The 144,179-nt window shown below is 43.0% G+C and overlaps 3 protein-coding genes and 1 long non-coding RNA gene across 14 annotated transcripts in view; 2 read left to right on the top strand and 2 right to left on the bottom strand.

Annotated features, from left to right (window-relative positions):
* PREPL (prolyl endopeptidase like) overlaps positions 1–10,752 on the top strand; it is a 26,269-nt gene extending 15,517 nt beyond the window's left edge. For 3 of the 5 annotated variants that reach the window (XM_077925524.1, XM_077925525.1, XM_077925523.1), the window contains exons 10-15: positions 1–99; positions 989–1,164; positions 3,464–3,680; positions 4,951–5,100; positions 7,100–7,235; positions 8,345–10,752. The exon at positions 1–99 is cut by the window's left edge and continues 105 nt beyond it. In XM_077925524.1, the coding sequence (XP_077781650.1) occupies positions 1–99; positions 989–1,164; positions 3,464–3,680; positions 4,951–5,100; positions 7,100–7,235; positions 8,345–8,523 (957 nt within the window). In that variant the 3' untranslated portion in view covers positions 8,524–10,752. The remainder of the gene's footprint in view (positions 100–988; positions 1,165–3,463; positions 3,681–4,950; positions 5,101–7,099; positions 7,236–8,344) is intronic. The other 2 variants (XM_077925526.1, XR_003706067.2) reach the window with 2 other exon arrangements.
* A 21-nt stretch (positions 10,753–10,773) lies between these two features.
* SLC3A1 (solute carrier family 3 member 1) lies at positions 10,774–31,725 on the bottom strand. The gene is made up of 10 exons (XM_028724822.2): positions 30,647–31,725; positions 26,484–26,663; positions 25,784–25,938; positions 22,279–22,404; positions 21,204–21,323; positions 19,508–19,632; positions 17,238–17,436; positions 15,058–15,204; positions 14,083–14,199; positions 10,774–12,528 (listed from the first exon to the last, which is right to left on the bottom strand). Exons 1-10 carry the CDS (start codon positions 31,071–31,073, stop codon positions 12,088–12,090), a joined length of 2,037 nt encoding a protein of 678 aa, XP_028580655.2. The 5' UTR covers positions 31,074–31,725; the 3' UTR covers positions 10,774–12,087.
* A 9,345-nt stretch (positions 31,726–41,070) lies between these two features.
* PPM1B (protein phosphatase, Mg2+/Mn2+ dependent 1B) lies at positions 41,071–87,548 on the bottom strand. 5 transcript variants are annotated; one of them, XM_028724816.2, is made up of 7 exons: positions 87,269–87,536; positions 67,104–67,240; positions 62,872–63,740; positions 62,088–62,205; positions 51,123–51,234; positions 50,374–50,431; positions 41,071–42,936 (listed from the first exon to the last, which is right to left on the bottom strand). In XM_028724816.2, exons 3-7 carry the CDS (start codon positions 63,715–63,717, stop codon positions 42,907–42,909), a joined length of 1,164 nt encoding a protein of 387 aa, XP_028580649.1. In that variant the 5' UTR covers positions 63,718–63,740; positions 67,104–67,240; positions 87,269–87,536; the 3' UTR covers positions 41,071–42,906. The 5 variants fall into 5 exon arrangements, with proteins under 5 accessions (XP_028580649.1, XP_028580643.1, XP_028580645.1 ...); XM_028724810.2 differs by lacking the exon at positions 41,071–42,936 and adding an exon at positions 43,583–44,610 and having other exon boundaries at positions 87,269–87,545; XM_028724812.2 differs by lacking the exons at positions 41,071–42,936; positions 87,269–87,536 and adding exons at positions 43,583–44,610; positions 86,981–87,108.
* A 191-nt stretch (positions 87,549–87,739) lies between these two features.
* Positions 87,740–94,519, top strand: LOC144327215 (uncharacterized). Of its 3 annotated transcripts, none has more exons than XR_013392138.1 (3): positions 87,740–87,948; positions 89,168–90,657; positions 91,968–94,519. It is a non-coding gene; the product is annotated as an uncharacterized LOC144327215 (long non-coding RNA). The 3 variants fall into 3 exon arrangements; XR_013392137.1 differs by having other exon boundaries at positions 90,437–90,657; XR_013392136.1 differs by lacking the exon at positions 87,740–87,948 and having other exon boundaries at positions 88,344–90,657.
* The last annotated feature ends 49,660 nt before the right edge of the window (positions 94,520–144,179 follow it).

Genomic DNA, 144,179 nt, shown 5'->3' on the forward strand with positions numbered 1-144,179 from the left:
GCATATTCATTGATGAAAAACAGCCTTATTGAGCGCACTGAGCAAGAGGTGCCAGTTACAATGAATTGTCACACTGTACGATTAGAAGCTAAAAGCAAGGTAAGACTTTCTGTTCTCTTCCTGCCCTTTTTAAAGCAGCAACTGGAAGGAAAATAGAAATTGACACCATATAATGGCCTCTAGATGTGCATATTCACTAGACCTAGGAGTGTTTCTTTTCAGCTCTGCAGAAAGAGATTCGGGAAGTTTAAATTTGCTTTTTTCTGTTTTTACTTTTTGAGAATATTGAAGGTGATGGTGTTATTTCTTTAGGCAAGAGAGAATGTCATGGCACACAAGACTTACTGAGTTGTCTCTTATCACATTAATACTTGGTTTATCCTGCTGGAAGAGAAGGACAGCTTGACATCACCTGCTCCTACTACAAATAAAAACAACCAGAAACAAGTAACATGTGCAATAGGGAAAAAAAATGTTCACGCAAAAATCCCCTCCCACAAAATTTTTTCCTGTGTGTTAAATCTTTATGAAATGCACAGGAGAGTAAAATAACCTGACTTTGCGTTATGTGTGTTTCAGTCACACAGGGGAAAATTCATCTCAAACTTACAAGCTTTAAGATAAATATATATGTATATAGAAATGTTAAGTTTATAACAAAAGCTTTGCTGCTGCACTAAGTGCTAAGCTGCTCAGGTCATAATGCAGATGGGTATCATTAGAGGGTGCAGGAGGAGCCAGTTGCTTTCATGGTTTATAGATTTCTCAGGTGTTGCATTTAAATGAGTTTTTATGCTCCACATTGGTAAACGAACCCAGTGGCAGGCTAATCTCCGTTTCATTTGTCAAGAGTGCTTTTGCGCAAAGTGCCAAGGAATTACTGTAATAAGAAAAACATGTTTAAAATATGTAATTGAAGCTTTTGTGCCTGTGTATTCCTTGTGAACTTTGAAACATCCTTTAATGCAAAATACTCCCTCATTTTCAGGATGAAACTTGCGTGCCAATTACAGTTTTTCATAAAGCCAATTCTAAAGAGCTGCGCAGGATGCCACTTCTGGTTCATGTATATGGAGCTTATGGCATAGATTTGAACATGAGCTTTAAAGCAGAAAATTTAATGCTAATCAAGGATGGGTGGATATTAGCATACTGTCATGTTAGGTAAGATCTATACACTAAAAGCCACTGTCGTGGCTTCTGTTGCTTGTGAAAATGTGATTGATATATTCTCAGTGCTTGAAATTTTCCTTTTGACTGTAAAGTTTCCCATTCCCATTCCTTTTGACTGTAAAGTTTCCCATTCCATTTGCAAACAATTTCCTCCTAAATTTATGTTACCTACTGTTTGCTGATAATTTCTTAAAATTTCTGTTGCTTAGATGAATTCAGTTAAATTCAAGGGATGGAAATGCAACTGTTTCAGTTCTTTGGCTTAGTGCAAACTGATTGGATTTTTGAAAGCCTTTTAGAGATCTTTCATGCTATTCCTGTGGTAGCTTCCACTATATAAGGCTTTTCTTTCACCATGTCATATAAAATTATATTCTGATATTGCATTAGCCTTGTGGTGATTTACATTCACCTAAAAACAAATAATGAAGGATTTATTTGCCGACAAAAGAAGTCACCTTAATTTTTAAAAAACCTATCCCATTAACTAATTTTTCTGTCTTTTTTGTGGCAGCATATAAAGGACTTTCAGCTGTTCCACATAGTTCTAAATAACCAATAACAGCAGCTGAAAATAACCAAAAGAAAATAGTTTCTCTCTCTCCCTCTCTCTCTGCGTGATTTTGTAAAACAACAAAATAAACAATAAAATGTAGCTAGGCAAATCATTACTGGGGGTTTTTGTGACATCACAGTAAATACATAGCATATCTCAGGATGCCAGGTCCTTAATTCAGTTTTGATGGAATTGACAAATATAACCCATAAATATATAAAAAGTAAGATTTCTCCCCCTTGTTGTAACACAACATGGAAGTAAGCCCAGTTTGTTTCAGTGGAATTTAATTCCCTATATATGTTCTTGGGATTGTGGCCTTGGGCTGCCCTTGGTTTCAATAGGACAAAAAAATATAAATCATTTGGAAATTTATTCTGTGGCAGCCTTTTTAAAAGAAGTAGAATTTGCGCAGAAGCGAAAAGAAAAAGAAAAGGCCCCAATGTTACTCAGAAGTGGGCACTAGCCTGAGTAAGCCATGCTTCTTCTTTTTGTACTTCTGCTATGATATGGGACTAGTGGGTCTCAGTCTGTTTGCTCTGTGAGTCCAAACAACCCCTGGAGCGATCTGAAATTACAGCAGAAGTGCAAATGACTCCCATATCTGCTTCCCCTCCTTCCACATAATGTTTAAGCAGGCTTTTCACCATCTCAACCTTATTTCCAAATCTGAAAGCTGCTCTGGGTGGTAGGTTTTACCTGTAAATTTATAAATGCTGTTTGTTTGTATTGTTTCAAGAATGTGAGCAACTTTATACCTCTTTCCTAATTACCTAAGGTATTGAAAAATATGTGCTGAGTTTTAAAATACAGTAGCTTAGGCAAAAAATAATAATACAATCACTGTAAAATGATACTTTGCTTTCAGAACAGTTTTAAGAATTTCGCATTGCCTTGAAGTGAATGAATAAATAAATAACTTTTCTTCAGAATACTCAATGTAATGGGTTGGGTCCAGCTGAGCTCTCCCTTGAATGGAAGTCCTTGCATTTCCAAAGAAGCTTTAAGCAAAGGCTTGTAGGGACAAAAGAGGGAGGGACAGCGCTTGCCAATTTAGGTTGACCAGGTGTCTTACTTTACGGAGGACAGACTTCTGTTTGAAAAGCTGCCCATTCCAAGTTCAGTTTAATGTTTAAAAAATAAGAAGGGAGAACAGTTAGCTCCTAGACAACAGACTGAGGAGACACATAGGTCACAGATTCTCCAACACTGCTGAGATTGTTTGTATTTCTGCTTAAATTGTTGCAATCATTTCTGAGTTTGCATACATAAATATTAGCATATGCACATTTTGTGCAAATCAGTGCCCTCTTTCACCCTCTCTTTCGCTAGGCACTTCCAATTTTTAAGTGATGCGTAAATAAGCACCCTATGCTGGTTTCCACCTGCAGCCCTCTGCCCCACCTCCCATTTTCTTCCAGGGGTTCCCCGGTCCTCTGAAGCAGGTTTTCAGGGCATGGAAGAGGAAGAAAGGACCTGCAAAAATTGCCTTGTCCCCTTTCATATGCAAAAGTTGACCGCACTCACGCCTGGATCTGTGAATCTAGCTGTTTTATCACTTCTTTAGCTGTAAATATTTGACAAAAACATGTGAAAGCTTTAAAAAGACATCAAAGCACATGTATTGGCCCATTTATGACATAGGAAGGCTTCCATATATATTAGGAAATGATGGCTGTCTTTTAAGAGATGTGTAACATTTCTCAGTAGTTTCATTGTTGTTTTATTTGTCAGAGGTGGAGGAGAGTTAGGCCTGAGATGGCATAAAGATGGCAGTACGACAAAGAAGCACAATGGTATTCAAGATCTCCAGGCCTGCATAAAGTTGTTACATGAACTGGGATATTCTCAGCCAGCGCTTACAGCACTGATGAGTGTGAGTGCTGGAGGAGTTCTTGCAGGAGCTCTCTACAATAATGATCCTCACCTTATCAGAGCTATGGTTTTACAGGTGAGATTGCTCCTACTACATTTCATTCCACTCAAGTGCAAAGGTTTTTGCAGGCCTCCTACCCCTGCTTAAAGATCAGAGTGAAGGGGACTTAAAAGGGAAGTGAGAAAAGACTTGCAATAGCTTTTGCAAGTCTCCCTCTCTTCCCTTTTAAGTCTCCAGCCTCACTCTGATCTAAAAGTGGAGGTGGGGGTCCCCTCAGAGGCTTTTGCAAGCCTTCCCATCCCCCGTTTAAGATGGCAGCAAAAAGGAATTTCCCCATCTCTGGCTTAGAGGGTCTGCACCAGGTGTTGGACCAGAGAAACAGACTTATTATTACGTATTTATTAAATTTATACACCGCCCTATACCCATAGGTCTCAGGCAGTTCACAGGAGAAAATCATGATATAAAAACACAAAATACATAATCAAAATAAAAAGAAGAACAACCCAATAACACCCCCCCACACACACACCAATAACCACCTTGTTGTCCAGTGGCATCCCTAGCCCAGGGAGCCTCTGGCATGGTGTTGGAGAACTTCAGTATCCATATGGAGGTTGCCACTGAGCCGCCTTGGGACTTCATGGCATTGCCTCAAAGGGTCATCAGCCCAACATGTTTGGCAGGACACACTGTTGGTGTAGTTTTCACTCCCAAGTGGTATGAGAAATGGACTGCAGATTGGGGCGGGGTTGGGGTGCAATGCACACCCTTGTCATGGTCAAATCGTTACATGGTGAAGTTTAAACTACTTGCAGCAATTTCCCCCTGTAATGGTGGTGGGCCCGTTCCAGATGTTTTCCCTTCAGAGACTGATGGCACCTGTGGGGTTGCTGAATACTCTGGGGGTCTTGCAGCAAAGGTAGTTGACGATCTTATTGAATTTGCTTATCCATTTGCTATGGATAACAACAACATCAACAACAGTATTTTTATATGCCACCCATCTGACTGGGTTGCCCCAGCCACGCTGTGTGGTTTCCAACAATTATATCAAGATGGAACAGGCATTGTAGTTATTTAAAGGGGCTTACAAGGATCTCTCCAAAGTGGGTGAATGGGCAAATGAAATTCAGTAAGCAAATGAAAAATATTTCTCCTCAGATGTGTTAACCATTAATATGCATGAAGATTCTACAACTAATTTCTTACAACGACCTAATTAGAGGACCTGGTTAGGTACACTGGGAAATATTGGCAGGCTTACATATTATATCTGTTTTTTTCATTTTATATAGTTAGTTTTCTGAAGTTGTGAAAAAAAAACCATTCATTTTATTCACAGGCCCCATTCCTGGATGTTTTAAATACAATGTTGGACCCTCATCTTCCCCTAACTGTTGAAGAACAAGAAGAATGGGGTAATCCTTTGGTTGATGAGACTTGCAGGGAGTATATCCAAAGTTACTGTCCCTATCAGAATATTAGGCCACAGGTACCAGTTCATCTATTCTTAATACCTGTACTACAAAGTGCATTTCAAGCAACTGGGGGGGAAATGAATCTCAATAGCAGTTTTTACAGTTCAGAAGTTAAGAACCTTCAGTAGGACGGTACCAAGAAAGTGCTTTAGGCTGTGGATCTGTACACGCTTACCTAGGAGCCCTATTAAAAGCAATTAAACTAGCTTCTTAGTAACATAGCTAGAATTGCCTTCTAACTCTTCATACTTACAAACACACATAATTTTATCCGTATGACACTTTTCCACAGTTCAAACCATGCTCAAGGCAGCTTACAACATGAAAAAATACACAAGTCATGTGCAACCCCTAGCAGAAAGTCAGTTCACAGGCAAGCCCAAATTATCCAGGCTCCTTTGCAATGTAACGAGACATGGAAATGTTATTGCCAAGATCAGATATAAGCCTAAGAAGAGAGAAAGCAAGATTAGGAGAGAAAAAAGCACCACACCACATCCTTAACACAGTGTTTCCCAACCACTGTTCCGCGGCACACTAGTGTGCCGCGAGATGTTGCCTGGTGTGCCGTGGGGAAAATTCGAAAGATTTTTTTTTTTTGTAAAAGTCAAATTAGGTCCTAATCTATCCCTCGAGCGCCTCTTGTCCGTTATTGTGACGCATGAAGCGTGTTCCCGCCCACTCCCCGCCCTCCCTTGCTTCTCTCTCTCTCTCTGTGGCGCTCTCCGCCGCTTCCTGCTGGGCATGCGCAGCTCGCCTCACGCTTCCATTCCGGCCCCTCCTTCCCCCGACTACCCCGCCGCTCCGTTCCTTTCTCTTTCTCGCGTGTCAGAGAGCGGCGGCGCGAGCGCGGCGGTTCCCTCAGGGCTGACGGAGGGCTCGAGGAGGAGGAGGCAGGACGTGGAGGCGGAGAAAGCGGCGGCGGCCACCCCCCACCTCCGGCTCGAGGCCCGCGTAGAAAGCTGAGGGGGAGAGATAGATAGAGGTGGGCGGTGGCGGCGGCAGCGGCGACCACGACCAACCGCCACAGTAGTTGTAGCGGTGGCGACGGCGAGCAGGGACTCCCGCTCTCTCTCCGTCGTGTCTCTCTCTCTCTCTCTCCCGGGCCCGTCCGTTGAGTCTCCCGCGCGCCTCGGCTACAAGATGAGCATCGAGATCCCGCCAGGTCTGACTGAGCTGCTGCAGGGCTACACGGTGGAGGTGCTGCGGCACCGGCCGCCGGACCTGCTGGCCTTCGCCGCCGAGTACTTCGCCAAGCCGCGCTCTCCTTCCTGCCTCGCTTTGCTGCCTCCTCCCCCCCCACCCCCAAAGCTTGGAGGTTCCCCGGTGCCGACCCGCAGGTTTGACCCCCTTCTCACACCTGTTCGCGCTCCTTGCATGGAATGGGGCGGATGGGGAGGAACGGGGCTCGCCGCTGCCTCCGCTCGCCCTCCCCCCCTCCGCCGGCGGTCCCGCGATTCTTGGCTTTTTGGCGGTTGGCACAGAAGGAAGGCAAGGGGGAGGGAAAAAAATTGAATCTTACACTTTCGTGCGTCCCTCCCGGCGTGACGCTGCGCGCTGACGTCACGGGGCTGTAATGGTGGTGTGCCTCGAGATTTTTTTCATGAAACAAGTGTGCCTTTGCCCAAAAAAGGTTGGGAAACACTGCCTTAACATAACACATCTCTCAGTTGTGTTGAAAGAGAGGAGGATGAATTGCAGCAGCGATGGGCTGGCAAGATTTTCCTTTGAGTTTCTTTCCAGTCTCAGTCATACAAGATGTTTACAGGGGAGTTTTAACAGAAAGCAAGTGCAGTGCTTTACTAAGTCACAGATAAAATCTTTTAATAATTGTCAAATATGACTGGCATGAGTGGTTTCTTCATCTATATAATCAAATCTGTGAAATGCTTCTCTCCTGCTGACATTGCAGAGCGACTTCCACCCAGTTAAAAATTAATTGCTGCACAGTAACTCCATCCTGCTAACTCAGACATTTCCTCTCTTCCCCAACCCCCCCTTCCTTTGCTCTAGAATTATCCTTCTGTTTTCATCACAGCCTCTGAAAACGATCAACGCATACCTCTGGCTGGGTTATTAAGATACATCTGTAAACTTAGAAAAGCTGTACAAGCTTTCCATGCCCAAGACAACTGCACAAAAGTGAAAGGTAAAATTAGAAATCTGTGGTTAGCTGAAACATTATATGAGAAATTGTTGCAATGGAAGGACTGTTGCCCCGATCCAACAGTAACATGCATATGTACAAATATTTTTGTCCAAGCTGAATTCTTGCAATCTCTGAGCAAGAGCTATGCAAACACAACCTTAAATAAGAGCTCTGCAGTTGCATCAACCTTTTCGTCAAGGGACGGGGATGTGGGTCTAGATTCAGTGTTCAGCTTCCTTCCCTACCCCTCCATTCCAAACAGATTATTGCTACCACTGGAAGATCCAATTCGGGTCAGATCAGATTCTTCTCCTGTTCCTTTTTTGCGCTTGCTATTGCTTGCACATACATTGCAAAGCAACTGAAGCGAGAACTACTTTAGGACTTTTGTGCGACCCAGCTCCAGGCTTCAGTTCCTCATGAGTAAACAGAGAAGGGTGATGGCTGAATCTTAAGTCACAGTCATGGTGGTTGAAGGGCTGGGTCTTGAAGGCTGAAATGCTCAGTAGAGATTACATGGACAAACGGGAGTTTCTGCTGTGTGGACGTCTACCATCATCGGATGGGCAAGATGATGAGGACACACTTTTTACGGAGAAGCAGATTAAATCAGACCAGCACACCTTTTGACCAGAAGCGTGATAAATCTCCCAAGTCCTTGTTGAATGTACATATGGGGAGTAGTAATGTTGGTGAGAGGACAGAAGTGCCTGGCGTGCTCTGGTCCATGGGGTCACGAAGAGTCGAACATGACTAAACGACTAAACAACAACAACAATGTTGGTGTAAATGCATTCTTTGCCTTAAAGTGCATCACATGGAATGGCTATTATGTTAATTGTCCTGGCAAAACCAGCATCTGGGTCACTTTATTTTTTTATGGGATGAATGACCAAAATGAGTTTATATTACAAAAATGCTTTGGAGCGAACAGGTACAGGATACCTTCAAAATATTCCATCCCCATCAGTCATTAAGCATAACGGGTTGTGACAAAATACTGAATTTACTTTCATTACCAGCAGAGTATATACTTGTTTCTACAAGAAAAACACAGCTTCTCCCCCACTCTTGTCTCATCCTTTGTTGGCCTTTTCTGCTTGTTTCAGGACTTCAGATCCCTAATATTCTCTTAGATGTTCAGCCAGGAGGCAGTCATTGTGCTCCATCTTGGGATGATTCTTTAAATCAGGTATCCTCACTGTGCTCTTTTTTGCAATCAACAAGAGAAACAGCACAGATCAGTGTTATACATTGTGGAGATAATTGTTCTCATGTTGTGAGATAAAAACCGAACCTTCAAGGGTCGTGAACGTTTGAGGAATAATATGTATGCATGCACAGTGTTTGTGATTCCCAAATAACCATCTCAAATCTGCACACCACCACTTATCTACCTAGTACCATCTCTCCTGTGATATCTACACACAGGGCCAGCCTTACCATTAGACAGAATGAAGCAACTGCTTCAGGTGGCATATGTTGTGGGAACAGCAAGAGCACCCCCAGCAGTTCCTCCTGAGCCTGCCAGCCCTTTGTTGCCATATGGCCTCTCCTGCAGTCCCTAAACTAGCCAGCTACCTTGGGTGCATGGGGGATGCTATCTATCATCAATGTGGAAGTGAAATTCAGTTGTCGGTCCAGGTGGTAAGGGGACGTCCTGCTGCAATTCATCTCAGGCAGCAAAATATATTCGACTGGCCATGTCTACATGCATCGCCTCTCATTCCTCTCCCTGGTGACTTACTCGGGGAAAAACACCCTGGAGGGGGTTTAGCATGTATCCTGGAAGGTTAAAGGGAAGACTGAGCAAAACAGTTGAAGTGGGTGAAGGTGTTTGGTGGCTGTCCATTTTAAGATGAATGCCCCAAAGTCACCTTGAATGGGCAGAAGGAGCTGTTATGTGAATTGGTCAGTACAAACTGATCTTGAGCCCAGTACCTACAAGCATTTGCTTGTGTATGACATTAACGCTTCTCGTGCTTTATTTAGTGTAGACATATTTTAATTGTTCTGCTTTCTGCTTGAGTGTTTCATAAATAATACTTTTCTCCATAATAAATAAGAGGTCCCTTGTTGGAAAAAAGAGACTCTGCACCTCTTTTTCCATAAATGGGGACGCCTTCTATTCACGATGCACCAACTTTGGATATCACCCAGCAAGAAAAAAATGCTATATCTATTTAAAAAACAACTAATTGGTCATCATCCAACCAGAGGAATCCTACAGATGGCAGTTATGCCTTTCTTCTTGAGAAGCTCAATTCACGAGCCAGATTGTCTTCACTAGCATCTAGTATCTGTTTTGGGGGACTGGGGTGGGCAGAGGCCTGGATTCAACCATTACCCTTCCACCCCAAAAGCTGACTGGTACTGTTGAAAACAGGCTGACTGCACTGTGCAAGAATTGAGCTTCTTAAATCATATACTGCAAATTCAGCAAGGAAGCACTTTCACTTTCATTCCCCCAACACTGGTAGCAGTACTCATATGGTCTTCTTACTATGTATATCAGGAACATGCTATACATACCCATGTATATGTATGTTTTTGCTAATTATTTATTAATTTAGCTCTTTTGTACCTCTGCAAGCAGTTCTTGGGAGCCTTTTTTTTTTTTTTTTTTTTTGCTGAAAACAATCAGTTAGAACAAAACACGAAGGAATTTCAGCGTACGAAAAAGCAACGTGCACAAAAATAATTCTTTGTTGCTTTCCCCCTGCACAGCTGAATTCAGCTTGTCTACTTAGCATAGAGTGCGTACACATGAGCAGGACACTTTTTTCATCCACTGGCTACAGTGGGAAGAAGCAAAGCAATTTCGAAAGCATTTTTGTGACACCGGCTTCAGACTTGCCGCTGCTGTTCTAGTCACAAGCTGTGCTATACCTGACAGTAATGCTCAATTCACAGGAAGCTTTTCTGATCTCAGTGAAAAGCCCATTACAACAGCTGCCATTTTATAAAGAGAATTGAGCAGGAAGAACTCTGATTACTGTACAGACTGCAGGAGAATCCACATTATTATACCCAATGTTACAGGAGCACGAATTGCACTGGGAGGGAAGCAGCAATAGAGTGGGGAAAGAGGGAGTTATACTTCTCTGAAATGTGCAAAATGCTATGAAGTGTCTGCTGGTTTTTTCACAGTGAAATGTTTTTCATTGTTTTAGGCTTCGACACAACTAGCATTTTTGTACAAGGAGCTTGGACTTGACAAACGGCAGTAACTCTGCAAAGCTGGAATTTTTCTCCCAAATCCTAAAGCCAACAGAAATAGTTTTGATGGAATAAGAAACAATTTAAACTAGTTTTCTATTTAAAACGGGAATGGGAAATTATTTAAAATAATCTATAGGGTTATTTTAGAATTGGCTAAAGTATTCCAGAGTAATTTTTCATGAATTTGTAATTACTGTACATATTTTTTAAAAAAACTGAAAACCCTGTATACCTCCAAATGTCTTTTTTTTTTTTTTTAACAAAATAAAAAGTATGTTTACTTGAATTAATTTTATCACACTTTCCACAAGGTTGTTCACAATAATTTCTCTCTGGTGTATTACTATTGCTACAAGTTTGTCGTGGCCTCTGGCTAGAAAAAATAAGCACATGAGCTGAACAATATAAAAGAGCAATTGCAAATCATGGAATACAAAATCATAGAAACCAAAAACAAAACAGTAAAAATAATGACTAAAATATCATAGAGACCAAAAATCAGTAAAGAGGGCAAGCTTACCCCCCTAGGCAAGGTATTCTACAATCTGGGAGTTTCCAGGCTGGTTCAAACAGAATGACGCTATTCTTAAGGACATGTAGACTGTAAGCTCATACACCCTTGTGTGGGACTAAGCCTCAGCGGGACTTAACTTGTAAATAGACTAGGATTGCACTGTTAGTGCTTTAAATGTCAAACCTGGCACCATTAATTGAATCCAGAAACAAATGGAACCAATGCAGTTGGTGAAGGACTAGAGTGATATGTTCTGTTTTCCTGTCTCCTGTCAGAAGTTTGGCAAAGTTTCCAGATTGTTTTCAAGGACCGACCTATGTAGTGCTTGTAACAGAATGGTTCAACCATTACAGATGCATTCCTTTTCATTATGCTAGAAGATAATCCCAAATTCTGCATTTATCTCTGCTGCCATGAAGGTAGGAGATGAAGTTTAGCCTATGCATGTGGCAGACTCGTAGTTGGAAGAGACCTGGGAACTAATTCTAGTCCAGCCACTGCTCAGTGCATGAAATTATTTCTGATAAGAGATATTGCAAGTAAGTGGAGACAGTGATGCCCCAAAATGATCTGCTACAGTTTTTTTGTTTTTACTTTTGCTTTAGTCGTTTTTATTGGCTTTTTAAAGTCTTAAGTATAGAACCTAGGATAGAAAAATAAAAAACCGAGAAACACAATACAACTGTCAAGAAAAGGGAGCATGGATGGTACAATCCAATCCAATACAAGATAAAAAGGTCATTTTGAGAGTTCCAAATCTCAAGGGAGGCCTCCGAGTGTTGCTGCAAGTGGTGCGTATTAATGTATATAATGTAATTTCACCAAATAGCATGAAAAGCATCATGTTTAGCTGTACCCTGTGGCACTCGAAATTGACAAGTGATCTTTTCAGATATAGCAGTGTTCCAAACATTTTTGTGCCAAAGTGCAAGGTTCCAAATTCTGTAAAGTTTTCCATTTTTGGACAGCTGGCAAACAAGTAACAAGTAATTAAAAACACACGCACATACACACCCAAAAGCTATCTAAACACAGCATTCACATTTGGTCCTTCAAAGCTGCTGTACCTTTTGTAAAGAAATTACAACTCATAGATTTGGAACAAACCATTGCCACTTAGCAATACGCATAGAGTAAGTTGAAGGTGCTTGAATAGCATGCCTTTTCTGCAACAAAACACTTCTCTTTGAAAGCTTCCATCTGGTGGACAGGTTCGCTTGTCCAGTATTCCAAAATGAGTCCTTCTCCCTTTTCAGTTGCGACTGCTTTGGTATTTACTACTTTGCCACTGTTGACAACATTCGTGCTTAGCTTTACAGTAGCTTCGGAGGGAATACCGGGAACTGAACCCTGCAGATTAGTTACGGTCTGCAGTCCAAAATTTAGGACCACCATAAACACTTGATCTAACCCATCCAGTTCCCTCACATATGCAAAGACGTCGCGGTCATTCCAAACGTAACACATCCATCCTCTAAAAATGGGAAGCTCGTTGGCACGAATGGAACTGAGCTCTCGATACAAGCTGAGCGTAGAATTCTGTTGACTCTCTTGCTCCTGTAATGTAATGGTTGCATCCTTTAGTCAATTCTCAGATGCTGAAAGTAAAATCGTTTCTCATTGCATCCCTGCCTGTGACCTCTGCTGCTCCTACTCTACCGCCCTCAGTCAGCCAAAAGTCTACTGCCCCCTTCAATGACTTTTCTCCTTGCCACCCCTATGCATGGAACTGCCTCCCTGCCCATGGTGCCACCTCAACTGCTGCCTTCAAATGACACTTGTGCACATTCTTCTCTCTCGGCCTTTGTCAACCTCTCCCTGGTCTGTTGTTTCCCCATTATCTATTGTAGACTGAAACCTCCTTGAGAGCATAAGTTACCTCTATAAGACACCATGTGCATTCTGGGCCTATGTGCAGCGCTATGCGCAAGCCTCAGCTGATTGATCAGAGGGGGGCAATTTTAATTGCTGTGCATGATTTTAACAGTTAAAGTCGCCAGTTATTTTTAGCCCTTTTTATTGTGGTCTCAAATGGGCTCTCGAGTTAAACGTACCATTGTTCATTTTTTCAGGCTGTTGAGTGTGTTACTGTAATATGGAAGGGAGGATAAAATATTTTCTTACAGCAGTGAGCTTTATTAAATTGTAAGATACTTTACTCTTTCTGATAGGGCAATAAAGCATCTATATTGAGGTATCAGCAATAGGCAAATGTTAGAATAAATCTATTTACAGTGCAATCCTATACATGTCCACCTGGAAGTGAGGCCCTAGTTAGTTCAATAGAGCTTAAGGGTAAAGGGACCCCTGACCATTAGGTCCAGTCGTGACCGACTCTGGGGTTGCGGCACTCATCTCGCTTTATTGGCCGAGGGAGCCGGCGTACAGCTTCCAGGTCATGTGGCCAGCATGACTAAGCCGCTTCTGGCAAACCACAGCAGCACATGGAAACGCCGTTTACCTTCCCACTGGAGCAGTACCTATTTATCTACTTGCACTTTGAGGTGCTTTCAAACTGCTAGGTTGGCAGGAGCAGCGACCGAGCAATGGGAGCTCACCCCGTCACGGGGATTCGAACCGCCAACCTTCTGATCGGCAAGTCCTGGGCTCTGTGGTTTAACCCACAGCGCCACCCGCGTCCCTTCAATGGAGCTTACTCCTAGGTAAATAGATATAGAATTGCTGTACACAAATGCCATCTTAACCTCAGAAGTAAGTTCCACTGAATTCAGTGATGCTTGCTTCTAGGTAAGTGGAAATCTGGATTGCAGCCTTACTTCCAAACCAGTGTGTTTCAGATTGCAGCCTAAAATGATTTAATTGTCTGCCAGTCCTAGGTAAGTGTAATCCATAAGCACACACCGATTTCCCATACAATTTGTTTCAGGCTTAATAGCTACTCCTTCCCATCAACTCTGAAGATGGAAAGAAGGTCACTGCTCTGGGAATCATTCTGAGTTTTACTTCTAATCATGTGAGGGGGCCTCATTCAAACTGGGGCTGGATTGTCACACTTACATTTTTAAGTATCTTGATAAAACTGGCTGCTAAAGAAAATAATTTGTAATTTATTTGAACAAGAGAGAAGAGTGCTTCAGTCATCATACTTACCTTCACATTTATATTTGGATAGTCGGGATTTACAGGTATCCAGGCTGAGTTGCCTTCACTAAAACCAGCATTAAAAGTATCATCCCACTGCATGGGTGATTTTTCTGGAAAGGTTGCCTTGAAAAAACCAAGAAGACATTATTCACTGCTAATACGGGGTCACATGCAAGTCAATTTCACATAAGGGGGGGGGGGGTGCCTGTACTTCAGGTGTGGTCTGACCAAGGCAGAATAGAATTGTACTATTACTTCACTTGATCTGGATACTATACTTCTGTTGATGCAGCCTAGAATAGCATTAGCTTTTTCTTTTGCCGCTGCATCACACTGCTGGTTCATGTTAAGCTGTTGTCTACTAACACTCCTAGATCCTTTTCACATGTACTGCTGGCAAGCCAGGTGTCCCCCAACTTATACTGGTGCAGCAGGTTATTCCTGCCTAAGTACAGAACCTGACATTTGTCCCTCTTTAAAAAATAAAAAATTCCTGGTTCTCCAATTTGTTAAGGACATCCTGAATCCCGATTCTGTCTTCGGAGGCATTAGCTACCCCTCCCAGTTTGGTATCATCTGCAAATTTGATGCGCATACCCTCAATTCATACATCCAAGTCATTTATAAAGACTCTGAACAACAACGGGCCCAGGATAGAACCCTGTGGGACCCCAGTTGTCATTTTTTTTCAAGGATGATGAGGAACCATTAATGAGCACTCTTGGGCTTGATGTTCTTTAACTCCAACTTGCATCAGCCCCAAACAGCATGGCCAATGGTTAGGGATGGTGACATTCATAGTTCAACAACATCTGGACGGCCACCTGTCCTGTTTTAAGAGAAACAAGAACAACAGAGGCATTGGGGAAGGGGGAATTAACAGCACTGGGAAAGTCGAGATGGCTTGATCATCAACGAAGGCAGCATCCTCAGTAGCATGGTTATTACATGGGAGTGGAATTCAAGAATTTTCAAACTCACGTTTTCTGATGTGGTATCTTCCATTCCAATTTCTTCACCGTAATAGGTTGTAGGTGTTCCAGGAAGGGTTAAAAGAAGCATGTTGATGACATTTATGTATTCCTTCCCAATCCGAGAGGAAATTCGAGCACTGTTGGGGTTTCCAGCCTAACAGGAAAGTATATTGTTTTATCAGACTCCAAAGGCACCACCTCAATAAAAGCCATGTAGATAAGGGATGGGATATCTTTCTCCACCCACAAGCCCCAGTCCCTGATGGGAAACCTGGGAGCTGTAGGCCATTGGTGGGTGACTTTAAAAGAGGAACAGACAAATTCACAGAGGGCAAGGTTATCAATGGCTACTACCCACAATGACAATATTCCTTTGAATACCAGTTGCTAGGAATCAAAAGTTGAGGAGAATGCTGTCACACACAAGTTATGCTTGTGGGCTACCCATGGACATCTGACCAGTGTGAGAATAGAACGCTAGACTAGATAGCATATCCTGCGAGTGTCCCGGAAAAACCAGGACATCCCATTTTTTTCTCACGAGAGAATGGCAGACAATTCTAGTTTGCGCGGTTTCCCGCAGGAAAAGAAGAGCTTTTCAGGGCTGCAATCTCATGCTGCACCACAAAATGCATGTTTTTGGGCACTGTGCCCCCAATACACTTTTTCAGGGGGGGATTGTGGTGCAAGATCATGGTGCCCAGAATGGTCGCTGTTCTCTCACAAGAGAAAATGGGAAGATGATGTCCCAGTTTTCGCCTTCAAGGTGTGTGTGGGGGGGGGGTACGTATGAGATAGGCCTTTGGCTTGATCCCACAGGACTCTTCTAGTGTTACTGTGTCTGGAGACAAAAAATGAGTGGAACATTGAATGTGTCTTAGCTTTGTATAGTAGGACACATGGCAGCCAGGCAAGAGGAGCAGGAACAGTAAGGAGAGTGGCCTGGGAAGGGGGTGTGGCCTAGAGAGAATCCTGCGACCTGGAAGTCTGCATTTGACCCAGGTCCTGAGGTTTCCCAACCCTGGTTTGAACCATATCTTGTTATAGCAGTATGAAATTAATGACTTTGAACTAGTGAAGTCTGCCCTTCCCATGAGTATTGTCTTTCTTTTTTAATGTCCTGTACTATGAAGTACTTGGTTAGACTATAGCCCTCCATGGAAATATATTTTATTGTATATATTGAGTGAGTGCTTACATGTTTTTGAATCACAGCACTCAATATTCACAATAAAACTGGTTTAATATTGCTTTCCCCTAAAAGAGATTTTGCTCCAGCAGAGCAGAGGGAATAAATTGTTCCAAGGCCCCTAAATACAAAGCAATGGTGAAGTCTAATTATCAAAGCCAAATAAACCGTGTGTGACAAAATCAGCAGTGTACCTAATTTTTTCTCCAAAGGTACAAAATGGAGCACAAACATACAAACGCAGTGTCATCATTTTGATCATTTGAAAAGTTTTCAGTATCCTGCTGTACTAGGGGAGATTGTCATGTTGATTTAATTTATTGGACCCCAGTCCAGGGAGCCATGGGACTGACGCCTTATTCTCAGAAGGGTTTTTGAGGGGGTTTTTTTTGCTAAACCTCACACTCTCACCGTTGTATAACCAAAGCCAATCCAAGACACTTTTCATCCTGAGACAAAGGACAAGATGGCAGCCCCACCCTTTGATATACAGAAGCCAACTGGACTGGCAGCTGACAGCAAAGCATTCTTTACCACACCTGAGGGCCGCAGGGTACCTTGGAGGATGCAGAACAAGCAACATGGGACAGACAGAAATGCCCTCCAACTTATCGCCACTGCTCCCTGCCCCCTCCACACCACTATCTGCCGGCTCAGACAGCTGCCTCACTCTGCCAAATGGTAGGGCCAGCCCAGTGGAAATGGCATACCACCTTTGACATGCGGCGAAGGGGTTAAAAGCAGCCATCTTTAGGAAGCCTGCAGCTCACTGGATGTTCTTAACTATTTCTGCGCCTTACTCTGCCTCACAAAATATTTGTGGACATATAAAGGGATAACCACCCTATCGATAATGCTGCGATAAATTTAAAGGCAAGAGAGAATGCAAATATGATTAAATAAATAAAACGAGCAATTATTTGGCCACTTGCAAATGTCATAAAAGGTTGTGTGCCAAGCTGGGAGACGATCATAAGCCTTCGTCACCAGAAGCTTACCGCCCAGTTCGGCCATTTGCCTTCCGGCATATTCTTCATCCACAAAGACACAATTTCAAAAATGCCATTTCCTGATATTTCTTGCATGTTCATGAGGTAGAAGTTGAAAGGGAAATCTGCTTCTTGAATGAAAGGTGTCCCATAATACATCATGGTTCTCTCAACGTCATCATGGTCATTTGCCTCTGTGCCCATAAATCTTGAAAAGAGGACAACATCTGTTTGCCCGTGGTTTTCAGAAGTGGCATTCATTTGATATAACAAAACAGAAAATGGAAAACCCGCCACAGGACTTGATAGCAGAACACTGGGCTCTGATTCTCTTTGAATCCCAATAATGATTTACATTTTACATTGCAAAGTTCTTACAAAGCACTGTAACAATTACTGGACTGAATCCAGACTCAGCATGAACAGAGTTATGCTTGTGGTATGTTCTCACAGGTAGAAGGAGAGGGAGAGTTCCCTTGAAAAGCAGCTTTAGGGAGTTGGTGGACCATCCATAACAGTTTAAAAACCGTTTACCTTTTTTTTTTTTTTACCATAACAGTAAGGGGGACTGCAGGAGGAAAGGGGAAAAATTGCCTTCCCACTGTCCTTCCTCCAGCAGGAACCTCTGCTGGACTGGAGTCCCTCTAGTGGTTTAGCTAGATCATTTAAGACTCTGGACTTGTTGGTCTTATGGGAGCTCCTCTCCTCAGATAGCAGTGTGTATTATTTCACTTACTTCTAAATGTGGTAAGCCAACTGCATTTGAGGGAGCGCTGTTGTGGGGCCATAGATGTCTGCCCCAAGTCCTGACCCTGATGGTACCATTGTTGGGATCTAGTGAATCACATCCAGCGCTTTCCCCCAGGGGGCACTCAAGGGTACGCAGTACCGGTACACCTCCTTTTTTTGGTTAAAAAGTGTGACACTTACATGCTCAACAACTTTGACCTGCACTCCCCAAAAAGGTTAACAGTTTAGACTTTCCTCCCTAAAAAAAGCTCAAGAACTCTGACCTGCCCCCCTATGGGTAGATCACTTCTAGTTTTTTATTCTGTGAGTAGATCACAGTCTCTTGGGAGTTGGACGTCCCTGTTTTAGGCTAATGCGATACTTATCATTATCAAGTCCAGTGATGAAGGACCAGTTGCAACTGGACACTGAACTGTAATGATAAATCATTAAAACATGTGATTGCACACTTACTTGAATATACATTGACAGTACAACTGGCTGATCATTCACCTATATCAGGTTTTGGCTAACCTTTGGCCCACCAGATGTTGTCACACTCTCCCTTGGGCCCCATCCTCCTCCCTGTTGAGTTCCGCAAAGGCAGCACTGAGACCAGGACCCCATCCGAACTGCACATTTAAAGCAGTATCATATCTCTTTCAACTGTCATGGCTTCTCCCAAAGAATCCTGGGGGCTGTAGTTTGCTAAGGGTGCAAGGGTATTGTTAGAAGGCACCTATTCGCCTCACAGCTAAAGTTCCCCATGGTTTAACAGTCAACCCCTCTTTCCAGGGAACTCTGGGAACTGTAATTCTCCGAGGGGAATACAGGACTCCTAACGACACTCAGCACCCTAAACAGGCAACACATCCCAGGATTCTTTGGGGGGAAGCCATGGCTGTTTAAAGTGGTGAGTGCGGATGGGGCCCGAGGAGAAGGAAGCTGGGCAGCCAGCACCACCCGCTGGACTGGATGTAAGAAGGCAGGTAGTTGGGGGCTGGCTGAGAGCAGGCTGGGTTTGGTGGGGCAGTGCCCCATTTGCCCTAAAAGGCCAGACTTGACTGGCAGGCCATGACATAACTAATAGGGCCTCCCCTGAAAATTGTAGTCATGGGTAGGCAAGCTAAGGCCCAGGGGCCAGATCCGACCCAATCGCCTTCTAAATCTGGCCCGGGCGGTCTGGGAATCAGCGTGTTTTTACATGAGTAGAATGTGTGCTTTTATTTAAAATGCATCTCTGGGTTATTTGTGGGGCATAGGAATTCGTTCATTATTTTTCTTCAAAATATAGTCCGGCCCACCCCACAAGGTCTGAGGGACAGTGGACCGGCCTCCTGCTGAAAAAGTTTGCTGACCCCTGACCTTAGTGGATTGCCAGGTCTATATGAGAGAAGGCATCCTTGCAGATGGTTCCAGTGAGTTCCTGGGATGGGATGGGGACATTCACTCTTACCTGCTAACGTTTTCAGACTGCTTCCTAGGAAAAAGGAGCAACTTTTACCATCATAAGAAAAGGATAGGAAATGAAGACATCATGGTATTGTTACCTGTATCGTCCAGGCTCACTGCTGAACTTATCCATGGTGTGCCGAAAACTGCGGACAATATCATGCATGCCAACCTGGGTGGTGGTGTAGTCGTGATACAGCTCAGAATAGGCTGTGATAGTGTCCTTGAAGAGCAATAGGATATTTGTCATTACTCCTCTTCCTAACTTTCTAGGCCCTTCCAGAGAGAGACATCTGAGACAATGGCTGCAATCCAGAAGGTGTCCTTTATAATACCACAACACTTCTTCCCGCTCCCTCCCTCAAGTTATAAAAGAACTGCGGTTTGGGTGCCTCTTCTTTTTTTTTTTTAAAAAGGGGGGGGGCCTAGAATGTTGAAATGGATAAATCAGTCTATTTCTGGCCTGCACTGTTTTCACCACCACTCACTCATAAATCCATTCCGTTCAATTTCTGCATTAATTTGCAAATTTGTAATAAAAAAGCCTTGTGGAAACAAATCTTTCCTTTTAAATACATATTTAGATTTTGTTTTCTATTTAAAAATACATTTCTAAATGCATTATCTCCCAATACATTTTAACGTTTAATATAAGAGCTGCATCAGAACATTCAGGAAGTCCAAAGACCAATGGATGACCAAGTTCTGATCCACACGTTGGCCCAGGAAGTGCTGACCAGGTCAGTTCCTACTGCAATTCACAATATTTAAAACTACCTTTTATTTTCGTACATTTATATCCCACCTTTCTTCTATCATGGAACCACAGGTGCCATATATATATATATGGTTTATAGGAGGTCATGAATGTCTAGCTAGAATTGAGTCCTATAACTTTCCAAAGGTCTTGGAGGCAATGCCCAAGAACCTCTGAAGCTAAATAATACCACTGGTCCATCTCTTCCAGTCCCAGCTGTAGCCTTCCAAGGTCTCTGGCAGAGGCCATATGGACATAGGAAGAGCCTTGCTGGATCTGAGCAAAGGTCCATCCAGTTCAGCATTCTAACAATGGCAAGCAGGTGCCTCTAGGAACCTTAAGAAGGATGTGAACCCAACAGCTGACCCCCCCCCCCCGCCCCGTTTGTCCACAACACATGGTGTTCAGAGGCTCCTTGCCTCTGAGAATATAAACTGCCTCTGAGCCTATTCAGCTAGGACAGCTCACTAACAAAATGTAAGGAACCCTTATCGGTCCTAAGTCCTTCACGGCCTAGGACCCTCATACCTACAGGACTGCCTCTCCCGGTATGCCCCAGGGAGGACCTTAAGGTCTATAAATAGCAATACCCTCGCGGTCCCGGGCCCTAAGGAAGTCAGATTAGCCTCAATCAGAGCCAGGGCCTTTTCAACACTGGCTCCGGCCTGGTGGAACGCTCTGCCTCATGAGACCAGGGCCCAGCGGGATCTGATTTCTTTCCACAGGGCCTGTAAGATAGAGTTGTTCTGCCTGGCTTTTGGCTTGGAATCAGTTTGATTCCCTCCCCCTCTTTCTTTTTTCCTTTCTCCTCCTGTGAAGAGGCTGCATTTTAATGTTTTAATGTTGTATTTTAATCTTGTTTTTTAAGTTGTATTTCAATCAACTTGTTTTTATTATAGGTTGTTACCCGCCCTGAGCCCGGTCTTGGCTTGGGAGGACGGGGTATAAATAAATTTTATTATTAATATTATTATTTATTATTATTATTATTATTGTGTGTGTACTCTTGTAAGAGGACAAAGGAGAAAAATTGTTACCGGATTTTGGGATTTATTGACTTGAGGCTCATCTCTCAGATGCGTTGCTTCCAGCAGGAATTTGACCGTACTAATGCTAAATCCATCGACGCCTTTGCCGAGCCAAAATCTGATAACCTCCTAAACGGATAGAAGAGGCAGAATTGTTTTGTGTTGTGTCAGAAATCACAGCAAATACAGTTCATATATTTTGAGTTTCGTAAAAGAAATGTAGATTGGCTTAAAGCTCTGTCAACAAGAGGTGTGGGGAACTTTTGGCCCTGCAGATGTTACAGAGCTACAGCTGCCATCATCCCTGGCCTTTAGCCACGCTTCCTGGAGCTTGTGGGATCTACAGCAGGGGCTCCCAAACTGTGGTCTGCAGACCATTCGTGGTTCACAAGGTTCACTCAGGTGGTCCATGGAGTGTCTGTACAAGTACAGGGAGGGAGGGGCCGCTTGGAGAGAGTTGCAGTGGAAAGTAAAGACCTTTCTGCTTCTTCTCCATGCTAATTCCTCACTACAAATCTTCCACTCCTGGAGCTGTTTTTTCATAAAAGCAGCCTCTTAGCTCTTAAGACATGGCTGCACGCCACATGTACTTTAGCCCTTATTATGGGCACTCAATAGAGGAAGTTTACTACCTTATGATAATCATGTGTGATTATAGAAGTTGCAGTCTTATGATGAGATTTTCTGCATGGAACAGGGGAGTGGACTGACCTAAAACAGACATAGTTCTGGACAGAAGGAGTTTGATTCAGAGAAGTTGAAATCAGGAGAGGAAGTTAGTCATGACTAACCATGATTCCAATGGGAGCTAAGTGCAACTAGCACCCTCTGGATAATAAAGGACTTGAGAGCACTTCCATAGTGTTTCAGTATAATTATTCAACCTAGAGCCCTTCAAAAATTGTTAGAAGAGCTGGCTATTAAAAAATAATAATAAAGCAATGATATCAACAGGATTTTTAAACATGCTCATTATTCCCCATTATATTATATATTTGCAAAACAGGTAGCATCAACAAATCATATTGTGTGATCCAAAGACCATGTGCATGCCATCATGATCAGAATGCAATTGATTACTTACATGAATTTCTTCTTCAACATCTGGGTTACGGAAATTTAAATCCGGCTGCTCTTTTCCAAACTGGTGGAAGTAACACTGGTTTCTCACTTCGTCGTACTGCCAACTGGAGTTCCCCAACACACTCACCTGATTGCATAAGGAACACAATATCTTTTTAAAAAATCAGACTATTTAGAATCATTGTTGTTATAATTAAGGATGCGCATTAAAGTCAGCCGAGGCCCAAATCTCAAATCAGGCCTAACTGGTGGGATCTGGGGCTCGTTCAAGGAAAGTAAAGATAGCCCCGGATAGCTACTGCCATCCAGGGTTGCCAGAGATTCAGCACCCCCGCCTCTCTCGCTCCATTCTACAGTGTTATTGTGGTACCAGCTGCAGCTTGGCACCCAGTGTGACCCTCAAACTGCCTCTGCTCTCCTCTCTTCTTCTTCTGTATGTTAAAAATATGTGCTGGAAGTGTGTGAGCCACTGTGAGTGCCATTCATGGAAGAAAGGTGGCATACAGGCATTTCAATAAATAATGCATGCAAATAATCAAATTAATAATAATAATAAAATAATAAAATTTTATTTCTATCCCGCCCACCCCAGCTGAAGCCGGGCTCAGAGTGGCCAACAACAATAAAGGCAACACAGTTCACATAAAATAACAATCTATCAATTGAAATGCATTCTAAAATCAATTAAAAAACAAATTAATGACAATCATTGGGAAATAGTGTTTATTTTTTGGGGGGGGAGTCAAGAACTCAGAATGGGGCTGCCACCTTGTCTTATGCGCAACTTTTTCTGGTTTGCACCTTTATCATAAAAGTTGACAATTAAATAGTTGCCTAAAGGGGCAGCGTCCAAAATGGGCAACAGGAAAACACAGTGGTCTGGTCTAATTTCATTTATATATAAGCCAATGAAACTAAAAAACCAAATGTGCAAAACAGTTGGGTCCTAGCTCAGTTGAAGAGCACCTGCTCTTCATGTCGAAGGCTCCAGCTTCAATCCCTAGCATCTCCTGATGGGGCTGGGGGAGATCCTTGTCTGAAGTGCTAGAGACCCACTGCCAGTCAGTGTAGACCAGGGGTAGCCAATACAGGTGGGGGTTGCAGTCCAGCAATGTCTGGAAGCAGGCATGTTGCCTATGCTCCGACTCAGACAAAGCCACTTCCTATGTTTGTTTGTTTGTTGGTTGGTTGGTTGGTTGGTTGGTTGAATTTAATTTTTGTTTTTAATTTTTAATTTTATTTTGACAAAGTAATCATCATAAATAAATAAGGGTAAAAATGTGCACCCCACTACCGAGACCATGCCATTGTAACTATCCAACCTCCCAAAATTTCAACACTTCGTGCGATGGTTTGACCCCTTTCCATTTTAACAGTACAAATTCTACAAACAACCTCCATATCTCCTCAAAATAATTTCTCCTGCATATTCCCCATCTTACCCTAATGGCACATGTTAATTTATTATTAATAGCTATATCCCACACCTCTTTATACCATTCTTCCATTTTATATTCTGCTTGCCCCTTCCACTTCCCAGCTATAATAATGTGTGCAGCTGTCAATAAATTTGTGAGCAAGTCCTTCATCGCCTGCGAACCTTCCACCCCATCATAAATTGATAATAATGCTACCTCTGGGCTTTTGGTCAGCTTTAAACCAGAGATTTCTGTTATCTCCTTAAACACCCTTCCCCGCCCCTCAAATGTAAGTATTTACACCTCCTGGCATCCCCTCCAACATAACACCAAATATTCCTTGTTAGCTTCCTATGTTTGTAAAGCTCATTTTACAAAGTGCAAACACACTACAGGGCAAAATGTTTAAAATAAAATTACTTCTCAATACAGATTTGTTTGCCGAAATTGCAATTTGTGCTCTGGCCTGAAACACATTGAAGGGCATGTTACAGCAAAACAGGGCAGTGTTTTCTGAAACTGTCCTCTGCAGCCGTTTCCCAAACTGCTCCAGCCTCAGATTAGAATGTGGGGAATGAGAGCAGAGTTTTCATCCTAGTGAAACCAGTGTCTGACATCTTTGCATTACAGAAACAGAAAAGAGTGGTCTAACAATGAGCTGGTTTGTTTGATTCTGATGTCATGTTTGGCAGGGGGAAGAGACAGCTGTGATGAGGAGGCTCCTAGGCTGGCGTGCCCAGTGGAACAAGGGGTATGTCACAACGAACTAGCCATGCGAAATGTGCCGCTTCCTGCCAACAGGTTTCTACAGAGAGCGGCCGAAAGTAAGCCAGAAAAGCAGACTTGAAAAAGAATTAAGATCAAACGAAGCAGAAAACAAGCAACAGCAGCTAATGGTTCAACAACCAAATCACTTACGTGACACATGTGTGCTTGGGAGGGCAAAATATCTCATAAGAAGCTGAATTGTTTGTTTGGAAATGCTTGCAGTTTAATAACATCACAACGCTTACAATGCTATTACTGATTAACAGGTTGATCCTAAATGTCTTTAGTCAGAATTCACTCCCTTTGACTTATTCCCGAGTGAGTGCACACAGGACTAAACTCTTAATTGATAGAGCATTCTATTGGAGTCAGTGGACTTTTGTTCCCAGCCAATGTTTTCGGGAACAAAGTATTCTGTAATCATGTGATTTCACAATTCAAGTTGTGTGTGTGTGTGTGTGTGAGTGTGTGTGTGTGTGTGTGTGTGTGTGTGTTCTCATTTTGAACTGAAGTTGCTATTACAGTAACAGTGCTTAGCAAATTATATATATTATGTCTCTATATATTATACATATGTTAATAGCAGTCCTAATGAAATCAGGCTACATAAGAGGAGATGACCTGCTACAGCCAGACATACAGTGGTACCTCTGGTTACATACGCTTCAGGTTACATACGCTTCAGGTTACAGACTCTGCTAACCCAGAAATAGTGCTTCAGGTTAAGAACTTTGATTCAGGATGAGAACTGAAATCGTGCTCCGGCAGCGTGGCAGCAGCAGGAGGCCCCATTAGCTAAAGTGGTGCTTCAGGTTAAGAACAGTTTCAGGTTAAGTACGGACCTCCGGAATGAATTAAGTACTTAACCTGAGATACCACTGTACCTTAAATGTGAATGGCATTTACTGGGAAAGCTGAGCTGCCGTGATCAAAGCAGAGGTTGTTTGCAAGAGCAAGGAGGCTGTCTATCATTGAGGGAAAAAGGGAGACCAATACTATTTCATAAGGGGAGCCTGCTAGGTCAGGCAAGGGCCCATCCCATCTAGCATCCTCTTTCCCCAGGGGCCACCCAGATGCTGCAATCAGGCCCTGAGCGCAAGAGCACCCTCTCCTCTTGCGGTTTCTAACTGGTATTCAGAAGCATATCGCCTCTCAGCGTTATACCTTATAACGGGTGGAGAACCTCAGGCTCGGGAACCAAATACAGCTCGCCAGGCCTCTCTGTTTGGTCACTGTTTGAACCAAGTGGTGTGAGGCTTATGCCTACATTGCTGCATGTTTTGTTTGTTTATTTTTGTGCTACCGGAGTTCTGTACTCACCCAGTTATTTGGTGGTTTGGTGGTCCCATTGGTATACGTGCAGTTATGCCAGATGTAATAATCCGCGTATTTTTCAGTCCGATTGCGACTAAGCTGAAACCAGTTGTGCTTGTCACTTGTGTGGTTAGGTATTAGATCCATTATCACTTTCAAACCTTGCGCAAGAGGATGCAAAAAAACAGCCTGTCAAACTGCACACACCTGCATTGTTCCTAGAAGAGAACTAAGTCTTTGGCTTTGATTGGACAGGTGCACAATAGCAGATGGGGGATAATCTTGCTTGTTTACTGTAAAGGCTTATTGCAAAGATTACTGAGCAGAACCATGTTGGGGGAAATTGTTACCAAAAATTGCTAAAAGGGCTTGTGAAGATCCTGCCCCAAAGACCAATGGAGTTAATTAGCATCTAATAAAAACTACTAAGCATTTCACAAAACCAAGTAAAACATAGCTTGGACCCAGTAAACTACAGAATGGATCTTCCTCACTCCCTGTTGGATGAGCAGCAGCAGAGATCATTCCAGATGCAACTTAATGGCTAATTCTGTTATCAGTAAGTTAGCTAACCAAGTGGGATGTATCATCATTCATTCATTGCATTGCATTTCTATACGGTTTTATAATTTTAAGGAAAAAAATATCAAAGCACAGGAAAACCACAAATGAAACAATCCAGAATAAAACATAGAGCAAAGCCAACCTTTATCGTGTATCGCTGCAATCAGGTTTTCAAAATCCTTCATGGTTCCAAACATTGGGTCTATGTCTCGAAAGTCTTCTATGCCATATCCCAAATCTTGTAAGGCAGACTTGTAAACAGATGTGATCCAGATTGTTTTTACATTTAGATACTGGATGTGATCCAGCTTTTCTTGGATACCTAGGTAGGGAAATTAAAGGGGAAGGAACAAACTGCTGTAAGAACCATCTTAGGGTATGGTCTGAAGGCAAGTGAGGTCACCACCTTGTTGAAGCTAAGCAGGTCTGGCTCTGGATAGTGTCTGGATGGGTGACCACCAAGGAACCCCTTGTAGACCACTGGGGTTCCATGGTGGAAGAAAGGCAGGATGTTGCAAGCAAATAAATAAAATCCAGTGTTTGGCTTGCCAGCCCCAGAGACAGAAGGAGCAAGATGGATTAGCATCACCAGTAGCCATGGGACTTGGCAGCAGGATTTTTGGGGAAGGATGAGGGGATGTGGAATGTCCTCCCATTCAGAATTAACTAAACGCTGACCAAGGGGGTCCAAGTCTCAATGGCAGAATAATTAATTCCCAAGAAGCTATGGTGCTGTCTGAGAATAGCTACAGTATCCTTTTTTCTTCTTCATTAGGAATGTAGGGTATTTAAAAACAACAACCCCCAAACCACCCTTGTAGATCTTTTAATTTCATGCATTAACTGGAAAGATTTCTAAGGCACAAGACTACAGTGGTACCTCTAGTTACGAACTTGAACTCGTTCTGGAGGTCCGTTCTTAACCTGAAACTGTTCTTAACCTGAGGTACCACTTTAGCTAATGGGGCCTCTTGCTGCCGCTGCACCGCCGGCACACGATTTCCGTTCTCATCCTGGGGCAAAGTTCTCAACTTGAGGTAACTCTTCCAAGTTAGTGGTGTTTGTAACCTGAAGCGTTTGTAACCTGAGGCGTTTGTAAGTCGAGGTACCACTGTATAAGAATAATTTCAGGGCCAAAGTCCAACTTTCTATTTTCTGTTAGGTAAACTGCCTTTTGCCTTTGCCTTCACTATGACTGTTATTCTTCTTCCAGTTCCCAAACCTCTCTTTATCTTCGCCTTAATCAGGGTGCTACACATTCTTCAGATACAAACAGTTGCCTAGTAGCTTTGGGGTCATCTGACATTGCATTCCAGAAAAGGACAAGCAGTGAGCTCTTACCTTATATTCCTTACCGAATATTTTTTAGTGTTTATTCAAAATATGCAACTCCCACTTTTGCAAAATGCAGCCAACAGCAGCAAGGCTAATGCTGCTAGCCAGAAACAGAACGTCCCGTAATGATCTATTTCTCTTTCAAATAAGCCAGTTTTGATTTAACACCAAAATGAACAGAAAGGAGGTGCCAAGAAAAGGCTCATTAGCTACTTGGGCTTCATACACACCACATATTCTAAGCACATTTAAAGCACCTTCCCCCCACAAATAATCATGGGAACTGTAGTTTACCTATGGCAGAACTACAATTCCCAACACCCTTAACTACAGTTCCCAGGATTCTTGGGAGCGGGGAGATGTGCTTTAATGTATGATATGAACACCACACAGCCCTTGCCTCTGAAAGTGGAAGACCCTGGAAGTCTACTTGCAATTCATGTCCTCAGTAAAAAGGCAGGGCTATACAGGGCTGGAGGAGACTCTGGAGAGTCCCATGGACTGCAAGAAGGTCAAACCTATCCATTCTTAAGGAAACCAGCCTTGAGTGCTCACTGGAAGGACAGATCCTGAAGCTGAGGCTCCAATACTTTGGCCACCTCATGAGAAGAGAAGACTCCCTGGAAAAGACCCTGGTGTTGGGGAAGATTGGGGGCACAAGGAGAAGGGGATGACAGAGGATGAGATGGTTGGACAGTGTTCTTGAAGCTACCAGCATGAGTTTGACCAAACTGCAGGAGGCAGTGGAAGACAGGAGTGCCTGGCGTGCTCTGGTCCATGGGGTCATGAAGAGTCAGACACGACTAAACAACAACAACATACAGAGGAAGCCTTAAGGCAGCCCTTCGTACCTTGGTCTTTGGGGTTTGGAGGATTAACATTATGTATCTTGGGGAAAATGAATAAGCATTACCAGCCCACAAACATCATCACAAGCTGGGCTTTCCCCAGGAGGCTTATCTAGCCATAGCTCAGTGGCAGAAAACATTGTTTTTTGGGCAAAAGGTCCCAGTTTCAATCCAGGATATCTTCCCAATTGGAGGACTTGCACTGCAGAGCCACTGCCTGTCTGATATGGAGCTAGATGGACTAACTGACCAGTTAGTCTATCTAGCTTCATATAAGACAGGCAGGCAGGCAGTGGCTATACAGTGGTACCTCAGATTACATACGCTTCAGGTTACATACACTTCAGGTTAGACTCCGCTAACCCAGAAATAGTGCTTCAGGTTAAGAACTTTGCTTCAGGATGAGAACAGAAATCGTGCTCCGGCGACGTGGCAGCAGCTGGAGGCCCCATTAGCTAAAGTGGTGCTTCAGGTTAAGAACAGTTTCAGGTAAAGTATGGACCTCCGGAACGAATTAAGTACTTAACCCGAGGTACCACTGTATTTTTAAGAGGTGCACTGATGGTCTCTAGCAGCATTGTGAGGAGAGAGGAGAGAGAGAAAAAGTTGCCTTCAAAATTACAAACGCTTTCATCCCTTATTCCCTAAACATTATTTTTTACACATGTGCATCTATGCTTTTTAAACTTACCTGTCCTCCCTTTACTCAGAGGCATTTCCCAGCCAGCATTGGCTATATGAAGAACCTCAAGGGCTTGCGTTGGGGTTGGGGGTTGGGTATGTGTTTGTGTGGATAAATAAATCCTGCAACACGAATGCAGGAAAATCCACAGTGAAGGATGCTCGCTGCAGTGGACCAAACCCATTTCTGCCAGGCTTTCCCCGAGGACAAATCTATTTTGCACTCTCAGCTTTTCCTCTTCTGACCTGGCACCCCAGAAGTAGCAGGGGTGCTTTTTAGTAACGTGGTCTGTCTGTATGTCTTGCCTACTTGCTTTCCCAGCAGAAACCGTGCTAGCACACCTAGCGCTCTGCTCACAAGGTGCGTGTTAATTTTCCTGCAAACCTTCCCCCCCAAGCTAGACTGCCCCCTTCAGGTGTGGTGGGGGATGCAGCCCCACTGCCAACAGTCACATCTCTTGCCACTTTACAATTAAAGCACTCACAACCATTTCAACAGCCATGGTTTCCCTCAAAGAATACTGGGAACTGTGTTTTTTTTGAGGGTGCTGGGAATGGTAGCACAGCCAGGAATCACATAACAACTATCAGCACCCTTAACGACAGTTCTCAGGGTACTTTGCAAGAAACCATGACTGTTAAAGTGGCGTAATAATGTTTTTAAAAGGTCTGGTGTGAAAGTGACTTAATGTTGAAGTTATGATTGAACATTCCACCTGATTTCCTTTCCTGCAAGGTCCCTTATTTTATAACTTCCTTGTCTCATAGATTGGGACATATGTCCACAATTTTAGGCAATAAAGCTTCAAGATACATTTTATTTTTTAAAAAAATATATTCTGGGTCAGGAAAACTCATTCTCCATTACTTTGACTAGAACAGAAAAGGCTAAGATATAGAACATTGTAAACAACTAAAAACTTTGGCAGGATTTGAGTAACGCCTGTAATGTACTAAAAACTAAGGTAAAAACAGATTACTGAAAGAAAAACAGAGAAATTATGTGATGTGGTAGGAAATGTTTGATAACGGAAACCATGGGGGGGGAGTCTAAGAATTCAGAGAATCCTAAATGAGGATGATTAGGATTAATGCTTTAATACAAATGTAGAATGTAAAACTGAATAAAAAAGATTTCTAAAAAAAAAGGGGAGGAAGGAAAAGGCTAAGATATATTTTTACAGCCTGTGAGACCACCATCTTGCCGACTCAGCTGTCTGGGAACCATGATGGAAGAAAGGCAGGATAGAAATAATAATAATAATAATAATAATAATAATAATAATAATAATAATATCTTTATTGTCATTGCCCCCTCTCGGGGACAACGAAATTACTTGGCTGCTCCATCCACCCAGGTAGGGCACTCCACACAAAATCAAAACAACTATAAAAACACTATGCAAGTAAACAGAAGATAAAATAAGTCCGACACACCTACCTTTGAGATCGCCATTCCCATCGCTGTCAGTGTCCTTAAACGACCGAGGGTAAATTTGGTAGATGGGGCTGGCTTGCCACCAGCCAAGGCATTTGGGGGACAGGGCAATAATGGCAATCGTAGCTGCCACAAGCACCAGCGAGGATGCAATGATCAACCAGAAGAGTATTTCTCTGGTAATTTTATAGCGTGCTTGAGATGAGAACTGGAGGAGCACTTCTTTGGGCATCCCCGCGTAAGGCCTCACTGGTAACTTTTCCGCTGTTTCAGACTCTATGAAAAGAGTACATGTTTTTGGCAACCCATCTTGGCTTGTGGCATCGGCCTCTTTTTCCTCCAGCTCCTCGCTTTGAACAAACCCGTTGTTCTCGATGCCTTCATTCTGGCCCAGCTCGAGAGAGATGGCCCGGTCTTCTTTGCCAACCATTTCTCCTCAGTCCGTTCTCACCCCTCTCAGAAGACTCGGTGCAGTTGGAAGAAGGTGGGGCAGGTGGCGGGGGGTGGAAGAGAGGAAAAACCTTTGGTCGGTGGAACGAGGAAGCGTCATTAATCCCTGGTTTAAAAATAAACCTGAGAGACCAGTCCAAAGTCTGACCCAGATTAAGAGCATTAAGGGCTTCCACTCCTCTGCACAAAAGACTTTTCTTCGCGACGGGGCAAAATGTTGCAAGAGAACAAAGCTCCAGCTCATGCCAACCAGACTTCAAAAGAAAATAGCCTAGCATTTCAGGAATGGAGGTACTTGAAGGCGGCCACTTCTGGGCAAGGCTGGTGTGCATTTAACACTTGCATGCCAGGCAGCCGTTCCACAACAAGCAAGGCCTCTGCCCATTGAGTCACCATGCTGGAAATGCTGCATCTGTTGAATACCTGCTGTTGGCATTCCCTGGGTGGGAGAAGAAATTCATTGCCCAGAAGTCGGGAATGTGGGCAAACTATAACTTTTCTCTCTCGTTCACTCAAATCTAACCACTCTCGCCAGAGTGGTGCATGGTCTGGTTATCTCCCGCTTGGACTACTGCAGTGCGCTCTGTGTGGGGCTACCTTTGAAGGTGACCCAGAAACTACAACTAATCCAGAATGCAGCAGCTAGACTGGTGACTGGGAGCGACTGCCGAGACGACATAACACCAGTCCTGAAAGAACTACATTGGCTCCCAGTACGTTTCTGAGCACAGTTCAGAGTGTTGGTGCTGACCTTTAAAGCCCTAAATGGCCTCGGCCCAGTATACCTGAAGGAGTGTCTCCACCCCCATCGTTCTGCCTGGACACTGAGGTCCAGCGCTGAGGGCCTTCTGGTGGTTCCCTCGCTGCGAAAAGCCGTTACAGGGAACCACACAGAGGGCCTTCTCAGTAGTGGCACCTGCCCTGTGGAACGCGCTCCCACCAGATGTCAAATAGAAAAACAACTACCAAACTTTTAGAAGACATCTGAAGGCAGCTCTGTTAAGGGAAGTTTTTAATGTTTGATGTTACATCACATTTTTAATATTCTGTTGGGAGCCGCCCAGAGTAGCTGGGGAAACGCAGCCAGATGGGAGGAGTATAAATGAATCATCATCATCATCATCATCTTCCTTCCATTGCTCTCCAGGAACAAGTTTATTCCCACAAGCGGGACCCAAGCACAAGAGCACTCTCCCCTCCTGCTTCATCTGGGCAAAATTCTGCATGCATAACTTTCCTTATACGTAGCTCCACAAAGCTAAAAATCAAAATAAAATTTCCCTGCAAGGAGTAAAGTAGCACATCAAGGAGATGGCTACAGTGAAAGCAAGCTCTCTGCTATACTAATTTATCACATGTAAGGGGTTTTTTATATGCAGAAGTGTGTTCTTTTCCCCCTTTTTTTAAAGTGCAGAATTGTTCCAAGGTTCTATTGTGCTTATTACTCAGACCATGCAAAGGTTGTTTATGCCCTGAATGTTTTGATGGATCGGATCTTTTTCTGAATAGCAAACATGTTCCCCTGCCAATAAATGGCTGCTCACATTTGCCGGCTGCCTCCCTTTCCCCGATAACTATTCAGTGCAACTGCTACTAGAGGGGTGGCTGAATCTTGCCCTGAGGGGAGGGGAGAAGCAGCAGTAACGGCTCTTTTCTAAACAAACAGGATGTATTTTCCATTATTTCATAACAGACTTGTTTAACAAACTCTGGGAATTGCGGGTGTGAATAGAATAGGGGTCTCCTAGCAACGTTCAAGACATGGATGGCGCTGTGGCATAAACCACAGAGCCTAGGGCTTGCCGATCAGAAGGTTGCAGTTCGAATCCCCGCGACAGGGTGAGCTCCCGTTGCTCAGTCCCTGCTCCTGCCAATCTAGCAGTTCAAAAGCACATCAAAGTGCAAGTAGATAAATAGGTACTGCTCCAGCATGAAGGTAAACGGTGTTTCCGTGGGCTGCTCTGGTTCGCCAGAAGTGGCTTAGTCATGCTGGCCACATGACTTGGAAGCTGTCTGCGGACAAACATCAGCTCCCTTGGCCTATACGCTCACAACCCCCAAGTCGTCTGCGACTGGACCTAACGGTCAGGGTTACCTTTACCTTTAACAACGTTCAGCACCCTGGTGGAGGGGGGACTACAGCTCCCAGAATCCTTTGGGGGAGGAGTCACAGCTGTTTAAAGCGGTATGGTGTGAATGTGGCCCAAATATTGTCACGGTTCAGTGGTAGAGAATATGCTTTCTAGGCAGTTCAACCCTTGTTATTGCCAGCTAACAGGATTGCCTAGCAGGTGAGGGGAAAGATGCAACTGACAGACGGCCCATCACAGTGGACCGCGTTCGGGTAGATAAGCAAAAACAGCCTGACCTAGACTAAGACAGCTTCCTGCTTAGTTTGGTGAGAAAGTTAAGTAAATCTCTCCCTGTGAAATGAACGGAATTCAAGATACTGAACTTTGGCTGGATTATGATGCCAAAAGAATACCCCTAAGGCAGCTGTATGTGCTTTGTAAATGATTAAACTTTTCATCCAAAATGGGCTGGTTAATCAGAACCACTAATCCCCCTTCTGCATCCGTAGTGGTGAGCACCTCTATCTTCTCCGACATCCCTGCCATTATTCTTTCCTCTGACACGGTTAAATTACATCAGAGAGTTTTCACTCTGCCTCACAAACCTCCTGCTTTCAGAGACCGGCCTTTCAGCTACAGCTGCATCAGCATTAATGGAATCAACTGATAGCATAACAATTCAGTCAGTAGTTAGGGAAACAGGCAGGTGAGAGACAGGCATTCCTTAGCCCCATGCCTGTCTACACAACACCAAAGGCTTACAGTCAAATATTTGGCAGGTTTCAGAATGGTCAAATCTTTTGAGTTCAGTTTCTCAATCTTTTGTCAGTCTTGTGTGCAGTTCTCCACATTTCCACATCAGTTTGTAGCAATTGTGAACACAGAGTACAGTAAGGTGCTGAGTGGTTTTTAATTCTATCTTTATTGATTCTTCTATACAGATTTTTATTTATTCACTTCCTCTCTCTGTTTTGCTCTCTTAATGCTCTCCACTTCTTTCTAGTCGTGGTTGACCACAAACTTGACACGAGCCAACAGTGTGACGCGGCAGCTAAAAAAGCCAATGCAATTCTGGGCTGCATCAATAGGAGTATAGCATCTAGATCAAGGGAAGTAATAGTGCCACTGTATTCTGCTCTGGTCAGACCTCACCTGGAGTACTGTGTCCAGTTCTGGGCACCACAGTTCAAGAAGGACACTGACAAACTGGAACGTGTCCAGAGAAGGGCAACCAAAATGGTCAAAGGCCTGGAAACGATGCCTTATGAGGAACGGCTAAGGGAGCTGGGCATGTTTAGCCTGGAGAAGAGGAGGTTAAGGGGTGATATGATAGCCATGTTCAAATATATAAAAGGATGTCATATAGAGGAGGGAGAAAGGTTGTTTTCTGCTGCTCCAGAGAAGCGGACACGGAGCAATGGATCCAAACTACAAGAAAGAAGATTCCACCTAAACATTAGGAAGAACTTCCTGACAGTAAGAGCTGTTCGACAGTGGAATTTGCTGCCAAGGCGTGTGGTGGAGTCTCCTTCTTTGGAGGTCTTTAAGCAGAGGCTTGACAACCATATGTCAGGAGTGCTCTGATGGTGTTTCCTGCTTGGCAGGGGGTTGGACTCGATGGCCCTTGTGGTCTCTTCCAACTCTATGATTCTAGTCGTTTCTGCCCATCCCTTCCTGTCACTTCCAATCTGTCCCATTCGCCTTGTACCATCCAGATCAACAGGTTCTCAATACATCCAAAGTAGTTGGATGTTGGGACAGTTCGGGACAGGCAAAAGCTCGCGTCTCTTCTTGCAGCACAGTTAACCTGCGGAACTCACTGCCACAGGAGGCAGTGAAGGCCACCAACTTGGATGGATTTAAAAGAGGATTAGACAAGTTCGTGAAAATTAAGGCAACCAGCAGCTACCAGCTATGCTCTACCTCCACTGGCAGACATTATGTCTCTGAACACCAGTTTCTGGGGATTGCAAGTGGGAAGAGTTCAGCTGCACTCATGTCCTGCTTGTGGGCTGTCCACAGGCATCTGGTTGGCTGCTGTGATAACAAGATACTGGATTAAATGAACCATTGCCATGATCCAGGAGGGTTCTTATGTTCTTCGAATTCAGGAGCAGCTCCTGCTCCTGCTGTTCTTCACAGACATGCCATTGACCACCTGAGTGAAGCTCCTGGACCACAATTTGGGAAATCCTGGCATAGAGAGCACACCGGTAGACAGGAACTTTATTGTCTTAGACAAGAACTGACCCAGGAAAAGCTTCTGATATAACTAAGCCCAGTGCCTAACTAGCAGACGTTGCTTGTCCGTCAGGGCAAGGTGACACAATTTGCTTCAGGTGGCAGATCTGTCCCCTTCCCTGCCATTGTGCTGTCGCTGGCGCCATGGGGGTGAAAGCAGCATTGGGGCACTTTGCCTACAAGGGCAAAACATCTCAGGATGGCCCTGCTCTCTAGTGATTAAACCATGTCTAGGTTTGTGTGTTTAAAGAAGCAACAATTTAAATATATATAGCAATGTTGTAAAAGGAACCCCTGACCATTAGGCCCAGTCGTGACCGATTCTGGGCTTGCGGCGCCCATCATGCTTTATTGGCCAGCATGACTAATCCACTTCTGGCGAACCAGAGCAGCGCACGGAAATGACGTTTACCTTCCCGCCAGAGTGTTACCTATTTATCTACTTGCACTTTTGACATGCTTTCGAACTGCTAGGTTGGCAGGAGCAGGGACCGAGCAACGGGAGCTCACCCTGTCATGGGGATTCGAACCGCCGACCTTCTGATTGGCAAGTCCTAGGCTCTGTGGTTTAGCCCACGATCGTCACTTGCTTATCTCTAAATCTCACGGGCATCCGAATAGCTCAAGCAAGTGATGCCTTGAGTGGTAACACTGTCACCTTTGTTTACAAGACGGCCTAGCATAGCCTCAGCAGATGCACTTGGGTTTTCAGGTACTACTTATGCATTTGGTTATTATACCTTCTCAGGAAAGTTGTCATTAGTTCCTGTTCTGCACCCCATGCTGGGTTGTCACAAAGCATAGCTCAGCTGGTAGAACAGGAGACTCTCAATATCAGAGCTATGGGTTCAAGCAAAATGTTCCTGCACTGCAGGGGGTTGGACTAGATGACCTTGGTGGTCCTGTCCAACTCTACAAATTCTGATTCTATGAACTCTGTGTTCTACATTTTCCTTGCAAAGTAATTGGGAGTCTACCTGCCTTCTTCAAGTTGGGTAGGAAGTCTCTATGCTGGCACTAATTATGATAGCTCTTGCAGAGATTTGTACCAGTTATAGAAACTCTCATAATTTGGAGAGGTATCTCCAATTCCCCATTACCCTGGCCAGGCCACTTCTCAAAGTCAAATATTTGTTAATTTCTTTGACATCTGATGGGATGGCGTTCCACCCAGACGGGCACAACTACTGAGAAGGCACATCTGACATAAGGCAGAAAATGTACTCTGCTGAGCACTCTGGTTCATCCAAGGTTATCTGTGAGAAGCGGCTTGAAACATCCAATCTGGAAACTATTTGGGTACAGACAGTTAGGTGAAAGTCCTCTGGTGGTGGTGGTGTTTTCCCAAGCTGAAACTTGATCCAGCTCTTAAATATCTATGCAGATGCATGCTTCTCTCAGCTGCATATTCCTGCATTGCAGGGGGTTGGACTAGATGATCCTCAGGGTCCCTTCCAACTCGTACAATTTTTATTTGTGCACAGGTAGGCTCATGTGATTCCCTTATGCCATGTTTCATCTTTTCCAATTCCATCTTGTGAAGTCAAGGTATTGGGGATTCCAGAGGGTGATGCCAAACCACACAATGTCAACATTACCACCTGTTTGCAGACCAGTGTTGCCAAACACCCCTCCTATTGTTTTCAGTAGTCCCGGTCTGGTAGCTGCTCCATGACCGAGGGGATTACCCAACTGGTGACTTCCCATCCCGTATGCAGTGAACACAAATTGCCCCTTCCTTGTATCCAAGGCACTGCAGGAAACCATCTGAGCTGTGCAAAACTGCTCTGGAGAACCAAGTGGTCTGCAATGTTGTGTGCGTCTTCCTCAGAAACTATGAATCTATTTTGAAATTAATGATTGTGAGTACAGACTTAAGACACAGGAGAACTTGCCTCTCTCCAGTAAGAGAACAGAGACAGGAAACTCCAGGCTCTATCAAGATACCACATACTGTGGATTAGAGCAGAGGGTGCACATGCAGGGCTCACCCGCAAACATTCCTGGGTGTGTGGTCACCTCTTCAGAGCTCCTGAAGGTGGTGTCAAAGCTCCTTCTGTTCTGGTGAATTAGAAACCTCTCTGCAATCAAGAAGCCTGATGAAGCAAGGCTCCCTTCTGCCGGGTTTCTAAGCACATTCAACAGAGCACACATAGAAAGCCCTTTCAGACCCATGCACCTGGGGGTGTTGGGAGGTGAGCTTGCAAAGGCACAAGCACACTCCAGTGCCACCTGCTGTCTATGGCACAATGACATTATCTAGAGTCTTCTTGCTCTCTATTCAGATTAATTCAGAAAAAATAATAATTTATTTTCTAGTGTTTGGAAGGCAACTAGCAATTGCAGGACAGATCCCATGACAGAAAAGTAATTGGTTCAACAACTACAAGATGTTTTGTGAAAGGCTCTTAAGGAAATCGGAGCATAGAGCATCAACAGATCATAATGAAGTTGATTGTCAACTTCCAATGAACACTTCAAGACTTCCCTTGCCAAAGTCATGCCAATTTTCATCATTCTTCTGTGCGATAATTCTCTGCTTAAGTGAGACTATAGTTACATTACGGTCTGGAATTTTAAAGGGATGCCCCTAGATTTCTTTTTAACTAAAACACAATATTGATTCCTCAGTATGTTTGAATTGAATATGACTCTGCTGCAGCCACCCAACTTCAAAACTGCTTTATGTGATTGATCAATGACATTTGTTATTTGGTAGCTTTGGAGATAACATTTCACCGTATAAGGAATATGACTGGATCATCATCCATGGCAGAACAAAATAAAGAATCTTGTTTAAGTGGACTGTGTCATGTTACTTTTCAGAAGAACTGTGAACCTTCAGTGAGTTTGAATGGCATCAATGATTTTTATAGGCTACCATGCTGTTTGATGTAGTGCCACATTTGCCAAGGTGAAAACAATGTGAGAAACCCAAGTAGCCAGAAGGTCTGTTCCTTATTTCAGCAATGTGTACCTTGCATAAAACTCATCTTGTTGGGAAATACAAGGACCTTGGGTTACACTGTTGTGCTGAACAAATGATGGGCAACTATTCCTTTCTGTTGGAAGTCATTTGATAAAATTCAAATCATTTAAAAATCAACACCATGAATAAAAACCAAATAGGAACAATTACAAGTAACGTTTATGCTTCTGAACAGACATGCACCAGTTCCACAAATTTACAGACACCCCAGGCATCAAAGAGAAACATTACAGCTTCATTAAATGGGGGAGGCTACAGGATTTGGTAAATGAATAGAATTTTAAATCAACTAAATAGATTATATGTTCTGGTGGTGCTTACAGACCATAAAAAGCAGAAGATAGGCAAGCATTTGCAAAAAACACAAGTAAAACAGTGCTAGCACCAGAGGAGACCACGTTAATGAGGATGGAGGAGTTTTCTAATAGGCCAAAATGAAACACATGTTCAGACAAAGCAACAAGACACAACCTTTTTCTTAACTGGGCCATTTCTCATCCCTTTGTATAAATGCAACTTCCATATATTGTAGAGTGAGTTCAGATGAAATGTAAAGCTGTCCAATCTTTAACCTTCCTTTTTATATGTTAGATACATACCACCGTTTCTTCTTAAGATTTCAAGATGAAATTTATGACGGCTGTGTGGATTTAAAATAAATAAAATAATAATAATAATAATAATAATAATAATAATAATAATAATAATAATCCAAAGCAAAAGCCAATCAAGAGATTTAGAGCAACTCTACCGATCCAGATTGTTTTTCTAATAGTACTCTCTTTTGACATCCTAAGCAAACGAAGCCACCTGAACAGAGATGGAGCAGCTCAAGTCAGCAAGGGCTTCGCAGTGGAGGCTTCACTTCAGCCAGCAGTGCAATGGCTGCCTAAGATCCAAGCCACTTGGCTAACTGTTCCATTTGGCAATTCAAACCAGACAGCAGCTCATTGCATGAATCTTAAAACATTTTCAACAAGCTAATGCAAATGAAATGGAATGGTGTGCACTGGTGCTATTTAAAAAGAGAGAAAGAGAGAGCCCACCTGATTCAGTGTGAGCTGCTGTACACAAACGCAAAGCACCATCCACAAAATTTGAATTGCAAGGTGTCATCACACAGTTTCAAGCTTGTGATAGTTACACCTTTGATTACAACAGAAACAAGTTCTAGCATTCCAAGGCTGATTCCTCTTTGCAAAGCGGTAGACCTTACTTCCGAGTAAAATGTGCAGGATTAGGCTGCATACCAAACTACTTTTCACTTTTATTCTTGATCAATGGAGCTCGTTACGCTCCAAGTCTCTGCACTGGCAATTTAAAACCAAACACAGCAAGCAGAGGGGATAGCAGGCAGGAAGAGAAAAGGATTGATTTGGACATAAGCCAAGACTTAGCTTAAGATCATGTTTCAGCGGAACTGATGGTCTGCCAATGAAGCAAACATATCTGTAGTGTGGTTGGCAGAAAGCTGCTCTCTGGATGCATATTAGTTGTGTGAAAAAACCCAGCTTTACTCTTCAATATGGAACAATGACTAAGAAATATTCAGGTGTTTTGATGCAACCCCCTTTACATCATCTTATTGGAAAAAGAAAAGAGTGGCGGAGCAACTAAGCTATAACTTAACTGGGGCTATGATATGGTGCTTCAAGGAAACAATTATCCATTATAAAATGCATTAGGATTTATCCTCATGTTTTAAACTGACAGCCCACCAAACAATTTGTACAGGTAAAACAATTTAGGCTGTAATGCGTGTCTCTTGACTTTTCCCCAAACTTGGCCTACAAGATTTTGACAGTGAATTTTAGTTTATATTTGGCATGGTTATCTTGGTGAACAGACCAATCCTAGCAACATCCTTCTAAGTATATTAGATATAAATATCAGCAATACACAAGTGAACATTTTCCAGGTTCAGAAGAATGTGATTATATTAAACCTTTAGTGTTTACTGTGGAGTGAACAAAAAGGCGTATTCTCAGGTAAGGACATATAACAGTAAAAGCTATGAAAAAGAGTGAGGATCAACAGTCTGTGTAGCATCCTTCCGCTAAGGTTTAAGAACAGGCTGGCTTTAGCATCCATCAAAATAGCTTAGACCACACAAATAGGCACTTGCCTTCTGATGTTGATGTAAATGGATCCAGCTCAGTTAGCAGAACACCTGTCAATAGCATTTCCTATGCAAAGGATCTCACGCTGCACATAATGGCAATAATTCAGATTTCTTTTCCCTTCCTGTACCTTGGGAAATCATTCTTCCTAAAGTTACGACCGTCTGAAAGTAAAACTTACACTTTGCTTGAGTAACACCAAACATTTTGCATAATGTTCAGTAATATTTTTGCAAATACCACAGGCTGACTTCCACCAACATGTTATCAAGCACTATCACCTCAGCTTGTTTCACTTGCAGTTCAATTCATTTCTAACCTCCTGGACCAAATTTCAAGCAGTGATGATTCTCAAGAACTAGGTGCTTATACAGAGTTGTGCACTATTGATACGCAATTGTTGTTTGGAGCCAAATATCACAGTAAAAGCCAGAGTTCTTATGCTCTTATAGGTCAACAGCATGCTGATCATACACACACACAAAAAAGACAGTATTTACAATCACAGAAGCAAGTAATTGTTTCGTCACTAATTCCTTTCCCACAAAACTGCGCTTCTCACTGTTTTAGCAATCCTTTATTGAAGATAACAAGTTGGTTATGTTCACTGTATTGTATGAAACATCACAATATCATACTGGGAAGGTACTATCAGTACAGGATTGGACCAGAGCAGACAGTCTGAACAGTAAACCATTTTGCATTCTTCATTCCCTAGCTTTTAAACAACCCAAAAAAAAAACCCAGTAGGGACAAATACCTGTTAACATCATCATTTAGAACACTTTAACTTACAAGGCTAAAATCTAATGAATAAATAAAATATATTGTGGCAATAATCCTCTAGCCCCTCCCAACCGCCCCCCTCCCCCCAAAAATCAGATACACGAAGAACCAAATGATCGGGAAAACTGGCTATAGGCACCAGGTTACAAGAGTGTACATGGATCTACACTCGAGTGTGTGTATGAGGGGGAAGCTACAGAAAAATACCATGAATTTCACACAAAACCAGTTGATGACTGTCGTTAGCTTAAACTACACACAAGGGCAACTACATCCTCGTTGAAACACAGTTTTAAACAAATAGGAAAATGTTTACAAGGCATCCACAGCATGTAAATCATGTACAAATGGATACATTCAATGTTTCCCCTCCCCAATAGCTTTTATTTATTTATTTTTTAGATAAATACTTTACTCTTCTCCACTTTCAGCATTAACTGGACTCAATACATGCACAACTCAAAAAGAATTAAGAAAAAAAAATAAGGTTATTGCAAAAATAGAATTAAACTAAGAATCTTCAAGTACCTTACATGACGGCCACTCTGTACCATGCCCATTGCTTATAAAATGAAAGGTCACTGAACCCATGAAAATATCTCTAATATTTTCTTAGATTTAAAATAGATAATTTTAGCTGTATTTATAGTAATCTCAAAGTGATAATTTGAACTTTGTAAATAATGCAAACAATTAAAAATTATACCCATATTACTCGACCTCTTTTAACAGCTGATAAGAAATCAAAGGGGGGGGGGACTATAGAAAACCACATTTAGAACAAAATCACAATTTACATTATAATAAAGGCAAATATTCAGCATTAAAAAAAAACCTGCAGCAATGAGTGAGATGTCAAAGCAAATTACAACTAACCATAAATTAAGTTGTTTGGTTTAAAAATATTTATTCTAGCAAGAGTTTATGGATGTGTTATACACATGCGCAAAATTCTTATTGGTTTTAGATGCCTAAAATCTTCTTATATTATTGCCAAATACACTTTATCTTAAGCAAGCAGTAGGCAACATATCACAATTTGGACACTGTAGGGAAAAACCTAACAGTCTGGTAATACAGGTAAAACTGGAAAATTTAAAATAAAAAAAAATACACATCCTATAGCATATTGCCCAACTGAAATGACTTTCCAAGCCCAGAGCTGCAAAAGCCTTCCATCTTGGTAAGGTGAAGTAAGTAAGTGTCTCATTACAATTATTTGCACTCAATTGTGCATTTATTGTAAGTTTTGTTAAAACATAGTGTGTCTTCAGAGTACAACTACAATCCCATGGTACTTTATGTACATTTAGTGATGTGCTCCCAGCATAATTCCTTCCTTGGTTTTTAGGGCTCAGGCTCCATAAAGATGTAACCAATGCGCCCAAGGCTGGTAAAAATACTGTAGTACAGGCAATGCTAAGAGTGGCAATATCAGAAAACACAAATATGAACAAATGATGGAAAATCCTAATAATTTCTTTCTGCCCATTTCACAAAATGTTGGAAATCCACCAGAATTTTTCCTTTGTATTGAAGAAAACTGATTAAAAGTTTTTCCCCCATTTTTTCAGATTCAAAAGCATTTTTAGCAGATCTGTAAGGCTACCACGGATCTTCTAGATCGCCAGCACCCTACAGGAAAAGAAGAAGGAAACTGTTAGTGTTCTACTGGCCCAAAAATCCGCACTGTCCTGAATTGCAACAAGGAATAAACATACAAGGAGGAGCTGGGACTTCTGGCTCCACAGTCTTACCAGACCATCATGCCCTCAGGCGCTTCAATCACTCTCCCTCCTCCGCTAACCCAGGAACGTAATGGCAATAAAAGAAGAAACTGCCAGGAATACGAACCATTTGAAATTGTGACCAAGCAAATTAGCCTACGCATCTGCTAGACAGTCAGTATAATTTTTGGGAAGTATGATAGCAGCACCTCAAAGCAAGCCTTTCCATAAAGGTGAGTGAGCACAGCAGTGGTCCTAACACAAAGAACCCATAACCCAATACACATTTTTGTAGGTGTCAACACTATCATTTTTACATTCCAATGTGTAAACAAGTCAGTTATCCAATGGCAGAAAACTTAATAAAAGTAGCAAATATTATTTGCCCAGGAGTATCACTTCTGAAATAAAATTTGTTCAGCGAGTTAAAACTTAATACGAATAAAGATCACTCTCATTATGTTAACAAATTAGATATTACACATTCTGCTCTGTTTGATGATGGCAACTTGAACTACCCCAAACTGCTTAAATAAAGTCAATATGCATTCAGATTATTCCACACATATTTTATTTGGTCGTAGACAATAATAACTCATGTACTAAACACTAATGGTCAATACATTTTATCCATTGGATACATAGGTGCTATAAGTGCATCCTGAATACAATTTCAGAAAATCAGGTACAGATGATATAGTCCAAATTACAGCCTGACATAACACCGTATATTTTAATATAATGACTAACTTAACATGCCTTAAAACTTAAAGGGCTAATATTCCTTTGACATGACAAGAACTATTCATAATACAAACATGCAATATCTACATCACCGTAATAAGTAAAAGAAAGTGAGTTATAATCAACACACTGTAAATGCTGGATTAAGGTGACAATTTTAGGCTCTACCAATTTAATGAAAACCACAGAAGTTATAGCTTTCACTTGAATGCATTTACAATATGACATTCTTCTTAGACTATCAAATTCCAGCCCAATGCCATGAGACTAAAATCCGCAGAAACCTCTTGACCAATGTACAAGAATTTTGCTGCTCTGCTTCCTGCCATGCATGCAGAAGACAAGCAGTAACAATGCCTATGCAAGCAGCAGTTCTCGGGAAGAACTCTCCAACACACAAAACACACAGAGAGAAGAATACCTTTTATGCATTTAGCATGTACAAATAAATTTAAGAGGAAAGCTAACTGTCTAAGATGTAACAAATAGCAAGAGACCAAGACATTATAATCGCTAAACCATCAACTGTGTGAAAAAAATGAAGGTATTACAACTTTTTAGCACCCTGTTCATCGCCCATCTCAGAATCTTCTTGAGCACTCTGCTCACTTTCTGCTTTGGTGTCTGTCTCTTGGTCACTGGATCCATCAGAGGAATCTGAAGTAGAGGCTGTAGCCGATTCATCAAAGCCTTCTTCTCCCTGCATTCTAGCTAGCCTGTAACTAATCAGCACGTCCTCCAGAAGGTGGCGGTAGTTCCCCCTATGAGTAATTCTCACTTGTCTGAGAGCTTCCACCAACTTTCCCTGTGTTCCACCTTCTGCGGCTTCGCCAGGGTCCTTATTTAAGATTCAAGACCCCAGAATCAGTGGTTAAACTAGGATATTTCTAAATTTATTAATACATTAGACAAGCTATGAAGAATCTCTAGAGTTCTATGGTCTAGAAGTAAACTTTCAACCAGTCTTAATGAGCCTTGGGGAGAACACTTATAGAAGTTAAGTGTCCTAAATGCTTATGGTTAAAGGAAGTTTATTAATTGTGAAAAAGCAATGTGGAACCAGATCTTCCTATTCTGCCATTTCATGGGCATTTTGTTCACTCAAGACAGTTGCAGATGGCTGGATAGCATATATAAATTTCGACCTTTAAATGTAAATTATATACCACTGGTGCTTTGAAACACAGCAAAAACAAAATAAAAAACTGTGAACAGCTTAAGTAAAATGAGTTCCTACTTATCTTGTTTAGGAAAGAGATACTTTAGGTGTAATTGAGTAAGTCACATGAAGTTGCCAATGGAAAACTTCTTGCCAATTGGGTGCACTCATGGGAAGACTAGTAACACTTCTTTCAGAGTGAAGTACAAGCTAACTCTCCACAAAAGTACAAATCTATCGAGATATGCAGATGGCATTGTGAAAAGAACTTCGTTTTAATTTACAAATTCTTCAAAATATATCCCTAGAGTTCAAGAACCAAAAGGCTCTTTAATTTTAAGTCTTCTGAATGTTATGACTTTAAGATTTAGTATTCTTAGAACACTAAAACTAGATTCAGGGCTGGCAAAAAGTGGTACTTTACACAAGATTTTTCAATTCACTGCCACTGGATTTGTTGGCAACCTTAAACTTAGGTCCTTTTAAGATGGAGTTGAGAACCATCAGTCGCTACTATATGATGCCTCCAGTATCCGGGGAGGCCTGTATTTTAAATATTAGTTGCTAGGCAACAACTGCAAGAAAGGGCTACTACCATCCTTTGGCCTGGATCCAGCATGGCTCTTAATGCTCATTATGTTTGATTACCTGTGCCTAGTAATATAAAGGATCTTTGATGAGACATACAGCTCTGGGATTGTCAGCATAGCACCCGTGGGCACAGATGTGCTCACCAAGACCCTCACTGGCACCTGCTGGCATCCCCACACTGATTACAGTGCTTATAGGGCTTAAAGGCTGCTTTCTATTGTAGACAACAGAATACTTCTTTCAAGCAAAGCTTTTGCATGGGGGACCTTTGGAGGGTGGCACAGCTAGGGAAGGAAGGCTTAACTCTCCTCTGCCTAGCTGTGACACCCCTTCACAAACACAATTAAGCTTTAAACAAGCCTCCTACAGGAACAAATGAAATGTTTTCCCCAAGCCTAACTGCAATGGGGGAGGAGTAACTGGGAGGGAGACAGCTAGCCCTTCTCTCCACAGTTGTGACCTAAAAAATTGCCCCAAGGGGGGGAATCCTTCTACTTAAAGCCTGATTGCTAGGAGGGGGGAAGTGGGGAGGGGGTTGCAATGAGTGTGTGGTACCCACAATAGTTTCTATAGTTTCCAAATGTGCCCATTGGCTCAAGAAGGTTGGAGGTCCCTGTTATAGCCGAAAGTAGCAAAATATGCCTCTCAAAGCAGGCAAAGTGTCCTTCCCCAGACACGTATGTCACAAGGGCTTAGCAGTAAACCCTCTGGCTTTATCAACAAGGAATCATGCCCAATTCAAAATCACTGGTATTGCAAATTGGCCCATTCCAAAGAAATGGTACCTAATTCAGAGGCTTTTTCTTAGGCCTTTTCATTGGGCGTAAGCATTGATCCTCATACCTTAGCTAAGCCAAACACACTATACAAACTGATTAAGAACAAATGAGAGGCAATAGCAGCAGTGCTGTGTGTTTAAGCACAGAACTACCATTATTGTGCAGACACAGTGGCAACCCATTCTGAAAACAAAAAAGGGGTGTGTGACACTACCAAGTAGAGAACCTTCCTCTACCAACAGCTAACCTCCCAGATGTCCATCTACAGAAGCTCTTTTCTGCCAGCCAAGCATTTTTACCATCAGAGCTTCGCCCACTTATCCCTCTTGCTGTGCCCCATCTCCCATTTGCACCTCAAACTCACCTTCTCATTATGACCACAAGCAACTCAAAACGTGTAGGATCATCACAGGAAGGCATCTTGGAATACAAGAAGCTGAATATACTGTTCTGTTTCAGGAAACTTCAGTGTACTACCTTCATTCTTTTTGATGAGGTTTCTGCTGGTTGTGCCCAGAACAAGCCAAAATTAAAGGGGAGGGACCTTAGCTGAGTCGTAAAGCACATGCTCAGCATGCAATGGTCCCGTCTCCAGGGAGGGCTTGGAAATACCAGTCTGAACATTCTAACAACTATTCCTTTGATGGTTCTTTCAGAAACTGTAGCTACCCAATTAGGTAAAGGGACCCCTGACCATTAGGTCCAGTCGTGGCCGACATACAGCTTCCGGGTCATGTGGCCAGCATGACTAAGCCACTTCTGGCAAACCAGAGCAGCGCCCGGAAATGCCGTTTACCTTCCCGCCGGAGCGATGCTTATTTATCTACTTGCACTGGCGTGCTTTCGAACTGCTAGGTTGGCAGGAGCTGGGACCGAGCAACGGGAGCTCACCCCGTCGCGGGGATTCGAACCGCCGACCTTCTGATCGGCGAGTCCTAGGCTCTGTGGTTTAACCCACAGCGCCACCTGCGTCCCTTGCTACCCAATTAGGAAAATATAAAATGCCAGCCATTGATACCACCTCCTCACATGAATCATGAGTCCCAAATACCTCGAGACTGAGGGTTGTAGCCAACTAAGTTTTACTCACACATCCTTTAATTCCAATGACTCTACCAAGTTCATCACATTCCATTAATTGCAATGGGCCTACTCTGAGTTTGACTAACACTAGATACAACCCTTAGCTGCTCCGGACTTGGATGACATGAAGAACTATTATGCATTAATTTTGCATCCAAAGTGCTCCCAGTTTTCTAATGGTAAATTCTAATACAAAACTAAATTCAGCAAGTTACCCAATATTCATATGAAATTAGGAGAAAAAAATAGAACACACAAAAAGCAAACCTATGAAAAATATGTTTCCAGGAAGGAAAACAGATTTTCTCAGATCTGGATATACACCATTAGGACAGATAACCAGATATGTCAAATGTATTGTAAGTAGTTTGAGAACTGGCCTTGATAGATTTCTTTCTTTCTTTCTTTTTTACAGTGAAGTAGTATTCACAGAGTGCACATATATTAATGTGAATTGATACTATTTCTCATTCTGCAGTCAGACTATGATCTTGTCATGTTTTCTTTATTATGGCTATAAATGCCAGATATTTCTGAGTGTTGTGGGCCAATCCAGCCACATAAATAAACTTTCAATACTGAAGTAAGTGGGGTATCTGTTAACATTGCATTAATTGCAACACAAGGAAGCCTCCACACATTATGTCACAGAATTAAGCAAAGAAAATACATACTAGGCCTGTAAAAACCCACAGAGCAGGTGAGATTTCTAAGCCTTTATCAGAAATTGGAAACCTTGGATTTTAAATCTACTGCTTCTTGTATTTTTACTGTTGCTACGATAATTGCTTTTGTTTCTGATGTTTTTGATCTGTTTTATATTTGTTTTATGGTTCTCTTTTGTAGGCTATCTTGAAAACATGGATTAATAAAATTATGTTGTTGTTGTTTTTTTTAAAAAAGTGAAACCTTGCACTCTTTCCCAGTTTCTATCTCACTTGTTCTACATTCACCATGACCCTATTCCGAGCCACCAAATCTGGCAATTCAGCATAACACTGAAAAGCTCAATTAAGGTTCCTAAAATCAGAGTCAGAAGCAGCTGGGTGGGCCCATAACTCTGTGCAGAACAGTCTACATTAGTGGGAGAAACTACTGTTCTTGCTTCATAACTCTGAAAAAGCACATTCTTTGACTGCAAAAGGAACCAAGTTCAATTAGCACCATCTCCAGATTCGGCTGAGACTTTCCCACAACTGCAACCCTGGTAGACAATGGTGAGCTAGATGGAACAATGGTGTGACTCAGTATAAATCAGTTTCATTTGCTTTGGGAAACACAGAAAACACACCTCCTATGCTATTATGAAAGTACAAAAAACAGAAGTTCTGATCTACTCTATCCCTGAAGGGGAAATGTCAATGAATACATTATTAGTACACAAGAATGTATTCATGTGGATCAATGTGATAACACACTTTTTAATAACTGAAGGAAAGAAAAATGGGAAAACCTCACCAACAGCATTTCAAGACCAAGGCTGAGAACAGAAAATCTAATTCAATTGAAATTTATGGGACTTTCTTCCAAGTGAATTTATTAAAAAAATTCGTTAAAAATGCTTATTTCAACAAACTAGAGATCGTGTACTTTTAGCACATTTTAATTAAGCTGTTCACGTTAGCACACATTTCTAGAAGCCAATTTTTGAGAAACACACCTTTTACTATGCATTGTCTAGGTTATTCTGTATTCTTCTCTGCAGTTCTTACAGGCATTTACAATTCACATTTCCATATGAAAGTTTAGCTAACTAAGCACAACACCTATGCCAAAACTAAAACAGAACACAGCATACCAAATTCACTCCTTGGGGCCTAGATTACTTTGTTGGGAGCTCTGAATACTCATGGCTCAAAGCTTAAGCTATTTATACATTACATAGTAAAGTTAGCTTACTGAAATAGCACAGCGTTATTAAATGTAGGTGGAGTCAGGAAATAAGAAACTTGTGATTCCTTGCAAGCCTATACACCTTGCCAAGGATGTCTCTGACAGGGAAATCTAGATATGCTAAGAAAGTATTTTGAAACCTGTATACTAGTAGTGAAATTAAGATTCCTAGTTTGCCAATTCTAAGTAGAAAACAAGAGTCCAATTGGCTTTCATAGAAAACAGTTGGATCACTGGGAGAAAACTAATTAAGTATTCAAACCATAGCATCAGGTCTTACCTAAATTATCTCACTGTACTATTCCCACAGAAACCAGTGTTTCATATCACTTAATCATAAATAGACCCTCTCTTACTGTGTGCATAAAGGCAGAGGGCCTTTATTGTGGTGGCACCTCAATTTTGAAACACCTTCCCCCAAGGAGGTTTGATTGGTGCTGACACTACAATCTCTCAGTACCAGGGTGATATATAATAATAATTTTATTATTTACACCCTGCCCATCTGGCTGGGTTTCCCCAGCCACATATTTGTATATACATTTTACATTTATTTTATGGCCTCTACTTAATAGTTCCTATTTGTGTGTTTTTTAATGGCTTGAACAAATGAGTTGTTGTTATTATTAATAATATTATTATACACTATCTTGGAATCTACTAGTTGAAGGGTGGTTTAGGAATTTAAAATAAATAAATGTATCCACTTGATCACCCTATTGCCTTTCTACTAGGCAAGATGGCACAACCAATTAAATTGTACCTAACAGGAAGACCAGTTGCATATTTGGTAAAGGCCTAACAAATGAAGAAGTCTCAACATTAGGTGTCACACATTTATGTCTGTCTCTCACCTATTTACTGTAAGCATATAGTATTAAAGAAATGCTTATATTGGTGACCCTGCATTCTGGTATTGAGTAATAGCAGCAGTTTGCTTCTTCAGAACAAGACATCCCAGGAGGATCCATTAACCCTTTAAATTCAATGGTGGCATGGAACAATGCACTTGCAAACACACAGTTATAACATCCCCCACTGAAATATTATAATTTACTTGCATCAATAAATGCTATCAATCAAATGTAGAACTTACCCCATCATTCTCTCTGTGTGGGTTCAGCCTGTTATAAACAGCTTCAATAATATTTCGCCTAGACAAAGGTAAAATTCTAAGTTATGTTTTGAGCAGGTTTTCACATACAAAAGTAAACAATCTGCTCTATTAGTTAAGATGGCTAAACAGCGGGAATCTATTGTCCTCCTGCTCTGCTTATAGACTTCCCAATTGGTGGCCAGAAATTCTGCCAACGGCACTGTTTCATGAGCTGTTGTGTAAATGTGCAAAACACTGGCTACATGGAAGACATTCAACAATTTGCCATCCCCACCTGCCATTCTGAAAGACAGCTCCAAAGCACTTTTGCTGAAGTGGCTCTTAGGTTTACAGTGTGGTCTTGGGCACACTCTTCCTCCTCAAGCCTACCTACCACACACAGCGTTAAGCTAAAATGCATCTCTGCCATGTCTTAAAGAAAGGGTGGGATAAAAATACAACTCAAACTGTTGGCTTCTGCAAGTAGTTAAAAAAAGATGCAGCAATAACTATATGCCCATGCCATACATTTAAATTAATCACAAAGGAAGATTAAAATACATGCATGTGTCAACAAGCCCAGCCCAGCTTTCCTCCATTCAGATGTGTGGGAGTGATGATTGAATTACACTTTTATGAAATGAATAGCATGTAGAAGACAGGCTGAACAATTTAGCAATATAGGATATGAGCCTGTATGCACCGTTTCAAAGCCATAATTAAGAGTTTCAATGACATTCTGCACTTACTTGCCAGCTAGACCACCTCCTGGTGGTAAGTTTGGAATATTCTCTGCAGACAAAATGCGCATTACATGAGCAAGATCCGGCATTCCTTCTTCGCCCGACTTCTCCATAATTTCTAGTTAAAAGAAAATGCTCAAATTATTACAACCAAAAGGAGACACAGAAAACCCTACACGTGATACTCAATGCAAATATCTCAGACCTGGTACAAATACACGTGCACATCAAGAACTTGAGCTATTTTTGTATATAAAAATGTTACCTGCATGAAGGTGTAGCAAAATAACACTCTCAATAAAGTGTTTCGCAACATGTAGCAATTGTTTTCCATATATTTAAAAAAAGGGATGGACAACTTGTTATTTTAGTATCAGTCTGAAAGGTTGGCTGTGTTCCAAACCAAAGAGATTACAGCAAAACTTCAATGCATCGGCCTATACTGTGGGATTGTATGTGTACATTCCTTACTTTTGGGCATCAGTCACACATGCCCTTCGAAAGCAAGCATTACAAAATGACCACTAACAAAGGGTATGTGTGCGGAGAGGAGATGCTGAGCACCTAGTATACGGAAGGCAATAGTTCTGTGTTCATGCCCACTTAGAAAATTGAGGAAGTAGTGCACAATCCAACACTGATTAGGTTGGAGAACAGAATCAATAGGAATATTCCTGTTTTACTGCTCATATTAGAGGGAGAAAAAAATTACCGAGGTCAGCATAATTCTCCAACTTAGAAATGCCTGACTACACAGCTAAAGTGATCTCAAGTAGACATTTTCAGGCTTCTCAAATCTCATTCCCTATCTGGAGAATTCAACTTTATAGTATTTTCTACATGGCTGCAATGCAGTCATGGTCTCTCCCAAATAATGGCAGATGTACGCACAGGCACATACAAACACTTCTGCAAGGTGTTCTATTTGCTATGGAAACTCTTGTGTGTAAAATCTCATTTGCACAGTTATTATGATCCTGACATATTTTTAAATTATACAGTAATCTAAATAGGAAACTGCATATTGGACTAGCAGTGCAACTTCTAAAAACCCTGTAGAACAAGACGCTCTGAAGCTTCACAGCTAGATCTTCGCTCACACCGATTCCATGTCTGGAGTTTTAAAATTTCATCTGTCCCGAGCAAGATTGCCTATCTAGTTTATCTAGTAATATTTTTCCGGTTTTCATTACCATTTAGAGAACTGCATTTTCCTTTCATTCTTCTACCTTTTTCCTTCAACCTTCTTTCAGAATTGGTTATTTATTTTGACATCCAGCTCTCTGGCTCCATTCTTCCACTCTACACTTCCTTTTATCATCACTGTCACTATGATGCTTACCTACATTCCAACAATACCTTTCTATCCTCAATGAAAAATATCAGCTAATATATTAAAGGATTCTATTCTTCAATGAAAACTGACAGAAGGTTCAATCAACAGCCTGGTGGCTTTAGGTGGGAAATATATTCAACAGAAGACAATGTTGTATAAGCAGTTTTCAACTGGCTTTTTCCGGCTCCACCTTCACCCCCCCCCCATTACTTCATCATATTAAAGACCCCCAATAAAATATAGCCATTACCCTTGTAGTTACTCTAGAGCTTACTTGGACTCCCATAATCAAGCTATGCTCAACTATAGAAGTATTAGCGCAAGAATTCTTATTATTTGCCTTCACATTTCAACCACATCCAGTTCAAAATCCAGAAAGATAAAATAATAGCAGTTAATGTGCTGATTTATAGAATAAGGAAATAAAACAAAAGAAAGAAAGCTGCAAATCAAGAGTGGGTCAGTTAGACATTCTTCCACAACAAAAGGAAGTACACATGATTGCTGACTACTATTTATAAAAGTGCATTTAAGCTGAAGGTATTTTCTCTTCACTGTATCTTTACACTATAGATACTCTTTTCAACTCTTTTCAACTGGTTGACTATATTCACATAAATGTACACAAAACTATGGAAAGAATAGTTTTGTTGTTTTCAAAGGTGATGTGCAAGTTCCAAAAACACCCCTCAAACATTCCCCCCCCCAGCTTGATAACATGTGAATTCTTGATTAAACCTGAAAGGTTAATTTAAACACCCAATGCAAATAAAAAAATCTAAGTTACTCTATGAAGCTTTCTAACACATTCCCTTGTTACATGAAGTCAAGAAATCATATTGCCCCAAAGGATTTTATGCAATCCTGTTCTGTGAAAATTTATGCAAAACTACAATCTCTACATCTCTTGGACCACAGTTCCAATTCAAGCTACTTAATTAAGGAAACAATAGACATTTGTCAATGGCTAGAGTATTTATTGGAATTAGGCAAAATCTGAACTGAAAGAAAAAAGGGAAAAATAAGTCTGCTCTTCTGCATTCTCTTCTGTTTTCTTTATATTCTTCTATCTTGAAATAAAAGTCCTTCAATACTCTAACTCTCATTTCTTGTCAAGTATGTGTCACTTAAAGTTGTTACAGTTCATCCAACGTACAGGACATTGAATGACTTGGGCAATTCCTGTAGAGAAAAAATCAAAAGCAGCACACATAGGGTTGAAAAAATATGGGTAATTTATTATGTTGAATATTTTGGCTTAACACTATACATGAGCTATCCTGTATATGAAATTGCCTGTGGTAATAAAGATCCCCCCCCCTTTTAATTGGTTTGATGCATCATGATCTATGGTACATTTTGAACATATTACATCTTAGAAGTGCTCAGCCTAGTGGCCAGACAAAGGTAATTATTCCACTGAAGGAAATAATGCATTTTATTGCAATTACCAAAGAGAAGTTCTTCCTGAAAAACGTAACAAGCTAGGCTTTTAAACTTCCGAAGTTTTGCGGCACATGGCCCCGGTTATGAAGCAGAGTACAGAAATGATACTAAAAATCTCCTTACTTTGTGCACCAATGGAATGGATCTCCCTAGACTGGGGACAAGAATTAAATTCTTTAGCAAGCTTCCCAATAGTACAAGCACTTCATGAAAGGGCCCTTCACAAAGTCCCTCTTGCAACAAGTTTTGTAGTATAAAATGTAATGCTACAAATCCCCACAATGTGGGACCAAGCAAGCACTGATTGTAGCAAATGTATTTAGACATGTAAATGCCACAAACATTTGAGCCCATTAAGTTTCTTGGTTGTTAGGAAAAGCACCTATAAAGCTCAGAAGCATGGCCTAACAACCACTACCTTTGGAGAAGAGTTAAGTAGGGGAATGTGCTGTCAGCGTGGATTCTTGCACAAGTTTACAGAACTACAGGCTGGTAAGTGGCTTACTTGCTCACTTCAGGCCATTCAACCAACTTTACCACAAATGAAGTAAGGTTAACTTAAATATGAATACTTTTAATCAATAGGGAAGTGCTCAGCCATTCTCTTATAAGTATACTAGAGAAGCCAAGCTTCCACCACCACTCTTTAAGGAAACTAGTGTCCTGTAAGCAGGAGTAGAAAAACTAGCACAATAGCTTCCATGAGTTGCCTTTACTGTTTTGCAAATTCAGTAGCAATTATTTTTTCCTCTAACTACACTTTCATATTTTGAGTTCTGTCCTCTGAGGATGCAACTTTCAAGAAGAATGTAAGTTACCAAACAAATATTTAAAGATAAAGAACTTCCAAATTTAGTATTAATTGGAAACTGCTGGTCTATGACAGTAATAAACTGATGATTTTATTAACTGAATTTTGTACAATTTAGTTATAAACAATTTAATGCCAGTTCTATATGCATGCCTTTCAGGTTCAAAATACTTATTTTACAAAAGGTGGAAACTCACCCAATTCAGAAAGTGATATATTGAAATGTAAGATTCCCCCTGAATTCCTGATTATGATTTACATTACTTTCTTTGTCTAATAAGACAAAATGCATGAAACTCAACTTACCTTTATACTTAGCTCTCAGATTTTCCCCTTACACACAAACCATTCTGGCTAAGCCTCTCACATAAACTTCTCTATACCACAATAATCTTAACTTCAGTGTACCTGCTAATAACAGAGTTTATATTGGGAATAAATAGATGATATGTTTGGCAGGTTGTTGTGAAAGTTTTCATTCTTCTCAAGATTAAAGAACCACACTGAAACATGAAGGAGGTTTTTATGGAAATCTAGTCACTATATAGCCACTGTGCAACTAATTTTCATTTTGCATACCATTTGTAAACATATTCCATTGCAGAGGTTGTTCTTGGGAACTTAAAGGTAAAGGTAAAGGGACCCCTGACCATTAGGTCCAGTCGTGGCCGACTCTGGGGTTGCGGCGCTCATCTCGCTTTATTGACCGAGGCAGCTGGCATACAGCTTCCAGGTCATGTGGCCAGCATGACTAAGCTGCTTCTGGTGAACCAGAGCAGCGCACTGCAAGTCTTGGGAACTTATTCAGTTGCCCTACCCCTAACTCCCCTGCGGCCAACCAGATCTCCATGAGATACCCACAAGCAGAATATGAGCAGTGACAGCCTCTCCACTTGCAATTCCCAGCAAATGGGGCTGTGAGGCATGATCCCTCCAACAGTGAAGATAGAACATAGGATTATACCCCATGAGTCCTGTCTCACTCCAGCAACTACTATGAAGAACTGGAGAATGGCCTCTGTCTGAGTGGAACAATCTAGGGGTAAGCCTAGGAACAACCACATACAGTAGCACTTGCAAGAGGGGGGACATAGGATGCAGCATGGGATGGGATCCTCTCCATGATGCTATCTTTTTTTTTTTCCAAATGGAAAATCATCTAGCCTGAATGCACAATTTTCCAATCTGCCAGACTTCCTCCTTCCTTGCTTTCATATATGCAATAACAAAATAACTTAACTTTCTTCCCCATTTTACTGCCCATTCACTCAGTCTGGAGAATCCTTTGGAATCCTGTCATAATCTTTCTGTATTGATGTGTCTCTGAACAATTTTTACTATCATCGGCAAACCTGGTTGCCTCTCTGCTCACACCTAATTCTAGATCATTTCTGAACAAGTTAAAAAGCACAAGTCCCAGTACTGACCCTTAGGGGACTCCACTTTCTTCATTTGGGAAGCTGTCCAAGTAGGTCTAAGGTAGCTTCCTGCTACCTAACCAAATCCTGATCCACAAGAGGACCACTCCTCTTATTCAATAACTGCTAAATTTACTTAGAAGTACCTTGCTGGAAGCTTTTTGAAAGTCCAAGTACACTATGTGAAGTGCTTGTAGACACTCATATGATTCTGAAAGATTACTGAGGCAGGACTTGCCCTTGCAATAGCCATGCTGGCTCTGCTTCAACAAGACTTGTTCTTCTATATGCTTTATTTTATATTTAACAATACTTTCCACCAATTTCCCCAGAAGAGCCATTAAGCTGTCACACGTTGTTTACATGCAAGTTCTGTTGGTGGCCCTACCCTTGACATCTATGCACTGAGCATGTGTAACTATACAGAAGAAACCAATGGCTAGAGACTTTCAGATTCCCCCGTGTAGACATCCACACTCAGTGAATGGATCTGGGGTGTGGTCAGACTTGGGAACCTTCTGGACATGGGGGTAGGACACTTCTACTATTCTAACATATCAAACAATTAACATGTATTATTTGTGCTTCCCCTGCCAACCAGGATTGTAAGGAAGGGATTGCTGGGCAGGTGCAAACCATAGTTCTCCAGGCTGAATGCAACAGTACAAGCCTCATTCCTGTAGTACCAAACATGGCATGGTTCTGCATGTGAACTGACCTAGATGAGACACACAATCTTATTTTCTCAACAACATGCAAAGGTGCAAAACCAGGTAAGCTTATATAGGACTTTGTGACACAGTGGTCGATAAACAATATAAATTATGCTAGACAATCAGGTACATTTGGGTAGCCATGGGGCCCTCCAAGTGATGTTGGACTCAATTCCCTTCAGTTCCAGCCTGCAAGTCTCACCCAGAGAAGGACAAACTAGCCAACCCACTTTAAAAAAAAAAAAAATGAAGATAGCACCCAGATTAACATTCTCCAAGAACCAAAACCAAGTAGACAGATGAAGTAGGTGGCTGACTATGCTGAACATTTAATAAACTTGGTATATTCAGCAAAAAGTGCTTAACATTGAGACAAAATACTGCAAGGCGTGTGCACATGGTGGAACCTTTGTGTGGGCAAAACTGATCCCATCATGAGTCACACTGAGCCACATGAGTGAGAAACCTGAACCAAATGTCAGTGGTTTGTAAAGACGACTTGTTAATTTGAGCAAGCTAAAACTAAGGGTAACCCCAAGAAGTTATGTCTATTATTTTGACTCTATTTTAAACCGAGAATATATTTATCCATGTTTTATGTCTGTGCTAATAGGATTCTACTGGAATTGCAATGACCTATGTCTACAAGCAACAGATATTTATTGGAATTGGATTGGGAGGGACCACAGATTGTGTACCCACATCTGCTGCTGACAAGCCTGCCCACCACCATCAAGACAAATCCACCATGCTTCTGGCTAGCCCACTCTCCTATTCACTAGCCATGCTTCCTTTTCTGATGTCAAAGTGGCAGCAACTCAAGTACACTCCCTGCATGCCCACCCCAAATATGTTTGAGGAGGGGTGGGACTGTAGCTCAGTGCTACATCATCTGCTCTGCATGTAGAAGATCCAGTTTCAATCCCTGGCATTTCTGGATGTAGCCAAGAAAGATTCTTGTCTGAAACTCTGGAGAGTCAGTCTGTGTAGGCAATACTGAGCTAAAACAGTGGCCTCACCTGGTATAAGGCAGCTCCCTATGTCTTGAAGGGGCCTTTCACCTGCACTGCTGCTGCTTTCCATAACGGTGGCAAATACTGTTTAAAGTAACTTTAAACATTTATAGTTACTTTTAAACAGTATTTGGCACTACTGCAGCAAAGCAGCAGTGTAGGACCCCTTCTTTTGAGCACTGAGATCAGGGGTGGTTTCAGGGCAGCACAACCAGTTCCCCAGAGCAGAAAGTGCAGCCAGTAAGCACTTGCCCAGCTACGGGAAGGTGGTGTGGGAGTCCTGAGGGGGTCCTATAGTTTCCTTCCCAAAGCCTAGTTAACACTTACCCAGCTTTGGAGAAATGGGAAGGCCCTAGGACCCCACTGGAGCCCTCGTGCCCCCTTTCCAAAGCCCAGGATGGCAAGAGAGTTGAGAGGGGGCACCTAATTTTGGTCTAGCTCAAGGCACCATAGTACCAAAGTCTGTCCCTGCTGAGATTCCCAGGACTGTAAGCTGGAGAGGAGACCACAGTGGGAAGTGGACAGCTAAATTTCACATTGACCTAATCTCAGGCTGTGAATTTTCCAGCTGAATTAGTCTATATATTTTTCCAATGCCATTTCCATTTCTGATTCAGACAAGACTCAAGGTGCCCTGGTAATGGTATAAACACATACTTCTACAGTTCAAGAACTGCACAAAGTTAAGCAACTTGGGCATATTAAGTAACACCCATCCAGATAATAATTTTCCATTCCATTCCACCCAAACGCTATGCCATATTTTCTACAGCATTATGACCAGACTGTATAATAAATCAACTAACAGCTCGATTACCTGCAAGTGTCCCTAAAAACTAATGTTTTTAAACAATAACTTATCTGAATGTAGTACTTTTTAGTACTTGATAAAGCTCATCCATGCACTGTTCTAAGAACTATCATAGACAATATTAATAATAAATAAAAGATTTCATTTAATCCTTGGAATAGGTACTGTCATGAAGACATATTTCATCATCCAGTTGATCATTATTCACCCCATTCCAACTCACAAAACTCTTTCACCACACTGTTAAGGACAACAAACACATTTAATTTTGTACCCAGTCAGGATCTGCAAGGAAGCTTGAGAAGCTAATAAAAAACAGTTTACAACCAACCATTAGCTCAGACAATGCCAAGTATTGTATCCAGGGGAACCTCTAGGAGTTAAATGAAGAGATTCCAAGAAAATGTTTGATAAGCAGGTCAATTCTGCAAGCTTACTGGGCGATGCTTTCAAGATACATCCTTTAACAGTACATTGCAATAGTTAAATCAAGGAAGCAAACAGAAAAAAACTGAAAGCCCCATACACAGATGACCCAAACAATTTTGTTGATTGTTCAAATAAGACAGTGGCCCTTTGAATTCAATGTTGCATCTGCCTCTTCAGTAGGTGCTTTATAGCATGAAGTGTGGAGCGTAGCCAAGTACCCTAAACCAGTTCCCCCCATTATCAATACAGACAGGAACCAAGCCATCTAACTAGGGATCCCTTCAGCCTATCCTGGTCAATAAGTGAGAGCAATGCCTGCTGAAACCTTCATGGTCAATAAGGGTGAAGATATCTAATGGCTGGGGGGAGGGAACATTAATGCCGGCTCATAATAAAGATTGAAGGTTTATGTAAAAAGAAATCATACATATTTACAATACTCTATACGAGGTGCAGACTTTAGCTTCACATGGTGCACTTTTCACTGTTTGGTCACACAGTTTTAATCTTTCTGCTACTGAGTACAAGCAAGGTGTGCAGACCTGAGTTATCAAACATGGTTACGTGAGCAGAAACATATACTTGGTTGAAGATGCTGTCAACACATCTCCACATCTTACTCCATTATCAGAGGGGATGCGGACAACTTTTCTGATCATTATTTCCATGGATTTTTTTTTTGTTTCATAAGTTCATTACTGCAAATACAGTATTAGGCAAGATTGGCAATTTCAAAATTGTAACTATCATTTTTTAGGTCCTCATGCCTTGCAAGTATGCCTAATTCTTTGGTTTTCAGTTTAAACGGTTTTCAGTAGCTTTTGGCCATATCCAATGCTGCTGTTTCACTAGAACAGCACTTTCACTTGTGCAAAAGAACTTTCGACTCTTTCCTGTCCCCTACAACTCCCCACACCGCCTCAAAATCTGCTCCAGAAGATTGGATGACCCTCCAGAGCAGATTTAGAGGGTGTTCCACTGCACAAGTGCAACTCCACAAGCAGAGCACTGGATAACACCCTCCCCCCCACCTTAAATTACTACAACACGAGGGAAGTATATCTTATTGTACTTTAAATTTTTACAATTACAGTATTCCAATAAGGAATTATATGTAATATAATGTTTAAACTACATTAAGTGTGTTTTAATTTCTTGCCCTTGAATATTTCAGGTAAAATACTTCTGCTGTTTTGAGGCAAAATATAGTATGGGGTATTGTAAAGCTTTGTTTATTTAATACAAGTAAAATAAATATGCTAAATTATATCCTATTCTAGGGCATCAAAATAGTTTTCCAAAGCAAACTGGCAATTCTCTGATGCAAATGACCATATCCAAATTAGCCTAATTTGCCTAGGAATATCTTCCAATTCAAACCTTTCCAGAAAACTTAGTTGTGAGTCACATTTATCAGCCACTCTGGTTTAAATGGAGAGCCTACAAAACTTCACAAAACAGAACTGAGGAAAAAAAGTTGGTTATTGATTTTGTGGGTCAGGAAGCAAAAGTAGAGCAGCATCAAAATAATATGAGTAGGTGGAACTAGAATGGTTAAGTTTACACCGGTATTCCTTTCAAAGTTTCCAAAAAATGTATAAATGCAATATTCAAAAGTCCATTATGCAAAATAGTAGTTTCTATTCTCAAGGTCTGAATGTTATCCTTCCATTTCTCCCAAAATATATGAAAGTAAAAGATACTGAGGTCTTTGAAAAGCAATACCAGCTTCCCTCAGAACATTTAATACTGGCAGTTAATGAGAGGTGGGAAGCCTGTAACCTTCCAGATGTTGGTGGACTAAAATTCTCTAGATCCATGACATCACCTGTGGCCGATAGGAGTTCCAGTACAGCATCACCTGAAAGGGCACAGGTGGTGCATCCCTGACTTATACCCAAGCCCCTAACCTCCTTCTCCCTTGAAGATACTTCATTCCTTGCACCCTCTTCTATGAACAGGATGTCACCTTCATAAGGAACACTTCAAAAGGAGGTGGGGTAGGGGGAAGTGGCTTACATCTGAAGTAATTTATACTGAAAATAGCCTGTACTCAAGTAAAATTGGTACCATATACTACCACAAAAATATACCATCAAACTAAGGTTTCTGGCTATTTCTCATCTCCCAATTAAACTTCAGGTTGATTTAAAAACATTTAGGCACACAGATATTTCATAATTCAACTATGTCCCTGAGTAAAATCTCAAGTTTGTAAACACACACCAAATATGCACCAGGACTTTGTGTATATTTTAACCTTCCAGGCAGCTATTCTTATGTAGAGAGAGCTTACAAAATATGAATGGTGGTGTTGCCAGTTCAGCATATCAAGCCACATACACCAATCCAAATTATCCCGTAGCTGAAAAATATAAGCCACTTTGTCTGCTCTGTAAAAGAATTTGCTATGCTTAGTAAGAGATTATGTTTTAATCAAAGATGAGCTAACATTCCTAACTTTACAATGTGAGCGGCACCCAATGGGTTGATCCAAGAGCAACGGGACTTTCCCTCCCTCTTTCTGGCAGCCCCTCCCCCTGTTCACCCTAAAAATCTGCTTGAGGATTGGAGGACTCTCTGAAGAAGATGGGGGGGAGGTGCAGAAGTGGGAAGAGAAGAAGTCCCAATGCATCTGCTGGCACGATAGGAGAAATTGTACCATGCTTTAAAACATTAACACCTTGCACTACTAATAATTGGCCAGTGGGCAGATTTGCAAGATAATGCATATTCTTCAAATAAGAGACTGAATTTTGGAGCTGAACTATCTGTACAAGCCCAGACAAAAATACCAGCAATTACACTGGGCTACTCTCCGGATTCCTGTGGTTCAGATGTACATTTATGACCAAAAATTCTCTTTAGCTGTACTAGTGCTATACTCCAGCGAAATTTTGACGAAAGCTCTTTAGTTGCCCCTGTGAGCTTGGGTGTGTGTTTGTGTGCGTCACCAACTAAAGGAAGCTTCTAATTCAGAATGCAATTTCTTACCTTCCACCCGTGATTCCAAGTGCTTATCCAATTCTGCATCTCTTTTCACTGCATCATCTGAGACCTTAGGAGCATTTGAAAAGCAAACTAGAACAATACTCATGTTATCACGACTTCCCTATATTTTGGGAGGAAAAAAATAGTACAAATTTGAGATTTAGCTTCTCTCTTTCACAACTTCAGACCACCTGATTTATTCAGTGTAAATTTTTAAAAATCTTAAATACTACTGGTTTGACATACATTTCTTAACTCAGATTTTGTTTAAGTAACTATATGTTCCTAAACATATGTTTCTCATGTGACCTATTGTGGTTAAGAATGTATTTTACTTTATTCCTTGATTATCTATTTCCACCTTAATTTGCACAACCATTAGTAGAAAAGAAATGCTGCACCATTCATTGACATTCCTTTTAATATATTGATAATCAAAGTTCATTTAAAAACATTTCAGGATACTCAAGGAAAAAACTGCTCAATTCTGGCAATCCAAGCCTTCTGCATTCACCTCCTGAATACTGAGAAACACTGTCAAAAATAATCATTTTCAAATGTACTAAGCTGCACTACTGAACTTGGATTTTATCAATCCCCCTTCAAAATCATAAATCCAATACCTGGGTGATCTCCTAACAAGCTTGCAATTGCATGAATTTGCACTGACTCATTCTTTACTGGGAAACTATCCTTTCAATGCTATTTTACTAGAGTAAGTTTTCTGATTTTGCAAAGAAAGAAGAACTTTATTCAATTATTTGGAGAGAAAGAGTAAGTTGCATACCTTGTGTAAACAAGTATCCACTACCCAATTGCACACTTTTTCCAGATCATCCGATACTTCAAGCCTAGACTTAACAAATTCACAGAGCTCCTCATTGCTCATTACATCCCAGATTCCATCACAAGCCAAGACAATAAACTCATCTTCTTCTGCTCTTACAATTTCATAAACCTCAGGTTCCGGAGAAACAAGTTGTTCTGTAGGACCTTTGCCATCCACACATTTGTAGTCATAGTCCCCCAGAGCACGAGAAACTGCTAACGAGCCATTAACACGCTGGATCATGACACTCCCTCCTGCATTCTGGATTCGCTCTTTCTCCCTTGGATTGCAAGGCTTGTGATCCTGTGTCGAGAAGCAGACTTGTCCATTCCTATAGAGAACAGCACGAGAGTCTCCACAGTTGATAAAGTAAATGTGCTCAGGTGAAATCATAACTCCCACTGCTGTTGAGCCACTCCTGTCCATGCCATTTCTGAGGTCTGAAAAATTGCGCATGTACTCATCAATTTTCAAAAAGCCAGTTCTGATTCCACTCTTTACATTTTCCACTGAAGGTTCAAGAGCAGAGCCGGGCTGTTCTGTTCCCCTGAAGTCTTCATTGTTAGTGATGTGTTCTAATAAGTGGTTTGAGCAGTAATTTGCCACACGAGATCCTGCATGACCATCATAAACAGCAAAAAAGGACCAGTCCTCTAAACCATGAGGAATTCCTACAACAGCTGTGTGAGCATCTTCCATTTCCACTCTCCATCCTTGCATACTGCTGAGGCCATAGCGCAGCCCATTTCCTGCCCCATGTGCATTATGCTTCTCAGTTTTTGGTTTATCCAAAAATGCACCCATGTTTACCTAATTTGCAAAGAAATCTGCAAAACAAAATGTGACCATCAATACAAGTAGTATCAACTAGAAATCATGCAAAGAATTGTTTGAATCATTCAACACGACCTGACCATGGCTGCCAAAACTATGGTGAACAATAGATTGGCATGGCAGACAGAAAGACGACTAATATCTGGTGTTTATTGTCCTTATCCTTTCCTTTTAAGTATTATGAAAGCAATCTACTCATGCAGACCTCTAGGGACTGTAGCATCAGACTATAGGTGGGAAAGTAACAAACATAAAAGCTCCTCCATATAAAAAACATCTTGCACACAGAGAACTAATGTCTGCAACCCTGTACCACAACATACTGGTTTCCATGTGTAAGGGCAGGGTGCTTTATTTGCTTCTTTAAACAGAAATTAGCAAACATGCTTACTTCTCAGTTACAGCCAGTATAAAGTTGTACAGTTAAGTGTTACTCCATTGGACTCTTATGAATGCACAGATTGTCTCATGGCTTCCTTCCCTGAATCAAAATTGTATGTCGTTTACCAATTAAATGCACCCATTATATAGCTGGATTACAGAAATTTATTGATTATGATGGTGCTATGCCATTCTAAACGAGAGCTTCCATGGCCTATACTAGCATACAGATGTTTGATTATTTCCTTTGTATTGAAATGTTAACACAAAGAAAAAAAGAAATAAAATAAAACAAAAGGTCTTCCAACATAAACACAGAATCTTATGTTCCCCGCAACCAGGCCAAGCTACAATTTAAAAAGCAGCTTTTGCTTCATGTACATCTACAGGTATACAATGAATGTTGACACATCTATATATATATATATATTTTAATATTTCTTATTTGCTTTTCTGTTATATCTCACCAAGAACACATACTATGTTACAGTCATGCACAAAATGTTAAGAAAGACAATTAAATATAAAACATGAACAAGTAGTAATAATAATAATAACGTAACTACATTCTTTCAAGTTATTTAAATCCTATATATCTTTACTTTTAATTCCCTTCCACTCTTTCCATGGTTTCCTATCTGATCTTTTAACTGCATTTTCTTACTCTTCTAAATTATTTTCAATATTTTACATAATCTCATGTTGTAACATATACTGCTGTTTTTTCAACCTGTTATGATAATTTTCTTGTTATAAAACTTTTCCATATAATCTGTATGTAATATCCAATCCTCTTTCAGTCTCTTATCTTTATTTATATATTCTAGTATTTTGAGATGTCATTCTTCTCTTGATGGGACAATATCTGTTCTACATTTTTGTTCAATTAGAATTTGGGCAGCTGTTGTTACATCCATCCATAAGTTAATTTGTTTTTTGGGGGATTTCTGTCATTATTATTCCCCAAAGAAAAGCTGGGTTCTTGTGAAACATTCTTTTAAACATTTGCTTGAGTACACTATCTCCCTACACAACCACCATAAGTGATAAAATGGTATGTTGAAACAACTATTTTACCTTAACACAACATAAAGTAGGTAGCATTTGCTACATTCTATGAACCAGTGATGCAGAGGATTAATAGCACAATTTCAAAAGGGTCCTCATAACAACACACCACACGACTAATATATTAAGTCAAGCAGCTTTAGAATGAAATCTTCTGAAAAGGGTCACTACCGTTCAGCATTAAAATACACTTCAGAAAGCTTCACAAATATTTTAGTTGTGCTTCATTTATATACGTAGGATCGCTTGTGTGCAAAATGTAAGCATTTCAGTTCAGAACACATATATGAGATAAACTATTACAGTGGTGCCTCGCAAGACGAAAAGAATCCGTTCCGCAATTCTTTTCTTCTAGCGGTTTTTTAGTCTTGCGAAGCAACCCCATTGGCGGCTAAGCGGATTAGCGCTATTAGCGATTTAGCGCTATTAGCGGCTTAGCGGCTAAGCTGTTAAAAGGCTATTAACAGCTTAGCCGCTTTGAAAAAGGGGGGGGGGAAAGCGGGGGGGAAATGGTGAGACTCGCAAGACGTTTTCGTCTTGCGAAGCAAGCCCATAGGGAACTTCGTCTTGCGAAGCACCTCCGCGACGGAAAACCCTTTCGTCTAGCGGGTTTTCCGTCTTGCGAGGCATTCGTCTTGCGGGGCACCACTGTACTTTCATTTATGAACAGGTAACTGTGAGCTAGTACCAACAGGTCATTTCACATGTAATCTGGTTTGTTGTTTGGGGAATGAGTCTTATGCCAACAAGCTACCCTTACTACATGGTCTTCTTTCCTTTTGTTTTTTAGGCAAACCAATTTACCATTCTACCTGAACCAGCAAACTGATTTCCCTTGCCCTCCAAACTAAGGACTGCCAAACTGCTTTGGAGGTCAAAGGCAAATCACAACTTTTCAGTTCAGATACAATGGCAAACAATGCTTTAAGAGGGGCAAGTCTGAGGTTTCATTAATTATTCTGAATAATGGAGAGAGAACTTTGCCAATTATCTTATTCAGCAAGTTGAGTATCAATAAAACTTTAGGGAAGTAATCGCAATTCGAAAGGCTACCACAATCAAGTTGTATTTTGCAACTTGTTATCAATTCTACTGGGCTACAGTGTATGTGGAATGAGTCTTCCCAACAGTTCTGGCCACATACCATGAAGCATATAGCCGATAGTGGCACCCACACTGGAGGTCACTGGATTATGAGAGCACAAACAATTTAACAATGTAGCATGGATCTAGATAATAGTTTGAGAAGACACTCCTGGGTCAGGCTACTGGCCCAACTAGCCTAGAATCCTGTTATCACAGAGGCAAACGAAATGCCTCTGCAATCAGGACTTTTAGTGCAACAGCACTCTACACACCTGAGAACCCCAGTAACTGGTATCTAGAGGCATATTGCCTCTGACAGTGGAGGCAGAGCATAGCTATAGACATTTGGATATACAGATGTCTGCAAGTACACTTTTATTTTATTTCTTTCTAACATTTCTGATAATCTAAAATCCAGGAATTGCTTGTTGCCTGGAACTGCCAACTTTAGCTCTAGGAAACAGGATTTGTAGTGCACAGGAATAAGGCATGAAAAACTCTCTAAAGGAGTGCTGTGCAACTTCATAATGAATATATGCATGTAAGAGAATATACTTAAATGTGTCACAAGCCAGCTAACGGTGCCCTATATTTGATTGCAGAAATTGTAAGCTGCTACTACTAAAGGCATACCACTAGCTGACCTCCATTTAACAGCCTGAAAATGAAGGATCACAGATATAATGGATATTTAAAAGGAAATGGATTTTTTTATCAGGTATCTATTCTAAACAAGTAAATGCTATTAATATGGTTCCAACATGTAGAGAGACCAATTATGTGTTTCATTGCACTGCGTCTACAGTAAAAACAGTATTTACCTGTCAACTGCAGCTCTGCCAATTTTTGCACAGATCTAAAACCTTAGGGTTTACATTCCTTCAGCCAACAGGAACTGATTAAGCTTGAAAGGCTTCAGATAATGCAGGATGCAACATTTATTTTAATTCGGAATTTCCTAAGAGAAAAAGTAGTAGTAATTAGTACCTCTAGATTATACAACGAAACTAGGAAACTAAGAATGTAGTAAAATACCCTTATGTCACTCTTCTTATAGTACATGCTTCAGAAACACATATGAAACCAGGAATTGTTTATCCATTTATACTGTGCTTAACATAACGCTGAGCTTTAGAAAAGTCTGTCAAACAGTCAGAACTCTATTTGCTCTATAAAGTGACCACTTACAGGGTAGCTTTACTCTACAATAAAGCCTGAAAATTTACTTCATTGACTAGTTCAAGCATTTTGGCACCAGACTTATGGAAACAAAGCATTTAGCCTGTTGAGAAGACCCCATTCCTAATAATCTGAACCCTGTTTAGACAAGACTGCTAGATTGGAACTAGTTTTGAGGGTTGAGGATAGCATTTTCTTTTAATCCTGTTAATAAATAAGTACAAAACAAACTTGACAAGACAAATTTGAAAAACAGTTCAGAGTAGCCAGCCATGGATTCCCAGAGGCTGCAGAGTCGCCAGCCATGGAAGTTCAGAAATCAAGTCTCTGGCCCATAAAACATGAGAATTACTAAGACAGTTTATCTAGTCAAACACTATGGGCTCCTGGCAACACATATTCAGGCTTCTGCCACTATACAATTATAGTGAGGAGAAATATGTTACTTCTGTCTTGCTGAACCACTGGAACTACTACTATTTCTACAACTGTTTTATGAACAGTTAGACCAGTGATTGTAAAGGCTAACATGGTAATTTTTTGCAACATTATGCAACTACCTCTGGGGTTCTAAAAGATATTTCTATATAATCTGAGCACTTTCCATAAATGTGCACTTGCTGGTTTTTAATAGAAAACACATGAAGTTAATGGTTATTTGTGCTTAAATTTATGTGGGTACAAGAAATTACATTTTACAATCCTGCATCTTTACCAGTGTATGAAGCCCATATCAAACTAAAATATTCACCTCTTATTAATAACAGAGAAAATGAAGGAACACCAACTAAATGGTTTCAACACTTATATCATGTAGCACTGATTTTAAAATATGGATATATTCAGGAATTGTCAGAAGCTGTAGATTTAGACAATATGAATCATTGTATCATCAATAACAATTCGACACAGTGGTCCCTGGCCATGAACATACACAGGAGAGACTTAAAAGAACCAATTTTAAAGAGTTAATTATTGCAACTTCAGCAAAATATTAGAAGCTGACTTTTGTTGAAGGAAAGTCGCTATAAGCAGTTTAAATGCTATCTTGTTCTTCACTGCCTATCGCCTATTTATAATCCTTAAGATCTTAGCTGATCTGGATTTGGCATCAACAGGGATTCTATATTTGTTCTGAACCCATCCAATGAATTGGAGATACTAGTAAAATATACTGCACAATGTCAAGTATGACTGGATACATTATGTGAGGGAAAGTCTTGGAGTTAATAATGTGTAGCTTTCCCATGCACTGTCATTCATAAAAAATGAAGACTTGCCCAACACAGCGTTCTAAGAATATTTTGGACTGTAGCTTTCATTTACAAAAAATGCTGGGGGAGTATCTGCTTCTGTATCCATTTCCTCACATGACTCTCCACCCCATATCACAACTGCCACAATGCAACACAGTTTTCCTCATATGGGAAAACACAATGCTGCTCTTGGGTAGGCTTTTTGCGTGTTCTTTTCCTGACCTTAATGTTAAAAGAGAAGACAATGACTATAGCAGCTGCAGGATTCTTTCTTCTGGTAGGATCAGGAATCTGCTCCCTCTTGAGTTTACCTTGTACCCACACGGGGACAAGATACAACAATGAAGTACCCCAATGGCCAAGGGGTGGAACAGAAGTATATCAGCACCACCATCTGATTTTGGAAGGATCAGAACAGCCACAAGACCATGTGTTCAGTTCTAATCCTGAGAAGTAGTCCAAAAGGATACTGTGGTTAATGGTACTGAAAACCAACAGGTGTCCAAAAAACTAATAGTGTCATACTCCCCTACCCACACATACCCCTTCCCTTGGCTACCAAGGTGGACCTTGTCCCAAAACTAGGTCTGAATCTTACTGCAAAGGGTCCAAATAATCAGTATAATCCAAGCACTGGTTTGAGTTGTCCAACTACTACTTTACTGAACAACGGGATGCTTAAGTGTCCATGATTAACACTCCTAGATTAAGGAATCATAGAATCAGAGTTGGAAGGGTCCCAAGGGTCATCTAGTCCAACTCCTTACAATGCAGGAATGCAGTGAATCTCAGCTACAGGAAACGCAGCTAAAGCATACATAACAGATGGCCATCCAACTGCTGTTTAAAAACCTCCAAGGAAGGGGAGTCCACCATCTCTCGTGGGAGTCTGTTCCATCACTGAACAGCTCTTACTGTGGCTTCACCACTGCCTTCTTTACAACTCCATCCCTCAAGAAGACATTAGTTATCTCCAATGATGTTCTTGAAGTCCTTCCCTGGTACCTACCAAAGCTACTGAGAGAACATCCCCTTCCAACTGCCCCTTTGGTGGTAAGGTTACTTACTCTTTTCTCCCTTGCAAAGTACATAGAGCTGAAGGAGGAAGCTGGAAGAGTAACCCTATTTCAGGTTTATGTTCTTCAAGGTTCAGATTATTTCTACTGGATCAGAGATCCCTTGGAAAAGTGAAGTTTGAGGTGGCACTAATTGGGAGAAACAACTGGCCAGAAGGAGTCACTCACCTAAATGTGCTCAACTGAATGTGCTCACAGCACTCACCTAAATGTGCTCACAGATAAACAGGTTGATGGCCCCTGCTCTGAATGCTGGTGGATTATATTCTTGCCCATCAGCCATACTGGCTGGGGATGATGGAAGTTGAAGTAAAACATCTAGAAGACCAGGGGTTCTCCAAATAATCTTTCCTCATAACTGGAGAAGGGATTAAACTTAATAGCTATGCCCATCAATTGGCATACTGGAACAATCAGCACTCAAAAGGACTTAATTTATAAGTAAGTGCAGGTGTTTCTTCCCTCCTCAGGATAGGTCCTGATTCTACAAGCCCCAGACCCCCAACCCATATTCTATGTGTATCCTAACCTCACCTGAAGTTTAAGGATTTATCTACTGAGAAACTGCCAGAGACAACTATCTTTCACACAGATTGGTAGCTAGGATCTGGTTCCAGCCATTGTGTGACCTGCCACTTGTTTTCTGGTTGTAGCCACAACACAATATAAAGGGGATACTGGCATTTAACCAACAGTGCATATAGGGCCAGGGCCAAGAGTAGATGCACTTCCAATTCATTTCCTAAGTGCATGCAGTTTTACTTGAGTCCTAAAATTCACATGATTTAACTATGGGTCATCTATAGAGAAACCACTGCTGATAGCTCAATTAAGGAGCTACCGAAGATGTTATTCTCGTTTCAAACAGTTCCAGTAATCAAAGGGGCAGCAATTTTCAAAAATTGGCAAAGAGAAATTTCAAGGTATATCTGGCAGGGTAAGAAGCCGAAGATAAAATTTAAGATATTGACAGATGTGAAAGCAAGAGGAGGCTTCGCCCTGCCAGATTTGAAATAGAACTATGAAGCATCCTGCCTCTGTTGGTTGAAGGAATGGATGAAATTAGAAGATACTGATTTGTTAGATTTGGAAGGTTTTGATAATAGATTTGGGTGGCATGCGTATTTGTGGTATGACAAGAAACGTGTACATAAAGGATTTGAAAACCACATCATAAGAAGGTCTCTGATTGAAGTGTGGGAAAGATATAAAAACTTGTTGGAACAAAAAACTCCATATTGGTTATCGCCGTTGGAGGCGATGAGTGTGAAGAAAGTCAATATGATTGGGGGATGGGTGACATATAAGAAGCTAATAAGTAAAAGAGAAGGTAAATGGAAAATGAGACCATTTGAAGAAGTGAAGGAATATGTTAATGATTGGTTGCATTTTTTTCAAATTAATGAAATGTTTAAAAAAGATTTGAATCAAAGGGGTTTTGCCAACAAAGAATCAAAATTCCAGACAGAAATATTGAATAATGATTTTAAAATTCTAGCAAAAATGTATGTTAGAATGGTGTACAAAGGATGAAGAGGTAAAATCAGTTATGATTGATTGGGCCAAAGACTTAGGACATAATATACAAATGGAAGATTGGGAAAAATTATGGAAAGAAGGTTTAAGATTCACTGCATGTACAACTATAAAAGAAAATGTGATGAAAATGATATATCAATGGTATGTAACTCCGGTAAAATTAGCAATAATGTATAAGACAAGTAATAAATGTTGGAAATGTAAAGAAAAAGAAGGTACATTTTATCATATGTGGTGGGAATGTAAGAAAGTAAAAAGCTTTTGGGAAATGATTTATAATGAATTGAAGAAAATGTTGAAATATACATTTGTTAAGAAACCAGAAGCATTTTTATTAGGCATTACAGGTAACGAGATAAATAAGAAAGAAAAGAAGTTATTTTTATATGCAGTGACAGCAGCAAGAATACTAATGGCCCAGAAATGGAAACAGGAGGAGCTACCTACGTTAGAAGAATGGAGAACAATAATGATAGACTATGCAGAACTGGACAGAATGACAGGAAGGATCCGAAACCGACAAGATCAAAGATTCACAGAAGATTGGGAAAAATTTATTGAATATTTGCAAAAATTAAGTGATAATCAGATTACGTTTGTAAGTTTAATGAAGCATTTTGATGGGAAATAAGTATTAAAATGGGATGAAGTTCACAGTAATAATATAAATAATAAAATAGAAATGTGTTTAAAGTTAAAAAATGAAGGCTTCACAGACAAGTTGAGGGAAGTCGAAAAAAGAGAAATAAGATGCAACTCAGAGGTATGGAGTGTATAATTTTATTCTGTATTTGAATATATAGATATAGATATAGATAGATATATGTATATATATATATATATATATATATATATATATATATATATGCAGGTTTTGGTGTCCTCGGGTATCTTCCCGTGTAAAAGTTGGGGTGTCTAGGCGACGTTTCGACGAGGTCTCACTCGTCATCTTCAGGCTGGTGCTTTCGGCTTCTTGTTACTGGAACAGAGCAGGATCTCAGTGTTTGAGTTCCTATAAATACTGTTGAGGAGGTGTGGTGTATAGCCTCCAATGTTCTGGGCAGAGAGGAAGTTCCCAGGCTAGTGTGCCTTTTCTTCTTTTGTTCCTTAATTACTTGAGGGATATCTTGAGTGATTTCTTGAGTGATATCCTGAGTACCACTTAGGTGGGTCATTAGGTGTGGATTAGTTGCTAAGGCCTTTGTGTCTTGACCTCTTGAACTTTGTGAAGAGTTTTTCTGAGAAGATGGCTGTACTGCACTTAGTTGTGCTCTGGCTTGGCTTCGTGTATAGGGGCGAGCTGTGGTTTTGTGGCCTGTGCCAGCCAGATCTGTGTAGGGATTGCAGGGGGGTGCAGCATCCGGAGGTGCCACCATGGTTTGGCTACTGGATGGTGTCTGTAATTTATCTGTGGAGAGGGTCTGGGTTTGGATCTGGTGTGGTTGATTGGTGATGGCGTTCTGTGTGCCTCTGGCTCTGGTGTCAGTTTTTGTGGGGAGGGCTAATTTCCAGATGTCTGGCAAGCGGGATGTGTCGTCACGCTTGTTCATGTTGTGAGGGTGTTTCTCTATCTCGATGGCTTCCATGATTATTCTCTTGTGGTGATGTTCCATGTTAGAGAGCAATTTGGAATCTGCAAAATTAATTTCGTGTCCTGTTTCTTTCATGTGTTGGAAGAGAGAGGAAGTTTTTTCTTCTTTTTTGACGGCATTCTTGTGTTCTGCGATACGTGCATTTATTCGTCTGTTTGTTTGTCCAATGTACGTGGCTGGGCAGACTTTGCAGGGTATTTCATAGACCCCTTGGTTTTCCAACTGGATTTTATCCTTGGGGTTTCTGAGGATATTGGCTATTTTTTGGTTGGTGCAAAAGGCTGTTTTGATATTGTGTTTATGGAGGATTTTGCTAATTTTATCTGTAGTGCCCTTGATATAAGGAAGGAGGGCCATGCCATTGTTTTCTTCTGTGTCTTGGTTTTTGGGGGGTGTTTCTTTTTGGATTAGCTTCATAACCCTGTTTTGCTGGTATCCATTGGCAATTAACACATTTGAGAGATTCTGTAACTCAGTTGTCAGGTGGTCTTTGTCAGCCAGGCGTTTGGTTCTGGAGATGAGAGTCTTGGCTACGGAGTTTATTTGTGCAGGGTGGTGGTGTGATTGTGCATGTAAGTAGCGGTTGGTGTGTGTTTTTTTTCCGGTAGATAGTGTGTCCTAGGGAGCCATCAGGTTTTTTGTAGATTAGGACGTCAAGGAAGGGAAGTTGGTTGTTGGCTTCTATTTCCATAGTGAATTGTATTTTGGGGTGTAGGCTGTTGAGATGTGTGAGGAAGATGTCCAGTTTTTCTTTCCCGTGTGGCCAAATTACAAAGGTGTCGTCAACATATCTGAGCCAAAGTTTGGGTTTGTGTTCTGACTTGTCTAAAGCATTGGTTTCAAAGTGTTCCATGTATAGGTTTGCGATGACCGGTGAGAGGGGTGATCCCATAGGTGCTCCTTCTATCTGTTTGTATCTTTGTCCATTGTGGATGAAGTACGTGTTGGTTAGGCAGTGGTTGGTCAGGTCCAAGATGTATTCGGGGGGATTGTATTTGTTTTCCTAATCTACAAAAAACCTGATGGCTCCCTAGGACACACTATCTACCGGAAAAAAACACACACCAACCGCTACTTACATGCACAATCACACCACCACCCTGCACAAATAAACTCCGTAGCCAAGACTCTCATCTCCAGAACCAAACGCCTGGCTGACAAAGACCACCTGACAACTGAGTTACAGAATCTCTCAAATGTGTTAATTGCCAATGGATACCAGCAAAACAGGGTTATGAAGCTAATCCAAAAAGAAACACCCCCCAAAAACCAAGACACAGAAGAAAACAATGGCATGGCCCTCCTTCCTTATATCAAGGGCACTACAGATAAAATTAGCAAAATCCTCCATAAACACAATATCAAAACAGCCTTTTGCACCAACCAAAAAATAGCCAATATCCTCAGAAACCCCAAGGATAAAATCCAGTTGGAAAACCAAGGGGTCTATGAAATACCCTGCAAAGTCTGCCCAGCCACGTACATTGGACAAACAAACAGACGAATAAATGCACGTATCGCAGAACACAAGAATGCCGTCAAAAAAGAAGAAAAAACTTCCTCTCTCTTCCAACACATGAAAGAAACAGGACACGAAATTAATTTTGCAGATTCCAAATTGCTCTCTAACATGGAACATCACCACAAGAGAATAATCATGGAAGCCATCGAGATAGAGAAACACCCTCACAACATGAACAAGCGTGACGACACATCCCGCTTGCCAGACATCTGGAAATTAGCCCTCCCCACAAAAACTGACACCAGAGCCAGAGGCACACAGAACGCCATCACCAATCAACCACACCAGATCCAAACCCAGACCCTCTCCACAGATAAATTACAGACACCATCCAGTAGCCAAACCATGGTGGCACCTCCGGATGCTGCACCCCCCTGCAATCCCTACACAGATCTGGCTGGCACAGGCCACAAAACCACAGCTCGCCCCTATACACGAAGCCAAGCCAGAGCACAACTAAGTGCAGTACAGCCATCTTCTCAGAAAAACTCTTCACAAAGTTCAAGAGGTCAAGACACAAAGGCCTTAGCAACTAATCCACACCTAATGACCCACCTAAGTGGTACTCAGGATATCACTCAAGAAATCACTCAAGATATCCCTCAAGTAATTAAGGAACAAAAGAAGAAAAGGCACACTAGCCTGGGAACTTCCTCTCTGCCCAGAACATTGGAGGCTATACACCACACCTCCTCAACAGTATTTATAGGAACTCAAACACTGAGATCCTGCTCTGTTCCAGTAACAAGAAGCCGAAAGCACCAGCCTGAAGATGACGAGTGAGACCTCGTCGAAACGTCGCCTAGACACCCCAACTTTTACACGGGAAGATACCCGAGGACACCAAAACCTGCATTCCTGTACCCGTGAAAATCTACGAAAGCATATATATATATATATATATATGATAGCTCAATTAAGGAGATAAGAGTTCTTCATCCTCTACCCCTGCAAACTCTACCTTTGGTTCTTTGTTCTGTCATCTTCAACTCTAGCTACAGTGTAGCTCCTGGTACATGCACCCAGATTTTGGGAGGGAGGGGGATCTGTGAAGAATCTGAGACAAGAAGTGTAACGCTAGCTGCACTCTTCCTCTTGCAACTACAGTGGTGCCTCGCAAGACGAAATTAATTCGTTCCGCGAGTTTTTTCGTCTTGCGTATTTTTCGTCTTGCGAAGCACGGTTTCGGAAAAGTTTTGGAAAAGCTTCAAAAATCACCAAAGTCTTCAAAAACTTCAAAAAAGGCTACCACACCGCGTGCTATGAGTTGCTCCTCGAAGTCAAGTCGCAACTGTATTAACGGTTTTAAGAAAAAGGAAACAAACTTGCAAGACGTTTCCGTCTTGCGAAGCAAGCCCATAGGGAAATTCGTCTTGCGAAGCAACTCAAAAAACCAAAAACCCTTTCGTCTTGAGAGTTTTTCGTCTTGCGAGGTACCACTGTATCATCCTCAACTATTTGTTGCCTGAGCAGGTCCTTTATGATTAGCATCTTTTCATCAAAGATGTCCATTCTCCACATTCCGTTTTCCCCCTCTTGCGCCCTGCACAATTACAGCTCTAGGTCTGCAGAGTGATTTAGCCTTATGTCATGGCATCTTGAAAGGAGAGCTCTGACAACGAGAACCATGTCAGGTTTTAAACAAACTGAATAGCAGCACTGTCAAGGTTATCTCATTAAAATTTTACTTCAAACATTGTTTCTCTTTAGGAATAGTGATTACAGGTGTAATCACACCTAAAGTAAGGTGCTGCTGAAATGGTTTCAGTTTTATCTTCTCTGCTGAAGAAACATGTGAAATAGTAAGACTTCAATCTATTCATAACTCAGAATTTTTCCACTAAAATTTGTTGTTGTACATGCATAGCACCTCTGCTAACACTAGGCCAAGTAACAGTGACAGGCCAAAAGTCATGCAGTAAAGCTTCATGACTGACTGAGGGCTTGAACCCATCATCCAGATACCACTGATACCACTATGCTTCCATAATACTGTGATTTGCTATTTAGAGCCAAATGTGCGCTTTTTTCATTTAAAAAAACAACTGCGATTCTTTAGGAATCCCCCTCATATGCAAATGGCGCCATTTTGGCTATATAAGGACCAGCACAAGGAGAACTGAGTTGGCTATTAAAAAGGCAAAATATTTTATAATGGAAATTCAACTAGTGATTAATATAACACCACCAAAACAGTTCCTTTTAAATTTCATGAAATTATTTAATATGACTTTCCACAACAGCTTACAATTTAGGCCTAGTGCTCAATAATATAGCCCAGAGAAGGGATACAGTGGTCTAAGGCAAGAAGTTTTCAATAGACAGATAAGGAAAAGTCAGAAAATTTGGAGAAATTGTAAGTGTTCAGTGAACTTCTCTTTACCCCCCACTTTTTATTTTTTTACTGCTGCTGTTCAATCCTTGTTTGCTACTGTTTAGTACAGAAGGTCCAACTTCAAACCAACATTGCTAGAAAACTGTCCATGTGTTGAAATGACCGTTCACCTAACAAGCAATCTTTGTAAAGTTCTTATCTGGGGTGGGGGTGGAATTTGAACCAAGTACTCTACTTATGCACTGAAGTTAGCCAAAAGCACCCCTCCTAGATTAAACTGTTAAGAAAACAGTTCAACCTAGGACTAGCACCTAGTTACAGTACTATGCAAATCCTCCCAGTATTTTGTTAGAGAGAAGTGGCTGAGCCACATATGCATTCAGAACAGTTTTAGTTGCAAAGTCTACTGGAATATGATGGGAAATTAGTCTGATGTTAAAGGAAAATAGTATGGTAGGGAGAGATCTGCAAAGTTATCTTTTTATCAGAGAATCTGAGTTCTGTTGGTGGGAAGAAGAGCAAGTGATACAGTGGGAACACCACAGGGACCCAATCAAAAGACTCAAAACATACAAGGTTACTGACTACCCACTTCTGTGATTATGTTAAATACAAAGTCAGAGCCAGGAGGATGCATGTGTTCTGTATTTTATTTTTGTTCTTCATTCAGATACTGTAACTATAAATCTATTACTTAATTATTCCTTTTAGTGATGGTGTTTCAATATGCAATAAGGGTTTATCCTTTGAGTTTTTGTTGTTGTTGTTTGGCGCCAAGCAGAGAGATTTGATTTCTAAGAGACTTTAGATCCCCTCATTCTAGCACAAACTCAAGTAGTGGGTTTTGATTTAAGTTTTTAAGAAAAAAGGGTGGGATGAAAAAATTTCACTTCACAGGTCTAGTAACTTGTGACCTCAACATATCTAAAATTTCACTTACAGGTTGACCTGGTAGCGTGCAAATCCTTTCCTACCATATCCTTCACTTAGAAATACAGCATCTTTCAAAAGATCACCAGTCTATCCGCTTCCCCTCCCCCTGCCAGTCAGTCTTCTGTGGCTCAGTCCTCACTGGGCCCTTTTGAGGTTTTTCTTCTTTCAATTTTTTTTCTAGAGTTTTGGTGCAGGAGGTTATATTTCTTTTAATTCCCCCAAGCCTGCTGATCTCTCCTGTTGTGCATGGATGGTGTTATTTTGGCTAAATAAGACCTACCTGCAATTATGCAGGTCTGAAGTGTTGACGTTAAAAAATAAGTTATAATTGTCATTTCAATATTAAATAGTGATTTTGACTTAATAGTATATACAATAAAATGAGCTCTATTGTACTCAGAAGCAACCACAAGCTTACTTTTTTCAAGTGCCTCCAAAGCCCCTGCACATGTTCTTCGGATGCTTTGGAGCACGTTTATAAACCTGACTGTTTCCAGCATAAGCTGTCCCAGATCCATGCATTAAATATACACTGACTTTTTTTATTTAAGTACACCCAAGTGTTTATTAATACACATTTATTAACACACTACTGCCGTTACTAAGCTACATATTTAATTTGTATTTTTTAACCTGCATTATGAACTTTCATAAAACCTCTTTAAATAGACAGCAGCATTATGAGAAACAGGATCACAATAAAATGATGCATTGTCATCTACATTGGGTAAATGATAAAGTAGCCCAAAGACTGTATACAGGATGATGCCTATAGCAGGCAAAGGGCCAGTCAGGAAACATGCAGTATTTTATGTAAATGTCACTACATGACAGTATGCAGTATAATTGGAAGCAGTCAAATTCTCAATTTCCAAACATATTAGGAACCTAACAGCTGTTCTAGTTCTCACCTAGTCTCTGTGTGCCAAAAAATTCCCTTCTCTTCAACTGACAGTACAGACCTGACTTTTTCTCTCTCTCACTCACTTAAGCAAATAGAAATGTCCTTGTGATGTCGAACTAACAAGTTCACTTTAGAGTTCATATCTGAACTCATAGTTGCAAAAATCATCCCTGGATAGGTAGGGGAGTTGGCATAAAAAGTACTCAAATAATCCAAAGCATGAGAGGTATATAACAATATTACAAATTCAGTAATGCAGATAGCTGAACAAGGACATTGTATTGAAAAATACAATTATTTTCCTTGACTTGGAAATTGATGAAATTGGCATTGTGTAACAAAAAAATTTTCCCCCAAACAAAGTTTATTCCAAGCAATTTGTGACAGATTAACCCAGATTAGATTCTGATATTTAAGTCTATGAACACATCTGGTCCACACCTCATTTGCTATACTTTACTGTTAAGGTACCTGCAAAAACCACATTTACAAATAAAGCTGGCTTCCAAAGCTTTCACATGGTGAAGCTGAAAAGAGCAATAAGCAGGTTTACCAGGAATTATGGCACAGCAGAAGCTAGGCCACTATGAGATTGGGGAAGATAACGGACAATGATTTAGCATTATTAAAGGAACAGTAGAAGACTATTTCACAACAAAACTATTAGTACAATCCAATAAGTGGCTGGAACACTTGGAGCAATATGAGGCATTAATTACCGTATTTTTCGCTCTATTACACGCACCAGACCATAACACGCATGTAGTTTTTAGAGGAGGAAAACAAGAAAAAAAAATTCTAAACGAAACAGTGGATGTATGATTTTTGTGCTTCATGCTGTGGCCACAGACATGTGATCTGACGGTGAGTTTGGGGTAGCCCAATGCAAAAATCCTGAGGATCCATGTGGATCCATACTTTGTAACCACGTTTTAAGTGGGGAGGGAAGGAAAAGCACTCAAGGGACAAGGAACACGCATGGGGGGTGTGGAGAAGGATGCTGCTAATAATGCAGGCGATGGGTTTAAGGGCAGAAGGAACCAGTGTGGGGTGTGTGGAGAAGGAGCTTTTCCAGGAGCTGAGCGGGGAGGAGGGAGGGAAAGAGCACTGTTGCTTTAAAGGAGCCAACCGGACAGCAGCCGCTTACAGCAGTGTAAGCAGCTCCTCTCTCCCGTTTTGCTCCTTCTCTCCCTCTTTGCTGCTTTACACAGCTAATGGCGAATCCCCTGCAATCCAAGTCCTGCTCATGTGCTCAAACCTATCCTGTCTATCCTGCGTAATTTCCCCCTCTCCCTCATCCTATGCCCTCCTGTCCCCAGCGCGCTCAAGCAGCCAGCGGATCAGGGGAGACGCTGGGAGACATGCATTTTCCCCTCTCCCTCATCCCGTGCCCTCCTGTCCCGGCGCACTCAAGGAGCCAGCGGATCAGCTGAGACGCTGGGGACGCGTCATTTCCCCCTCTCCCTCATCCCATGCCCTCCTGTCCCCGGCGCGCAGCCTCATTGCTCCATTTAGAGAGTGCGCAGACCTTTGCTAGCTGAGGCTGCAGCAGCTGTTGCTGGCTACGCAACGCTTTTAAAAGTGCCTGCTGGCTTTGAATTGCCTGCCTCCTTCCGGCTCGCTATGGCTCCTGTCTGTCCCTCCTCCCGTGTAAGCAGCTGCTGCCCACTTTGCTGCCATGCCTCTCCTTCCCTCCCTCCTCCCCGGCTCCTCCGTAGGTCGCTTTAAAGCAAACAAAGCGAGAGCCTCGTAGAGCGTGTAAGCGGCTCTCGCTTTGCTTACTTTCAGAGAGCCCCTCCTCCTGGCTGTAAAGCAGGCAAAGCTAGAGCCTTGCAAAGCGAGACAGAAGCCCTGCAAGCGGCTCCGACGGCAGCCATGGCTCCGGTCCAGTGCATTCACCCCATAACACGCACAGGCATTTTCCCTTACTTTCTAGGAGCAAAAAAGCGCGTGTTATGGAACGAAATTTACGGTAGTTAAGAAGTCAGAACTTGGGGACTCTATTTGCAAACAGGATGAGATGTTAGCTCCTATGGATTCCCCCCCCCCAATATATTTTCTTTATTATTAATTATATACAGTCTTAACACAGAAACTTTTACAATCATAATAACCCAAATACAGTCAAGAGTATATCTTGTATGTTTTCAGTTGTGCCAAATTCTTCACAAAATCCCTTGTTTTGCTCTTTATTAATATTATTCTCCTTCTTTAGACTCCATCATTTTAACCTCTTAGGTCACATATATATCCTGGCTGCTACAGATTTTTATGTTCAGACTCCACATTCTATCATAGGTTAGAAGGCTGAGAAGAGTGCTAAAATAGTAGTACTTCTGCCATATTAGAAAATACCACAACTGACTCTTTATCGCACAATCTAGAATGAAGCGGAACCACTGGTGAGAGGTAAAAGACAAAGAGCCTGCAGAAGATTTCAACAAGAGGCAATCTTTAAAGAGAAGATTGGATTCCTTCCCCCGCTGCCGCCTTTAACTCGCTAGCTATGAATTAAATGTCACCCTGTTACCAGACATTGGAAAACAACCTACAGTGGTACCTCGCAAGACGAATGCCTCGCAAGACAAAAAACTCACTAGACAAAAGGGTTTTTGGTTTTTTTGAGCTGCTTCGCAAGACGATTTTCCCTATGGGCTTGCTTCGCAAGACGGAAACGTCTTGCAAGTTTGTTTCCTTTTTCTTAACACCGTTAATACAGTTGCGACTTGACTTCGAGGAGCAACTCATAGCACGCGGTGTGGTAGCCTTTTTTGAGGTTTTTGAAGACTTTGGTGATTTTTGAAGCTTTTCCAAAACTTTCCCGACACCGTGCTTCGCAAGACGAAAAAAATCGCAAGACAAAACTCGCGGAACGAATTAATTTCGTCTTGCGAGGCACCACTGTACAGTCAAGTCGCAACTGTATTAACGGTTTTAAGAAAAAGGAAACAAACTTGCAAGACGTTTCCGTCTTGCGAAGCAAGCCCATAGGGAAAATCATCTTGCGAAGCAACTCAAAAAACCAAAAACCCTTTCGTCTTGTGAGGCATTCGTCTTGCGAGGTACCACTGTACCAGCATGGTAGGGCCAGTTAGACTAAGGCGTAGAAGATCCAGGTTCAAATTTCCAATCAGCCATAAAGCTCAATGGGGGACCAGCCACCTTTTCTTAGCTTAGCCTACCTCACTGGGTTGCTGCAAGGATAAAATGGAGATGGGAAGAGCCATGTATATCAGCTTGAGCTCCTTGCTGGAAAGGTGGGGTATAAATATATTACACAAAGATCAGCAGAAAAATCATTCCACCACAAACACACATTTAGAGAACTAAATTGTATAAATTTCCAAAAGATTTGGAAAGGCAGACTACATATCAGCCCACTATTCCATGCAACTCAATTAATTTAACCGTTCTTCCACGCCAAGTTTCCTATACAGTTCTCTGAAATATTGTTCAAATACAGAATATGGCCTGGTTAACACATACTGCTAAATCATAGCTTGTTACGAGATCTGCAGCCACAGTCTGTTGCTGGCTTATGGCTTGCTTTAACTATAGCCTATTATGTTATGCATGAACCTAACATCCTTCTTTAACCATGGCCACCCCAACCTACAAAGGCATGAGGCAATAGCAGGCAGAAAACAAATCAGACTTTGGAGAATTAGGTTTGTTTGACAATTTGTGGTTAACTAGTGGTTTGTTAAACAAATCATGGCTAAGTATTATGTGCAAGCTAGGTCTATGGCTATAAATACATAGAATTTTATTATTGCTGCCATCTCATATTTCAAGTCAAATCCTGTGCATACCATGTTGCTCCCTAATATGTAGCCAAATTTCAATGTGTGGCCAAGTGTCTCAGTATCTGAAAATGCTTCTTAATATTCAGGCTAAAACTTTATGAATATGAGAAGAACAGGCTTTTACTTTTTACCTACCTTCCCAACTGTCCAATTCCTATTAATATATTTAGCATACATTTTATTCAAAGTTCACCTCTACTCTCCAACTACTACACATAGTGTTCTCATTTACCATTTATTGTATCATGGTTGCAACTACATGGTAAACTGAACTTGTTTAGCATCTGGCCAAGCTGTAATGCAAGCATTATTAACACATGGAAAGCAGGATAACAGAACAGTGGTCAACTGAAATCACCAAAGGACCACAGAATTTGTCATATTTCTGGCCTACTTTATATATAAGCTACTTATGCAAATGTACCGGTATTTACTAGTCCACTAAAAATTTCAACTGGTACATTTATTGTATGTCATGCATTCTTACACAACTTATTTCACATGGAGACTTGCCAAAGCCTGAACCTCTTTGAAACACTGGAAGGTATTTCTATTATTTATAATCCAAAGCATATTGTGCTTTATAGAGTATTGTAAGCAAGGACCAGGTCTCTACACCAAGGAGCTTGCAATCTCAATTTCAACCATAAAAAACCAGGCAAAGTCTGCATAGATTAAAAAAGGATGACTGAACAATGGGCCATCTACTTTCAGTAGCTTTCAATGAATAATATTAATCAACACTGAATTAAAACTGATACTTAGCCTTTAGGCTCTGAGAAATTGGCAGTGCTTTTAAAGGATACAGATGAAGTACAAAATTTATTAAACATGGAGCTAAAAATAACTTCACCCTTAACATTGGTCACTAAGTAAAGAAGGTTTGAAGTGGTTGGGAGGATAGAAAATGTATGTTAGGGTTCAAAGCTGAGGGATGGAAGGGGTTGGAAGGAACCAAGCTTCTGAGCCATTTCAATTTTCCCTCTGCTTAAAAGATAAAACATTCATAAGTGCTAAAATGGTCAAGATGGTACTTAGGCTTTGGCAAAACTCCACAGCAATTGACTTCCATTGCCACATTCTTCTTGTCCACATCCATGCATCCATATAATATTCACACATATTATCAAGATGGTTCATGGATTCAAAAGAGTTGGAAGGGACCCTGAGGATCATCTAGTCCAACCCAAATATGCAGCAACCGTGGCATTATCAGCACTCCAGTGGAACCTCGGGTTATGTACCGTCCTCCTTACGAATGCTTCTGGTAACGAGCTCCATTAATAAAAGCGTGCCTCATGTTAAGAACAGTTTTGGCTTAAGAACGGACCTCCAGAACGAATTAAGTTTGTAACCGGAGGTACCACCGTACACTCTAACCCACTGAGCTATCCAGGCTGAGGTGTAAAAAGCACAAGCTCAGCTGAACACAGACATGTATCCTGGGCCCTCAGTTTTAAAGTCTGTGTAAGACCCAAGTTTTCAGGATTTCCCAGGTAAGAACCAGCACTAGGATAACTCAGGCCTAAACATAAAGCTACAGATCCCCAGTTACCTGCTTGTTTAGGGCACATCAACTGCACCACATAAATGGACAATTGTTAGAATTTTCTTCTCACTTCCATTGCAATGATCTCCCCCACCCCACCCCGCCAGGTGGAAAAAGCTATGCAACTTAGTCTGCCTATATTTCTCAACTTTCCATTATGGAAGGAGTACACAGAATAGAAAAGAATAGAACAAAAAACAACAGTGCTACCATGATTGTGTAGAACAGCCTCTCCTATCCATTTACAGCTAGAAATCTATAGTAGTAGTAACAGGCAACTGAGGGAAGGGGGCGTACACAGCTGGCAGCAAGGGGAAGGATTAGGCAGGCTTGGTAAATAACTTTGCCTAAGCCTGTTACCCTTACCCAATTTCAGCTGAAGGTGAATACTGGAATAGCAGCAGATACCCCATGGGCCTGTTTCCTGCAGCCCATGACCACAGAGACAAATCACAAAGGAGGGAGCCATACAATCTACAAAGTGGGAGAGGTTGGCAAGTGACTGTTTTTAAAACCCTGGGGAGGTAGCTGATAAACCATAATTTAGCAAAAGCCACCAGACGTGAGCAGCGATTTGAGCCTGGCTTTCCATGGCTAAGCTGAACACTCGTAATCAAAATGTCTGAAAACATTAAAGCCAAGTTGTTTGTTTAAAAACTAGTCTTCACCTATTTAGCAACCTTTCCCAAATATTCCTGTTCCATGGAAAATTGCACTTCCTGTCTTTCCAAATGCATATTTCCATATAGTGACCTGTTAACTGCTAACACATATTTCCCATACCGTTATCTGATCAATAAGAGAGCAGTCTATTACTACCACTACTACTACTACTACTGCTGCAGTTTATTATCCACTTTTAAGACTAGGTTGATCAGGTGTGTCAAGCAAAAATTGCCTCCACGCAACCAGGCGCATCCTCTACTGATGATATATTCAGCCCTGCACAGTCTTAAAAAACATAAGCAGTGGAACATAAAGCGCAACATGGCAAAGTGGATCATGGCTATTCTCTTAAAACAAACTTGTCTGGACAGCTGTGGTGAGTTACACAGCCATTCCTTCATGTACCAAATAGTGCATGATGTTAGAACCTAGTCCTAACTCTTAGGGAGCCAGTAGAGTAGGAAATTAGCAACTAAAGGATCACTGAGGTCAAATCCGAGTGGTACAAGAGGGGCCCCTCCACTGTTCACTCAAGAAGGAAAACTGATGTGTTGAATGACAGTCAATGTGTTAATGGGTTGAGCTAGCAGTATGCCCGTGGAAGGGGAAGCTGGTCCTCTACCTTGCTCAAAGTAGGCATCCAGTAAAGAGCAAAAGAGTGCTTAACAGCTGTGCATGCACCCAAGTTCTGAGTAGAAGCCACGGCACATGTGACTGTCTAAAAGTGTTTGCTACCTGTCACAATCTAATTGTAGGTCAAGCCACAAAGATGCTTCATAGCCATTGATGGTTTTACATATGGCCAGATACCCAAAACAACCCTACACCAAGAGTTTAAAAAGGTCCAACAGGCAAATGCACTCAGTTCATCAATTTCTTACCCACTCATGTTATCCTGTGGGGACAGGATTCTAGTCATCCAGCACTGGACCTACATTCACAATGATATGAAGGATGTTTGCACAAAAACCTAAGTGTTTTGGCTTACTCCCTAGTTTGTTCTACAAGAGCTTCCATTAAGATGGCTCCATGTACGAAATGCACCTCTCTATACAGAGCAAATAAACAGAGTCACAGGGCATATTCCTGACCTAATATCTTAACATTCATACAACTAATGTAGGCCTGCAATACTTGATGCCTCCATCCTCTACTGCTAAAAAAGGCATACAAGTGAAATGATAATTCCCCAGCCCCCAAAGAGCCCACAGTCTCAGGGCATTTTAAATTTACTCCAGCCCTTTACTAATCTTGTAGGTTTGGACTACATTCTTTAAACTAAGCAATTCTCATAGCTGAGCATAATTTAAATCCAATTCCTAATTTTCAATCCACCACACTAGTTTTTCAACCCTGATCCAAAATCTTGCACCTTTCACTTGACCTATCTTCAAATAAGCGGAACATGATGTAAGCCTACAGACTGCCTTCCTTAAAACATATTTATACTATGTTTTCACTTTTAACACATAAGTAACTATTATTTATATGAAAATAGTGAAGACTAAATCAGCCAGCAAATCTCATAAGCAGAGTCAGAACTTTAACCCCAGGTCAGTCACCTACAGGCACAAGTATCCCCCACTGATACTTCCCATTGCTACATATGACATGGTCAGGATCGAAACTACAGTATAACCAGCGTATGTCACTGGTAACCCAAAAAGCCAGGTCCTTTCCGCAAAAGAAAAGGTTAGCCTCATACTGTGCAGAAAGCACATTAACACGAAAAACTGCCCACTTCAGCTAATCTTAACGGTCTGCAGCAAGTCCAAAACTTTCAGGCGTTCGGACATGGGTGCTTACAACCTTTTTAAAAAAAAAAAATTAAAGCAGGCTGAAGGAGGAGTGAATTCTAAAAAACCCCACAGCAGTGTGTTTTGGGATCGTGGCCGGGAACTAAATAACGGGGCCTTAAACAGACAGTGATTTTTGGGAGGGTAGGATGGGAAGATCGCCGTCAATGCAGGCCTCTCTGCTTCCCGGGGTTAACTCAGACAATGGCGAGAAGACCGTCGTCGTCGTCCCCCCACCTCTCCCTCCCCAGTCGGCATCCCAACCTCTCCCCTATCAAGCTCAGGCCTCTCTCCTTTTTCAACAGCCCGACTCCACGCCCAATCCCAAATTGAACATCCCACACCGAGGCCCGAAGCAGAAGCGGCAGCAGCTCCTCCCTCCCCTCCCACTCAGCCCGATCTGCCATGAGACGCGAGACGAAGAGGTTTCTCCCCCCCCCCCCCTGCCGCCCGCCCAGCCACCCGTTTCCATCCCGCCACCCCGACCAACGACCGCCGGATCTCCTCCTCGCTCCCCTTCTCTTCTCCCCGCTCCCTCCTCTTACCCGGAGTCTTACAACGCAGCCACAAATCCAGCCATTGCTCCTCGGCCGCCTCGCCTCGCCCCTCCCGCTCCGAACTACGCAGTACGCAGAAGCCCCCGCCGATGCCGCCCGTAACGCCAGCGCAGGCCTAACCCCCGAGTGAAGGCCCGAACCCAAGCCGCCCTCTTCCCGCCCTCCTCCCGCAGCCAACCCGCGCTCGAGGCCTGCTGCCTGACGAGGCCCCGCCAGCCTCTCCCCTCCCTTCCCCTCCCCCGCTTTCCCTCAGGCGGAACCGGCCTGGGCCTGTACCTGGCGCCGCAAGCTCGCCGCTCGGTTAGAAGCCCCCCAGTTGCCCGCGCGCGCAGGCGGCCTCCGTCTCTCTCGACTAGGGTTGAGGTTAGGCCACAGCTCGAGGAGCAGCAGCAGCAGCCGTCTCTCCCGCCTCCGCCTCCTCTTCACGCAACGGCCTCTCCCTTCGCGGTCGTCCGCTGTGGCAGTCCGAGCGAAGCCAGCAGCACGGACATGTTGGGAGCCCCCGTCCCAGCGGCCGCTAATGGGCCGTCCCTCCCCGCCGCGCAACGTCAGAATGCACCGGGCGGGGGGAGGGGAAGAGCGCCCCCTCCCTTCACTCAAGAGCCTCAAAGTGGATTCGGTCCTGCCGGCACGCACACGCAAAAGAGAAGGGTGAGAAGCCCTCTGCCATTGGCCGCAGAGGCCGTCATTCAATGCGCGGCCCTCGGCTCGCATCCCCATTGGGTATCCTGCCTGTCAGGTTCTCGCTTCTTGGTTGTCCATTGGTTCGCTCGCTTGCCACTTACTCGCCAGCTTATTTCCACAAATGCCCGTTGGGTGTACGCCTCTGTCTCAGCTTTGTACCAATTGGCTGCTGTCGTTGCCAATCAAGTCTGCCAAGCTCGCCGTCCTCACCTATGCGCAATATTTTTTTTAAAAAAACATAGGCTATGCAGTATGGAATGTCACTGGTCGAAGTAAGTGCCAATTAACTTCTTCTCCCGCCCCTCCCCACTCCTTTCTCTTACCAAACGCTAACTTCCTCCTATTCCCCACCACCACCTCCATTGTTCCCCTCTTACTATTGGCTGCGAATGTTGCCTATCTTCGGCAGCTTCCGCGTCCTTCATAATAAGCTTCTCAAATAGCCAAGGACGCAGGCGTGAATCCCTGCACATCGATTGGGGGGAGGAGGGCGGGGTATGAGAACGAAGGCGGTGTTTGAAAAGCAACCGAGCAAGTAGCCCTTCCCTATTCCACCCCCCCAAGGCCACAATAGACCCTCTACGCTGTGATTGGCTGAGCGCTGGAGCGGCCTTCTCTCCAGTACTTACCAGGAACGGGAAGGACGGCGGAGGAGGGGGGGGGGGGGAGAAAGAACAGAGAGAAAAATGCCCGTATGTTCTGTCGTATTACATCATCGCTAACCAATAGGAAAGGTTTAAAAAGGCCTTTAGGTAAGAACGCGCTAAGGCCGTACAAAGGCTGAGGAGAAGCCGAGCTGGTCTGTACTTGAGGCGCCTTCGAAGGCACGCAGATTCACAGTGCAACTTTACACATACATAACCCCTGGGAGGTTGTAACTGCAGCCCCTTCACAAGGAGGCTTACTGCTGCCTAGGAAGTGACAGGACTTCAGCCTTCAACTGGGCCAGATGCTTTAGCATCTCTACAAGAGCCGTTCGTCCCAAGGCATTTTGGCACCTGAGGCAAAGGAAACTGCAAATGGCGCCCCCTCCTCCCCTCTGGGGAAGAAGGGGTGAGTGCAGATCTACATCAGGAACAAGAGAGGAATAAAGCTATATGTTGGGCCCTGATCTAGGATTGTCATAGGATTCCTCTTTTTTGGAAGATGAGCTTTTTTTTTTTAAAGGAAATTACATAAATTGTTGACCTGGAAAACACGATTTTTTTTTATTGGCTTGCCTTAGATCCAGGAGAAAGCACCACATTTTGGAAATTCCCCACGGACGGAAAATCCAGATGTATGGCAGCCCTACCTGATCTCCATTCAGAAGTGACTTCTGGTATATGCAGCCAATCCCTTAAGAATGGCCATGTAGGTTGGCAGCCTTGCCAAACCTTTATTAGGCATTACAAATAGAGGCCATCATAAAATGTCCATATATAACATTTTAGAATATATACAAATAAACAGCCATGTAAAAATATGTAATAACGAGGATTTTCATTTCAGTTTCTTCCCGCCATTCACCATTCTGAAGAGATGCTATTGATAAAAACTCAGCCACCCTTGCAGTTACTTCCAGGTTCATGTCAGACAGATATGAATCTGATATTTTCATTGTGCCATGGTGTTAGACTACCCAGAAAAGGGGATAGCACATGTTTTGTGTAGCTGGTTGTATAATGGACAGTAAAAAAGAATATGTTCTACTGTGTCCAGCACATTCAGAAAACATCCACAATGCCTATCGTTTCTGGGGATGTTTAAATATCTGCCCTTGACCAAAGCTGAGGGGGGAACATTCAGTCGGGCTAACGTAAAGGTCCTGCATTAGACTGGAATTATTAATTTTGAAATATAAGTGACCCTGTTGGATTTAAACCATAAAACTTGGGGGAGCAAATTTTATTTACAGCTGACTCGATGTTTTGTTTTTCAGTGTCCCTTAATATGATTTGAATATTATGATAAATATATTTCTCACTTGAATTATGCAAGAATTCCAAGTCAATGCTAATAGATCTGATTTTGCTATGTAAGAGTTGCAACCATCGGGATTTATAAGAGTCCAGATTTGAAGGTTGGCAACAGAAGTGGCAATGCAATCAGTATTTTTTAGTGCTTGCCCACACCCAGTATTCTATCATGTGTATACCTAGTTCTACACACATCATCTCAGACTTGATTGAACTTGGGAGCCCCAGGATATGTCTCAAGAAACTTGAGTATCTTATCTAAATCACTATTAGCGTATATGCTTGTATCCATATTGGGATCCTAAAAGGTAACTGGGACGACACTTTAGCTTGAAAAATTTGAATAGCAGCTGCTATAAATTGGTTACCTTCCTGAAAATAAAAACGAGCTACTGCTGTGGAGGTACACTTTGCCTGTTTTATAGCACTTGTGACCAACTTGAGTTACTCTGGAATAAAATTCCAAGATATCTGGATCTTTGCTGGATTTCTTGTCCTCTTGTTTTCCATTTCTCTAATTTCCAGGAATTAGAGAAGACCAGATTTTTTATCTTCTCATAATTCATTGAGAGTTTATTGGTTTCACAATAGGAAACCAGGGAGAGTAAAAGACGTTTCAGTCCTATCCTCGTCAGTGATAATAATACCACATCATCCACATACAGTAACAGTGGGACCGGGTTTTGATTGATTTTGGGGGCATGTGATTCTGTTTTTTGAATGTGCTCTGGAAGATCTGATAAAAATAAATTAAAAAGAAAAGGGGCAATAATACACCCTTGTTTTACACCTTTCATATTAGGGATGTCGGAAGAGAAGTGAACTTTGGCACTGGGTTTGATTGGGCAGATGTTAAAGGAATATAATTTCTGTATTAAGATTAACAAGCGTGGATTGATTCCTAACTCTACAAGCTTCTTCCACAATATCACAAGATCAACTGAATCAAAGGCACCACGAAAATCAACGAAAGCTTCAAAAACATTGGATTGGTTTTGAACTCTATATTTTTCAACCAAATGTGTAAGTATGAGACAATGGTCTAAGATAGGGCAGCCTTTGGAAAAACCTATTTGTTCTCTTCCTGGTAAGTTTAGATTTTTCATCCAGGTAAGTAATTTAAGTAAAAGGTGCTTAGCATAGAATTCCCCTATCACTGACAGTAGACTTACAGTGGTGCCCCGCAAGACGAATGCCTCGCAAGACGAAAAACTCTCTAGACGAAAGGGTTTTCCGTTTTTTGAGTCGTTCCGCAAGACGAATTTCCCTATGGGCTTGCTTCGCAAGACGAAACGTCTTGCGAGTTCTTGCGAGTTTGTTTCCTTTTTCTTAAAGCCGCTAAGCCGTTAATAGCCGCTAAGCCGCTAATAGCCGTGCTTCGCAAGACGAAAAAACCGCAATACGAAGAGACTCGCGGAACGGATTAATTTCGTCTTGCGAGGCACCACTGTATTGGTCTGTTGTTCTTTGGTTCACTCAGATCACCTTTTTTGAAGATTGGAATACTTCCTGATCTAAGTCATATTTCAGGGATGATTCCATATTTACCAGTAAGGGTAAATAGTTGAGCTAGGGGTTCTGCCCACGAATCTATGAATGTCTTAAATAATTATATTGGTAAACCATCCGGCCCTGGCAACTTGCCCAGTTTTAGTTTTAAACTATTAATTATCTCTCTAATTTCCTCCTCTTTCACCCTTGGCCACTCCTTTAGTTTATCTAGCTTGTTATTTTTGGTCTCCTTTTCATTCAATTTACTATGTAGATCATTAAATATAGAAATGAAATACTGAGACCATTTAGATTCTGCAATTGATGGGACATTTGATTGGTCGCCAGCTTTCAGACCTCCATACACTAGCGACCAAAACACTTTGTTATCAGTGTGCTGGAGCACACTTTTGTCAGATTCATGACATGAATTTGGCCTTAGTTGGCAAATAAGACATCTGGTACAAAGGAAGAAGGGTGGAAGGAGAAAGGGTCCAATAGTAGAGGAGGTATAATCTGTGACATTATTATGCCAAGCCCCAAACCCTATGCATGGAGCTCCCCCTCCACTGAAATATGTAAATCCTACTGAGTTAAAAAAAGGAATAAAAGTAAGTGTGCAGAACTATCCCCAGCATCACAACACGGTGTCTTTAGGCTACTGTCAGGGACTTGGACCCTGCCAGGTCCCATCAACGATGCCTTTTTTAAAAAAAAAAAAATCTTGCTATTATTTTTTACTAAATTTGATGTGATTATTAAAAGTTATGGGCAGTGTTAAGTTGTGGGTGAACATCTCAGATGACACAGCGATTCTTCAGACAGCTCTTGTTTATTCACAGGCCAGAACTGAACTGAACTGAAGGGTTCAGCCAACCTGCTTATATAGAGCTCAACTACAAAGCAACAGTAACAACTTTCTGTAACTATCCAATCACTGAACGTCACTTTCAATTCCTTATTTGCATATGTGGACCTGAGTGAAAACTATCTACAGTATTCCCCCTGCTGGCCCAGGGTGAGAACTTCAGTACATAACAGGCGGGATTCACCTAACCAGCGCCATCAGTGGAAGTCATTGCTCAGGGTTTTCTCCCTTCTTCCCCACATGCCCCTGCACCCCCTGAAACTGGCTCGGGGTGGTAGGTCAGGAGAACCCACGAAACAGCACTGAGGGAAGGAGATGTATGTTGCTCCTATCTGGCAAGGTGCATGCTTGCACAGACAGAATAATTGGAAGAGTGTGGTGTTGATTCCCACTCTAAAATTCTAGACTCACAGCAGGTCTGGGGATGCCACCCTTTTTATTTCACATATTACCGTAGGGCAACTCCCATCATTCCTGACCTTTAGTCAGTGGTTGATGGGAGACTAACAACATATGGACAGCTGCACGTTCCCCACTGCTGCTGTAGTGACATAACACCAGGGGCATTGTGGGAAATATATATAGTTGCTCCCCCAGCCCAGTTCCCATGCGTTTGCTGTCCTTCTGCCCACCACAACTAGATAATCTCACCAGCAATAGGGGCCTTCTTATGTCAGTGGGGCATCAACAAAAGGGATCCCCACTAGATGGCAATTTGTAGAGGCTCTCCTCAAACCTGGAGCCAGCCCTGGTCTTAAACTTTGTCTTGCTGCATTCCCAAATTGTATTTATGTAGCTTTCCTTTACCAAGTTGTCTAGGGAAAGACAGGGGATAAAATAAATAGCCCCGTGGCATAGCCTGATGGTACACGATGCAGACTCCTCGTGAAAGAAAGCAGGTTTGAGTCTAGCCAGTGCCTAAACTGGAGACACTTGGGAATCCAATATGGCTTTGGTAATGGAAGGCAGGATATAAATATACCAAATAAATAAATAACCTTTTTCGAAAAACAACCATAGAGCCTTGAAGTTGATGCTGAACACTGATAGAGGAGAAGAACCATTTACGCCACCTTGGAGAAAAATTGGGATGTAAATGCAACAAAATGGTACAAGACTAAAGTTTTGGCACCGCTTTATACATTGGTTTCATAGTGGTGATTAATAAACGATTGAAAAAATACAGAGTCAACACATTTTACTATCAGAGGACAAAAAAAATCCTGGAAAATAGTCTTTCAGTGGGCAAAAACAAGAGGAAGAGCCCAGCCGAGAACATTGTGCTGTAAAACTACTGCATTTACTGCTGCTCTTAGTGAAGCGAGCATGGAATCCACTTGACACATGCAAGAAAGACACGTGTGCATCAACTGAACATTTCCAGAGCTCAAAAACCAAAGGTAAAAGGTGAGATAATAATGTGAAAGTGTTGTCAGCTCCAGTATCTTTCTGCAGTTACTGATGTTATTTTGTCAAGATGTATTTCACAGATCATTGACTTGAGCACAAAGCAGACGTAATCTGTAATCCAGGAGGAGATCTATCAGCTACTATCACTGCAAAGATAAATCTCCACCCCCCCTCACAGTAACAAAAGAACAACAACAAAACAGAAAGAATGGGGACTGAGGAAAAGCTGGTTGGAAAACATCTAATAATGTTTGTAAGCAAATCATTGAACATATTGTTCTTTTTTACTGAAATTCAAATACATAATGTTACTAAGCTTTATATGTATGTAGCAATTGAAAAGGTAGTCTAACTGCATTAATTGGCCAGCTTGAACATTGTACGAATTGCAGATGAATGTGCATATAATTTGAAACGCACAGATTCTCTTAATCCAAATTCCAGAAAAGCATATTTCCGCGTAGAGGCAAAACAGCCTCCTATCCAAACTTTCCTCTGTGTTCAGTAGCCAGAGTTCAATATATACCGTCCATTGTCAAATACGACTGTGTTAATTAGCCACATGGAATGGTTTATGTATGCATGCTGCATCATCTGTGTATATACTGCCTTTCAGAGTATAAAATGCAATATGTGTAAATGGTTGGAGGTGGCAGGGGTTTCTGTCTGTTGCTTTTAGAACTAGACAGCAGTCCTTTAAATGTATGGTGTGTACATAGCCTTGGTGTAAAGTTATTTCAATGTGTGCTATCATTTTGGTTGTATTCACCAGTACACATTCTACCTTGGGGGCCCAATGTTGTGGAACTCCCTTCTGGTTGAGATCATGCAAGTCTGCCGGCAAACTTTTGGCACCTACTAAATACTTTTTAAAAAATTCCAATAGACATTTAAACTGAATTCTGATTTTATAGTTTTAACCGGTTTCGGTTTTTATTGGACTGTGTTCCTTGGAAGAAAGTTGGAATATCTATATGTAACAGATTCAAATATGTTGCATTTATTTTATTTCCTTTGTTGTTTAACTGCTTGCTGTATTTCTCTTTATGCCCGCTGTCCTGGAAATTCAGTTGAAAGGTGATTCAAAAATATTTATAATAAATATACAAATAAATACCAGTGCAGTGGGTTTAGCTTGGAGAAGGACCAGCCAAACGAACAGAGAAGGCCAGGGAGTGCTGTTTTGCCAAGGGAAAAGGCTATTGCTATAATGAATAGTGCTCATAGTAACAGTGGATATTAACTTAGTAGCTGCACCGTTATTCAGAGTACCTCTTAAAGTCAGCATTAGGGTCTGCTCCCCTCCCCTCCTGCCATAGAACAGACACACAGAGAGAGGGGAATATTTTAAAACTATAAACCGCATTGGGCACCTTGTCAGAAAGGTGGCATATACCGTATTTTTCGCTCCATAGGGCGCACCTGACCATAGGGCGCACCTAGTTTTTAGAGGAGGAAAATACGGAAAAAAATATTCTGAATCAAATGTTGCACTAAACTATGTAAAGCAGCAAAGCAGGAGGCTCCTGTCCGCTTTGCTGCTTTAAATTGAGCCTCAGAGGAGGGTAGGAAGGGGAACAATGGCTTATCTAAGTCCAGTTAATAATGCTGAGCCTGATTTATGGCCATCAAGATTAGCCTGGCCGTCTCAGTGGAAATCTGGGGAGGCTGGGGTGGACTTTCAGTGGTCAAAGTGTGGTTGTGTCTTCCTGCCCGGCATCTATTTCCTGCCGTCTTTCCCCCTGCACCACCGCACCCTGCTTCGAGGGAAGAAAGCGGAGCCATGGATCCTCTGCTCGCAACTGCAGTGGATTCCCTCCACTTTGAAGCAGGAAAGTGGGAGAGGAGCTGCTTACATGAGTGTAAGCTGCTCCCCTCCCACTTGCTGCTTCAAAGGGAGCCCAGGAGGAGGGAATCCGCTGCAGCCACAAGCAGTCGAGGATCCATGGTCCCTTTCCTTCCCACCTCCGTGATTGCTTTGAAGCAGGAAAGTAGGAGAGGAGCTGCTTACGCAAGTGTAAGCTGCTCCCCTCCCACTTTGCTGCTTCAAAGGGAGCCCGGGAGGAGGGAATCCGCTGCATTTGCCAGCAGAGGATGCATGGTCCCCTTCCTTCCCTCCTCCGTAGTTGCTTTGAAGGAGGAAAGTGGGAGAGGAGCTGCTTACACGGGTGTCTGCGCATGCGCAGATGCTGGAAATTTCGCCTGCACAGACAAACACCAGAAATTGTGTCTGTGCAGATGCAGATGCCAGAAATCGTGGGTGCTCATGCACGCACACGGTCGGCCCACGGAGGAATCTCCGCTAGAGTGAACCAGCCCAGGCGAGGTAAACCTTGCCAACCCCTGGTTTACAAGATTTCAAACACATGTCTTCCCCAGCCAGGGATTGAACCTGGTTCTTTCTGTACTCTCTACAATGGTGGCTACAACTCTTTCTTCATTGGATTCAGTAGGCAACCAAGCCAACATAATTTTATGAGTTTGGGATGCAGTAGGCTATGTGCTTGAATTGCTTTCAAATTCCTGGATCCAGCACTGATTCAATTGCTGGAATAGCCAGGCTACCTTCCTGGTGGAGTAAAGGCCCACTAAATATGGACTCTTGAGAGTCCCATGGACTGCAAGAAGATCAAACACATCCATTCTTAAGGAAATCAGACCTGAGTGCTCACTGGAAGGACAGATCGTGAAGTTGAGGCTCCAATACTTTGGCCACCTCATGAGAAGAGAAGACTCCCTGGAAAAGACCCTGATGTTGGGAAAGATGGAGGGCACAAGGAAAAGGGGACGACAGAGGATGAGATGGTTGGATAGTGTTCTCGAAGCTACAAACATGAGCCTGACCAAACTGCGGGAGGCGGTGGAAGACAGGAGTGCCTGGCGTGCTCTGGTCCATGGGGTCACGAAGAGTCGGACACGACTAAACGACTAAACAACAACAAATATGGGCTGTGAAGGTAACAAGGGAAGCAGCTCTTGTGCCAGATAGCAAATGGGCGCTGGTAGTTAGAAAGACAAAGATCAGAGTGGAGAGTTGAACTATATGAGCTAGCCTTTCTCAACCTGTGGGTCCCCAGATGTTGTTGAACTACAACTCCCATCACACCTAGCTAGCAAAGCCAGAGCTCAGGGGTGATGGGAGTTGTAGTCCAACAACATCTGGGGACCCACAGGTTGAGAACTGCTAGACACCAGGAGCAAGGCTGTAGGCTGGGCATCTGGGAGACAAAAGCACGTCTGATTTCTGCTGGAATCCAAGGCTGTGCCTATGGGAGAAGCAAGACCCCATTGGGATGTTAATGCTGTGAAGCCCTCCATCATACTCTCAGGTTGTATATATGTGTAAATAAACCATCATATATCAGAAAGGCACCACAGTCTCCACCATCACTCATTCCAAAGGAAGTAAACCGTGGGTCAGTGCCTATTGGAATATTGGAGATTGGGGTGGCTTGCAACAATACATATGGAAAGGTTGCAGAGTTCTTGGTTCTGAAGAAGAAGAAGAAGAGTTTGGATTTGATATCCCGCCTTTCACTCCCTTTAAGGAGTCTCAAAGCGGCTCACATTCTCCTTTCCCTTCCTCCCCCACAACAAACACTCTGTGAGGTGAGTGGGGCTGAGAGACTTCCAAGAAGTGTGACTGGCCCAAGGTCACCCAGCAGCTGCATGTGGAGGAGTGGAGACGCGAACCCGGTTCCCCAGATTACGTGTCTATCGCTCTTAACCACTACACCACACTGGCTCTGAGAGAAGAGTACAGTGGTTAAGTACTTAATTCGTTCTGGAGGTCCGTTCTTGACCTGAATCTGTTCTTAACCTGAAGCACCACTTTAGCTAATGGGGCCTCCCGCTGCTGCCGTGCCACCGGAGCATAGCTGTCAAGTGTCCCTTATTTGAAGGGACAGTCCCTTATTCCAGCGTCATGTCCCGCTGCTGTCCCTTATTGATGGATGTCCCTTAAATGTCCCTTAAATGATGTCCCTTAAATTTCAAAGGAAGCAGCTCCTCTCCCTAACTCCCTGCCGGCCAGGGAGGAGGGAGGCTCCAACTGTGTTGCTTGGCTGTGTTGCTCACCCAATAAGAAGTCTAAGAACGACTGGAGCTTGCATGCCTTGTGTGTGGCTAGTTAATGCAAGCTGAGGAGTTTTTTGAATGCTGGACGCCATTTTGTTGCACGTGCTGCTGCAAACTTTGCAGTGCAAAGCCAGGCTGGGGAGCCATCTTAAGTTGAGGCTGCATAGGCCTTGTGGTGCATGTGATTCAGATTCTATTCAGTTGAACCTCTGGTTACAAAGTTGGTTGGACAGTGTTCTCGAAGCTACCCAGCATGAGTTTGACCAGACTGCAGGAGGACAGGAAGACTGGAGTGCCTGGAACAGGTGAAGCTGCAGGTCCCTTATTTTGGCTGCTGGTCCCATATTTTCAAGGCTGCTGGTCCCTTATTTTCAAATCTGTAAGTTGACAGCTATGCACCGGAGCACGATTTCTGTTCTCATCCTGAAGCAAAGTTCTTAACCCGAGGTACTATTTCTGGGTTAGCAGAGTCTGTAACCTGAGGCGTATGTAACCTGAGGTACCACTGTATTCTCAAGTGTGCAATTCAGCAATAATTATTTAAATTGCTTTCCCGCCTCTCTTTAATACAAACAAACAAACAATAACAACCCAGCAGCTCTTCTTTGAAAACTCACCCTGTGCTATCTAGTGATTTTGTTGAGCCTTGTTTTTAAAAAGCATTTTTTGGGGGGGCAGATTCCTTTCCCCACATCCCTGGTGTTTTTTTTTAATCTGTTCCTTCTCCCCACTCCCAAGATGTACCAGTACATCAGGATCTGATGGAAGGAGTTATGTGTCAACCTTCCAGCTAATCAATGACCTACTTTATTATTACATCCCAAGCTCAGGCTGACAGAGAGGCTTTTTGCATTGAATGAACTTCTGATCAATAACTGGCATGAAGGACACAACAGGGCACAGTGCAATGGAACAGAGAATAGCTTTTACTATGTCATTTCATAACACCTCCCCTTGGTGGTCCAGTCTATTTTGGGTCCAACAGGAAGTCATAATTCAAATTACTTTTTGAAGTACAGCGTGCAGATTGTGGAAATATACTGAGCGGTGAACCAAAAAATAAAACCCATTTCAGATAAATATGGAGGGTAGCCTTTTCTTAGTTTTCTCCTCAATTAGTTCTTACCATTTGGAATATAACAGAGGTATGACTGACAACCGTTGGCCACGAGATGGTAACCTCCTGGTTGGATTACCCCAATGCAATCTACATGGTGCTGCCCTTGAGGTTGTCTGGAAGCTGAAGCTGGTGCAAAATGTGGCAGCTTGACTGCTCACCAGAGCTCATAGACTTATAGAATGGTAGCGTTTGGAAGGGACCCTGAGGGTCATCTAGACCAACCCCCAGCAGTGCAGGAATACTGCCTACAGCCAGATATTGCCATCACATTACATGACCGCTGGAAGAGTTGCATGGGCTGCCAGTTAGTCTCTGGGCTAGGTCCAAGGTGCTTGTTCTGTTGAAATAAAGCCTCATACAGCTTGGGACCAGGATACAAAAAAGATAATCTCACCCCTTATCAGGGTGGATTTGATTTAAATCAAATCAATTTAAATCACTAGTCAGTAAGACTTAAATTTAAATTTATTTATTTAATTTTAGATTTATTTATTTATTTATTTATTTAAGCTTTAAATTTATTTATTTATTTACAGAAATACATTCCTGCTGGTATAATCTTAATATTTACAACCAGATGAAGGTTTCATTTTTGGAATAATAAATTTTCACAGCAGTTTTTACAGTTATATCAAACATTACTGATTTGGTTATACTATTTAGAAATAAATAGACAGATATTTATGAAATTATTGTGAGGTTTAACAAGTTAACTTTATATTTGGGCAACTTTTCTGCTGTACTTTATTGGAAGGAGAAAAATCATCATTTCCTTAATATCAATTTAAACAATTTATTCAACTAAAACAATAACATTATAGCATATGTATCCATGTTTGTTAACTGTTAACTTTTTTTTTTTAACTTAGACTGAGTTTCAGCACACATGAAAAACTTTATTTCCTGATGAATAGCCTTTGGACTATAATGTAACTTAAATAGAAAACTATATTTAGAAAGATTTTTCCTCCAAAAGCATTTTATTTTAACAATCCAATTTAAATTAAAAAAATCAATTTAAATTTAAAAACCCAATTTAAATTTTAAAAAACCGATTTTTTTTTATCATTGATTTTTATCCTTGCCCCTTATATACCCAGTCAATCACTTCTCCTGCATGAGAGGACCTCCTGCAAATACCATCTTATGATAAGTAATCCATTCCTCACAATGAAGGAATTGGGACTTTTAGTGTTGTGGCATCTATTCTTAGGAGTTCTTTCCTGTTAAATATTAGCCCGCATCTCTGCCATCATTTTGGTGCCTACTGAAGACTTTCCTTTTTCCTCTCTTTTAAGCAGAGATCTTCTCCAGTTCGTACCTGCTTTGAATTGCCATTAGATATTTTAATTGTTTTATGTCTTGTGTGCTTGTCACCCGGGGCTCCCTTTGGGACGAGAGGTGGGATAATAATAAGAATAACAATAAGAACAACAACAATAATAATAATGCCTGCCATAATAGTACTAGTGTTGAGGCTTGCTCTCATGTCCTTGTTCTACTACTGTCATTTCTTAAGAATTTATTGAAGGAATGGAAATTCACATAGCATAATCTGACCCATGTCTAACTTGAAAGAAAGCCTCACTAAGGTCAGCCCCAGCATCTTAAAAAGTAGAGACATCACCTTGCCAACAAAGGTCTGTATAATAAAAACTATGGTTTTCCCAGTAGTGATGTATGGAAGTGAGAGCTGGACCATAAAGAAGGCTGATCACCGAAGAATTGATGCTTTTGAATTATGGTGCTGGAGGAGACTCTGGAGAGTCCCATGGACTGCAAGAAGATCAAACCTATCCATTCTGAAGGAAATCAGCCCTGAGTGGTCACTGGAAGGACAGATTGTGAAGCTGAGGCTCCAATACTTTGGCCACCTCATGAGAAGCGAAGACTCCCTGGAAAAGACCCTGATGTTGGGAAAGATGGAGGGCACAAGGAGAAGGGGATGAGAGAGGACGAGATGGTTGGACAGTGTTCTCGAAGCTACCAGCATGAGTTTGACCAAACTGCGGGAGGCAGTGGAAGACAGGAGTGCCTGGCGTGCTCTGGTCCATGGGGTCACGAAGAGTCGGACACGACTAAACGACTAAACAACAACAACAAGGTCAGCCCCACTGAATGCAGTAGTACCTACCGGTATTTCTCAGTAAATGCTAATAGGGTTGGGTTGTTAACAGATGGTTGAAGCTCAGAGTACTTCCATGCTAACTTTCTGACTCTTTGAATAAAGAGCCTGACCACACCATAAGGGATTGCGTAAAGAATGCTGTCAGATTGTACTGGACCATTGTCTGGAGAAGAGAGTGTCTTACAAATGCACCAGATTCTAAAGATTCTAAAATAGCAAGTGAGCTGGTCTCTCCTGCCAGTCCCCAGGCTGTTGATATTGAGAGATGAGGAGGAATGTTTCAGGAATTTGATTATTAATACTCAGATTAATGTGGAAATCAGATGGAAGGGACCGATGAGGGGGAAAGCCTGAGAAAGTGAGCTGTTAAAAGTCTTCACAGTTATAGAGCTCAGGGTCTTGGGCAGTACAAGAGAATTGATTGATTGATTGATTGATTGATTGATTGATTGATTGAATTTGTATCCCACCCTTCCTCCCAAAGAGGCCCAAGGCAGTGAACACAGCAAAATAACTTTTTGCAAAAGCATTTTAAAAACAGTTTAAAACATCTAAAACAGTTTGAAACATCTAAATTCAGGTAGGCAGCCGTGTTGGTCTGACGCAGTTGAAATAAAAAAATAAAATTGTCCAGTAGCACCTTATGGACCAACTAAGTTTGTTCTGGTATAAGTTTTCATGGTATCTGAAGAAGTGTGCATGCACAAGAAAGCTTATACCAGAACAAACTTGGTCTATAAGGTGCTACTGGACTATTTATTTATTTATTATTAAAATATCTAAAGCGGTTTAAAACATTCTCCCATCTGGTAATATAGGTTGGAGCCTATAATCTTCTGAATCGCAGTTGCTCTTCATTCCTTTAGTCTTCCTTTAGATTCTGCATATTTGGTGTTTTTCCCCTTCTGGACCGAGGGGCCGTTCTTCTGATGTCCTGGCAGAATCTCTCTCTTCAGTGTAATTGGAGAATAGGATTGCTCTCATAATTATCCGGTGTGAGCAAGTGACGCATTCGCTGATATCGACATGCTCCAACACAGCCCAGAGAATGTATCGCAAGAACTACCGGCATTCTTCCCGTTGCTCTGAGCTCATGCAAGCAAGTAACAGTTTAAATATGGGGTGGAGAGGGTAGAACAGCCCTGCCACATCCTACATTTTAAATTTCCAAACACTGCAACAACTCCACCTTTTATGTGTATATTTATTGATGCTTTTTGGCCTGGAAGGCCCTCAAAGTTGCTTATGAGAACACCATCATAATAGTAATTTATGAAGTATCATAGAAGGCTTTCTTATTTTTTTGGTATTTATTTATTAAAATTATATCTAGACCTTCTTCCCAGATGTGCCCAGGACATCTAAAAGCAATTCCTTGCCTCGAGAGGGGTGCCATTAAGTGTGTGTACAGTGGTACCTCGGGTTACAGACGCTTCAGGTTACAGACTCCGCTAACCCAGAAATAGTACCTCGGGTTAAGAACTTTGCTTCAGGATGAGAACAGAAATTGCGTGGCGGCAGCAGGAGGCCCCATTAGCTAAAGTGGTACCTCAGGTTAAGGACAGTTTCAGGTTAAGAACGCACCTTCAGAACGAATTAAGTTCTTAACCCGATGTACCACTGTATATGCAAATGGGCTGGGGAGGGGGCAAACTGGGTCTTTGACCCGGGTAAAATAAAGCCTACTTTCACCCCTGGAGAAAGGTAGGTGCTAAAAAGACAACAGAGATAATGGCTGTCTAATGTTCAATGGGGGTGGGGGAGTGGAATTCAAAAGATCAAGTGACATACTACACATTATATGATAAGCACAGAACAAGATTCCTGTTTACACTGTTAGAGCTGTTTCTAAGTTTAAGAACATAATAAGAGCTTACTGGATCAGGCCAATGGTCCATCTAGTTCAGCACCGTGTCATCACAGTGGCCGACCAGAGGCTTGTGGGATATCCACAATCTGAACCCAGTTACAAGACCACTCTCCACTGCTGTGCTTTCCAGCAATTAGCGTACTGAGGCAGTTGGGGTGGGGGGGGAAATAGCAGTATTGTCTAGTATTGATAGCCACTGATATAAGGTTTTGTTAAGATATACATCCTGCTATGGGACGCGGGTGGCGCTGTGGGTAAAAGACTCAGCGCCTAGGGCTTGCCGATCGAAAGGTCGGCGGTTCGAATCCCCACAGCAGGGTGCGCTCCCGTTGCTCGGTCCAGTTCGAAAGCACCCCCGGGTACAAGTAGATAAATAGGGACCGCTTACAAGCGGGAAGGTAAACGGCGTTTCCGTGTGCAGCTCTGGCTCGCCAGAGCAGCGATGTCACGCTGGCTACGTGACCCGGAAGTGTCTCCGGACAGCGCTGGCCCCCGGCCTCTTGAGTGAGATGGGCGCACAACCCTAGAGTCTGGCAAGACTGGCCCATACGGGCAGGAGTACCTTTACCTTACATCCTGCTATCACACTGAGATGAATATGTTGCCTATAGAACTTAATAGCTTGCTATTGCATCTTACAACATTCAACATAAATGTGTCCGGTCAGCTGCCACTGACTGTACTGGCGAACCATCTACTATAAGTGCTTTGCTTTAAGCTGAATGGTAGATGCTTTCTGGTCACTCCATTCATTACACCAGCGTAGCACAATGGTTCGTGTTATGTATTCAGTGGCCTGTGTTTGCCTGAGCTTGAGTCTGGACTAAGGATTCTGATTCGATACATGATCTCCAGTCACAGAACATTTCAGGATTTGGGCCTCTGCCATTGGCCCTTAAACTCTGAGCTATGATTCGCAGCTTGGGAGTTTAGACAGCCAATCACGTTGAGAGTGAGAGTGGTTCAGGCCTTCAGAAATGTAAATAAGGAGTTTGCTTTGCCCCTGTTGTCGAGTTCTGTTAGTTCAATAAAGGTTATTGCTGTTATCCCTGTTTCTTGCTTCGGGGGAACCCACCTACACTTCAGTCAGAGTGCTGGACCTGGGAGAGCAGGGTTCGAATCCCCACTCAGCCACGAAGCTCACTAGGTGACCTTGGGCCAGTCACCATCTCTTAGCCTGATCTACCTTACAGGGGGTGTTGTGAGGATGAAATGGGGAAGAGGAGAACCATGTAAACCACCTTGAGATCCTTGGAAGATAAAGGTGGTGTATAAATGCAGTAAATAAACAAACAAATTCATATGTCCAAATGATTCTGCATTTTATTTGAATATTTTACTTGCACGGTAAAATGCTGGGCTTCCATTTCCTCTGTTCTCCAGTGCAATTTTATAATGTGATTTTTTATAAATAATAAACATGAACTTCACTTGATTAAAAAAAGGTCATTTAAAATATTCTTTTCAAAAGAAAACACGGAAACAACATCCTTAGTTCCATATGAGGAGTCTGTGTCCTCAACTCCAAAGTAAGCTGTTTGTTTTTCAAAGCAATCGGGAGACAACAAAGTTTACTCCTCACAAAGTTACAGTTGCCAGCACCATCAACAAGCTACAGCTCCCATGATTCTTTGGGAGAAGCCAGAGACTATAAGTGTATGGGATGGAGGTGATCTTGGTTTTTTGTTTTATTTAAATAGTACCAGAACTTAACCAAGTGCACACTTCTTCCATGAAAAACCCCCCTCCTGGTTCCTCCCTCAAACTTTCTACATCGCAGTTGCATAAGGTGGGGAAGGGAATGCTCTTGTTAGATCATTGAGAGTCCAAAATCCATCACCATAAAGTCCTATTTTCCACAGAGATTGAACTTACCATTAATGGCAGTAGCAGCTGAACTGACGTCCCTTGTGCAGATCCAGGGCCGTCTTAAGCATATCCAGCGTCGTGGTGCAAAGCTCCCTCCGGCACACACACGCACACATACACACACACATGTTTCCCAGAGTTTTTTAGGGAGGACGGCACTGCCGGAGGAGGCGGATGGAGGGTGGCTCCTCTGACAGGGAAGAGGCGGAGGCTGGATGCGGCGCCTGCTCGCTCAGCTGGTCGCTTCATGCCACGGTGGCCATGGCAGACAGAGGCTCCAATCATGGGACTGCTTCGGCACAGCATGTCAGAGGCGGGCAAGGGCGATGAGCTGATGCCGGGAGGTGCCGCATCCAGCCTCCGCCTCTTCCCTGGCGCCCTCCAGAACTTGCCGCCTTAGCACCCCGCGCCACTAGCCTCTATGGGTAAGACGCCCCTGTGCGGATCTTAACTTGCTCAATGAGGCACCTGCATTCCCAGCTCCAAAATAAACTGTTTCTTTCTTTCCAAGCAATCTGGAGCCAACAGAGTTGATAGCACATGTCCAAAATAAGAAGGCCTTTTAACTGTATTGTCCTGCTGAGATTAGACAATCTGTATAATTCTGTCATGTTAGGTAACATTCTACCCTCTTTGCTCACATATATTGGCTTGTCTAGCGAGCTTTTTCATTTAGTTTTACGCCACTGATTTCAAGAGAAGCAGAACAGTCTACGTGTTTAGAAGAAAGGAAAACAAACACCCCACTGGAAAGCCCCAGGTAAATGGTGCAGGGGACTTTTAACCCTGGCAGATTATTTTGCAAATTCCGATCTCTCTTTCTCAAAGGAATAATCAGGGATGGATCGACTATGAAACTGCTGAAGCTTAAGGGCCCCCCGAAGCGAATTTAGCCCACATTGCTTCAAATTTTTGGGTCTAGTGGCCCCAATTTGAGTTGCACAACTCAAATTGATTCATTCTTTTGTTGCATACATTTCAAGAATACCAAAGCTTGAGAGTCGACAGCACAGAGTGTTGTGCTATTAAAGCGCAATTTTAGAACCATCTTAAAATCAATGAAACCGTAACAGAACAGACTGAGCAGCAGTAGGACAAACCTAAAATCACACTTCCAACTAAAGGACCTGTCAGAACAAGAATGTGCCCAGAAGGGGGCATACACTACAGTTCCCAAGATTCTTTTGGGGAAGATTTAAGCCCCAAATATCTGAAATATCCCTACAGACCCTCTTGGGTGTTAAGACCAGCATGGGGTCCCCTCTTGGTAGTTCCACTGCCCTCAAAAGTCTGAGAAGCAGACAAGGGAGGGCATTCTTTGCGGCAGCCCCTAGGTTGTGGAATTCTCTCCCCAGAGCGGTGCGTCTGACACCTTCATTATACAGCTTCGTCATATGCTGAAGATACACCTCTTTGTCTTGGTCTTTGATACCTGAGATATGTTCTCAGGACTTACTCTCTTTCTGTGGTTTGTTCTTACTGTTTCTAATGCTGAATTTTAGATGGTAGTCATGGGACCTGCTGGTGAAGGACAGATCACCATCGTCATCTTTAAATGTAAGGTAGCACTGAGCGGAGAGGGTTTCCCCAATATGGGGACGAATATTTGTGAATGGGACATGTAGGTGTGGATTGATCAGAGTTTGTGAGGGATGGCTGTGCAGATAAATATGTGTGCATGAATGGCTCTGTTCCCACCCACATATTATTTTGGCCCAACCCACCTATTGGCATGCAGCCAGTACAGTGGTACCTCTGGTTACAGACGCTTCAGGTTACAGACTCTGCTAACAGAAATAGTACCTTGGGTTAAGAACTTTGCTTCAGGTTAAGAACAGTTTCAGGTTAAGAACGGACCTCCAGAACGAATTAAGTTCTTAAGCAGAGGTACCACTGTAGTTACCCATGAAGGAATGTTACTTTTGGACCGAGAAAGGTTCCCCACTCCTGATTTAGGGCTTTAGAGCTGCTTGTGAACTGTAATGTTTCTACCTCTCAGCTGGGGAATAAATGTTTGAATTCTTCCTGCCCAAAAGGCTTCCTGCGCATACGGAGATAGAGCATGCCAGGGTGAAGGTTCTTCCTTTGTGTATCTAATATGAAAGTTTTGAACATATTGAATTGTACAGTAGGAAGGAATCCCAGAGGTCATCTGGCCCAACCCCCTGCAATGGAGGAATCTCAGGTAAAGCATCCATGGCAGATGGCCATCCAACCTCTGCTTAGAAACCTCCAAGGAAGGAGAGTCCACAACCTCCTGAGGGAGACCATTCCACTGCCGAACAGCTCTTACTGTCAGAAAGTTCTTCCTGCTGTTTAGGCAGAATCTCCTTTCTTGTAACTTGAAGCCATTGGTTCGAGTCCTACCCTCCAGAGCAGGAGAAAACAAGCTTTCTCCAACTACCAAGTGACAACCCTTTAGAGGACTATCATATCTCCTCACAGTCTCCTCTTTTCCAGGTTAAACACACCCAACTCCCTCAATTGTTCCTCATAAAGTTTGGTTTCCAGACCCTTGATCATCTTGGTTGCCCTCCTCTGCACACGTTCCAGCTTGCCAACATCCTTCTTATACTGTGGTGCCCAGAATTGGACACAGTACTCCAGGTATGGTCTGAGAGAGAACCCTGTCTGAAATCCTGAAGGGTCTCAGCCAGTTAGTGCAACCAATACTGAGTTAGATGGACCAATGGTCTTGCTTGGTGTGAGGCAGATTCCTATGTTCTTATGACCTTATCCTTAGACTGGGGGTGGGAATAATACCAGGAGACAGGTCCAGCATAGTTTCCAGGAGAAACATTTTCCATCCTCCCAACTTTTGACGTCTACCAGAGAACATTGCTTGGTTAATCAACCTTTGTTTACATCTTCTGATCTAGCCATCTGCTACACTTCAGCTGTTGTGAGCTGCTGCCAAGCCTTCTTCCAAGTAGACTTGCATCAATCAGATTCCTTCTAATGCTGCAGCTGAATGCATTCTGCAGAAGGTTAAAGCATTACTCCCACTCTTCATTCTCTCCCATGAACTCAGAAAGAGAAATGCTGTCATTTCGATTCAGAATGGCATGCCTGCATTATATCCCTGTATATCAGTCCCGAGTTCACACATTTGTGCCACAGTGCATTCCTCCTCCTCCTTGCCATGCTGAATTCTTTATAATCACATTGCACATGTGAACACGAGAGAATGCTTCTGTGCCATCATGTATCTTCTGGCACCCATTACAAAGCAGTGCAAACTAGGCATATTCTGTTTAGGTCTCTGACACTGCACACCCTGTTGGGTTGTTTTTCCTCATCTTCTTTCAATATCAAATGGAGATTATTAAAACAAAGGAAAGGAAAGCATTCTGACAGTAAACAGAGGGAGAGGGGGAAACAGGTGTGCAACAAGGGTGCCTTAAAGGTAAAGGGACCCCTGACCATTAGGTCCAGTCGTGACCGACTCTGGGGTTGCGGTGCTCATCTTGCTTTATTGGCCAAGGGAGCCGGGGTTTGTCCGCAGACAGCTTCTGGGTCATGTGGCCAGCATGATTTCGACGCTTCTGGCGAACCAGAGCAGCGCACGGAAACGCTGTTTACCTTCCCACCGGAGCGGTACCTATTTATCTACTTGCACTTTGACGTGCTTTCGAACTGCTAGGTTGGCAGGAGCAGGGACTGAGCAACGGGAGCTCACCCCGTTGCAGGGATTTGAACCGCCGACCTTCTGATTGGCAAGTCCTAGGCTCTGTGGTTTAACCCACAGCGCCACCCACATCCCCAAGGGTGCCTTGGAAGTGAGCAAAAATGTTTTTAAAATATGCCATTCATTTAAAAGGAAAGATTATATAGCAAATGAGACGTATACAAAAGGAGAGTTGGAAAGGCACATACTTTTTCTGATAACACAAAGGAAATACAGTACCCCGCTACATGTGCTGTATGTGCAGAGCACCAGCGAGACTGAATATAGCAGCCAGCCCACAGATCTTAATAGCTGCACCACCAAGAGCGCAGCACTAGGTGGAGAAAGTGGCTGGGAAGGGCAGACTTTGTGCTTGCAGGATCTTCATTGGTTACCCCTGCCTCTGGAACCCCCAGATCCACCAATCACAGTCAAGTGCAAAAGACGTACACTTTGAATCAATAAGGCCTGGAATTTAGGTCAGTCCCACACCACACGCTTAAAGCACATGGCTTCCCCCAAAGATTTTTGGAAACTGAAGTTTACTCTCCACAGTTGCCAGTACCCTTAACAAATGACAGGTCCTTTAGGGGAAGCCAGGTGTGTATCTATTAAATGTATGGTGTGGAGGTGACCATGTTGTCATTTTGGAGTACCAGAACTGAATGGAGCTCATACTCCTTCCAAATGTAAATATGCTCCTGATTCCTCCTCCAAACTTTCTTCATTTCATTATCATAACCGGGGGTGATGAGGGGAATTTGCTGTTGCTCTTGTTAGATGGTTGAGAGTCAGAAATCCCAAGTCACCAACAGATCCCATGTGGTGGGCCAGACTATATTTTTTTGGGGAAAGTGAACGAATTCCTATGCCCCACAAATAACCCAGAGATGCATTTTAAATAAAAACACGCATTCTACTCATGTAAAAACATACTGGTTCCCGGACCGTCCATGGGCCAGATTGAGAAGACGATTGGGCCACATCCGGCCCCCGGGCCTTAGGTTACCTACCCCTGACCTAGATAGGGGAAGGGAAATGAACTAGCTCAGAGGAATCAGGTGATCTGGGGAACCAATAGGGCACCCTGTTGGTCTTATTTAAGAACTGCCTTAGTTTTGGCTCCCAGTCTGAGCTAATGCTTAACCGAGCCGCTTGCATATCTTGTGCCATGTTGCCTGCTTTTGGACCTTCCGATCTTCGCCTACCTGGCCTGGAATCTGAATGTCAGCCTGTCTTGAATCGCATTGCTTACCTCTGGCCCTCCAGACTCTTTGCTGCTTTTAGATTTGATCTGTCGCTGTCCTCTTTGCCTCCGAAACCCCCACCAGGCCCCAATAATATCCTGAAGAAGCACATTTCTGTACAATGCCCATGTATCCATTATTGAACTGACCAGTGTTCCTCTCCTAGAAATAAACTTTACAAACATTCGGAGCTTATAAATAGAACAGGGTTGATAATGTGGCAAATCCTCCGCCACCCGTAAGTTTTGCACATGTTGTGCTGTTGTGCTGCACACCAGGGCACTTGGGTGTGATCCTTGCTCCCTTGCAACTTCTTCCCAGCAGAGAGGAGTGTGCTCCTAATTTGCACTCCCATGAGATGAATGCGGCGGTGCAGGGAGAAAGGTTTCAGAATGGAAAAATCCACGGGGTAGTTCTGGGCCAAGAATCCCCGACTGACAAAACACCATAGCCGAGGCCAACTGTTCCTGTATCATTGTCTTCTAGAACAGGAAAGTAAAAACAACAAATTCCAAGAGAGGCATAATTTGAGACCGGTCCAAACTTTTAATCCCAGCTATTTTTCAGCGAGCGCTCCCTGACTGTAAGGCTTCCCTGGCAGCACATCCACACGCAAACATTTCCTTTAGAAGTCTCCATCTAGACATAAAAGAGGCATTTTGCCAAAAAGGGAGGTGTGGGGGAGGAAGAAGAAGAAGTTGAAAGTCACTGGCCAAATTAACATTGTGTGATCTTAGCTTTCAAATGACCCCTTCGCTGTATAAACAAGATTATGTAACTGTTCTGGTGGAATGTGCAGCAGTTCGGCAGCAGTGCCATCTTGAGGTCGGTAATAAGAGCTTTGCAGAAGAATTCACAGCAGAGCACATTCTCATACCCTTTAGAAATCAGCCATCTAAGCAGAATTTTTAAGAGATGCAGCCCAGACCTGTGCATGTTTCCTCTGAAGTCATTACACGCTCCCATGTAAACCCCTGATCAGATTTTCAGAGCCTTTCCAGACAACTATTTTATAGTGCAATCAATGGTCAGCTCTGCTTCATACGCTGCAAAGGGGTTCAGATGCTTTCCTTTGATGTATTACATTTTCTTGTCACAGGGCAAACATTTTTTTCTCTTCTCCCAGCAAGCAAAGCTATTCACGACTCAGAGTTCTCTATAGAACTTGGTTGTGTGAGCACTGTAGGTCCCTATTGGACAGTGCCTGTGTTGTCACAACTTCTGATCATTACAGACTCTCCCCTGTGCTAAATTGTAATGTTCTGTGAGCTTATGTCGTTTCTGTCAGGAAACTAGTTTTTTGAAAAAAAATTCAACAGTAGAAATATTCAGCTCTAGCCTGCTATGCCCCTCCCTCCATTCTAATGACATGGGATGGGTTGTAATACCACCAACTGTCCTGCAGAATGGTCTCACCACCAGCATCAGAAACGTGTTAGCTACTGACTACAACAATCACAAGCTTACTCAACCAATTTATCCCTGAGCAGAACTGCCCATCCCACAGCAATCTCAGAATACTGTATCTATTTGGGATACTTCTTCTTCTTCTTCTTCTTCTTCTTCTTCTTCTTCTTCTTCTTCTTCTTCTTCTGTTTTGTAGTGAGGCAGAACTCAGTCTGGGTTCAGGCCATACACAGGGTCGTCTGAGGCAAAATCAGGGGTCATGCTGTACGCTGTGACTACAGAGCACCAATGTTGCTTCAGCAGGGACCAGAGTCTATATAGTAGCAGCAACAGTAGAAGCAAAGATCACTAGTGTCGAAGCAAGGATTCTTCAACATCAACTTCGTTGGATTGGTCATGTTATGTGGATGCCTGATTATCGTCTTCCAAAGCAACTACTCTATTCCGAACTTTAAAATGGTAAGAGTAATGTTGGCGGTCAACAAAAGAGGTTCAAAGACTTTCTCAAGGCAAATCTTAAAAAATGTAGAATAAACACTGACAACTGGGAAACACTGGCCTGCAAGCGCTCCAACTAGAGAACAGCCTTTGCTAAAGGTGTCATGGGCTTTGAAAAAGCTCGAACTCAGGATGAAAGGGAGAAACGTGCTAAGAGGAAGGTACAATTGGCAAACCCTCACCATGATCAACTCCCACCTGGAAATCTATGTCACTGTGGAAGGACGTGTGGATCCAGAATTAGCCTCCACAGTCACTTACGGACTCACTGTTAAAACCATGTTTATGGAAGACAATCTTACTTCAGTATGAGTGATTGCGAAAGAAGAAGAAGCAATGACTACATTCTAATTGCCACATTGGAATGTGCTGCTTTGATTAAAGGGGCCCATCTCTCTCCAGTAGTCTCATGCTGCGGTGGAACAGGAGAGCATCTCGTATCACTGGGTCTTCAGTGGAGTCTGCTGAGCCCAAGGACAGAAGTGCCACATTGTATGATTGGAGGGTGACTGACCCACTATCCCTTTTTTCACCATCTAGGTTTCAAAGTACCTTACAATTATAAAAAAATAAAAATACATTGTGCAAAGTTTAAACTAGACATTTGAAACCTCAGAAATTTAAGCAAAGAACACCAGAGAAGCATTTATGCCGCAAAGGCCTCCTGAAATAACATGGCTTTAACCAGGCACCTAGAACTCAGCAGGGATGGTGCCTACCTGATTTCTAGTGGGAGAAAGTTCCACAGAATTGGGCCCACAACACTGAAGACATGAGTCATGCTTCTGGTCCATGGGGGACCACTGATAGCGCTCTCCCAATTGATCTCGGTGATTGACTTGGAACATAGAGGGTACGGTTAAGTTATGCTGGGCCTCAGTTATTCAGGGCTTTGACACTGGGCCTTGAACCTGGGTCCAGCAGCAGATGGGAAGCCAGTGCAGTTCTTCTAACACTGGTGCCATGTGTTGGTGGTAATCAGTTCCTTACACAAGTCCAGCTGCAGCATTCTGCAATAGCTGCAGCTTCCAAGGGCAGCCCCACATGCAGCAGTAATCTAGCCTTGAAGTTACCAACATGTGTGCCACTTTGGTCGGGTTATCCCTATCCAGAAAAAAGCCACAGCCAAAGGCCCTCCTAATCAGATGCTACCTGTAGCTCAAGTAACAATGGTAGTTCAAGGAGTACCTCCAAACCAGTGTTTGGACTATGGGTCCTGCTAGCTAAGGATGATGGGAGTTGTAGCCCAAAAACAGCTGAACACCCAAGTTTGGGAAACACTGCTCCAAACTATGTGCCTGCTCCTTCAAAGGGAGTACAACTCCACCCAGGGCAGGCAATGGTCTATCACCTAAATCCAAGAACCACTCAAAGCAGCGCTCCTGGAGCTCCCCTTGCGTGCCTTCTACTTTGGGTTTGAAGTTCTTGTCTCCAGCTGCTGAAGAGGAATCTGATTGCTGGTCCCTGACCCTCCTCACCTGTTGGGAGGAAAGGAGAAAGAGAAGGTTGTCTGTCAAATGCTCCATCCTTCAGCCTGGTGATTGTTCAAGACAATCCAGGCTCTCAGTTTTGTCTGGCCTTAAATATGACCATGGTCCAGCCCGCCAAGATGGGTTGAAGAACCTGTGGCCCTCCAGATGTTGTTGGACTACAGTTCCCATCATCCATGACCACTGGCTAGATCTGAGGAGATCCGGAGTCCAACAGTATATGGAGGACTACATGTCTTCCAGCCCTGGCTTGGACCTAGTCCAGCACCTCAAAGCCTTTCAAACTAGCCAAGAACAGGGCAGCATATGGCTACCAATGTCGCTCAATCCTTTTGAGAGGATTTCCTTCCGTTCTTTGAAGTGGTACATAGCGAGAGCGTCCCAACATGGGCCTGGGCGATAAAAACCAATTGAGAAAGTGTGTCATCCTTTGGTCTCGGACATCTTCGCTGCCAATTGGATTAAGCCCAGGGAGATAAAGGATGTGATACTTTTGATAACTGGCAGCTCTGTGTTTGGAACCAAGTTGTTCACCTAGCAACTAATCATTCACCTGTATCAAGACCCTTCAGGCTAAGAAAAACCTCCTTCACTTTGCCTTCAAACACCAGACAGATAAGTGGTTACATCACAGTAGGTGATGTAGAGGAGAGGGAAAGGTGACAGAGGACAGTTCAATTACGGTGATAAAGCGATGAGCTGCAATTATGGGAGAGTCAGATTCAAAGTGAGGTTTAAAGAGAGGGTCAAACAGAAACATAGGATTTATCCAGAAATGTGTCCCAGTATATAATAAATCTGACCGCAGGTGCAATTTGATGGCTGCTACTTGTCAGATCAGCCTCTCTTCCTATACAGAAGATGCTAAGAAGTGCTTCTGGCTTCTGGCACTCACGCTCTGAGGAATGAAATCTATAGAGGCTTTTGGGTTGCCGCCTCTTTTTTTCATTTTACGGAAGCTACATTGCAAGCTACAATCAACATGAGCATCCTTTCTATAAATATGCAGTGCTACAAAATGATTTAAAGCCAAGGGCGGGGATCCCTGTGGCCCTCCAGATGTTGTTGGACTCCCCAACTCCCATCGTTCCTGGCCATTAGGCATGCTGGCTAGGGCTGATGGAAGCTGGAGTGCCACAGCTTTTTTGCATTCCTGCCTTAGGATCTGAAATTGTAAGCGTGTTCCTTTTCTGTGTAAAACTAAGTGTCCTCACTGCAGATGGAACAGTATGAGCTTTGAACGGGCACCTTGTGGTTGCAGGTTGCTGGAGCGGCCTTGGAGCCTGTTGCTGGAAAGCAAAAGAAACGTTTTCTGCTTAAAACACTTCTTTCCCTGAAAGGCTTCCAGCCCGAGGCCCCATCTGCGCCATACCATTAAAGCGCTGCTCTCCTCAAGGGATTAGGGTTCCCAGAGTTACTTGGGAAGAGTGACTGGTTGTTAAATCTCGCTGGGAACTGCAGCTCTGGAAGGGGAATAAGGGTCTCCCCACAACTCTCTGCACCCTTAACTAACTATGGTTTCCCAGGGTTCTTTGGGGGATGACGACACAAGGACTATTCAAAACAGTACAATAGTGGAAATTACAAGAAACTCCTACTATTGCGGAATGGCAGGCAAAGGTGATGGATTTCTCTGAGTTGGCCAGACTGACCTGCAGGATCCGAGACCAGGACGATCAGAAATTTCAGAAAAATTGGAGTAAATTTATTGTATACTTAAATGATAGTCGTAAAAATTTGAAGACACTAGCAGGATTGAAGTAAATCCTACAATGTAGATAAATTGTAAAGAGTCAGAATGCGTGAGTGGATTTGATAGGGGATACCAGCTGGAGGGAAGGTGGGAAGTCGTAAGCTTGGCGGAGCAAAAAAGGTTTATATGTTGATCAATGTGTTGTTTGAAAAAGTGTGTAAGGAAAAACAATAAAAATTTATTGGCAAAACAGTACGATAGCACTTTGAATGTATAATGCAGATGGGACCTGAGTCGGTATAATCCATCAGTATGATCCATTAGGGTGAATGGGCGCCTCGTTCTGCCCTCAACCAGCCCCCACATGATTTCCTTCTTGCTTATCACCAGTCAGAGGATTGGGTCCACCTCCACCTTCTGTTGGTCTCCTGCTTTCCACCCTACCCCAAATGGGTACTAGCCACCACTGGTAAATATTGGACAATATCAGTTAGCTCAGCTGGTTAGAGCATGGTGCTGATAACGCCAAGATTGCAGGTTTGATCCCCCTATGGCAGTGTTTCCCAACCTTGGGCCTCCAGCTGTTTTTGAACTACAATTCCCATCATCCCTGACCACTGGTCTTGCTAGCTAGGGATGATGGAAGTTGTAGTCCAAAAACAGCTGGAGGCCCAAGGTTGGGAAACACTGCCCTATGGGATAGCTGCATATTCCTGTATTGCAGGGGTTTGGGCTCGATGACCTTCAGGGTCCCTTCCAACGCTACAGTTCTATGATTCTGTTATCATATTAATCTCCAGGTAATTTGCAAGCCTGGGAGTTCCAATGTAGGATCAGGCCTAACTGCTTAGGTGATGGCTGGGCAAGGAAGGAACAGCAATACCAATTGCCAAAACAGCAGATCATTGATAATCTATGGCGAATGAATGATCCGTTGATTTCAGGAGGATAGGAGGACAAGAAAGACACAGAAGAACTGTGCTGTTCAGATGGCATGGAAGTAGAAACACAATATAAGGAAATTCAGCACTGGAAAGTGGATTTTTTGTTTTTGTTTTTTTGTCCAGCATAGACTAAGTTAATCACAATTAAACAGAAAAGTCTGTGGGGTACTGTAGGAGGCATAGTGTCCTTGCATTAAAATGAATCTCCAAATGTATGAGAGTAGAGTACTCATAATATTGCATTGGTGGATCCTCTCCTTGCTTCTGGGCTGCATTTTCCTTTGTACAAGCCTGTAACTGAGATAATTCTGTGTGGTTATAACTTTGTGTCAATCAATTTGTGTCAATCGGTTTCAAATCAATAATAATAGTAATAATAATAATAATAATAATAATAATAATAATAATAATAATTTATACCCCACCCATCTGGCTGGGTTTCCCCAGCCACTCTGGGCGGCTCCCAACAGAATATTAAAAACACGCTAAAACATCAAACATTAAAAACTTCCCTAAACAGGGCTGCCTTCAGATCAATATAAAGGTTACCCATAATGGGGAATTATGCTTGGTAGACAGCAATAGTATGAGTGAGGCTAACAGTTTTCAAGCAGTGTGGATAAAAAAAAAAAAGTCAAAGGAAAGCTTAAACTCTGAACTAGAAAAATAACCACAATACACCTGAGTCTTATTAATGTCCATCACATCTGGATTAAAATTTCACAAGAACTCTGTTGTGAAAATAAAACAAGAGTGTTGTTAATTCCCCACCCTGTTTCTTTGTTTTGTTTGCTTGCTTAAAGTGGGTTGTAGCCATGGAATTTGTCCTATTAGTGCAAGGATTTCTGCAGCAGAACGTTACCCCTCTGCTTTTCCTGTAAGAGGCAAGCTAAATAGCAGCTATGTCATCTTTCCAACATGAACTAGGATTTTAGGATTTGTCAACCGTTTCTAGATAAACAACATTTTGACGTTGAAATAGGTTGTACAACTAAGAGCAGTCATTGACCACAACAAGAAAGACATCATTTTCTTCATCTTTGAACATCTCCCCGTCATAACATGGAAGACGGAAACACTTTAGAGCAGGGTCCGCTTGAAGATTGGGGCTGACCAGGTAATAGAATGGCAAAACATATCACTACAGAACAGATCACAATCCTGGCAGACAGAAGTGGGGTGGGAAGTGGAATGCCTGCTGGAACTGAAGACCCTGCAGTGGTCCGTCTCCATGCTTGGCCAAGGACTGCAGTCCTGGGAAAGGTGGACAAAACTTCACAGTGATGGCTGGTTTTGACTCCTCAAAAATGTTTACTTCCCTGGCACTTCCAACCCAGAGGTAGCTGTGTTGTACCCCCCTGATTTTCTTCTTTCTCCCTCAAAAGGTGTGTTGTCAGTAGCCAATGTACTTGAGACTTCACCTGCCTGATTGAAAATATGTTTCTGGCAGCTTGATAGTACTTCCAATACTACATTGGCAGCGGGTTGGACTAGATAAGCCTTTGGGTTCCTTCCACGCCTACGATTCTCCATTTGCATTTTTATACTTTACTGAAGCAACCAGAAAGTGGCAAACAATGTTCTTAGAACTCATTCTGATGTGTCTTTGCTGGCGTAGGTGTTCTTGCAGTTGCTCAACTGCTGGTCAGAGAGAACAACAAATGTTTTCTACTGCTGGGTCAGGGGGGGATGTCAGGAGGTCAGCAATAACTCACAGGCTGTCAGGGAAGTTCACACTCTTTATTCAAAGAAACAAACAGCTCAGGAGGTCAGGCCTAGTGAGCACAGCAACTCTTCCCAGTAGATCTTACCTCAATGAGGCAGTTGTGAGAACTGAAGGTCCCCATTTTCCCATGGCTCTCTAAGTCTCCTCTTCCTCTGGGCCCTTCCCAAGCAATCTGAGATTGCTCTGACTTGTCTGTTTTTGCTTCCCCCTCTTCACACCTCTTCTGGTTGTGGGATAGAAGTGGGGAGGGGAGCTGGTTGCAGCAAGAGGGGGAGACACCCTAGCTTCTTCAGCAGCTGGATTCATCCCGATTTCTTGCCCCCCTCCTTTCCAGCCTCTGCTTCTGGACTGCTCTCTGCCACAGACTCTTCCTGCTCACTAAACCCTGTTGCCTCTTCAGCTTATGACACCACCTCATCCCAGCCTGCTCCCTCTTCTCCCTCTGACCACTCATTGTCGTCCCACCACCAACGCCCTGGCTCTGAGCCTTCTTCCCTTTGGGGTTCCCTTGGGAATTCCCCAGCTGGTGCCTCCCACCACTCCTCTGCTTCCAGCTAGCCCGTGACATGATGTAGGTTTCTCTGATGACAGTGGTGGGGAACCTCTCGCCCATGGGGCAAATGCAGATCTTCAGGTAGCTCTATCCAGCGCTTGGGATCCTCCCCAGCTCTGCATCTTCCACAGTTGCTTTTGTCAGGCTGGAATGTGTCATTGAATAAAGTCTCTGGCTTACTTGGGACTCAGCTACATTAGTAAAGAAAAAGCATTTGATATGCATTATGGTACTGTGATACCAGATGGGACTACGGAGTCCCATCATTCACCAACTTGATTTCCCACTTTGAGGTTTACAATGTGTTTTCCTGAAATGCTTTTTTGATGTGTCTAGATCCAGTCTTGGATGGAAAGTTCCATGCAATGGCATGTAGAAACCTTTCCCATGGCTAGAATAAAAGAAGAGGAAGAGGAGGAGGAGGAGTTTGGATTTGATATCTCGCTTTATCACTACCCTAAGGAGTTTCAAAGCAGCTAACATTCTTCTTTCCCTTCCTTCCCCACAACAAACACTCTGAGAGGTGAGTGGGGCTGAGAGACTTCAGAAAAGTGTGACTAGCCCAAGGTCACCCAGCAGCTGCATGTGGAGGAGCAGGGAATCAAACCCGGTTCCCCAGATTATGAGTCTACCCCTAACCACTACACCACACTGGCTAGCCGACTGTGAAAAGGTAAGAGTGGCATTTGTCTCTCTGTCCACTTTAGGTTCTGACACTACCCATCACTGCTGTGTGTTCCCTAGAATGATGCTTACCAGGGAATGTGGTCCTCAGCTTGGAAAAGATTCCCCACTTCTCATGTTGTGGTTAGTGATTGCATAGGGGGGAAAGCCAGCAACGCTGGAGCAGCCACACAATAAACACTAAACACACAGATCAACACATCTCTAAAGGGGTCTCAGTAATGTCAGATGGATCGGACGTAATTCAAAGACTACTGGCTAGCAAAACTTGTGTGCTTCCTCCTAAGTTTACATCTTTCACTTAGCCCTTATAGCTTAACTATTTCTGAAATGAGTATTACCTTTTGGGGGGGTTGGCCCTTTCCCATATGCTTTCCCCTCCTGGGGCCATTTGGAGGGCTCTGCTGGACACTCACTTGCTACGGGACACCCTAAACCTCTTCTCTCAATGTTCTGGTCTCAGTTTTCTTTAACATACGGAGGTATATAAAGGGGAAAACTTTGGAGCAATTTCTCAGAAAGCAGTAAATCTGCTCCCACCTTCCAGCCTTCTGGCCAATTAGTGTGAAGTTACAAGGAACGGCTGACAAGCTATGAAACGACTAGGGTGATTGACAACTGCCTGGGATGATTGACATGAATTTGGCACTTTTTAAATTAAATTAAAATTGAATTTTAGACATATTATTAGATAACTCGTATTTCATTTTGTCCGTAGCCACCCACCCACCCCCAGGCTTCACATTGACTAGGCACCTCCAGCTGTACCAATCAACCCCAACTCCTAACTTTTACAATTGATGGTTTATAGATCATACATGGTTCAAGTACCAATAAATAGAGAGAAGGGGATTCTGCACCTGGCAAGCTGAAATGCATCCGCTGATGGAAGAACTACATAGCGCGACACTGAATTCCTCCCTCAGGGTGGGAACCTGCGGCTTTCCAGGTATTGCTAGACTATTAGATGCAGGTAGGTAGTCGTTTTGGTCTGACACAGTCGAAATAAATATTTTTTTTTTAAAAAATTGTCCAGTAGCACCTTAGGTGCTGCTAGACTAATGTTATCATTATCATTAAGATGCCCCTTTAATTTCAAGGGGGTGGGAACCAAGGCTGCTCAGAAACAAATGAAAGCCAACAGCAAAATGACAAGTCTAAGACCAATTATAAAAATACAGAGACCTGTAATTAAAATACACGGGGAAACAACTACATTGAAACATCAGTAATTGAAGTATGTAATAAACAAGCCCATGAAAACAGTGCAACATGTGCAATGCAGTTAAAACATCAGTCAGAGCAGGGGGTTCCAGTAAGGCGATCAGAGAAATCAGTGTGTCTTCAGCAGCCAACAGAATGCCAATACTGATGGGACTCTTGTATTTTAGCAGGGAGAGCATTTCACAACACTGGTGCCACTCGTAAAAAAGCCAATTCGCTTGTCAGCACAAGATGATAATCATCAGATCATGGCAAAAGTAAGCAGGATTCCACTCCCATCATTGTTGATCATTGACCACACTGAGTGGACCAGCGGGAGATGGAGTCCACTGGCAGACCACCATAGGCTTTGCACCACTGTTCTAGACTTAGCTCGAGTAACCTATACGTTCTCTACATACCCCGTGTGTGTGTGTGTGTGTGTGTGTGTGTGTGTGTGTGTCTCCCTTTTACCTGTTCTTCATTCCCACCCCCACCACTGCATTGGCTTCTCCCCAAAGGCATGATTGTCCCCATTGCATTCCCAGCTAGCTCCATCCAGAAACGTGTCCCACCAGCTCAGCAGGCTCCGGTACAGAGACACCTGCTGTTGAAAGTACTTCCACGTCCTGCCCTGCTCGACTTTGCCTTGCAAATTCCTCATCCAAACACTTGACCTGGCCTAACCCTCTTCAGCGAGTGAGAGACCGATGAGATCTCAGCCGCAGGTGATGAAGCTAAGCAAATGAAAAAACGATAACAAAACCCAACCGGCATGATTGACGTATCAGTGAGGCGAGTACAATAAACTTGTGGAGAGCTCTGTGTATGCATTCTATTTCCTATTATCCTATCTGGAGATAAGAAAAATAAGCTTAGTCCCGAGGCCAAGGCAGGAATAGGATGAGGGCTGTGTGTACGCACTACTTGATGACCATAATCAAAAAGTATATTATACAAAGGCAGATTACTGCAATAGAAAGGATTTGGATGTTTGTAAGATCTTCCCTCCAGGCAAGGCTGAAGCACAAACCATCCTGGATCTCGCTGCTGCTGCTGCTGCTGGCAGTTATCTTTCTTTTCCTTCAGAGGCTTGGTGCTTCTTGCTAAGCTCTCTTCTGACCCCATACAGCCCTGTTTTCTGGTCCTCACTGTCGGGTTCAACTGAGACTCTATAAGTATTTTGCTTGGCAAAAAAAGAGAAAGAAATGAGCAAGTCATTGAGTGCATCTTCAGATAAAAGAAGTAGTCAGCTGTGAGCACACTCTGGGATATTTGCTTTTGGAAGTAGTCAGTGGAAAGGGGAGATTTCACGGAAATTGGAAGGGGGTGTGTGAGCTCAGGATTATATAAGAGGGGGCTGAGATCCCCCCACCGGAGACGGAATGGAATGCAATGATCTTAAGCTGGTGCAAGAGAACGTTGATCCTTGATTTTAGGGTGGTAACAGAGCATGATGCAGAGGCATATGTATACGGAAAGCCAAATTTAGATCTGATTCGAAGACCTGCTTTACACAGTTAATTAGCTGAAGCAAAAAAAAAAAAAAAAAAGCCCTTTAATTTGCTTTATGCTTGCTGTTACAGTGGTACCTCGGCTTACATACGCTTCAGGTTACAGACGCTTCAGGTTACAGACTCCGCTAACCCAGAAATAGTGCTTCAGGTTAAGAACTTTGCTTCAGGATAAGAACAGAAATCGTGCTCCGGCAGCGCGGCTCAGCAGGAGGCCCCATTAGCTAAAGTGGCGCTTCAGGTTAAGAACAGTTTCAGGTTAAGTACAGACCTCTGGAACGAATTAAGTACTTAGCCTGAAGTACCACTGTATTCATATGATGGATTACCTAGGAGCAAGGGACATTCCTTTTAGAAAGCAACACTACAATTAAAGCTGCGGTCTCCAAATGATGACCCAGGATCCCTCTATCCCCAAGGCATGACCTCAAGGCATTTGGTACAGTAAGCTTGCTGAAGCGAAGCAGTTCTGGATCCCATGAACACCTAAACAGGGAGGCCACCTTGCAACCCTGTGCAAATTGCCTTGAGTTGCATTATGGGAGAGCAACAGGAAATAACTGTCCCCAGGCTGACTTCAAGACTTGATGGTGCTAGCTCCCTGGCCTGGCCTTCTCCTCTTCTGCCTGGAAACACAGGTCTTAAGTAGCCCCAGGGAAGATGTGGATGAGGCTGCCCAATAGTTATTTCAGGCCACTGATGGTCCCTATGGGAAATGATGGTTATAGGGTCCCTGGCCTGGGCATCCCATATTACTGCAATGTGCTTTGTGTGGGGCTGCCATGAAAGTTCTGCAGCTTGCGTAGAATGCAGAGGTTACGTTGTTAAGTGGAGCTTCCTACTGTGAGCATGTGAACACCAAGGCTGAAAGAACTGCACTGGCTGCCAATTTGCTGGTAAGTCAAGTTTCAGGTTTGGTTGCTGACTTGTTGTTGTTGTTGTTTAGTCGTTTAGTCATGTCCGACTCTTCGTGACCCCATGGACCAGAGCACGCCAGGCACTCCTGTCTTCCACTGCCTCCCACAGTTTGGTCAGACTCATGCTGGTAGCTTCGAGAACACTGTCCAACCATCTCATCCTCTGTCGTCCCCTTCTCCTTGTGCCCTCCATCTTTCCCAACATCAGGGTCTTTTCCAGGCAGTCTTCTCTTCTCATGAGGTGGCCAAAGTATTGGAGCCTCAGCTTCACAATCTGTCCTTCCAGTGAGCACTCAGGGCTGATTTCCTTCAGAATGCATAGGTTTGATCTTCTTGCAGTCCATGGGACTCTCCAGAGTCTCCTCCAGCACCATAATTCAAAAGCATCAATTCTTTGGCGATCAGCTTTCTTTATGGTCCAGCTCTCACTTCCATACATTGCTGACTTATAAAACCCTAAACAACTAAAAGGAACAGACTGTACTCATTGGAGGGCATCTGCCAGAGCTAGGTGGACCAATGGTCTGTCTAGTTATAAAGAAGCTTCCTATTTGTTTGCTTGTTTAGGTCTTCTTCTTTTTAAACACCCACCCACCCAAAATGGCTCCCAGTGGCATATATACAATCAGTTAAAGCGATACAGTTCTTGACCACAGGCTTACAACCTAAAAAACATGACACACAAGGGGAAAGGGAGAGCCTGCCGGATCAAGCCAACAGCCCATCCAGACCAGCATCCTGTTCTCACAGTGGCTAACCTGGTGCATTGTGGGAAACCCACAAGCAGGACCTACTCCTGTGTTTTCCCAGCAACTGGTATTCAGAAGTGTTACTGCTTTCCATTGTGGAGGCAAAGCCTAGCCATCGTGGCAAGTAAACACCTATAGCCTCCATGAATTTGTCCAGTCATCTGTAAAAGCCATTCTCAACTGTCCTGGTTTTCTGTCCCTGCTGCCCCAAAACCACCAGCCAGCATTCTATAGCCACTGAGCATGTTCAGCCCTCCTTAACAACTGGGGGTTTTCTAAGTGTGTGTGTGTGTGTGTGTGTGTGTGTGTGTGTGTGTGTGTGTAAGTAATCCTACACACCTGCCTCCCTTCTGTCCAAGGGTGGTGATATTGTAGCTACATGAGGATAGGCACTTTGAGAATGAATTCAGCTATTAAAAAATAGGGTGTCCATCGCAATTGAACATTCCAGGAACACCTGTCTGAAGCCTTCTCAATTTTACTCCCTTGGTAGTAATTTAACCAATTGGCTTCTTTTTCCTTTGCTGAGGGAGACGAAGTCATTTGGAAAGCAATTAAGCGGCTTTTCTGAATGCCTCAGTTTTCCTGCAGCAAGCAACACAGTATACGGTTGTTTTACATTCCCTACGAAACTGGGACGGGATGGAAAATATGAAATTCATTTAGTATCGTTATCTCAGTTGTGGTAAAATATCGTATTCGGTCAGATTCCCAGGCATACCTTTGTAAGTGCCGAGAAGTGACTTGCTCCCCATGCAGCCAATCACCACGGCAGGGACACCTAAAATCTGGAATACACATCATTCTATAAAAGCAAAAGGGTCCAACCTCAACTCTTTGTTACTAAATTCGTGCATATGCTTTTCAGACTTGGGAGGCTACTGAGCAGGAAAGTTGATATTGGACAAATCCCTGATTAGACCCTTTGTCATGTTAACTCTCCCCACTGTGCCAGAATTGATTACTCGCATTTGGAGAAAGTCTATTTGAATGGTAAGTCACTTAGCCATATTCTCATTTTCACACATCGTTCAGCATCCTACTGTCTCCCTGCCCATTCTTCCCTCCCTCCTCGCAACAGCGTGCGCAGCATGTCCCCGCCATTGTTCAGCATAGTTTAGAGTGGCGTTAAGAGGAGAATGGCAAGGTAAACAGTTGGAAATAGCTGCACCCGAATCGGTTAGCATAACCCGGGTGCACACACAGCTGCGGCACTTGCGCCTCCTGTGCAGCAAGTAAAAAAAAGGGGGGGGGGAGAGAGAGAGAGAGAGAGAGAGAGAGAGAGAGAGAGGCATTAGCAGCACTTCAATCAAAGAAATGAACTAATTTCTACAAACAAGGTTAGGGCCCGAGCCTGAGCACCTTTTTCTGAAAGTGAAGCCATCTGAATAGAAGGGTACTTAGCACCTTGCAGCATATAGCTCTTAATGAGGTTTAAATATCCCTCCCTCACAATAATAAGCAAACAAACACACTTCACCATGCTCATTAAAAGGGCAAAACTGAACACCAAATGAGAACACTAAAACCAGATTCAAAATATTTATTCTTAAGATTGTGCTGTTTTGATTTGGTATTCAAACCAGCAAAGTCTTTTATTTCGGCTGTCTAGGCTCTAGAACACGGTTTCCCCAAACTTGGGCGTTCAGCTGTTTTTGGACTACAACTCCCATGATCCCTAGCTAGCAGAACCAATGGTCAGGGATGATGGGAATTGTAGAACAAAAACAGCCAAACACCCAAGTTTGGGGAACCCTGCTCTAGAACCCTGTTTTTTAACCTTGGGCATCCAGATGTTGTTGGGCTACAGCTTCCATCATCCCAAACTATTGGCTAAGCTGCCTGTGGATGGTGGGAGCTGTGGTCCAACAATACCTGGGGACACAAGAACAACGCCTGCTCCCAAAGCAACACATATATAGCATCTTCTCAGGAACTACTGCCACCTGTGTTAAGCAATATAATTGCAGCCTCCCATGAACTGCTCACCTTGGCTCCATCTTGTTGACACCCATCTGTCTCAGGAGACAATGGAGTGCACCTCCAGGGGTGAAGTCAGACTGCTGTATTAGCAGCACCAAAGTGACCTCCCCTGGGAGCAAGCCTGGGCAATGTGTATGTGTTAGGATTCTTGCCCCGTGTTTGCAGTCATGGGATTGTTTTAGCACATGACGGTGTGTGTTTTCATTCCACATAGTGGGAAGTGATGGAGACAGGATGTTTTGTATCAGTGTGTTCCGTGATGTAGGACGTTTGTTCCTTTGTTCTCTCTCTTTGCTGTCTGGAGGTCCTGGGCTCCCCAGATGACAAGACTCCCCTCTTGGCCTCGCTGATGTGGTTCAAAGGAAAGCTTTGTTGCAGGAGTTGCTAGAAGCAGGTGTACAAGTCGCCATCTAACCGCCTTGGGGACTCCACTCCAAATTTGTGTAGCGTTTACTACTTAGCATTTTCATCTCCCGGAGGCAGAAGAGGTTTAGGATCAGAGTATTCTTTCTCTTAGGCAGGCTACCTTCCCAGGATGACGAGCCTTACTTCTCTCTACAGCACGGAGGGCTGCAAAACTACAGCCTCCTTGGAAATACATTCCCACTCTGGGAGCCAGTTCCATAGTTCAACTATGCATTGCATGAAGAAGTGTTTTCCATTATCTGTCTCCAGTCTTCCAGCCTTCAGCTTCATTGGATTTCCACGAGTTCTAGTCTTATGAGAGAAGGAGAGGCACTTTTCTTTCTCCACTTTCTCTGTGCCTTGTACAATTTTATAAACTTATACCAGTCCACTTCTTACAGAAGGATGGAAGCATTCAGCCTCCCTGCCCACACTCGGCCTTGTTTACCAGAAAACCCAGTGGACAAGGCTGTGACAAGATAAACTCCAGCCTATTTCATCCAACCAGGCCTTCTGTGCATTGAGATTTTGAAGATCTACGAAAACTAGAAGTTCCTTCCAGCAGGCTCATTCTTGTTCGCACCATGGTCAACTGCAAGTTTTCGACTGGCTTTATCTGGGCTGTCCTTTTTTACTTCTTGACAATCAGTGTTTTCAGTTGAAAGTGACATTGCCATTCCCTCGTCTCCAAGTAAAAGATAGCTCTAGCAAGCATCAGCATGTATCATTTACATGCAGAGAGAGGAAGCAAAGCTGCTGTCAACTGCTCCTAGTCCCTGCCAAAAACAGATGTTGGGTGTTACTGCTGATGTGCTGTCTTCTTCAGCACGACATCCACGTCCCACAATCTGTGTTTAAAAGGAGCTGGGGTGAAAAGATGGTTGGGGACATGAGCTTGAATGCATGGCATATGACAGGGAGCAATTTGAATGCAGAATAAAACTGAGGTGAGAGTTCTAAATGTGAGGTTGCCTAAATCACCCATATAATGGGTGAAATGATGATATTCTACATGGAGGAAACTGGTGGTTGGTTCATTGGGGCTGAAATCCTCTGCACAGTTTCCTTGGAGCCAGTCCCACTGAACAGAGTGGAACTTACTTCCAAGTCAACCATGACTGCGTTTTCACCCTTGAAACATATACTGAGATAAAGGAGGAGGTCAAAAGAGAATGCTCATTCCCACTTCCTCTTTAAATTTTATGTGCTTTTTTAGGCTCAGATTAATTCTACTGGAACTTGACCTTTACCCAGAACCCTTGAAAAAGTAAATTGTGTGCGCACATGCTTGCTCTGTGTGGTAGTGAACTAAACTGAGAAAGGGAGGACAGAAGTGACCCAAGCTAGCAGCTCCCACGGCATTCAATCAACAATCTAAATGCACGGGCTTAAAAGAGGTGAGTGACCCTGGTGTAACTCAACACTCAAATAAATCACACCACCACCACAAAGGGAGACTGTCACTCAGATAACAGAGCATAAGGCACAAGCTATATCTCCTGGCCCCATGCCATGCACACTTAAATCTCACAAGGTCATACGCTGGCAGTGGGGAAAGAACCCTCTGCACAAAGCAGCCTGGCATCACAAAACGCATGGGAACCTGAGTGCATTGCTAACACCTCTGTGCCTCGAATCCTAACAGATGCCTCTCCTTGAAAGTTAGAAGGGACTCTTGGGGCCATCTAGCTCAACCCCCTGCAATGCAGTTTTTCCGTATGTTCAGTGACTTTATAAACTGGATCTGGTCCCACAGGTGAAGAAGAAGAAGAAGAAGAGTTTGGATTTGATACCCCGCCTTTCACTCCCTTTAAGGAGTCTCAAAGTGGCTAACATTCTCCTTTCCCTTCCTCCCCCGCAACAAACACTCTGTGAGGTGAGTGAGGCTGAGAGACTTCAAAGAAGTGTGACTGGCCCAAGGTCACCCAGCAGCTGCATGTGGAGGAGTGGAGACTCGAACCCGGTTTCCCAGATTATGAGACTACCGCTCTTAACCACTACACCACACTGGCTCTGGTGGAGAAACAAGTTTTTGCAGGTGTTTCCCCATAACACAACTATTTGAATGAACTCTGAAAAATTCCCAGGGACTGCCTATTGCACCGTCCTGTTCAAGTTGTAAGCCTTAATGCACCTAAAACACTGTGTTTGAATGCATTGCATTTAAAATGCTACAAAGAGGATGTTTACCTTAGGCAAGAGATTCCATGCTGGCAAAAGCATCAGCAGGGCCAGCCCAAGGCTTGGTGGACCCCAAAATGGTGCCTCATTCCTTGCCAGAGAAGTAAGGGTGCAGGAAGATCTACAACAGGAATAAGGGGGCGGGGAGGAACATCATCATTGCGATCGGCTGCGTCTGTGGATCTTGCTCCTTGAGATGTTGACCTCATCTTGCTTCATGGATGGGCATGATGAACTGGGGTGTTAGGGGCTGTTAGGGGAGGGAGAGTACCTCTGGTGGGGACACATCATGCCCCTTCTGGGGTAGTTTGTCTATCTTTGGTCCCCACCCTACACTTAGCCCTCACCTGTGACTCCAAGAAACTGCCAGCATGCAACAGAGGCCACACCTGGGAAACGGCTTCGACCAGCTGGCTAAACCAGGTGTGGGTAGTCAATGGGTCTTAAACCCTCAGTGAGTTAAGGACTTCCCCCGCATGCGAAGACAGGCTGCGGTGGATTGAGCAGACAAGACCAATAGAGGGTCCAATGGCCAAGAAGGTGGTTTCTGCACGTGCTGTAGAGGGAAATGAGAGGCGGATGGGGCTCGTCAACCTGGGAAGGTGGCCCATCCAGGAGAAGCGAAAACTCTGATCTTCAACCTCCACTGCCTTGCGCCTATACTCATTCGTGTGAAAGGCTTTGGGAGTAAACTCTGATGAATAATCCGTATCCCCTGTCTTACAGGATATCTTCGGGGGAAGTAAGGCTGAGGAGTAAACCCTACGCAAATCCAGAGCGTAGTCCCTAAGACAGTTGGATAGCGCCTTGTACACCTCCTTCCCGCAACTCCTGCAGCCAAGTTGGAGAGCCACTTCAGAGGAGGTGAGGTTGTGGGCTTCATGCTCCCATCACAAGTGCGGTGGCTGGAGCCCAGCCCCTGCGTGATTGGGGGAATCCCTGGCTGCATCACCCCTTGGCCAGGCTCTGGGGGCATGGCCTGCCCTATTTAACGCAGGTGCGGCCGGGGATCTCCCTCTTTTCCTGCCTACCAGCTGTTGGAAGCGCCATCACCTGCCCCACATATTGAAGGGTAACCCTATAAAGGATTCCAGGGGGCGTGGCCCTGTACGAAGCCTATGGAGGTGAGGGCCTAAGGCACGCCCCCGAGCGGTGACCCCAGGGGAGTTCCTAGTTGATGTGCATCAGCAGGACTCCCCCTACTGGTGGTTAACCTTTCCCGGACTTCAAGCGGACAGGCTGAAGCAAGATATAGTCGGTTAGGACCAATGCCTAAGCCAATACCACTCATTACCTGTAACCAATAAAGTTGTGGCCTTATTTAGCCCATTATCCTTAATAATTGTGTCATGTGTCTTTATTTCCACTTGGGGGGGGGGCTCGCCACACAACCAAATGTATTGCTCTGCTTTCCTCTGTGATTCCTTCACATCAGCGAAACCAAGGATTGCCACCTGGGCAGAACAGACTTGCATTCTGGACAGTTCACTGCAGTGCTGCAAATGCAGCAAAAACCCGACAAGCTCATCGTCAAGGAGCTGCAGAGCTCTCACAGAAGGAAACTGAAACACGAGAAGGCAGTGTGTGTGTTTTGTTGGGGATGGCTAGTAACAGCAGCATTGCATAGTAGCTCTGGCAATGATGAACAAGCTTAGAATCTCCCTCTGGGACCAGCAAGGGGAAAGTTTACTGAACTCTATAAAGGACTAAATAAAGTTCAATGCTTTTTCTTTTCTTTCTTGCAATGTGCTACTTTGGTGAATTGTAACATTTATCTTATTGTACCCAGTGTTTTAGGGACGCGGGTGGCACTGTGGATTAAACCACAGAGCCTAGGACTTGCCAATCAGAAGGTCGGTGGTTCGAATCCCCGCGACGGGGTGAGCTCCCATTGCTCAGTCCCTGCTCCTGCCAACCTAGCAGTTCGAAAGCACGTCAAAGTGCAAGTAGATAAATAGGTACCGCTCCGGCGGGAAGGTAAACGGCATTTCCGTGTGCTGCTCTGGTTCGCCAGAAGCGGCTTAGTCATGCTGGCCACATGACCCGGAAGCTGTACGCCGGCTCCCTTGGCCAATAAAGTGAGATGAGCGCCACAACCCCAGAGTCGGTCACGACTGGACCTAATGGTCAGGGGTCCCTTTACCTTTTACCCAGTGTTTTAAGACTGTTTTGCAGTAAAGCTTTAAAACTAATTCTGCTGCTGGAGAGACTTCACGTCTACCAAAGGTCCATGAAGTTATGTTGTAAATAGATCCTTTTAGAGAGTATGGTTTATTTCTAGGTCCTTTTGTAGAAACATTTTGTCTTGTAGTGAATGGCTTCCCATTGGTTAAGAAATCCAAATCATGAAGTTCAACATTTGAACATTTCTACCCTCTTCAAACTTTGGGAAAATAGCCACAAAATAAAGGAGGCAGGTAGGGATCTTGAGGGAGAAATCCCATCTAGAATTCGCAATCCTATCAGAGCAGGAGCAATGAACCCCTTTAACACTGACTGTATGAATCAGTTACTTTTTTATAGAAAGAAATTGAATAGTAAAGACTTAATACATGCACAGCCCAAAATAATTAATGCTCAGGTCTGATTGCCAATTAAAAAATGCATGGCATTTCACATTAAATCATTGAGTATAATTAAGTCATCATTTGAACACAGCCATAATTTTTCTGCATGATGTTATATATAGCTCTGTAGACTATATTGCTCCCAATGAATCATAGTGCCTGTTTGTAAATATTGGGGAAGTGTGCCTAAAAGTGAATATATTGAGGAAAAGAAAATACAAAAATTCATTATATGAGGAGAAACTGCTTGCAAAAATGTGTATTATTATTATTATTATTATTATTATTATTATTAATACCACAGCCATGTGGCTGGGTTTCAGCTCCCAGCAGAATACTATTGCTGTACTATACTGTATTGTTTTAATTAGTGTTTTTATGGAGCAGTGAAGTAATTTTGTTGTCCCCGAGAGGGAGCAATGACAATAAATATATTATTATTATTATTATTATTATTATTATTATTATTATTATTATAGTAAAAACACAATAAAACATTTAAAACTTCCCTAAACAGTGCTGCCTTCAGATATCTTCTAAAAGTCAGATAGTTGCTTATTTCCTTGACATTGGAAGGGAGGGTGTTCCACAGGGAGGGTGTCGCTGCCAAGAAGGCCCTGTGCCTGGTTTAAAAAACTGTATATAAAAATATGCTTATTAGGAGGAATTAAATTAAACTAAACTAAAATGAAGAATTTTAATGCGACTTTTTAAAATGCAAATCACTGCCAAAAAAAAAAAATATTAATGTGACGAACCGAACTTAAGATTGGAAAAATGAGAAAATGAGGGAACTCAAATTGGTAGATTCTTCCATCCCTACCTGGGAGTAAGCCCCACTGAATTCAGTAGGGTTCATTTCTGAATAAATAGGGTTAGAACTGTGCTGCAATACATTAATAGCCTTATAAAACCATTTTTACAAGGTCACTTAAACAAACAAACTAAAATCAGGCGCTCCAACCAAGTCTCACTCAATTAAATAAAAGCCGGGTTTATCTCACCTCCAGAATTCAAAGGCATTCCTGAACAGGAAGATCATCACAAGTCTGCTGAGTGCCAGATCTCAGTCGGCTACATAAGTCTTCCTTGAAAGAGACATGGCCAGAAGTGGGAAGGCCCTTGATCTGATTGCCACTGGGGTTGCCTCTGACAGTGGAGACATGCAGAGCACAGACTGCATGAGAGCCAGTGGTAAATACATGAGAGAAAGCACTTTCAGATACATCTGAACCCAGGTTGTTAGGGCGCAAGTGGGAAACCTATTTGTCTGGTGGCTACATTCTATTGTGGGGTACATGCAGCCGGGCCAAAACCAATAGTGGATGTGGCCAGAGCCAAACATAGGAAAGGCCATCCCCTTTTCTCTCTGGCTGTGTATACACTACACCTTTAAAGCATATCTGAAGCACAATTGTTCCCTCAAAGAACACTGGGCCCTGTAGTTTATCCCTCACAGAGTTACAATTCCCAGCAACTGTTAACAAGCTGGATAACCAGCCTTATATAACCAGCCTGCTTAAGTGTAATTAATGCAGGAAGGGGTTAAGACCATAGAGTAAGCTGTCCTGCCAGGCTTAGCTCACCTTGGGAGGCACTAGGTAAGTCTCCTAGAACAAAATATATATATAGGAGACAGTCTGGTCAGACTCAAGTATATACTTATAGAGTTACTGCTAAAAGCATTACGTCTGGTAAATGAGCCACCGTAGCTGCTAGAGGGCCGTGAAAATTTATGTCCCAGGCTTTGTAGACTTGTCTATCCATGTACTATCAGAAACCAAAGGGACACACTGGTTGCCAGATGTGAAATATACTGGCATTATTTTCAACTCTCCTACCCCACCGTCAGTGGCTGCCCCAGGTCTCAGAGGCAGAGGTCTTTCACATTACCTGTTCCTTTTAACTGGAGTTGCCAAGGAAGAAGAAGAAGAAGATATTATTTATACACCGCCCATCTGGCTGGGTTTCCCCAGCCACTCTGGGCAGCTTCCAACAAAATATTAAAATAGAGTAGTCCATCAAACATTAAAAGCTTCCCTAAACAGGGCTGCCTTCAGATGTCTTCTAAAAGTCTGGTAGTTCTTGTTCTCTTTGACATCTGGTGGGAGGGTGTTCCACAGGGCGGGTGCCACTACCGAGAAGGCCCTCTGTCTGGTTCCCTGTAACCTCGCTTATCACAGCGAGGGAACCGCCAGAAGGCCCTCGGCGCTGGACCTCAGTGTCCGGGCTGGATGATGGGGGTGGAGATGCTCCTTCAGGTATACAGGACCAAGGCCGTTTACGGCTTTAAAGGTCAGCACCAACACTTTGAATTGTGCTCAGAATCAAGCCTACTGCACTCTGCACATGCTCTATGGCTAGTGTCACAAATCTGCATGTTTAGGCAGCTGCCAAGACCCCACATCTTGAGAGGGTGCACTTGTGGTGACCCCTGACTAGCTGCTACACCTTTGCGTGACAAGCAGCTGCCTCTCTGTCTACACAAACACACCTCTGATTCTCTGTATAACAAACTGGTGGCTGGAAAACTAAAAATAAGCATACCTGCAGTAGGTAAAATTGAAAAATATAAAGAGCATTGACATGCAGTTATAAATCTCGCTTCCTACCTGGTCAGCAGGGGGTCTGAAAACCTGATACAAGTGCATTTAAAACTGCATTTCTGTCTTTCACATATGCTCACACCAAGAGTGGCGAGAGACTCAAAAGTGCTTTGAAGTGGCACTTGTGAAATCCGCCTTGGGTTCTGCATACAGCGGTGTTACTTGGCAACTCACAGGCCTCTCTGAATGATGCAAACTTGAACACTTGTAACCAGTGCAACCTTGATCCCAAATCTGAGCTGGAACACCACATTTACAGCCGGCCCTAAAACGGTATCAAAGGATAAGAAAATGATGGCACATTAATCAGAAATGTGCTGACTTCTGTAATTTGGAGGGCAAGTCTGCCATCCAGTGGCGGAAAAAAACTAGCAAGGGCAATGGGGAGACTTGGCCGTTTAATCTTTCCTTGTTATTTGACAGCGGCATTACCCCTATGAATGTGCCCTTGAACTTTCATATCCCATCTTCTGCATTATTAGATTATGTATTTGAAATACTTGCACTTGTCACCTGTTCTTGTTTCTTATCCTATTGCATTGCGAACAACAACATAGTACTGGCTAAGAACATAGGAGGCTGCCTTATGCTGAGTGAGACCATTGCCCCATATCAGTATTGTCTAACACTGACTGGTAGCAGCACTCGAGGGTTTCAGGCAGGGGACGCCCTCAGCCATCCCTGGAGGGGATGAATCTGGGATTGAATCTGGGACTCCAGGCATGCAAGGCCGATGCAATGCTAGTGAGCAACAGCCCTTCCCTGAAGTAGTCTGTAAGTCTAAGCAGTAAATAAACATTCGCTCAATGTTGAAAATCAGTATTGTTGTTGCTGTTTTGATCCCATCTTTTCTGTAAGGAGCTCAAAGTGGTGTACATGGTTCTCTTCCTCCTCATTTAGTCCCTGTGAAAATAGGGTTGGCTGGGAGGCCCTATGGATAGGATAGCTCAGTAGGCAGAGCATGAAACTCATAATCTCAGGGGTGTGGGTCCGAGCCCCATGTTGGGCAAAAAAAACCCTACATTGCAGGGGGTTAGACGAAATTAGCCTTGTGGTCCCTTCCAACTCTACAATTCTATAATTCTATGATGGGCCCAAGACCACCACATAAGCTTCGTGGCTGAGAGGAAGAATATAGTTTTTAGTGGAAGACGAATTGCAGATGAACGGAAACAGTGGTGCATGCGATAGATTCAGGCTGGTAATAAACCGGTAATAAACACATCCCAAACTGACATGAATGGTAAAATAAAAGAATGACTTGTCTAAGCCTATTAAGTTCATCTTGTTTTGACTGCAGAAGGCAAAGGGCGGTGGTGGTGATTGTTTCAATGCAGGAGCAATTTGTCTTTCAAAACCTGTAAAATAGATATACCTCTGTTTTTACCACCTCTGTGGCAATAACACAAAGCTGTCTTGATTTTGGTATGTGAAAAGATTCTCCCCAGAATGTGGGCACCCCTCGCCCCCCCCCAAACCCCCCCCCCCAAGCAACCAGGACTTCAGCTTTTCGTTTGTGATGGTTCCTAAACCACTCCTGGGAGTGGAACATAATTCGAGGCTTCAGGTTGTATGCAACGCAACTTTCTTTACCAACCCCCACCCCCTTCCTGGAATAATAAGCTACAAGGACAACTACAGTAAATGAAATACTAGCTGCCATTCTTGGCAGAGGAGCTCAAACTCCAAGTGGATTGAGGTTTTGTGTATACGTCTCTCAGCAGTTGCCTCCTTCTGAGTTCGGTCTTTTCAATGAGCCTGAATTCCGTGGCCATGCTAGAGTTTCAGAGCAATTGGCAAAACTACTTGCAGCAAACATAATTCCAAAGACAGCTACAGCGGGATGGCTCTTTGAAGAGGAGATCTCCTGTAGGCAGTCGGTTTGCAGGCTGTAGTGTACAGGACTGGGGGGACCTGTAAATACGTTATTCACCGCTTGTCCTCTTGCGGCTGTTAATTACTAGAGTAATTGAAAGGACACTTTAAAAAAAGAAGACGAGAGGAGAAGATTCGTTTGTATGAGATAATAGCAGAGATGTAACAGATACGGCCTGCCAAGAGCAATTTCCTAAGCAATCTGGCCCCTAGGGAAATATTTCTGAAATAAACCAATAACCAAATCTAATCAGAGGGCTTCACTCGGCTTGCTAAGCAGGTGAGCTGATGCCTATCAGTTGCATCTTTCAAGAACAATATGTTTGGTTTCTTTAAAAAGTCTCAACACAATCTCGCAGTTTGCATTGATGAACAGCTTGTCAGGAGCTGCTAGGACTATACGAAGACGGAGCAGAGCTTGCTGGAGGGCTGTTTGCCAATGGGCCCCTTTAAATTGGACCTGGCATCCTTTTCTTCCCACCCCCACCTAGTCTAGCCTTGGCCAAATGGGAACAAAACCCTTCTCTTTGTCTGGTCTCATTGCTCAGGCCTAGAGCAAAGTTGGGGAACCTTTTTCAGTGAGAGGGCTGCCATTTTCTTCTGGGTAAGCTTGTGGGAGCCACACGCACAGACACCAACTCTATGGGGCCCTGGTCCCTTCACACACACACACTGATAATACTTTCTTCACGCTGGTGTCTGCCTCCCTCCCTCCCTCCCTTGGGCAGCCACCCCCACACCCCACCCCCAGCCAGATGCCACTCCCTTTCCCCAGCTTGCCTCCTGGCTTGTGGCACTATTTCTGAATGCATCTGAGCTGGGGCGGCTGGGGAGAGGCAGGCAGGAAGGCTGGTTGGAGAGGTAAGCAGGTGAGTGGGCAGTGGGTGCGGGCAGGAGATGATCGGATGGCCACATTTATGTTGGAAAACACCCTGGGGTGCCCCTTCTGCAGCCCCCGAACTCTCAGTGTCCTCTGGTATGCGCAGCTCTGGAAAAGGCATTTCCCTTCTTCTCCAGTGCACTTCAGTGACGTATATCAAATGATATATGCACACTAATCTTCTAGCATAACACAGCAAGAAGCGTGAGACATCTATGTATTTAGTTACATACTATGTAAATAAATAAAGAAAGGAATTTAAGGAATTCCTTATAAAGGAATTCCTGAATAAAGGAATCATGGCGTCCTCTCTCTCCAGCTCTGAGAGAAGAACAGGAACAAGTAAAAGCAAAAGTACAGCAAAAGTACAGTACAATAATAGGGGCTCTGGTGGCACTGTGCATTAAACCACAGAGCCTAGGGCTTGCCAATCAGAAGGTTGGCTGTTCGAATCCCCGTGATGTGGTGAGCTCCCGTTGCTCTGTCCCTGCTCCTGCCAACCTAGCAGTTCGAAAGCACGTCAAAATGCAAGTAGATAAATAGGTACCACTCCAGCGGGAAGGTAAATGGCGTTTCCGTGCGCTGCTCTGGTTTGCCAGAAGCGGCTTAGTCATGCTGGCCACATGACCTGGAAGCTGTACACCGGCTCCCTTGGTCAGTAAAGCAAGATGAGTACCGCAACCCCAGAGTCATCCGCGACTGGACCTAACGGTCAGGGGTCCCTTTACCTTTACTGTACAACAGTACATACAGTGGAAGAGATAAGATCTTCCGTTCCCACACTCTTCCCAGACAGGCATGTGATTTACACCGATCTCTTCTGCAGCATCAGAGCCATGAAATACTAACAATTTAGCCCCTGGGTCTAAGCTTCCTCAGCTTGAGTTGTGGGAGAAGCAATTGGATCCTGATGCGCAATAGAGGCATTATAGAAGTATTGCTCTGTTGAGCAGACATGGGCAAAACCCCAGGCTCCTAGTATTTATATCATGCCTAGCCAACCAGAGACTTCAGATTGTCCTGATGTCACAACATGACCCTGTTGCTTGGGTGGCTTCAGAAGGCTCTGATCATGTATGGTCGCAGGTGAAACCCTAGTCTTAGACCCTGAGGTTTCTCAAGAACAGATGTGGAACTTGCTACTGTTTACCAACCTACTGGCTCTCTCAAAAAGGGGGCCAGTGTCTGACTTAAATACGTGGATTTTATACCGGGATCAGGCCAGTAAGTACAAAGGTACTGCCACATAGATACACTAATTTCTGAATAAGGCTAGACCAACAAGGCTGATCACATCAACAGAAGTCAATGGATGGAAGCTAATAGGGTTAAGATAACAGAGAATCTGGTTCACATCAGCGATCCAAACATAAAAGGCTCTGTAGATTTTTACCACCAATTCCCTGAGCTACTCATATCTTCCTAGAACAATCATTTAGTTCAAGGGGGTCCAAGTTTTTAAATTGTAGCTTGTTTTTTATTTATCTTAACTAAGGGTACCAGACGTCCCCATTTCCTGGGGACAGTCCCCGGATATACAAATCAGTCCCCATACAAAATCCATTGAAGTTGAAAAGTGTCCCCGGATTCATTGGGGGGGAAAATCTGGTAACCTTAATCTTAACACAATTTGTCCAGGCAATAAGAGTAGCCTTCTTCTGGCTGTGAAATGTTTTCTTAAAAAAAAAAAAAAAAAACAGCTTAAAAAAACTGGATTTGTGCACAGAATTCTTTAGGAGCAATTCACCTTTTCCTAATCAAATCCTCCAAGGTGTTAATTCCATTCACTGCTCATTCTGCTTTGATTAAAGAGCGCAGCCCAAGCCCTCCATCACCCTTTTGCTGAATGGCACCACAAAGCAAGATAAACAAACAATAGGAACATAGGACGAACATAGGAACTGCCTTGTGCTGAGTTAGACCATTGGTCTACCTCTCTGATGGTGAGAGCTGTCTGACGGTGGAACGGTCTCCCTCAGGAAGCTGTGGACTCTCCTTCATTTGGATGGCCATCTGTCGTGGATGCTTCAGCTGAGATTCCTGCATTGCAGGGGGTTGGACTAAATGACCCTCGGGGTCCCTTCCAATTCTACAATTCTGTGATTCTATGATCTAGGCAGTAGTAATGTCTACACTGACTGGCACCGGCTCTCTGGGGTCGCAGGCAGGCAGTTTACCCCCAGCCCTAACAAATGACACCTTGCCGAATGAAGACTCAGCCGAGCATCCCTTAGAGGCTGAGTTTCCGATAATTATTTCTGCTGACATGGTACAGCTGTTGCCGAGTTCGTTTTCCTCTTCTCCCCCCTCCTTCGCAGCAGATTCAATTCTCTTTTTTTCCAGCCTCCCCCCTCCCCTCTGGCCACAGAAGGCTTTTGCGGGAACAGGAAGGCATGGCTTGTTTGAGCCGTGATGTAATATCAGATGACAGGTGGGTTTCAGGGAACTCTCTGGGGCCCTGGCCTCTTTAGAGGTTTTCCCACTCTAAACTCAATTACACTGGAGTTTCATGCTCCAAAGCAAACTCTGGTCCTTCTCTTCTTCTTCTTCTTCTTCTTGTTGTTATTTATTTATTTTTATTTTTATTTTATTTTTTAAAAAAACCTATTTCGGCAAAGTGAATAATTCATGATGATGATACGGGTCTACCATTTAATATTCATCGAAGTACATATGTTTGGAAATTGGAAGCAGAATTTAGTCCATTTCCATACTTATACCGACAGAGTTTTCAGAAGGGAGCTGTGGCAAGTTCTAGTTCAGCTGAGATGGTGTCTTAGCATAGCGCAGTGAAGACCGACCCAGGTAGACCCAGGGCAATCTGATGGTGATTTTACTGGGAATCTGCAGGGCAGTTGGGTAGACTCTGTATTTAATGGTCTTATCAGGGTGGCCCCATACATGCTAATACACATTCTTTCAGTTAATTCAAAATGTGGCAAACCAGCTCTGCAGAATTTGGAGGTGCTCGTTCCACAGAGTGGTAAGATAAAGGTAAAGGGACCCCTGACCATTAGGTCCAGTCATGACCGACTCTGGGGTTGCGGCGCTCATCTTGCTTTATTGGCCAAGGGAGCCGGCGTGCGGCTTCCGGATCATGTGGCCACCATGTCTAAGCCGCTTCTGGCGAACCAGAGCAGCACACAGAAATGCTGTTTACCTTCCCGCCAGAGTGGTACCTATTTATCTACTTGCACTTTGATGTGCTTTCAAACTGCTAGGTGGGCAGGAGCAGGGACAGAGCAACAGGAGCTCACCCCGTCACGGGGATTCGAACCACCGACCTTCTGATTGGCAAGTCCTAGGCTCTGTGGTTTAACTTACAGCACCACCCGCGTCCATAGAGTGGTACATCTGCCCAAAAGTCCTACCAAGAAACCGTGTCTTGCTAGAAATGGTTTCAGGTGGGAAGCAGACATTTTAACTGCCGTTTCCAGTGCTATTTTCCTATATATATAAAAATACATTTGGGGTACTCTCATTTTGACTCAAGAAAACCACCATTTTATAGTTCAAATCAGGAAAAATAAATACAGTAAATGGACAAAAGTACAAAGATTCACAACATGTTCAGCGGTATGCGTACCCCTGCGTCCCCTCAGAAAAAAGCACTGGCCATTTCCAGACATTTGAAATAAAAGGTGCGCTTTGATAATTGTTTCTCGTGGGCCTCTGAAAAAAACAAATACCTCTTCTTTCCTGTAGGCCTACTGAGTATTGGTCCTAGTGGCAGAGGCGTCCCATTTCACACCGCCTGGTAAATGGGAAGGGGCTGCCCCTCACGGCTGTGTGACTCTGGCGCACCCATGCTAACACTTATGGTGATATTGAGCCTGTGTGCTACCGCCCTAAACATCTATGACTCTCTGGGTGGTCACTGGAAGGGTCTCGCTGTGACCTGCACCATAAAATAAATACAAGTATCTCTCTTGTTGAAGAGAGGGGAGAGCTAATGAAATATCATGTTCTGCTGAGGCTTGGGGAAGCAGTAAGCAGTACTTCTTCCCATCAGGTCAAGGCAGGACCCTGGACAGCGCCCCTTGGACCCTTCGGGCTGAGCTATGGTAGATATTATCTCAGCAAAGGACCAGAATCATCTGAAAGCTCAAGAAAGCCGGCAGAGGTTCCCTTTCAAGTTGCCCCACCCCCTGGGAGAGTCATCTCCAATACTTAAAGGGTCTATAGCCAAATCTTTTTGGCTTGCATGCATCTGCATGGCTGTGAAGTAGAATCATAGAATCATAGAATCATAGAGTTGGAAGAGACCACAAGGGCCATCGAGTCCAACCCCCTGCCAAGCAGGAAACACCATCAGAGCACTCCTGACATATGGTTGTCAAGCCTCTGCTTAAAGACCTCCAAAGAAGGAGACTCCACCACACTCCTTGGCAGCAAATTCCAAGTAGTAGGAGGGTTCTACTTTCCCCCAGAGTCATCCCTGGAGTCAGAGGGGGATGGGAGCACCACATCCTCAGGCTGGTAGGGTTGTAGAAGTGGATGCCAAAAGCTCCCCTCCTCCAACAGAGTTTGCTTTGATTGGGCCATGTTGGAACCAAATGCACATGTATGCCATAAAACACTTCTCCCAAATTATTTAGCCCAACTAAATAAATATTTATTTGCTTGCTTCTCTTGCTGTTTCCATACAGCGGGTTGGTGCGACCAGGGACTGGAGCTGCAGTTTTGTTCCAGCTGTCTCTTCCACACGCTGATCGTTCCTGTAATGTGAACGTTTTAAAAAGGGTTGTTTGCCCCATCCGTCTCCTTCCTCCCAAAAGCTCACGTGCACGGATGTTTGAAGGGGAAACTTCTCCTTTTGTCCCCCAGAGTTCTATTTCAGATCACTGAAAGATGAATGAACCTGATAAAAAAAGAGTTAACATAATGATGTAGTCTTTTATCTGACTGAATGTTTATGCATGGTGGTATGGCTGATGGCACCCTGTTTAATAATGCAGCAGCCAAGTTCCTAAGGGGACAGGGCTTGATTTGAAAACAGAATATGGTGCACTCTAAATTCTCTTCCCCGAGGAACGCTGACTAACTGATAAGTGCCATGAGCTAGCGTGGGGACTGATTCTGTCAAATCAAGCTCAAATGGAAAGCACAATGTAGAATCTTCTCAAGCCTTCATGAGGTAATGCGAGCAGACACTTGTGACATTAGACAGTACATCAGCTCGGAAATGCTGTAAAAGTTCACTGTCTTACTACAAGGTGGTCTTTAGACGACAGGATAAGGAAATCAGTGCAAATTTGTTAATGTAACAACTTGGAAAAGCATGCTAAAAATGTCACTCTGTTGGGATATGTGATAAAACCTATAGGGATGTGACTGCCATTTGTGTGCCCTTGTGAAGACTTTGGAAGAGTGTTATCTCAAGAACATACACAGACAAGGCTTGGGCAAGAAATACACGTTCTTATTTTAAAATTGACGCACTCTCATGTCACAATCTCAGCCAGGGCTAAGCCGGCAGTTGAGCTTCCAGTATTAGCTTTTGGGAGCTTTTCAGGGACACAAGTTGTTTAATTTATTAGTACAGTGGTACCTCGGGTTACATACGCTTCAGGTTACATACGCTTCAGGTTACAGACTCCACTAACCCAGAAATAGTACCTCGGGTAAAGAACTTTGCTTCAGGATGAGAACAGAAATTGTGCTCCGGCGGCGCGGCAGCAGCGGGAGGCCCCATTAGCTAAAATGGTGCTTCAGGTTAAGAACAGTTTCAGGTTAAGAACGGACCTCCAGAATGAATTAAGTACTTAACCCAAGGTACCACTGTACATATTTCACAGCCAGCAGAGTGGGGGGACTTGTCTTCTTTGTGCTTTTATTCTTTGACTCGGTTGCCAAAATGAGCAGGCACGGATCAAAACATTATTCACCTGCCCCCGTACCTGAAGTTAAATGCACCTTATCCCAGATAGAACGTGTTTGCACTCTTGGGGGAAAGAGAACATTAGAAAGCTATAAATGGAACCTGCACAAGCGACGCTGACACAAAACCCCACACATACATTAAGTAAAATAGAAACATAACCTCCCGACCCCACCCCACCCACAATGGCCCCATCCACCTCTTCCCCCCTTTTCTTCCTAATGTAACCCTAAAGTCTCAACAAATGAAACTGACCCTATGGAAAATGCAACTTGAAAAAAAGATATATTGCGCATACCTTTGTAAACCAAGAAAACTTTAATAAAAATAGCAACTGGGCGGGGTGGTGGTGGTGGAAAACTGCCTTGAATGGTTATAGTAAAATATGCAGGAATGGAAGGTATTTAAAATGAACCATGGAAAGAGAAGAAGGGAAGTCATTGGATATCAATAAGTTTGTAAAATGTTTATTTTGAATTGTAAAAATAATAAAATTAAGACTAGCGATTGTCAAAAAAAGAAAGAAAAAGGGGGGGGGGGAAGAAAAGGAAAAAGAAAGCTATAAACGGCTACTAGCCATAGCGCTAGAATTCATGGCCAGCCAACAAGGCTGAGTATTGGAAGAATCATAACAGATACAGTGATGCTTCAGGTTACAGACGCTTCGGGTTACAGACTCCGCTAACCCATAAATAGTACCTCAGGTTAAGAACTTTGCTTCAGCGGTGGCAGCGGGAGGCCCCATTAGCTAAAGTGGTACCTCAGGTTAAGAACAGTTTCAGGTTAAGAACGGACCTCCAGAACGAATTAAGTTCTTAACCCGAGGTACCAGTGTAAAGGAAATACTTCTTCATGGAGTGAGTCGTCCAACTATGGAACTCGCTCCCACAGAATGCAGTGATGGCCTCCAAAATGGATGGCCTTAAAAAAAGGGGGGGGTTAGACAAATTCATGGGGGAGAGGGTTATCCATGGTTCTCAGCCATGATGGCATTAAGCCTCTAAACACCAGTTTCTGGGAATCACAGATGAACAGAGTGCTGCTGCATTCACGTCCCGCTTCCCATAGACATCTGGTGGGCCACTGTAAGAGCAGGATGTTAGACTAGATGAGTCATAGGCCTGATTCAGCAAATTCTTCTTATGTTCTTACAGGGTCTTAAGAAAGGGATACATGGAAAACCTGCAAGCAGGCCTTGAACACAATAATATTCCCCCTCCTGTGTCTTCCAGCAATGGGTATTCAGAAGCATTCATGCTTCTGTCTGTGGAGGCAGGGCATAGCTGCCAGGGCTAGAAGCCACTGAGAGCCTTAGCCTCCATGAATTTGTCCAATTGTCTTTTACAGCCATCCGTGTTGGTTGCTATCACCGCCTTCCAGAGTAAGTTCCATGCTTCAACTGTCATGGACAGGTTGGACGCAGAGGAATGGTGGGAGGAACCAGGTGAGGAACCCGCAAAGAAAGAAGACTCAGGGACTGGGATCGGTGGTGGGAGAATGATGAGTGGTCAGAGGGAGTAGAGGGAGAAGACTGGGGGTGGGGAGGAGTTGGAAACTGAAGAGGTAACAGGGCTTAGTGAGCGGGAAGAGGCTGTGGCAGAGAGCAGTTCAGAATCAGAGGCAGAAGCGGAGGCTGGAGAGGAGTGAGGCAGAGATGAGTCCAGGCTGCTGAAGAGGCATGGATGTCTCCCCCTCCTGCTGTGACAAGCTTTCCTCTCCTATGGTCTCCCAGAACCAGGAGAGGCATGAAAAAGGCAGAGGAGAAGTTAGCTTCATGCAGGCACAGTGCTTGGGGAAAACCCTGGAGAGGAGGGGGCTTAGGCAGCTGTGGGGAGGCAGGGGTCTTCAGTTGTGGCAACTGCTTCATGGAGGCAAGATCATCTGAAGATGAGTTGCTGTGCTCACTAGGTCTGGCACTCCTGTGCAGATCCTGTTATTAACTCCAGCTTGCTCAGTGTGATTTACTGCTGCTCGCTGCTGTCATCAACTACACAACTTCACTGGATGTCCCTGAGTTCTACCATTCCTTTGGACATACTTGCATTACAGTGACCATTTATCTAGTCTCTATGTGCTGCTTCAAGTTATGCTGTGCCGTTTATAAGACAAGGTTACCGTGGCTAAGCACGTTTGTGGTATGAGCATATACCAAAGACCTTTTGCGGTGGTACAATGCTATCTTAGCATTTTCTATGATATATTCAAAATAATCTTCTCTTTGTTTCATTTGCCTTCTTGAACTCTTTGGTGTCGATCAGAAATGAAAAACCTTTTCCACCCGAGGGCCACATTCTTTTCTAAGCAATTTTCTGAGGGCCAATGGAGGGTGGAACTATTAAAGTCAATTATACCTTTGCAAAGTTGGCTAGATTCTACACGGGGGACGCGGGTGGCGTTGTGGGTAAAACCTCAGCGCCTAGGACTTGCCAATCGCATGGTCGGCGGTTCGAATCCCTGCGGCGGGGTGTGCTCCCGTCGTTCGGTTCCAGCGCCTGCCAACCTAGCAGTTCAAAAGCACCCCCGGGTGCAAGTAGATAAATAGGGACCGCTTACCAGTGGGAAGGTAAACGGCGTTTCCGTGTGCTGCACTGGCTCGCCAGATGCAGCTTGTCACGCTGGCCACATGACCTGGAAGTGTCTGCGGACAGCGCTGGCCCTCGGCCTATAGAGTGAGATGAGCGCACAACCCTAGAGTCTGTCAAGACTGGCCCGTACAGGCAGGGGTACCTTTACCTTTTTACCTTTAGATTCTACACATGCTCACTTTATCAATACAATCAAGAGGCATGATCAGAGTTCATAGACACAGTCCAGCCAGAGTTGGGGTGTGAGTCAGGCCAGTAGGGTTGTGACCTGGGGAGCCTTCCAAGGGCCAGACATAGATGCCTGGAGGGCTGCATTTGACCCCAAGGCCTGAGACTTACCCACACCTTTTTAAAAATGACAATCATCTGATTTTTACTGCTATAGCCCAATACTTCAATCTATAAGTGGCCAATGGAGGAAAACCAAACAGATGCTTTGGGCATTTACCTTATTTTC

This window comes from Podarcis muralis, chromosome 3, assembly GCF_964188315.1.
Source record: "Podarcis muralis chromosome 3, rPodMur119.hap1.1, whole genome shotgun sequence".
NCBI lineage: Eukaryota > Metazoa > Chordata > Lepidosauria > Squamata > Lacertidae > Podarcis > Podarcis muralis.

Coding starts and splice junctions, on each gene's coding strand:
- SLC3A1 (XM_028724822.2), bottom strand. CDS start 31,073: ATGGTTGGCAAAGAAGACCGGGCCATCTCTCTCGAGCTGGGCCAGAAT. Junction 25,939..26,483: donor TGCAGCGATACACGATAAAG/GTTGGCTTTGCT, acceptor CTCTTGCGCAAG/GTTTGAAAGTGATAATGGAT. Junction 14,200..15,057: donor AAGATACCACATCAGAAAAC/GTGAGTTTGAAA, acceptor GGTTTTTTCAAG/GCAACCTTTCCAGAAAAATC.
- PPM1B (XM_028724814.2), bottom strand. CDS start 63,717: ATGGGTGCATTTTTGGATAAACCAAAAACTGAGAAGCATAATGCACAT. Junction 51,235..62,087: donor CTTGGAATCACGGGTGGAAG/GTAAGAAATTGC, acceptor TCTTTTAACTAG/AAATTATGGAGAAGTCGGGC. Junction 50,432..51,122: donor GGAGGTGGTCTAGCTGGCAA/GTAAGTGCAGAA, acceptor ACCTTTGTCTAG/GCGAAATATTATTGAAGCTG.